Consider the following 135,000-nt stretch of genomic DNA (forward strand, 5'->3'; position numbering starts at 1 on the left):
CAGGGAGACAGGAGACACAAGAGAGACAGACAGAGAAACAGACAGGAAGACAGAGACAGACACACAGAGACAAAGACAAAAGAGACACAGACAGAGAGTGTGTGTGTGAGACAGAGAGAGAGACAGTGTGACAGACAGACAGACAGAGAACAGACAGACACACACAGACAGGACAGACACAGACACCCACAGACAGACAGAGAGAAACAGAAAACAGACAGACAGAAAGAAAGAGAGACAGAGGCGGGGAAAAGAGACAGATGAACAGGGGGTTTTTTTTCACTCCAGACACACACATGGTGGGAGACAAAAGACAGACAGACAGAGACACAGAGACAGACAGAGTTTTTTTTTTGAGAGACAGAGACAGACAACAGACAGACAGAAAGAGACAGACAGAGACGTCAGCAGCTACACTCACACACTGACATATCCCAGACTGTCAGCAGCTACACTCACACACTGAGCACGGAGGACACTCAACGTATTTTTTTTCTTTTTTGTGTTGTTTTGTTTTTTGTTTTGTTTTTTATCTAAAATCATAGATAAAAAGCAAGGGTTAAAATTCTGAAAATTAATGAATATTTTATATTTATGATTAGGACTGATGTTGGTTAAAAAAAATAAACTTAATGAAAGTAAAAATCATATTAATATATAGTATTATTTAAAGCTTGACTTTGTGTGTAGAGAGTAACTATGTGTAATATTAAAGTGGGTCCTAAGGGGTTAACCCCTCTCTCTCTGTGTGTGAATGTGTGTGTGTGTGTGTGTGTCTCAGGTGTGTAAACATGTGGAGGTTCGGGAATCAAAGATCAGCCTGCTGGACCTCAGGTGACAGACAGGAGGCGCCGTTTGTTCTGAATGTCTGAAGAGGAAACTGTGAAGACACTGCCTGTGTGTGTGTGTGTGTGTGTGTGTGTGTGTGTGTGTGTGTGTGTGGAACTTTTTGAAGGACTTTTAACTCTCTCTGTTCCAGTTCTCTGGAAGTTTTTTGAAGCTTTTTGTGAAGTTTGTTCTTTGAACCGTTTTTGTTGTTTTTTGGATCCGCTGTTGGCTGTAAATGGACCTGTTATATTTTTAGCAGTTTTTGTGGATCAGAGTTTCTCCTGCAGTGATGCGTGCGTGCGTGCATGTGTGCGTGCGTGTACGTGTACGTGTGTGTGTGCGTGCGTGTGACAGAGTGCCTTCTTACAGAAACCAACAACTCATCCACTCTGTGAATCTCTCGGCCTGAAAATCTGAAACTCGATATTTTATTTTTTGGTTCTGGTGCTCTCTCGTTCTTGTTGGTGCAGCTCCGGCACTCGTTTGATTTCAGCAGTGTTACGTTCGTTCTCAGCTCTGTAAGGGCGGCGATCTGTCGCTCATTGTGGTGTAACGGCAGCTCTGACGTTCCTGCCTCTGTCATTCTAAGAGATGGGACACGCCTTTCCAGCTGCTGAGATTTAAATAAAGATAATTTCTTATATTTCTAATCACTGAACTTTAACTTTCCCTGCCAAAGGATTATTATTAATATTATTATTATTATTAAGTTCCCAGCCAGCGACAACCTTTTCTCAGACTTTTTAGGACTTATTCAATAATCTTTCAAGACCCCAAAATATTAATTCTATTTCATGAATGAAAATAAAAACAAAAAGCGTGAAAATCACATTTTTCTCAAAGAAAGTAATTTCCAAATAAAATATGGATTACATGTTTACATTTTGCTTTCCTCTAATTTTTCTCACATCAGTTGTACAAAAACAGAACTGAAGATGATAATTGAGTTGTAGTTTAACTGTAGAAATCTCTTATTGTTTTTTAAAATGTTGTCGCTGAGAAGCTCTGACAGGCTCCTTGATAGCGATAAAGTTGTTGAGTCAGCCGTCCGCTCCTCCCGTTAACCTCAGATCGTTTGTTTTTGACAGAATATCTCTTCAGTGGCTGAGAAAGTGTCGCAAGCACATTAACATGAATTTTGACCATCACAGGGGATGTGATGTGACGTCAGTAACACTTAAATTTGGTTTTAATGTAAATATAATACAAAACAATTTCAAGTGAACTAAAGGTACAGAAGTTTATTTTTGAAGGATTTTATTCACTTCCTGGGCCCCCTGCAGGGCTTTCAGTGTGAGCACCAGCAGATGTTTTTATGTCCGTGTGTGTGTGTGTGTGTGTGTGTGTGTGTGTGTGTGTGTGTGTGTTTGTGTTTGTGTGTATGTTTCTAAAACATTTTCTGGTAATAAAACACAAACTGCTGCTCTGACAAAAATGCTCATTCTGTCTCTTTTAGAGAAGATGTGAAGTTTTATTGTTCTGTAGGGATTTCTGTATTTGTATTTATTTTTAAATCCAACACGGTGTTCGTTCTTCTTTCACAGATGTTAAAACACACAGACGCCTCACTGACACCATATTTGAAAGAGTGAGACCTGTAAACAAATATGAGGAAACAGGAGTGTTGTTTTTGTATTCATGGGTTTATGATCCACATGAAGTAAAAAAAAAAGTTTCAAGTTAATAAAGTGCACCAGGAAGGAGACCAAAAACCCAGAAATGAGTTAGCATGTTTGCTCGTCCTGTTCCCTCATAGACCTTATGTTTGGTTGGATGAACACGGATTTACAGCCAGGCTGTGGTGGAGATGCTGAGTCATTTGAACGTGGTACCTTCCGCTTTTGACATCTGCTGATTGTATTTTGGCTTACAAACATCCTGAAAGTGGAGTTTATTAGTGAAGATTATCTGCTGAACTAAACCTGTAAGAATCATACGTTTGTTTTCTGCAATGATCCGAAGTCCAAAAAATTCCCCGAGACTTTTTGATGAGGGAACCAGAAAGACACTAGCTTCAGGTTTGGACTACAGAAAAACATCATCCCTGCAGATGCTAAGATAGCCCTTTATGCTAAGCTAACTGATGAGACATCACCTGTTTTGTCTTAGTTTTTTTTGTACATTTCATTGAAGTGGGGATGGAGGCCGGCTGTGAAGTCACAGTTGCTGCTTGAACTGTCCGTCTGAACTCCACAAAGTTTGTGATGTTATGGCGGTCTTCACCACAAATTTTAACGCCTCAGAAACGGAGCATGTTGGAGGAGTTTTGAAAAGTGACGTTTTGAAGAGTCAGCTGATGTGACGTGCTGAAATGAACACTGAACTCGTGTCTCTTGTATGAGAGCTCTTTATTGTCTTCCTTTGGCCAATCATCTGTCACTTCCATGATGTCACATGACACACTTCTTTACAGACAGCACCGTGAGGCCACGCCTCCTGTTCGACAGCCGTGACATCATCATTACAATGGTGACATCATTGTTACAGGATGGAAGATAACACAAGTGGGCAGCATTCAAGCTTTATTCATCAAAAATAAAAACACACTTTTAGACAACAAATAGTACCAACATGGAGGATGGGAGGGGGCGGGGCCACAGGTGGAGCAGGAGGGGTTAAAGATGGAGGAAAGCGCCACATTCACAGTTTGACAGTGAGCGGAGGGGGAGGACGTTTGAGCTGAAAATCTGATGGCAATCCTGAAAAGTTCAAGGTTCAGTTCACCAAAAACATCTGCACAAGATGACATCACTTCCTGTTTACCAGCTGTCAGAATAAAACACTTGTTTTAGCATCTTCCTAAATACCAAAAAACACCACTGACTGACTTCCTGTTGCTGCCGCTTGTCCCTGTTTGGATGTTTTCTGGGATCTGATCTGGGACCTGTTGGCTTCGTGCTCAGTGAGGGCTAAAATGGGATTGTCTCATTTGTCCCGAGGACAGCAGCGTCTTGTTTTCTCTGGTCGTGGACGCTTCGTGTTTAGAAGCACTTGCGGTGGACGATGCTGGGACCGGCCTCGTCGTACTCCTGCTTGCTGATCCACATCTGCTGGAAGGTGGAGAGGGAGGCCAGGATGGAGCCGCCGATCCACACTGAGTACTTCCTCTCGGGGGGGGCGATGATCTGCAGGACAAGGAAAGTTTAATTCAGAGTATTGAACCTTCTGAAGTCACACACTGTGACAAGATGAGCATTTTAGGAATCCAAACAGTGAAGGCCCACCGTACAATGCCACTCTGATTGTCTTACCCTGATATTCTGACCTGAACCAGTCCCACTCCTCTGGCCTAAACCTTACCAGTCCCACTCCTCTGGACTAACCCTTACCAGTCCCACTCCTCTGGACTAACCCTTACCAGTCCCACTCCTCTGGCTTAACAAGAACCAATTCCTCTCCTTTTGCTCAACCAGAACCATTCCTACTCTGAATGTGTTGTCTTTACTGTCTCTGTGTCTTGACTCTCTGACCTTGATCTTCATGGTGCTTGGGGCAAGGGCGGTGATCTCCTTTTGCATGCGGTCAGCGATACCCGGGTACATGGTAGTTCCTCCAGACAGCACGTTGTTGGCGTACAGGTCTTTACGGATGTCGATGTCGCACTTCATGATGCTGTTGTAGGTTGTCTCGTGGATTCCTGCCGACTCCATACCTGCAGGACAGACCAGGGGACCATGGGTGAGACAAAGTGTCCAACAGGCAAACAGACAAGTAGGCTGACAGGTGAAAAAGAGTCCTACCAATAAAGGAGGGCTGGAAAAGTGTCTCGGGGCAGCGGAACCTCTCGTTGCCGATGGTGATGACCTGTCCGTCAGGAAGCTCGTAGCTCTTCTCCAGTGAGGACGAGGTCGCTGCCGTCCCCATCTCGTTCTCAAAGTCCAGAGCGACGTAACACAGCTTCTCCTTGATGTCCCGCACAATCTCTCTCTCCGCTGCAGAGACACCACACAGCGGCTCAGACATGTCATGCTGTTACCACGGCGATATAACCTGCTCATGACAATGATGTCGTACCTGTGGTGACAAAGCTGTAGCCGCGCTCCGTCAGGATCTTCATGAGGTAGTCGGTGAGGTCGCGGCCCGCCAAGTCCAACCTCATGATGGCGTGAGGGAGAGCATAACCCTCGTAGATGGGCACATTGTGGGTGACGCCGTCTCCAGAGTCCAGCACGATACCTGAAAGACCGACAGACATGGAGAGACAGGAGGACAGAGGGACAAAGAGAGACATACAGGTCAGTGTCAGTTTCTGTTCCATTTAGTCTTTAATAGTTTTGAGCATTCTTAAATTGAGGCCATCTTTACAGAGAATTAATATAAATATAGTTCATATCAGTATTGATTGGTTGAGTTCTGGTGATCAGTCATATTGTTTTCTAACAGTTTCTAAACTTTGAAGAGGAAGAGTCTAACCTGTGGTGCGTCCTGAGGCGTACAGGGACAGGACGGCCTGGATCGCCACGTACATCGCTGGAACATTGAAGGTCTCGAACATTATCTGAATACAAACACAAAAATATATTTATTCAAATATATTAGATAATATCAATAAATCAATAAGTGAATATAAACACTCAAATATATAACATATAAATTCATTAATATTAATATATCACTTGCAGTATGGTATGGATCTTAAGCCCTGTACACTGAAGTATATTGTGGTAAGTCATACTGTAGCATTAGTACTGCAGTATTAGTACCCCTGTTATCTTCTCCCTGTTGGCTTTGGATCTTTAGTGTAGTACAGTGTAGTATTGCAGTAGTACCGCAGTATTAGTACCTGTGTCATCTTCTCCCTGTTAGCTTTGGGGTTGAGTGGAGCTTCGGTCAGGAGGGTGGGATGTTCCTCTGGAGCCACTCGCAGCTCGTTGTAGAACGAGTGATGCCAGATCTGACCAATCACAGAGCAGACAGCCATCATCAATAACCAACAATCAGTAATCAATGATTAATCAGATCTTATTGATTATGTGAAATCGATGTTAACATCGGGGACCTTCTCCATGTCGTCCCAGTTGGTGATGATTCCATGTTCAATGGGATATTTCAGGGTCAGGATTCCTCTCTTACTCTGAGCCTCGTCCCCAACGTAGCTGTCCTTCTGCCCCATACCCACCATCACTCCCTGAGGGACGGACACAGACAGACAGAGACAGAGAGACAAAGGGACAGACAGGTGAGAGATGTCCTCTGCGGCATCATAAAGACTAACATTGTTTTAAAGACACTGTAACTCAGCGTCAGCTCGTTCTCGTGTCTCTGGACCAGGTTTTCCCTCACCTGGTGGCGTGGCCGTCCCACGATGGACGGGAAGACGGCTCTGGGGGCGTCATCCCCGGCGAACCCGGCCTTGCAGAGACCGGAGCCGTTATCACAGACCAGAGCGGTGCTCTCCTCGTCGTCACACATGACTGCAGGCGGGGGGCGCTGTGGGGCGAGCTACGACACGACGACACCAACGACTCACACTGAGGGACAGAGAGGTCAGTGATTATTGATCAGTGGTTTGTGATCAGTGATGAGTAATCAGTGATTAGTGAGTATTGGTCAGTGATGAGTGATCAATGATTATTGATTAATGATCTGTCAACCCTTTGAAACCTAAGAAAATTATGTTGATTTCTTTTTTAAAAAAAAAAAGAGCAACGAAAGACAAGATGACCCAAAATTTTCAAAGAAATTCAGAAATTAAGGAAAGCACATAAAAATGACCTGAAAATTGTTTTTTAATGAAGAGAAAGTTTAAAAAAAACAACACACAAATGACTTAGAAAAACTGTTTCAAAAATTATAATAGTTTTGTAGCATAATGTTAAATATGTAATTATAATTATAAATCCCTTGCTTTTGCTTTTCATAAATAATATTCCAAATCTGCTAATTTCTTGCAACTTGAGAGACATTTCTTACGAAGTTACCAAATTTGTATTTGCAAACAAATACAAATGTGCATACAAAATACAATACTAGTCATCATATGAAATGTTCTGCAGAGTGAGTTTTACTGCTGATATTGATACTTTTGTACTTCAGCTGAGTTTTAGGACTTGTACTTTGAGTATTTTTTCACTGCAACTCCGTCCACATACTTTTGGCCACACAGTGTAAATGGAGCTGTGAGTTTTTATGTCGTAAAAACATGAAACTCCTACAGCCGATTCCTCCACATCACCAAAATTGGAGTTGTGAGGTTTTCATGTGACGGCAGTGACATCACCACACACATACACACGCACACGCACACGCACGCGCACACACACACACCACACACACACACACACACACACACACACACACACACACACCTCAGTGCAGCACTGACTGAATGAACAACAAAGCACTCTGGGAAAACTTCCTAATTCGGGCATGCAGCAGAGAGCGGCCTCTGTTTGGTATGCTCCCTCTCTCTGTCTGTCTCTCTGTCTCTGTCTGTCTGTCTCTCTGTCTCTGTCTCTCTCTCTGTTTCTCTGTCTCTGTCTCTCTCTCTGCCCTCTCTGTCCTTTGTCTCTCGGTGAGACAGATGAGACTTTAGTCCATATTTAGTCATCAGATTTGAGAATCAAATATTTATCTGTATCCTGTCAGGCCACACGGGTTCACTGTGCCCTCAGCTTTGTCTGATCATCCTCTGATACCATCGTCAATAAATCTGATTAAAACTTTGAAATCAGAAATAAAGTTTGTTGTTGAAGTTCTCCTGCAGACACTGTTAGTTTCTAAAACATGTTAAAGTTTTTCACTCAGCGGCGGATCAATCCACCTTTGGTGCTGCACTGAGTTTTAATGTGTGAAATAAACCGTCAGCGTGTGTTTACTGACGCAGAAGGAGGATCAATCAAGATTTAAAGACTCAAAGATTCAAAGACTCAAAGACTCAGAAAACAACAAATCTAAACATCTGAATGTGTGAAAGTTTGAAAATATCATAATATTTAAGTTTCTATTGAGTTAAAATTTCACGAGGAGTCAAACTAACCTCAAACCAAATTACTAAAAAATTAATTAATTTCGACTTTATTATTTTAATTTTCTCACAAACTGAAGTTTAAAGTTTTAGTTTCACCTGCGGAGCGCCCCCTGCTGCTCACACGGTTAACTGCAGACTGATCGTATTCTGAGGTTTATTATTGATTATCTGTAAATTAAAGGGTGTTAAACCCAGTTATTGTGACATCTGGAGTTATTGATCAGGATGTCATCGATAACAGAGTAAAACCAATACACTCTGATTACCTGAAAAAGTTTTTCTAAGTTTAATTCAACCTCTGATGAAGACCATGACATGTGGCTGAAAGCGCTTGGAAATGCTGATTTTATTTTATATTTATCTTATCATTGAATTTTCTTCATCTTATTTTTATTTTATTTTTATATTTATATGTGCAATTAATAATAATACTACTAATAATAATTTATTATTATTTCTGCTAGTTTTGATCTCACAACAAATTTAACACTTAAATGATAAAATTGTTATCCTGGAGAAAAACTGAAATTTTGAATTAAATATAAACACCAGATGGAGATCTCGAGATAACTGATCTTTAAAAATGAAATCAAATTGTCCTTCTGCGGGTTTAATTTCAGGTTGAACGTTTAGTTTCTGTGTTTAAATTTTAGATGTTTGAAAGATGTCAGATAGATATGAAATGTGACTTCCTGCAAGTCATGACTCAGCGCACAAACGTTTTCTAAAGGCGTCGAAAGCTGTGACTCAGCGTTGAGAGAGAAATCAAACACACCTCAACACCTGCAGCACTCAGCCAAACCTCATTCAGAAAATACACACTTTCAGCGCTCTGATCCCCCTTTCACGAGAACACAAAGTGATACTGTACAGACTGTGACTCTGCAGAAACAAACGGTGACTCTGCAGAAACAACCCGTGACTCTACAGAAATGAACTGTGACTCTGCAGAAACAAACGGTGACTCCGCAGAAACAACCCGTGACTCTACAGAAATGAACTGTGACTCTGCAGAGACAAACGGTGACTCTGCAGAAACAACCCGTGACTCTACAGAAATGAACTGTGACTCTGCAGACAAACGGTGACTCCGCAGAAACAAACTGTGACTCTACAGAAACAAACTGTGACTCTGCAGAAACCTGCACTCTAAAAACGGTGAAAAAATGGATGGAGTTCGGTTTGATCTGTCGTGTTTGACTCTGTTGCTTCAACAAGTGCAACTTGAAGGAGAGAATGAGGAGAGGAGGTGAGGCAGCAAAGGAGGAGATGATGAAGGAGATGAAAGGACAAATAGGCGTGTGAGGAGGAGACAAAGGGAGGCAAAGAAGGAGGTGAAACACAGGTGAGAAGACGGGAGGTGATGAAGGAGGAAGTTTCTGGAGTTACACTGAGAGGAGAAAGAGGTGAAAGAGGAGATTCAACTGAGAAAGGAGGAGCAGAGGAGGAAGGAGGTCCGAGGGATGTAGGAGGAGCAGATGATGAAAGAGGAACCAAATAAAACTCTAAAAAAGGAGAACCGAAATTTCAAATTGAAGGAAAAAAAAAGAGGAGATGAAAGGTAATGAAAGAGGAGGTGAGATGGTTGAGGAACAAACAGGAGGTGTTAAATTCCTTTACCTTGACAGCAGAGGGAAGGAGATGAGGAGGAGAACAGGAGGAGCACTTGAAGAGGGAGATGATGGAGGAGCAGTGCAATAACCGGAAAGAAGGAGGTGAAAGAGGAGGTGAGATGGTTTAGGAGCAGAGAAGGTGATTAAAGAGGAGATCAAAGTAGAACCAAGAGGAGGAGAAATTAGATAAAAGAGGAGGTGAAGGAGCTTGGAGGGTTTGAAGACGAGAGTTAAAGAAGGGAGCAGGAGGTGATGAGGAGGTGCTGGAGGAGGTGAGATGTTCAGGACAGTTCAGACATTTACATCACAAGGAGAAGAAGGGAAGGAGGTGAAGAGGAGGTTTAAACTCTTTCACATTAACAAGGAGGAAAAAGGAGGAGCAGAGGAGGTGATGGAGAGGAGACAGAGGGAGACAATTTGCAGCTTTTCCTGAGTTTTGTCACATTTTCAGTGAGAAGAGAGGAGAGGAGAGGAGGTGAAGCAGGAGGTGAGCTGTTTAGGAGCAGGCTTCAGTTCTTTCTACATTTACATGAAGAGGAGGAGAGAGGAGAGGAGGTCAGACTTAATGACAGAGATGCAGAAAGAGGAGGTGAAAGGAGCAGACAATCAAAGACACGAAAGAGGAGGTGAAATGTTTAAATTCAGGTTTATGTTTCTCCACATTCACACGGAGACAAAAAAGGAGGTGCAGAAATGAAAGAGGAGAGGAGCACTCGAGTAAATAAAGAGGAGCTCCTTTTGACAGTTTGCTGTACAGTGACAGGAGACCAGGAGGTGAAGCAGGAGGAGCAGGTGAGATGATGGCGAGGAGACATCCTGCAGCTTTTAAAAGTTTTATCACTTTTACAGTAAAGAGAGGAGCAGGAGGTGATGCAGGCGATGGAGGAGGTAAGGAGGAGGTGATGCAGGAGGTAAAGAGAGGTGATGGAGAAGGAGGTGATGGAGGAGGTGGTGAGGTCTTACCGTGGCAGTGCAGGGCCTGCTGGGACGTGGGGGGGACAGGACAGAAAGTGAGACTGAGGAGGGAGTGACGGAGTTTATCAAGCCTCCTCCTCCTCCATCCATCCCTCCATCCCAAACATGGCCTGGGCCTCCTCCCCCCCCCCCCCCTTCTCCCTCCTCCGTCTCCTCTCTCCATGCCTGAGTCCTTATAGGGCAGGCCCTGAGGGAGGCAGCCAATCAGACGCTGACGCCGCCGGCCGACATTCTCCCATCATTCAGAGCATTCCTGCAGCCTCTCCCACTACTCCCACTGTACTACACAGTACTGCAGTACAAGTACTACATCACACACTACTGCAGTACACGTACTACCATCACACACTACTGCAGTATAAGTACTGCCACACTACTGTAGTACAAGTACTAACAACACTACTGCAGTACAAGTACAACATCACACACTACAAATACTACCATCACACAGTACAAACACTGTATGAGTCACATCACACATTACATTACAGTACAAATACTACCATCACACAGTACAAACACTGTATGAGTCACATCACACATTACATTACAGTACAAATACTCACATCACACAGTACAAATGCTGCATTTCAGTAAAATGTTGTGTCAGTGTACCAAGTAAACTGCAGTAAAAGTATCAAACAGAGTTTTTCTGTTTCTTACTCATGAGACAGAGACAGACAGACAGGAGGACAGAGAGACAGAGACAGAGTGAGACAGAGACAGAAACAGGAGGACAGAGAGACAGAGACAGAGTGAGACAGAGACAGAGACAGGAGGACAGACGGATAGACAGACAGATAGACAGAGGGACAGACGGTGTGTGTTGAGTTAAAGGTCAGACAGTGTTTGGTGACACAGTCTCACACCTCAGGCGTCCCTGACATCCACCCTGTCCTCATGTCTTCATGTCCTCATGTCTCCGTCTCCTCAGATAACTGTGCAGTACTGGAACATATTAAAGTGTTTAAAGAGTTTTATGCAAATCCAAAGGTTTTAAAATAGTAAAAACCCCCCCCCCCCCCAAAAAAAAATTAAAAAAGCATTAGAGCCGTCCCTGACATCCACCCTGTCTTCATGTCCTCATGTCCTCAGTTAACCTCACAGCACTGGAAAATATTTAAGTGTTATATAAAAAATTCTCCAGATTTAGAGGTTTAAATAAAGTAAAAACACTGAAAATGTATAAAATAGCACTAGAACCATCCCTGAATTTGGAGCTGAAGTTCAGTTTGTTTGGTGCTGATGTACATATTATTATTTAACTTCACCTCCTGAAGAAGTTGATCAGACTGCATTGTAAACCTTTTGCTAGAGGAGGTCATTAGAAATCTGAAGAACATTATGCATCAGTTTTTCTGGTTGTTCCACACGGTTGAGGTTCCTGTGCTGCACTGAGTGAATGAATGAGTGATGAAGTCCAGCTGTGTTGACTGTCAGCAGCTTCAGTCTGACTGAACTGACCTCAACTTCACCTCCACCGTACCGACGACAACCAACACGTCACATTTTCTGCTGTTAAAGCCACAACCAACACTTAAATGTTAGTGCTTTTAACTCTTATGGCCCACTTTAATATCACACACACTTGTATCGCTTTAAACTTTAAAATATTACATATTAATATGATTTTATACTTTCATTTATTACTTTAAAAAAAACCAACATCAATCCTAATCATAAATATCAAATATTCATTAATTTCCAGAATTTTAACACTTTAAATGCCATGTTTTTGTTATTATGCCACTATGTTTTTAGGTAAAAACAAAAACAAAAACACCATGTCAATGGGATATGTCAGTGTGTGAGTGTAGCTGCTAACAGTCTGGGATATGTCAGTGTGTGTGAGTGTAACTGCTGACAGTCTGGGATATGTCAGTGTGTGAGTGTAGTCTGGGATATGTCTGCTGACAGTCTGGGATATGTCAGTGGATCAGTGATCAGCTACATTGACTGTGACAGGTCACCTAGTGGAAATAGCATGTATTTCCTCCATATGCCAAATATGGTCAAAATGACCTCATCAGGTGGAAAATAGTCAAAATGACAAATTCAGAGTCAAAAGCCCAGAATGACACCCAGAAATAATACAAGTCCTGTTTTTCTGCTCTGATGGCTGTGGGATCAAAAATGTCAGTTTGAATGGGTTTCAATGGAGCATTTTTGGACCTGAACAGTCTGAATGTAACTATTTAGTTTCCACAGTGTATTTTAGACTTATTGTAGGAGCTGAGCTGCAAATTCACTGATTACACTCAGATACACAATCTGGACTACATTTAGGACACATGCATCAACACACACACAATTATCACAACAGGAAGAAAAATGAAAAGTGCCTAAAATGTTCCAAACAGTCCCTAAGGGGTTAAAGCTACAGCCAACACTCAACTGGATGTAGAAAGCTCCAGAAAGTTACGATTTCCTTCAATAATGTGGATATGATTTTGACTGGTAAACGTAATAAATGGGGGCACACAGGCCCACTAAAACCATCTGAAACCGTTTGTTTTAATCCTTTTGTGTCACTTTTTGTTATGCTAACATCACTTATGTCTGTTAGCAGGTCCTCAGACGTCCTCACAGTGTTGTCGTTGCACATGTCCATCGTGTGTTCAGATATCTGACGTGATTTGTGTTATGCTAACGGAACCTTTTTCGGTGCTAAAATTACTTTTGTCTGTACTAACGTTCATGTGCTTTGCTAACGTAATTTAGTCAGTACTAACATTGCTTATGTTGCACCATCATGATTTCTTTCTTAGTCTTTCTATGCTAATGTTATACTAACGTAACTTTTTTTCTATGCTAACATCACTTTTCTTTTTCAGGAGGTAATGTCCTCCCTGTGTTGTCACAGACTACGGGATTATTGTGTTCAGACGTGTTTGTGCAGGTAGTCTTAACTAACATAGCTGACATCATTTTTGTTATATACATAACTTTTTTCTTTACTAACTTTACTTTTGTTGTGCTGACATTATTTTTTTATGCTAACATTACCTTTGCTCTGCTAACGTAGTTTTAAGTCAGTATCACTTATGTTATGCCAACATTAGCTTACTTTTTTTCTGCTAGGTTTCGTTTTGCTGATGTAACGTTTTTCTAGACAAACCTTGCTCTTGTGATGCTCACATCACTTGTTGCTATGCTAACATTAGTTTTTTCAGGTGGTGACGGTCCTCTCGGCGTCCTCAGACAGGTTTATTGTGTGTTGGGATCATGGACAGTATATACGGGGACCTGTAGCTGGCGGTGTACCGTGTGCAGCTGACTCTCACTCATGTTTGAATCCTCTCGTGTCGATTGTGTTTCCATTCTCAGCTGTGCCGACTCTCTGATCGACGCCGTGCAAAGACACGTAAACAGATCCCACACACGGCTCTCATCTGTCCTCAGCTGGTTAAACTGATCTGGGACACGTCTGTCTGTCCTCAGAGGGACAGCCAATCAGAGGCCTCAAACTCTGACGGACCACTGCGTCCTCTCAGACATCACAAACACAGTAAGAGACACACACACACACACACACACACACACACACACACACACACTGACATCTAATGATAATATTCAAATCATTTATGTCAGATAATTCTGTTAACGAGGTCTAATGTTCATATAAACCTCCTCCCCGTCTCACCTCCTCATATGGCAGTGTAACATGTTCACACACACACACACACACACACACACACACACACACACACACACACACACACACACATCTAACCTACGTGCCAAAACAGTGACATCGTCAGTTTACATGATGTACACCACAATCCCCTTCTGAGGACACATCCCACCCCCCCCCCCCCCCCCCCCCCCCCCCCCCCCCCCCACACACACACACACACACACACACACACACACACACACACACACACACACACACACAGTAACACACAGTAACACACAGTAACACACACACACACAAAGATCAGACTCCATGTTTGGACGTCAGCAGGTCCTGAAGCTGTGGCGTCCAGTGTCACTGAGAGATTAAAGGACTATTCTGCTCTTTTTTCCTCTTTTTTAAGTCCAGGTTTAATATTTACCAGTTTCATCATCTTAGCATGTTAGCATGCTAAGCTAAGATGGCCATAAACTAATGTTGCCAGATGTACAGTAATTATCGTATTTGTACGATAATTTTGCCCTCTGTATGATGTATGATGATGACCACTGTGACACTCACAGTAAGCACTTTAACTCAATTGCTAGCTCCTACATCTGTCTTTCTCACATGATCTCTTACAGCCAATCACGTTTGATGTAGGCAACTTTCAGGTCACGTTCGTCGAGCACGCTCCGCTGTGGTTTGTTCTCGTAAACACTGTGCAGACTGAAAAACTGCTTCTCTCCGAAGCGCTGGGTTTGGGTAGATTTTTAGATGTGTCCAAATGTCGTTTAAATATTGTATACCAAAGGTATAAATTTAAGCTATTCCGTCTCGTGATTGTGATGGCGAACGATCATTTTTCTCAAAATATACTTTTTTTAATTTTGAGCCTCTGGTATGATAGTTAAACACTGCCACAAACCAAAGTATTGGACTCATAAAAGAGGAGATGAAACAGTGAACGGTATGGCTGTGGTTTGTTTGGTATAACCAAATACTCAAACATCGCCCTCCTAGTAAAGTCCCGGTGTAAAGTAAGTTTTGGTATAACTATAACACGATATATATTTTCACTTTTTCTCCAGATGGTGACGTCACCGCGGTGGCTGGTCTCAGTTTTTCAGCAGGACGAATACTTGAGGTGGGTTTGGTTTACTGTACAACATGTTTAGATCTGTCAGGCTACATTTCTGTAAATGCCATGAATATTTGAGACACGTGTCAATCATGCTGCACCTGTAACCACCTCCCCAAAACTTTTGGTGTATGATCTCAGGCGAAGCTGACATCATCGACCAGCTGATTCTGTCTCTGAGGAGGGAGCTCTTCATTTACAAAATTCTACCAAAGAGACAGAAAAATCTCCACATCGAAGATAAACACGTGTTGGCTCATGAACGCATAACCAGAGCGGCGCCAGCAGCTGTCTGACCCAGCACACCGGGAAACGTGACATGTTGGCGTGGCATTCAGCCCCGACAGTTCGTCTGAAGGTGAGTCACCCCGTTTATTATTGTTGTTGTTTTTTTGGTTTTTTTTGTTTATTATTTACTTTACAGTAGCTTCGTGATACAGAAAATGTCTCAGTTTGAATCGGTTTTTCTGGGAGGGAATGATGTTTATTAAGACACGCGGTGGCTTGGTGTCGTTAGGATAGGCTAATGTCAGCTCTGTTAGCCGAGACATGTTGACGTTATGTTATTTTGTGTGTTTTGTTGTTTTTGAGGTCCGTGTTAGAGCACGTTATTTGTGTGTTTTGTTGTTTTTGAGGTCCGTGTTAGAGCACGTTATTTTGTGTGTTTTGTTGTTTTTGAGGTCCGTGTTAGAGCACGTTATTTTGTGTTTTGTTGTTTTTGAGGTCCGTGTTAGAGCACACGTTATTTGTGTGTTTTGTTGTTTTTTTGAGGTCCGTGTTAGAGCACGTTATTTGTGTGTTTTGTTGTTTTTGAGGTCCGTGTTAGAGCACGTTATTTGTGTGTTTTGTTGTTTTTGAGGTCCGTGTTAGAGCACACGTTATTTGTGTGTTTTGTTGTTTTTGAGGTCCGTGTTAGAGCACGTTATTTGTGTGTTTTGTTGTTTTTGAGGTCTGTGTTAGAGCACACGTTATTTTTGTGTGTTTTGTTGTTTTTGAGGTCCGTGTTAGAGCACACGTTATTTGTGTGTTTTGTTGTTTTTGAGGTCCGTGTTAGAGCACGTTATTTGTGTGTTTTGTTGTTTTTGAGGTCCGTGTTAGAGCACGTTATTTGTGTGTTTTTGTTGTTTTTGAGGTCCGTGTTAGAGCACACGTTATTTGTGTGTTTTGTTGTTTTTGAGGTCCGTGTTAGAGCACGTTATTTGTGTGTTTTGTTGTTTTTGAGGTCCGTGTTAGAGCACGTTATTTGTGTGTTTTTGTTTTTGAGGTCCGTGTTAGAGCACACGTTATTTGTGTGTTTTGTTGTTTTTGAGGTCCGTGTTAGAGCACGTTATTTGTGTGTTTTGTTGTTTTTGAGGTCCGTGTTAGAGCACGTTATTTGTGTGTTTTGTTGTTTTTGAGGTCCATGTTAGAGCACACGTTATTTGTGTGTTTTGTTGTTTTTGAGGTCCGTGTTAGAGTACACATTATTTGTGTGTTTTGTTGTTTTTGAGGTCCGTGTTAGAGCACGTTATTTGTGTGTTTTGTTGTTTTTGAGGTCCGTGTTAGAGCACGTTATTTGTGTGTTTTTTGTTTGTTTTTGAGGTCCGTTTAGAGCACGTTATTTTTGTGTGTTTTGTTGTTTTTGAGGTCCGTGTTAGAGCACGTTATTTGTGTGTTTTGTTGTTTTTGAGGTCCGTGTTAGAGCACGTTATTTGTGTGTTTTGTTGTTTTTGAGGTCCGTGTTAGAGCACACGTTATTTGTGTGTTTTGTTGTTTTGAGGTCCGTGTTAGAGCACGTTATTTGTGTGTTTTGTTGTTTTTGAGGTCCGTGTTTAGAGCACGTTATTTGTGTGTTTTTTTGTTTTTTGAGGTCCGTGTTAGAGCACACGTTATTTGTGTGTTTTGTTGTTTTTGAGGTCCGTGTTAGAGCACGTTATTTGTGTGTTTTGTTGTTTTTGAGGTCCGTGTTAGAGCACGTTATTTGTGTGTTTTGTTGTTTTTGAGGTCCGTGTTAGAGCACACGTTATTTGTGTGTTTTGTTGTTTTTGAGGTCCGTGTTAGAGCACGTTATTTGTGTGTTTTGTTGTTTTTGAGGTCTGTGTTAGAGCACACGTTATTTGTGTGTTTTTTGTTGTTTTTGAGGTCCGTGTTAGAGCACACGTTATTTGTGTGTTTTGTTGTTTTTGAGGTCCGTGTTAGAGCACGTTATTTGTGTGTTTTGTTGTTTTTGAGGTCCGTGTTAGAGCACGTTATTTGTGTGTTTTGTTGTTTTTTTTGAGGTCCGTGTTAGAGCACACGTTATTTGTGTGTTTTGTTGTTTTTGAGGTCCGTGTTAGAGCACACGTTATTTGTGTGTTTTGTTGTTTTTGAGGTCCGTGTTAGAGCACGTTATTTGTGTGTTTTGTTGTTTTTGAGGTCCGTGTTAGAGCACGTTATTTGTGTGTTTTGTTGTTTTTGAGGTCCGTGTTAGAGCACGTTATTTGTGTGTTTTGTTGTTTTTGAGGTCCGTGTTAGAGTACACATTATTTGTGTGTTTTGTTGTTTTTGAGGTCCGTGTTAGAGCACGTTATTTGTGTGTTTTGTTGTTTTTGAGGTCCGTGTTAGAGCACGTTATTTGTGTGTTTTGTTGTTTTTGAGGTCCGTGTTAGAGCACGTTATTTGTGTGTTTTGTTGTTTTTGAGGTCCGTGTTAGAGCACGTTATTTTTGTTTTTTGTTGTTTTTTTGAGGTCCGTGTTAGAGCACGTTATTTGTGTGTTTTGTTGTTTTTGAGGTCCGTGTTAGAGCACGTTATTTGTGTGTGTTTTGTTGTTTTTGAGGTCCGTGTTAGAGCACGTTATTTGTGTGTTTTGTTGTTTTTTGAGGTCCGTGTTAGAGCACGTTATTTGTGTGTTTTTTGTTTTTGAGGTCTGTGTTAGAGCACGTTATTTGTGTGTTTTTTTGTTTTTTTTAAGGTCCGTGTTAGAGCACACGTTTGATGTGTAGAAATGTTTTGTGGGCTGACACTGAATGTAACGTTAGTGAAGTTCAGACAGCTGTTTACTTTCACTGCACTGTTTGTATGTTTTCCTATGAAAAGTAATATACCGAAATTCGTACATATCCCACGTAAAGATGAGCCAGTGAACAATGCATAATTCACGTATTTTGGACGGCTGCCATCGCATGACCAAACGGAGCGCAGGACTTTACACCGGGACTTTACTAGGAGGCCGATGTTTGAAACTTAAAGTCATTTTAAGGTACGTACTCATCTTGTTTTTTTTTTTTTTCCTAAAACAAACCTCAGTGACTTTACGTTAAGGATGTGCCTTAATGTTTTTTTGTGTTACTTTATATTAAGGATGTTACTTTACGTTAAGGATGTTCTTTTCCATTATTTTATGTTACTATATGTTACTTTACTTTACGCTGATATTACTCAACGTTATTTTATGTTACTTGAGGCTAAGGACATAAAATCATTCATGGTGCGCTAATTAGCAGAATATCATAGGAATAAAAAATAAGTGATTAAAAAATAAAAGTAAAATTAAATATTTGACATTTTTCAGATATAACTGATGAAATATTTTGATTTGTCTCTGTCTCTGGTCCTCAGCTGAAGACCTGCGGTGGATGTGACTGAATCTGGAGCTGCTGGAAGACGCTCAGCTTTTCTTTTTCTAGTTTCCTGTCACACATTCAGCAGAGACATCACGGAGTCCATCTCCTTAAAAAGACAAACACAGCAGGAGGAGGAGAGAGGAGGAGGAGGAGAGGAGGGAAGAGGACAGGAAGAAGAATGTTTGGACTTGAAGGTCTGGAGGCTGTTTGTCTCCTTATTTTAAGACCCTTCTATGGTGTTTGTGAGAAGGAATTCTGGGAAATGTAGGAAACCTCTAACTGAAGTAAGAGTTTGACCAAACGTGTCATCACTGCATCAGGACACGCCCACTGACTGTTTTAATTTCTGGATACTGGACCAGTGACGGCGCTCCGTTCGTTTTACTGGCGTTTCGGCTGGTCCGAACGACACAAAAGCTTCAGGAGTTTATTTTGAAAAGACACAATGCCTTTAAACAGACGTAAACTGACACACACCATCCTGGAGCGTCAGCGACCAGCCCGACCTTACTCCAAACTTGTCAAATACCGCCGCTCTGTCGGTGTTTTGGTTGTACAAGCGTGACGCCAAAAGCCACCTTCTGCATTTAACCCGGAGCGCAGCTGGACGGCGTCAGATAAGAACGCGCTCGGACAGATCTGGTGGCGTGTCATTGTTAGCTGATGGACGGCAGGAGGGCACAGTGAACTTGGTTTTACTGAAACTTGGAGAGACTGATGTAATTAAACTCGTCTTTTTTAGGCTGCATCAGCTTGACAAAGTCAACTAAATATAACAACAACATTTAAGCATTTTTTTATAAAGTAGACTTAAATAAGATTCATGGTTATAACCACTCAAATTTTTAAGGCAGTCAGTTTCCTAGATTTTTTAAAAAGTTGAATCAGCTTTTCAGATTTTACAGTGTAGTTTCAGCTGACGGACAGACAGGTAAGGTGTGCAGGTGTGAAGCCAGCTGAGCTCTGACGCTGCTGATTGGCTCCTGTGTGGGTGATGTAATAACTCAGGTAGAAAGCGTTAATGTAATACAGCATACCGCGTCTCCCAGGATGCATTTCACTAACACACGTCCAATCACAAACCTGACCCGAACCTAAAGACGAGACTTTTATAACAAAACGTTTCTTCTTCTGTGCTGCTGCGGCAGCTGCAGAGGCTGATGGGTATCGTAGTGTTGAGGCTGCAGCGGGTGGACGGAGGAATGTGTCGGTGTGGAGGTCAGACTCCTCTCTGCGTCTCCTTAAAAGGAAGCTTTACTACGAGGAAAAGAAAACTTCCTGCGGCTCAGACTCCGCCCCTTTTACTCCGGCCACAGAGCGCCGCAGAAACCACAGAAGAAGAAGAAGAGATTCAACAGAACATAAAACAACAGGCAGCAGCCAGATCCGTCTGTAGCTTTCACTCCTAAAAAGGAAGCCGCTCAGTAAATAAGACGAGCCTCCTCCTCCTCCTCCTCTCCTCCTCCTCCCTCTCCTCCTCCTCCTCCCTCTCCTCCTCTTCCTCCCTCCTCCTCCTCCTCCTCCTCTCCTCCTCCTCCTCCTCCTCCCTCTCCTCCTCCTCCTCCCTCCTCCTCCTCCTCTCCTCCCTCCTCCTCCCTCCTCCTCCTCCCTCTCCTCCTCTCCTCCTCTCCTCCTCCTCTCTCCCTCTCCTCCTCCTCCTCTCCTCCTCTCCTCCTCCTCCCCTCCTCACTCCTCCTCCTCCCTCCTCCTCCTCCTCCTCCTCCTCCTCCTCTCTCCTCCTCTCCTCCTCCTCCTCCTCCTCCTCCTCCTCCTCCTCCTCTCCTCCTCTCCTCCTCCTCCTCCTCCTCCTCCTCCTCCTCCTCCTCCTCCTCTCCTCCTCTCCTCCTCCTCCCTCCTCCTCCTCCTCCTCTCCTCCTCCCTCTCCCTCTCTCCTCCTCTCCTCTCCTCCTCCTCCTCCCTCTCCTCCTCTCCTCCTCCTCCCTCTCCTCCTCCTCCTCTCCTCCTCTCCTCCTCCTCCTCCTCCTCCTCTCCTCCTCTCCTCCTCCTCCTCCTCCCTCCTCCTCCTCCTCCTCCTCCCTCCCTCCTCCTCCTCCTCCTCCCTCTCCTCCTCCCTCCTCCTCCTCTCCCCTCCTCTCCTCCTCTCTCCCTCTCCTCCTCTCCTCCTCTCCTCCTGCCTCCTCCTCCTCCCTCTCCTCTCTCTCCTCCTCTCCTCCTCCTCCCTCTCCTCCTCCTCTCCTCCCTCCTCCTCCTCCCCCTCCTCCTCCTCCTCCCTCTCCTCCTCTCCTCCTCCTCCTCCTCCTCCCTCTCCTCCTCTCCTCCCTCCTCCTCCTCCTCTCCTCCTCTCCTCCTCTCCTCCTCCTCCTCCTCCTCCTCCTCCCTCCTCCTCCCTCCCTCTCCTCCCCTCCTCCTCCTCCTCTCCTCCTCTCCTCCTCCTCCCTCTCCTCCTCCTCCCCTCCTCCTCTCCTCCTCCTCCCTCCCTCCTCCTCCCTCTCCTCCTCTCCTCCTCTCCTCCTCCTCCTCTCCTCCTCCCTCTCCTCCTCCTCCTCTCCTCCTCCTCCTCCTCCCCTCTCCTCCCCTCCTCCTCCTCCTCCTCCTCCTCCTCCTCTCCTCTCTCCTCTCCTCCTCCTCCCTCTCCTCCTCCTCTCCTCCTCTCCTCCTCCCCTCTCCTCCTCTCCTCCTCCCTCTCCTCCTCTCCTCCTCTCCTCCTCCCTCTCCTCCCTCTCCCTCCTCCCTCTCCTCCTCTCCTCCCTCTCCTCCTCCTCCCTCTCCTCCTCTCCTCCTCTCCTCCTCCTCCTCCTCCTCCTCTCCTCCTCCTCCCTCTCCTCCTCCTCCCTCTCCTCCTCTCCTCCTCCTCTCCTCCCTCCTCCTCCTCCTCCCTCCTCCTCCCTCTCCTCCTCCTCCCTCTCCTCTCCTCCTCCTCCTCTCCTCCTCTCCTCCTCTCCTCCTCCCTCTCCTCCTCTCCTCCTCCTCCCTCTCCTCCCCTCCTCCTCCTCCTCCTCCTCCTCCTCCTCCTCTAGGTCTCATGTAAGGAGAGGAAACATGGTGGGTGTGGTCTGCTTGTGTTTCAGTAGAAAGTGTGTACAGTAGTATTTCTGTATGTCCTTTGTTTAGTTGTACAGTGATCATCTCCTCCTCCTCCTCCTCCTCCTCCTCCTCCTCCATAACTTCATACCACTCTCACTGGCTCCTCACTCATCAGACTGAAACACATTAACACAGAAATCCTCTTTCCTAACAGACGTTTTTTTGTCCATGGATGTCCACAGACGCTCAGAAATTTGTCGTCCTCGGTAAAACAAACAGATTAAAACAGGAATCAGCTTCACCGCAGAAACAGAAGCTCAGTCTGTAAATGACGATGGACACGCGTCCCCTCTGACCCCTGCCATGCTAAAGTGAAGTTAAAATATTTTGGATACAAGCACTGCCATCTTGTGCCGATGATGTCATTTGGAGCCGGAGTCCATGCTGGCCAATCTCAAGGAGCGCCATTGAATGCGAGCACAGTGATTGGCTGTCACAGCTGTCAATCATGGCAGAAAATGCCCTCTTCGCATAATGTAATAACTCATTAAAACCGAACTTATCATAAAAACAAACAGTTAAACAAACATCAGTGACAGAAACCAGTTTTTGGAGACACGTATTTAGCGTGTACTACTGTGAGTTTTTAGTTCGACCCATGTCCCATTCACTAACTAAAGGGGCGGGCTCTATGACCAATACTCCAGTCAGACACCAGGGGGCGACACACACACTCAACAGTTACACTGTGAGAGGCTGATCTCCCAGTGAGCAATATTTGGTTCTAAAAATGTTCTGAGTATGTTACAATGCAACCAATGATAGATAGATAGATAGATAGATAGATACACTTTATTGATCTCAAAACTGAGAAATTGCAATGCACTGTTTTTAAATAATATTGTCAACTGCAAGTTTTCTTTTAGTTCCCAGAGTGTTTCTTCTTTAAGTTTGGCTGACATTCTCTAAAAACATCTCAAAAACTATCTCAGCTGGCAGGAAACGTTCCCACAACATAGGCTAATGTTACCTACAAGTTACAATAATGTTCAAAGAGCGTTTTAAGGATGTTTATCATTTCAGATAATGTTCCTGTGAGGTTAAATGCTGACTGAGACGTAACGTTATGGCTGTAACACTCTTAAGATGTTCTGGTGAAGTTGAGAGGTGACAGATCAGACAATGATCTTTTATAAAATGTTCCCACAATGTTACATCAGAACAAAGGAAGAACGTTTTCTAAGTAACCTTCAAAACATGTTATTTTTTTTCACTAAAAGCTGAACTCGGGACAGGAGCTGGAAACTAGAAACAGCTTTAATCTCTGTATGTAAAATGTCAGTTACCAAGTATTATATGCTGCGCTGCGTTTCTTTGCATTGTGTCAATCAAATCATCCATTTCCATAAATAAAATAAACAAGGGACTCCTGTCAAATGAGCCTGATGTTTTTCCATCGCAAAAACTCAGCCGGATACCGCCTCTTAACGACGGGAACGCCTGCAGGTGATTTACACGATTAAAAACCAAATAACGTTTTACGTACAAACAATAATCACATTAGGATTAACGCATTAATGCTTACAGCCCCAATGATATTATATTATTTAATATTATATTATTATGTTATATTATAATATATTATATTATTTAATATTATAATATATTATAATATATTATATTATGTTATATTATAATATATATATTATGTTATATTATAATATATTATATTATGTTATGTTATATATAATATATTATATTATTTAATATTATAATATATTATATTATGTTATATTATATTATATTATAGTTGTACTTGTTTTATGTTTTCCAGTTTGACAGCAGCAGCTTATTGGGCGTTTCACTCAGCTTGACAGTTTGACAAGTGGATTGACTCCACCTGCTTCACCTCCATTCATACAACACACACACACACACACACACACACACACACACACACACACACACACACACACACGCTGCCTGGACTTTGACCGAAAATGGGAAAACAGCTGAACTCCTTACAGGGACGTCTGAAACTGATTCTGATTGGTCGACTAACATCAACACACACAGTGAGTCGCTCACACAACCAGCTCAGGAATGTGTGTGTGTGTGTGTGTGAGTGTGTGTGTGTGTGTGAGAGAGTGTGTGTGTGTGTGTGTGTGTGTGTGTGTGTGTGTGTGTGTGTGTGTGAGTGTGTGTGTGTGTGTGAGAGTGTGTGTGTGTGTGTGTGTGTGTGTGTGTGTGTGTGTGTGTGTGTGAGTGTGTGTGTGTGTGTGTGTGTGTGTGTGTGTGTGTGTGTGTGTGTGTGTGTGTGTGTGTGTGTGTGTGTTGGGTTTTTTCTCTGTTTATGGCAGCAGCAGACTCAGTGATTGAAGCAGATCTTTAGTTTCAGACATTTGTATTTCTGGATGGACGCATATATTTTAGGACGCGTCCACTCACCCTCCACCTGATCTGAGATCTGCAGCCCGCTGCATTCACACAAAAAGTAAAAGTCCTCATTCTCCAGAATGATTTATTGTTATTATAATTATAATAATAATAATAATTATTATTATTAATATCGCTTTAATGTTAATGACTTTAGACCCTGCTGGTAGTTTCATCTATGATAACACATTTTTTATTAGTACTGATTATTGATTATTGACGATATCTAGTATCAATAATCTGAATCTGCCTTCAGTTCAAAATTCTGCTGCTACCTGCTGGTTCACACCTGAAACTGCATACAAACTTTATTTATACGGTGGTGTTTGACAGTAACACAGTCACCTCCTCCTCCTCCTCTGATCTGTGTCTCCTCCTGCAGGAGAAGCTGTGTGTGTGCAGTCAGGCTGCTGTGACTCTCAGTGACCGGCAGGTGGCGCTGCAGGTTAACACGTCAGACTAATAATAATAATAATAATAATAATAATAATAATAATAACTTCATTAATATAGCACGTTTAAAAACAGTGTTGACAAACAGGGCAAAGCAGAAGCAAGAGGTATTACTTGCAGAAGAACATAACTGAAAGAGCCAAACAATAATACCAACTAAGGCCAGACAAGAGAGACAAATTACAGAGCAAAAATAACAACAAGCCATACTAATGAGAGTAAATGCTGTTTAGAATATTAGCACTGAACACAAAAATAATAGTACTGATAGTAGAATTGAACACGATCAGATCAGAATAAAAGAATAAATTAAAAGATAAAATAAAATGTAATCTAAATTAGATGAATTAAGATAGAAAAATTGAAATAGAAATGAAAAAAAAAAAGAAATAGCATTCATTTTTGTCAAAGAAAGTCGCATGCTAATCCGCTTGTACTAACCTTAGCAGATATTGTTAAGAGTGTACAGCTTTCTGGGTGGAACTCGCACTTATTAACTTAAGTTCCACATTGCGTGCATCAATACAGTCTACAGCACCAGTGTAATATGTCGGGTGCAGTGAAAATGTTCAGTCGCACTTGACACATTTTTGCAACCAGGATCCCTGCAGGCATAAAAAACGAGCAGCTGTCATTCTGCTGTCAGTCTCTCCCACTCTGTCCCTCTTTAGCCCTTTTGCTGTGGTTGTATAAACACATCAGAGTAATGATTAACTTCAAGCCGTCATACAGACATGCACACATCTTACCTCTGATATGCACTGTGCTTCTGAAGGAGAGAGAAGAGAGTTCTTTTTCATCTCACTTGTCCAACAACATCAGTATCCTCATATCCTCCTCCACCAAACACACACACACACGTTTGCGTTCCTAATCTTGTGAGGACCGTCACATTCGATTCTTCAACTTAATTTTTAATTTTAATTACTGTCAGTCTCAGAATTAGAAAGAATGTCTCCAAAAACATCTATCTAAACATCAAATCTAAAATATCTCCAAAATATCTTCACTTGTCACTTTCCCAACTGTCTCTAAATAAATTTTTTTCTTTTCCAAAATGTCCTCACTGTCCTCAAAACATCTTCACTTTTTAAAAAAAACAACAGCAAAAAAACAACATTTTCCCTGGTAATGACTGGATTATGAATCATTTCAAATCATTTTTATCTTTGCAGCTCATGTCTGTGCTTTTGCTGTTTTTAATGGTGATTTTTAATTTTAAATGTTTAAAATCATTTAGTAACTGATTTGACCTTTTTGTTTTATGTCATCGCTGGACTCTTTTATTGTAAATCTGACTCCTTCATTATATTTTATTGCTCTGTGCAGCAGAAATGTGCCATACAAATAAAGCTGCCTATAATGTAAAATATATCCAAAATTTCCTCACTTGTCATCACTTTCCAAACCGTCACCAGACATCTTTAAAAATATCTACTTTTTTTCCAAAATGTCCTCACTTCTCAAAAAGACTCCCAGTGTTCTAAAAGTGTCTCTAAAATGTCCCCTTGTTCTAAAAATGTCTCCTTTTTGAGCGATTTCACTTCTCAGGTCTCAAAGTGAAAGTGTCCTCAGAGAGACAGACATCCTGTGACATCACTGGACACAACCAGTGGATTTTTCCAGAGGACATTACTGCAGCGTCTTTGTACCCGACATACACAAAGACGTACTGAAGTGTGTTTCCTGTCTGATGTCCCTCAGCAGAGGATGGAGAAGACACACTGACCACTGCAGCACTGATGGACTCAAACTCACAACACAAGTCTATCAGATGGAGGACAGACACAGGTGGAGGACAGGTGACTCCTAACATCGTCCTCTGTTCCTGTCCTGATTCGTATGTCAACACCAGGATGCTGAATTGATCAAATGTCCCCCAGAGGACAGACACCTGATTTGACCCTCCAGATGATAAATGTTCGTCCCTTAATTCATCAGATTGTCTCGCTATGAGTTTGGCATTATGTAACTCGATGTGTCTCGACAGGTCGGAGTGTGTCTTCATATTTTCAGAGTGTGTCTTCATATTTTTGTCCTCAGTCACGTACAGAGCGTCCTGCAGGTCATCTCATCGTTCAGCTGGAAACTTACTGAGAGCTTCAGTCTTCAGTTCAGTTTTCAGTTTAGACTTTTATTACAGACATGTCGAATCAAAAAGGAGAACACAATAAAATTGTGCAAGAAAGACAGCAGAATGTCCTTTGGACAGATTCAGGAAACAAACAGAAGTATATCATGTCCAAAAAGGAGGAAATTACACTTTTACTACTAAAAAATTTAAATAGCAGCTTTCTGAATTTCTGCCCCGATATTCACCAAACACTAAAGAAACAAGACGGAAATGACTTCACCTCTCTGTGAGGTGTTTAGGGGGCGTTACCTGTGCTGACAGGTGACTAACCCTAAAAGTGCTCGCCATGACGCCTCCGTGCCGCCCCAAGAGATAAAATATCAGAGAAATTTAAGAGCGTGTTGCTGCATGAGGGCCGGTATGAGCGAGCTATCATGAAGGGTCACAAGTAGACGCTGCTTTGTTTTGATGAAGTTGTGACCTAAAAAGAAAACCACAGGCTGACATCTGCAAACCCAGTTTTCAGTGTGCCATCCTGATTGTCAGCCCTGAACTCCACTCTTGATGCCTCGGCTGGTGTTGTGTACATATAAATAAATAAATATCATGAATAATTACGGGTAAATAATGTTAAAAATACTCATAAGCCTGTCAGTGATAAAAGTCACATGATTTGTCCTACAGAAAATCAGTTTATTACAGAATCAGCACCTAAAATCTTGGAACATCTTTTTTTAAAATAAATTGTATTTATTGTATTTATACAATTTTTAATGAAACAAACTTACGAGTAAATACAACAGAGAGAATGCAAAAAAGAGCAGCAAACAACAAAAAATAAAAAATAGACAGACTGCCAGAACTCAGAAAAGCCAGAGAAAATAAAATGTACAAGTACACATGTCAAATCTTGAACGCAATCACCCAGAGCAACTATTCCTAAAACTGGGAGTCAGAAATTAAGTCCAAGGGGCCAGTATCAAAGGAGATCAAGGCAGGCCCTGTGCAAGATAGGGTAGCATCCATGGTAAGTATACAAAAATCCCAGTACAGTACAACTGAACAGGACAATCAGTTCATAGATTGTGATCTCTCCCTCCTGATCTCAAATCTTATTAAACTTGGCGTGAGAGTCTGGCAGAGTGTACCTAATCTGCTCAAGATGTCATTTAGCCACTTTTTGAAGCAGGGGCGAGATCTTGACTTGACAGAAGTTATTCCAGGTCATTTCCTTGTTTTAAAAAATAATTTTTATTTCGAAGTAGTCTTTTGTTGTTGCTGTTTATTTAACTAATTTCCTGCTTGCATCATCAGTCTGGTTCATGTCTTTTCAAGTTGCTCATTGCCTTCTCACTTTTTGAAGAAATCAAGCCAATTTGACAAACTTAACTTTAAACAGATACTAGTGCTTTTACTTCTTATGACTTTATTCAGCAAGGCAGAAACAGTAAATATTAGATTGGTGTTTTTATTTATTATGATATTATGTGATTGAAGTGGGGAAACCTGAGCACCAGGAGAAAACTATATTAATAAATTATCCCCAAAGAGTTCCTCAATCAAGTCAAGTCACTTTTATTTATTATGCCCATTATCAAAGATCACAGTTGGCCTCAGAGGGCTGTATAACATACGACATCCCTCTGTCCTTTGACCCTCACATCGACTAAGGAAAAACTTCCCCAAAAAACCCTGTAACGGGGAGAAACCTCAGGAAGAGCGGCTGAGGAGGGATCCCTTTTCCACGACGGACGTGCAATAGATGTCGTAAAAAAAAAAAAAAAAAAAAGTAAACTACAGTAGATGACAAAATGATGTATAGCAGCAGCCTAAGCAGTGAAGCCCAGACTTCCCTCTCCCTGGCCACTTCGTCCAGCTCATCCCGGGGAATCCCGAGGCGTTAATGGCCAGCTGGGAGACGTAGTCTTTCCAGCGTGTCCTAGGTCTTCCCCGGGGCCTCCTACTGTTGGGACGTGCCCTGAACACCTCACCAGGGAGTCGTCCTGGAGGCATCCTAATTAGATGCCCGAGCCACCTCATCTGGCTCTTCTCAACGGGGAGGAGCAGCGGCTCTACTCCAACTCCTCCCGGATGACTGAGCATTTCACCATTTCTCGAAGGGAGAGCCCAGCCACCCTACGGAGGAAACTCATTTCGGCCGCTTGTACCTGCAATCTTGTTCTTTCGGTCACTACCCAAAGCTTGTGACCATAGGTGAGGGTAGGAACGAAGATCGACCAGTAAATCGAGAGCTTTGCCTTTCGGCTCAGCTCCCTCTTCACACGACAGACCGGTGCGGCGTCTGCAGTAATGCGGACTCTGCACCGGTCTGTCATGATCCGCCTGCCTATCTCCCGTTCCATCCTTCCCTCACTCGTGAACAAGACCCCGAGGTACTTAAACTCCTCCACTTGGGGCAGGATCTTGTCCCCAATCTGGAGAGGGCACTCCACCCTTTTCCGGCTGAGAACCATGGCCTCGGATTTGGAGGTGCTGATTCTCATCCTGGCTGCTTCACACTCGGCTGCGAACCGATCCAGTGAGAGCTGGAGGTCACGGCCTGATGAAGCCAAAAGGACCACATCATCTGCAAAGAGCAAAGACCCAATCCCGAGATCACCAAACCGGACCCCCTCAACACCCTGGCTGCGCCTAGAAATTCTGTCCATAAAAGTTATGAACAGAATCGGTGACAAAGGGCAGCCCTGGCAGAGTCCAACCCTCACTGGAAACGAGTTTGACTTACTGCCAGCAATGCGGACCAAGCTCTGGCACCGGTCGTACAGGGAACAGACGCCCGTATCAGGGGGTCCAAAACCCCATATTCCCGGAGAACCCCCCATAGGACTCCCCGAGGGACATGGTCGAATGCCTTCTCCAAGTCCACAAAACACGTGGACTGGTTTGGCAAATTCCCATGCACCCTCAAGGACCCTGCCAAGGTTCCAGAGCTGGTCTACAGTTCCACGACCGGGGCGAAAACCGCATTGCTCCTCCTGAATCTGGGGTTCGACTATCCAGCGGACCCTCCTCTCCAGTACCCCTGAATAGACCTTACCAGGGAGGCTGAGGAGTGTGATCCCCCTGTAGTTGGAACACATCCTCCGGTCCCCCTTCTTAAAATGAGGGACTACCACCCCAGTCTGCCAATCCAAGGGCATTTGCCCCCGATGTCCATGCAATGTTGCAGAGTCATGTCAACCACGACAGCCCCACAACATCCAGGGCCTTGAGGAACTCCGGGCGGACCTCATCCACCCCCGGGGCCCTGCCACCGAGGAGCTTTTTGACCACCTCGGCAACCTCAGTCCCAGAGATAGAGGAGTCCACCCCCGAGTCCCCAGGCCCTGCTTCCTCACCGGAAGGCGTGTCGGTGGGATTGAGGAGGTCTTCGAAGTATTCCTTCCACCAATCCACAACGTCCCGAGTGAAGGTCAGCAGCGCCCCGTCCCCACCATACACATTGTTGACAGAGCACTGCTTCCCCCTCCCGAGACGCCGGATGGTGGTACAGAACCTCTTCGAAGCCGTCCGGAAGTCGTTCTCCATGGCCTCACCGAACTCCTCCCACGCCCGGGTTTTCGCCTCAGCAACCGCCGCAGCTGCATTCCGCTTGGGCTGTCAGTACCTGTCTGCTGCCTCTGGAGTCCCACAGGCCAAGAAGGCCCGATATGACTCCTTCTTCAGCTTCACGGCATCCCTTACTGCTGGTGTCCACCAGTGGGTTCAGGTGTTGCCGCCTCGACAGGCACCGACCACCTTACGGCCACAGCACCGGTCGGCCGCCTCAGCAACGGAGGCACGGAACATGGCCCACTCGGACTCAACGTCCCCCGCCTCCCTCGGGACATGGTCGAAGCTCTCCTGGAGGTGGGAGTTGAAGCTCCTTCTGACGGGAGACTCTGCCAGATGTTCCCAGCAGACTCTCGCAATGCGTTTGGGTCTGCCAGGTCTGACCGGCATCCTCCCCCACCATCGGAGCCAACTCACCACCAGGTGGTGATTGGTTGACAGCTCTGCCCCTCTCTTCATCCAAGTGTCCAAGACATACGGCATCCGGCCCAACCGGCACATCCGACATACGGCACAAACGGAGAAATTTGATTTCTCCGTTTGTAATTACGATATGATTCCCTGATGAGTTGTATGTATGTGTGTGTGTGTGTGTGTGTGTGTGTGTGTGTAGAGAGAGAGATAAATATGCCATTATCTGACAATCACGTAAATATTCAAACCGACAGCGCTGTCGATTAGCTGCTGTTGCTAATAAGCTAAGCTACTACGAGAGGAATGCTCGTGCACCGGCGCTGTTCGCTTCGAGCACTCGGGTCATCTGTGTGAGCGAGTCAGTGCTCGGGTACACTCGGGTACACTCGGGTACACTCGGCTGCGTTCGGCTGTCGTTAATCACTTCCACGCTGCTCTGTGGGCCAGTAGATCCGGGTATTTTACACTTTTCTAAACCTGGAAACAGAGTTTTCTCTGCTTCATGTGCCACAGAGCAGCTCTCATAGGAGTGAACGATGGTAGAAGGTAGATTTATTTGTCATTTTTTTTAAACAAAGATTTTGTGTTTGTTTTTTTTAAGATAATTTTTGGGGGGATTTGTCCCTTTATTGATAGGACGGCTGTAGAATGACAGGAAATGTGGGAGACAGAGGGGGAATGACACACAGCAAAGGGCCACAGGCTGGACTTGAACCCGGGCCATTGCAAAGGCCTCGGCATATGGGGCGCACACTCTAACACAGAGATATCAAACTCAATATTTCACCCACGAGATAATATCAGACGTCTGTTAGAGCAGGCCCGCCGGTATATGGCGCATGCACTGCTAATAGTACAAATCGCAGAATGCACTACAAGTGCGATGGCATGTCAATCAAGGCCTGCAAGTGTCCCTTCCTCCTCTGTTGACATTTATGTGCAACCTCATGCTGTCACTCACCTCGACCAAATTTAAGCTATCCCTCCCAAAAAATGGCCAAACAAGAGGTGGACTTTGAAAACAGGAGCTTTCTAGACAGGTGGAAGGCAGAGTGTCTGTTCACAAATATAAAGGACAGACCTGGTTAGATTTTCATTAAAGAAAATTATATATATATATTTTGGTTGTTTTGTTGTTGGCCTGTGAAAAAAGGGTTCCATTGAAAATGAACTCGAAAGGCTACAGATAGAAAGAGGAGCATACAATTTTTTTCTATTTTATTTTATTTTATTTATTTAAATGAAAAAAAGAAATAAATGCCACTGATGTGCCTTGTATTTGTAATTTGATTTCTCATGTGTTTATAATATTAATAAGCCAGATTCAATGTTTAGGCAAAGCGTACGTTTGTCTCGATATGAAAAAGTGTATCATTATATACTGTATCTGGAGAGAAGGGAAAACATGCTCAATTGCTGCTCTAGAGGCCGGCCCTTACACAAAGTTTAACACGTTTAAGTTTAGCCCGGTATCCACAGTGTGATTTTGGGGTGTCTCAGCAGAAAGATGACAATCGTGGCAGAAATGTGGCGATACCTTTGGTAGTGGCTCTAAAACGATGGTTCTTTGTCTCACATTGTCTCACAGCCCTTGTCACAGTTGTGTGATCAAAGACAGCCTGGGATCAAACCCTGACAGTGTCAGAAATTTGGGATGACCGCCTCATTGTGTGATGGCTGTTACGACCGATGTCTACTAACCAAATAATAGAAATGCAGCATGAAATGACACACCGATCAGTGCCACTCAGCAAGTGAATGCTAAATGCTAACAGATGCAAACACTTACTCCAACCTCTCGTTGCAAAACTGGCGTGCCAAGTTGTCCTCTTTTCCCGCACAACCACGTCCACATTCCCCTTTTCCTCTTCTTGAGACTTTTTCTGACACACATTAACACAGCTACAGAAAGAGACGGATTTGTTTGTTCACATTTTACTCATGGATGGATGACACATGACGACAATGTTTTGTTCTTACGTACGGATTTTGATGGACAAAGGTCGTCGCCTGTGATTCAGTTGATGATGTCATTGTACTGGGGCTGGGTGATAAATCGATTTTATCAATTAATTTGAATTTGTGGTTCAGGGTGATTTTTAAAAATGAAAATCATGATTTTCGCTTCTGCTATACGTTCCCAAAAAAGACAGTCTTGTCATTCATTTGGAACTGGCTTCGGTTTTGCGGCATCAGATCTGGATCAAACCACAGTCATGTAACGTTTAAAGGCTGTTGCAACTAAAGGCAGCAACACGACCACTTTCTAACAACATGTCAAACAGAGACCGCAGCCGAGGGGGACAATGTGTCTCACTGTATGAGACCACGTCAGCCCACAAACAGCCGGTAAAAAGCAGCCGCCATTAGCGAAAGCATTTTCCCGCGGTGTCCCGTATGACAGGACAGCGACCCGCTGCAAATCTGCACTGTTTCCCTGGCTGAGATGTTAGCAGGTTTGCGTAGGACGGCAGAGTCCACAGTGTCTTTGTCCTCAGGAGGCAGAAGCAAACTTGCAAACCCGACCGATTTTCCCGGGACACCCCCATTTTTCCTGCCCTGTCCCAGTGTCCTCCCGGCGTCCCATCTCTCCATCCAACAGCAGCTGGTTAGAGAGTAAATACTGAAAATGCACAAAAGTAGTTGTTTTGTTTTAAGAAACATGCCTGAATACAGACTGTGCGCCAGGTGTGTGTTCGCCAGGTGTGTGTTCGCCAGGTGTGTGTTCGCCAGGTGTGTGTACTCCAGGTGTGTGTGCATTTGGATACTAGAGTGCAGCTCATGCCGCACGTTCCTGTCTGGACCAAAGTAACTGAGACCAAGAGATTCATTTGACTGTTTTCAAAGAGCGACAGAAAGTGTGCCCAATAAAAACAAACATCACAGCTGGCTGATCACAGCTGATCAATAGATCCATCAGACTGAGAGCAGCACTGACAGACCTCTCAGTTATCAGGGGCGGATTTAGTGATTTGGGGGCCCGGTGCCCAGCTGGCCTGCTCTGATGTGGTCCGGTCTGTAACTGGGAGTGCTGGTGGCTGCTGGCAGCTGCAGAAGCTGATCTCAGAGTCACTGATGCAGACGAGTGCAGCTGATGTAGAAACTGTGACAGCTGTTACTGATACAGTCACGCTGCATATTGCTAAAGAAGTGATCCACATGAATTCATGTAAACATGTTTTGTGAAATTACTGCAGCCTTCAGTGTAAAAGACACATTTGCAGTTTGCACTTTAACTGCCAAAGGGAAATTCAGTTTACTATATTAACAGAAGCCTTTAATTTTTACTGCTAAAATCAAAAGCAAAGCTTGTTTTGAGTAATTTCTTTATCATTTGTAGGTTGTTTTAAAGAGGGAAAAAAATTGATAAAAATCGTACATTGGGTTTGGTGGGAAAAATACTGAGATTTTATTTTTAGGCCACATCGCCCACCCCTGCTTTGTACAGTCTGCGCACATCAAATGATGTCGTACCCAAATTTGTTAAGATCCATGCTGCACAGTGAGCTGCACTGAACTTACAAGACAGGAGACAGCTGACAGGAGACAGGAGATGTGTCTCTAAGAGCTCAGAGACCTCCATGACTCTGAGTTTAAAAGAGTCTGGATCCAGCAGGACTCTGCCAGAAATTGTTTTTTTTATAAACCTGATGTGATTCAGTCTTCGAGCCTGGACATGTGGTCCACGTCACCGCTCTGAGACGGTTTAGCTGCTTGTTCCACATTTTTATGAAGGTCAGAATGCTTAGAGTGTGGAGGAGGAGACAAGTCCCTGCAGGTCCACAATCTGATCCTGGACCTGCAGAGTCGACAGTGTGACGTTCTCAAAGGTTTCAGTAGATTGGAGTCTTAAAAACAGTGAAATCTGAGTGAGGAGATGTTGTGATCTGTAAACTGTCTGAGCTCTGAGGAATGAAGATCTCTGAACAGGCTGATGACCTGACAGATTCTGTACTCTCCTAAACCTGTTTAGTCCTGATCAAAGTGGGACCTCAGGAAGAGCGACTGAGGAGGGATCCCTCTTCAGGATGGACACACATGCAATAGATGTATCCAGGCTTCCTATAATACATCCATGGCATGAGGTGATGTCACCGTTCTCACAGGATCATCACCAGTTTCCACAGCAACAGAAAGGGTGGCGTTTTTAACAGGTTACACTCTGAAGCCTGGTTTCAAAAGTTTGCGTTTTCAAGCCCCAAAAACGCCATTGATGTGTGAACAAAGGGCCAAACTGCAACAGAAGTTTGAAATTTCATGTAATTTAGTTCATTTTGTTGGTAGAGTTTCTGCTCTGTTTCAGACTGGAGCTCATCAGCAAGTGTCAGCTGTTTAAACATCAATCTCTACATTTGTGTTTTTACAGATTTCACTCTTCAGCACTGAGCTGAGGGACACGAGACAGGAAGTCAGACGGAGAGACGTGTGGTTGGTTCGAGGTCCATCACATCATAAAATACTAAATTTGAAACCAAAGTAAACTGATTTAATTTCTCTCAAAAACATAGATGAGCAGTGGGCAATTTAAGAAGAAATGTCCTAAAAATTTGCAAGAAATTACTTGAAACATGAAAAGTTACAAGAAAATTATATGGAAAGAGAAACAAAGTAAAAAAAAAACAAATAAAAACTCAGAAAAATAAGGAAATTGACTGAAAAAAACGATTTAAAAAATGATAATAATCCTAAAATAAAACATGTCTGTAATACACCATTTTAAATATAGAATCACTGTTTATAAAATTACAATAAGTACAAATATAGTTAGACCTCTTCCCTAGCGTTTAGATAATTTTGTAATGAGCGCTCTCTTCTTGCATTTTACGAGACTTTTCTGTACAATTTGCTGATTGTTTTTTCCCCCCAAAGTTTCTGAAAGAAATTAAACCAATTTGCTCATTTTTCACAACTTTAAATGCTTGTTAGAGGCATCAGTTTGCAGCACAAGAAAACTGATGTCCATCCAGGTTTCAAAGGGTTAAAGTTGATTGTCCCTCCTTTTAAATAACAAAAAGTCCCTAATTAAAAAAGAACAAATCAAACAATAAATAATATTATCAGTTATAAATAAATTGTTGTACATGAGCTCATTTGATGGATGACCCTTGACCTTTTCATGCCCGGTTCTTTGGCCTTGTTGCCGGGGTCACCGGTGCCCTTTGTGTGTGAGCACATGGTATATTGTTGGAGTTTTCCCGTCTTGTTTCGGCGTTCAGTATCGATGCTCTGCTGTGTGAGGGGCTGGGGGGTTTTCGAGGGTTTTTTCCCGTAAGTGTCGAGTTGAGGCTTCAGTCTGAAGTCTGATCTTTATCTCAGAGCTGAACACGCTGAATCACTTCCTCCCAGAGGATTTCTCCTCCTCCTCCTCCTCCTCCTCCTCCTCCTCCGCTGCAGCTTTGTTTTAATGCTTTTATTCTGGAAAGTCTTTCCTTTTTGTCTGAAAGTCTTTTTTATTTATTTTAAATCCAAACAGACTGAAAGTTGTTTGAGATTGTGGATCAGTTCTTGAGTCTGACTCAGTCCACCGTGAGTGATGAGCTGCGGCAAAATACCGAACACATGACTCACTGTTTGTGTGTGTGTGTGTGTGTGTGTGTGTGTGATAAGACCTTTCCCGTTAAACAGAATCTGACATAATAAATATATATCAACAGCTGCAGTTTGAATTCAAGCCAACATTTAAATCTGACTGATAACAATTCCTACTAAAGAAACCAACAATTCATTTCCCACCAGTCAAAATGTTAAACCATTTATTCTGTAACTTTATTAAAGTTCAAATTTTACCATTGACCTCTATCCAAACTCTATAAAGAAACATCTACAATTAATTTAACACCAGTCAAAAATATTCATTCTTGACTTAAACAAATAATTGCTTACTAGTGGAAACATTCTTTTTATACATCCGTAACTTTATTAAAACTAGTCATATTTTACCACAACTTCTATCCAAACTCTGAAAAATATCTAATTTACTGGTGGAAATTTTCATTGATATCCATAACTTTATTACATGACGTCAAATTTACCATTGATGTCTATTCAAACTCAATTAAAGATGTCAATATTTCATTTTTTACCAGTCAAAATGTTAATTTTTGGTATCAACAATTAATTTCATTCTAGTGGAAATGTTCTTTGTGCATATCTGTAATTTCATTGAAACTAGTCAATCTAAAAAATATCTACAATTAATCAATTTAAAATTGTAATTCTTTTTTGTGAAAAAAATTCTAACTGTCCTAAAGTTATGCAAAGTTTACCATTGACTTCTAACCACACTTAATTCAAGTTACCTACAGTTCATTTCCCACCAGTCAAAACATTTCATTCTTAATTTTGACAATATATGTATACACTTTTAATGCATGAAAATTTTCATTTTAGATAGCTGTAACTGCAATATAACAAGTCATATTTTACCGCTGATATCTATTCATATTAATATCTAACATCAGTATTGTAATTGTGGTGACATATCTTCATTAGTTTATTGATATCAATAAACTGACTGACTGAAAATGACATGCAGTGAAATTTCCACGAGTCAAGATCCTTTTTCAACGTGGAAATTTCATCGTCTGTAAACATGATTCTTAGAGGTGAAAAAGGAATTAAAGATTTTTGTTAATCAGTTTTAAAAGCTTAAATTTGACATTTTAAATTGTGAATATTGAACCGCTGTGAGTGACCGCCACTGATGAAATGTTGGTGTTAGTAAATGTGAGTCAGCAGAGGTTTTTAAATGTCAACATCCCAAAAAGTTCAGGTGTGAATCAGTTCAGGAGTTAAAGAACATTCACTCAATCATTCTGCTGATTCGTCACTCGTAACACAAGATTTTCTTGAATAAACAACAAAAATTTTTGAAGAAAAATCATGAAAGATGAAAATAAAAAAAAAGCTTGAATGTTTTCCTAAAACATCAATAAGATTTTAAAAAAAAACAACCCAAAATTTAGAGGAAAACAACAGCCAAAATGTTTTCTTGTAAAATTACCAAAAGAGTCAAAATGTTTTCCTAAGACATCACTAAAAGGAAAAAATATAATCAAAAACTTTGTTAAAAACTAAATTGCCAAAATATATTCTTGAAAATTTTTTTGAAGAAATGAAAAATGTGTTCTCCTTAAACAACACCAAAGATTTTTTGTCCTCACACAAACTCACATTTTTAATGTCATTAACTGTCATGAATCAGTGAGAGCTGACAGAAGACTACAGGCCCCGCCTCCAACCCTGCAGCAGGGTCAGAGGTCACTGAGGCTGAATGCTGCTTTTTGTTATCTGCAGCCAATCAGAGCTCACTGTCATGGTCATATGACTTCAGTCTGCAGGAATGTATGTGTGTGTGTGTGTGTGTGTGTGTGTGTGTGTGTGTGTGTGTGTGTGTTTGTCAAGATACCAACAGTCTCTCTGATGTTTTCTGGGAAATCATATTCATATTTCCTCTCAGTTACAGTTACAGGAGGAAAACCAGGTGAAAATCAGAGAAAAATCTTCAGAAAAACAGGAGACAACTGGGAAAACAGCAGAAAAATATGCTAGAAGAAACAGAAGGAAACGGGAGAATAAACATATAGTGGACAAATAGTAGAAAACAGGAGAAATATGATCAAATCTGGAAAAAACAAAGAGAAAAAAAATCAGAAGAAAAAAACAGGAGAAAAATCCAGAAGAAACATGAAGAAAAATAGGAGAAAACAGGGGAAAACACAGGAGAGAAAAAAAACAGGAAAACAATAAAGAGCAAAATAGAGGAAACAGGAGAATAATCAAGAGGACACAGGAAAACCAGGAGAAAATGTGGGGAGAAAAAAAACAAGCGAAAACAGGGGAAAACTAAGAAAAAGGATAAAATCAGGGGGCAAAAAACAAGAGCAAACTGAAGAAAAACAGGGGAAAACAGGAGAAAAAGCAGGAGGAAATCAAGCATTGAGAAAATAATCTCACTGCCACCTTTCACCTGTGTTTTATTGGATTTTAATTACTGAAAGTGAATGATCCTAAAAATCCCCCTCATGGTAAAGACTCTCCAGTGAGTCACTGCTCCGGTAACAGGGTGTGTTTAGTTGAACATTCAGGCAACAGGAAACATAAAAAAAACATTAAACTGCAGAACAATAACTGTGTGTGAGCCGCTCCCCTCCGCGCCTGTTTACAGACATTCAGGGGACTCTGATAACACTTAACACTTTATGAGGACCGCATCAGAGCAGAGTCCCATTGTGAAACTTCACACATACATTTCTGATCATACCAACAACATCTGGATCTGTTAAATATTTATTGGAAATATGTTTCTAAAGAATCTGAGCAGCAGCTTCTGCTAAAAACTGTCTGACATACAACTTCTGGAGAAACAACTGATCCGCCCCCTGAAAAAAACGGAAAGAGAATGTATACTTGAAGTTCTGAACTTAAGTATTTGACAGTCATGTTCTTTACTTAAATATTTGTTGTTTCCCTTACTTTATACTTTCACTCCAGTATGTCTCAGAGGAAAAATTGTAAAATAAATTGGGATGAGATGCTCCCAGGGTCTATTTTGGGTTTTTTTTTTAAATAAATGAATATCAATATTCGATTAGATTAGATTAATTTTATTATCCAATAAATTTGTCTTTCGCTTCTCCAACACATCAAACTATGGACAAAAAAACATATCACCAGATACATCACACACAACAACAAACTGAACAAATTGACAAGAAACAGCTGCAGCAGATGAGAACATCACAACTTACCTAATATAATGCACAAACAAAAAGCATAATGAAGTAAACATGTTTAGAGTGAATAAGATCACAACAGAAAAAAAGCTTTAGTATAAAACTATATGTAAGTTCCTGTATTGGCCCCCAGCAAATCATTCAGATCTAAATAAACCTGGAATTGATGCATTAAATTAACATCATACTCATATTTTGACGTTGCTCTGACTTTAAGTGCAACATTAATGTTATAAGACACACAAACACAAACACAAATACACACACACACACACACACACACACACACACAAACACACACACACACACACACACACATACACACAGTATTTTGACTGTTTTCAACAGTTTGGTTATTGCCAATTTATTTTAAGTTGATGTGCTGAGGACAAATCACCATCAAGCTCTGCTGATTGTATTTAGTCTTAAAAAATCCTTAAAGAGGAGTTGATCTGTGAAGATTATCTTACTGAAGAGAAAGTATCATTATTTGTTCACCATGGAGCTGATTTTCTGCAATAATCCAAATTTCAGTGGAAAAACTCTACTCTTATATGTTTGCATATTACTGAAAAAGTTTATTTTTTGTGCACCTCCATATAATTCTCATATTAAGGGTTATAAAGAGGATTGTATATGTATATCCTTAAAAACACAGACACAGACACAGACACACACACACACAGAGGCTTATTTTGTACTGTCAAAATATTATCAACTGACCTTAAAATTATTTTTAAATTTCCTCCCCTCAGTAAAATGATTTTGATGCTGTTCAAATATTAGCAAGGCCACTACCATCCCAGAAAAGAGCTGTATGCATTTAGTTACTTTTCAGATTTAGATAATTGGTACAAAATATAATCAATATTAAATAATTATGTAGATTTAAAAAATGATGCAAATAAAGAATCATTTTCTTTCTTTTTGGGGTTGTCCATAAATTTTCTAATGAATTTAAAAACTATGAAGTCTTCATGTTTTATCAGACGGAGCTCTGCAACAAAAAGAGAAACACATTTTGATTTTAGTCCATTTAAAGTTTATTCCGAAACTTTTGTTTTGTTTTCATATTTTCAGTCACATTCAAAAACCTTCTGCACAACATCCTCAAACATCCAACAGCTGCTTCTGTTCTCGACACTTTCGTGGTTCAGTCGCTTCACTTTCTGTTTTCACTCAGAAATCTTTATCCATCAGACTTTATACACCTGACGCTTTAACATTAATCAGCTGCCATAACTGATTTTAAAGGAGTATTTTAATTAAAAAATGCACCAGTCAACGTTTTTTCGATTTGTTCAATATGAACATTTTTCTCTGATGCATAAAAGATCAACTTTAATTCTTAATATGTCACCTGAATGCAACACAGCTGCACATCAGCATCATTCATAATCAGTTATTAATGCAATTTAACCACATGAAATGAATGCACAACATCACAAAAACATCTCATTTAAAACAAGTCATTTTGTTGTTTCTCATCTCAGTGCGGATTTTTCTGATTTAACACACAAACTCTGTTTTCTTCATTTTTTTAGGAAAATAAACATTTTAGTCCAAAATACAAACAAAGTTAGTAGATAACAGTCACACAGAGCTCATAAATCCATCATTCCAGAGGTTAGTGAGGTAAATAAATAAACAAACAAACATTTATGTGTATATACATTTAAATATTAAATATTATATTTATTGTCCTCAGTCTTTTAATGTCAAAGAAAAACTGAGTGGCTCAGAAATCTGTTCATAAAAACTTCACGGTCAGTGCATAAAAACTTCTCGGTCAGTTCATAAAAACTTCGCTGTCAGATCTTAAAAACTTCTCCGTGAGTTCATAAAAACTTCTCCGTCCTGTGGAGTCCTGCGTCAGTGGTTCAGTCCTGCGGGGTTTGCAGCGTCCCAGCCAACCAGTCCCAGTGGGTGAAGTAGGGGGCGTAGTTGCACCTGGAGTTGAGGTGGTGGAGGTCGTGGTGGCGTGCGCCGCCGTACAGGCCGAAGGGAACCAGGCGGTGCGTGGCCCAGGGCAGGTCATAGCCGCAGTGGTCCTCCACCGACAGCCAGATGTTGAGCAGGAAGAAGGCGAGCTCGGTGAGCGGGTGGCAGCCCAGCAGCACCGGGTTGGCGGCGGCGAAGAAGCCCAGACTGAGAGTCTCCCAGACCCCCGAGTACTCAGTGGTCAGGGCCGAGGTGGAGCTGAAGGTGTGGTGCACCTGCAAGACCAGAAACCAGACTTTGTTTTAGGAATTTAACCAAAAAAATACGTTGAGGAAAAGTAAACCAACCATTAATCAACTCTATTGATAGTATATTGACTGATCATCAATTGACTGATCGTTGATCGAACACCTGTTTATCAACTTATCATTAATGAAAAAAATATTTCTCCAGCTGTCAATCAACTAATGTTAATCCAATAATTACTAATTAACTAATGTTAATTTAATAATTACTAATCAACTAACATTAATCCAATAATTACTAATCAACTAACATTAATCCAATAATTACTAATTAACTAATGTTAATTTAATAATTACTAATCAACTAACGTTAATCCAATAATTACTAATTAACTAATGTAATTTAATAATTACTAATCAACTAACGTTAATCCAATAATTACTAATTAACTAATGTTAATTTAATAATTACTAAACAACTAACGTTAATCCAATAATTACTAATTAACTAATGTTAATCCAATAATTACTAATTAACTAATGTTAATTTAATAATTACTAATCAACTAATGTTAATCCAATAATTACTAATGCATTAATCATCAATCAACTAACATCTTGAACAGACAAATTATTTACCTAACAGTGAATCAACTTATTGACATATATATATATATATATAGTCAATATATTGACATATATTGACAATCATTTATCTAGTGATCATTGATTGATTGATTGATTGAGAGTCAATAAGCCATAAATATGGACTTAAGTTGTATATTTGGGGTCGTACCTTGTGGAAGTGTTGGTAGAGCCAGGGCACACGGTGGTGTGATTGTTAATTGACTGATGGTTAATTGACTGATGGTTACCTAATTAATCATTGATTGATTGATAGCCAATAAGCTATAGATTGAGGGCAAAGTGGTGTATCGTACCTTGTGGAAATGTCGGTAGAGCTGTGACACCTTGTGGTGTGATTGTTAATTGATTTATTATTAACTAATTGATCTTTCATTGATTAATAACCAATAAGCTATAGATTCGAGGTTATGTACATATTTTGTGGTCATACCTTGTGGAAGTGGTGGTAGAGCCACCTTGTGATTTGATTGTTAATCCACTGATGGCTAACCGACTGATTTTTAATCGACTGATTGTTAACTAATTGATCATTGATTGATTGATAATCAATAAGCTATAGATTGAGGGTGTTGTATCTTACCTTGTGGAAGTGGCGGTAGAGCCAGGGCACGCGATGGTGCACCAGGTGCCAGACGAAGCTCTGGAAGTCGAAGAGCAGCAGGCAAACGAGCACCTGTGCGAGGAGGCGGGGCAGAGGCGGGGCCTGTGGTGGCAGGTGCGGCGTTCTCAGGTACCAGTGCATCAGGGTGAGCGGGAAGATGAAGAGCAGGTGGTTGTAGAGTGTCAGGGCCAGGCAGCAGCGCAGCGAGGCCCAGCTGACGGAGCTGTGCGGCTGCAGCTTGTACCTGCACAGGGCGGCGCACCTGGAGGACAGTAGGTCCAGCAGCATGAAGGGCAGGCAGCAAGACAGGTAGATGCCCAGCGAGAAGACGACGGGGAAGACAGGTGAGTGCAGGACAGACGAGTGTCCCAGCAGGAAGCTCCAGAGCGGCTGCAGCAGCATCCTGCCATCAGATTGTTCAGATTCAGCCAGAGTGAGTGTGAGTAACGCCACTGTCACTCTTATATCAGCTCAGCCCCGCCCACCCTCTGACATCACCACCTCCTTATTAGGATGCTTCCTGTGCCTCCACTCGAGAAAACAGAAAGTCATCGGCGAGTTGAGACACATGAGGAAATTCCAATGTCCTAAAAACAGGAGTTTTTATCCTGCTGCTGCTCTGTCAGCGTCAGCCCTTTACAGGCTCAGCAGAGACGACCACGTGTTACTCAGCAAACGCCCAAAAATAACAAGAAATTAGAAAAAACATTGCAAGAAAAGTACCTAAAAATAAGAGAAAAAAAGGAAAGAAAAGAAAACCGTAACAAAGAAATAAACAAACAGAAAAAATGACCTGAGAAAAGAAAACCAACATACATACATACATGTTTTCTGTAATATTATTTTAAAGTATGATAATATTAGTTATAGTTATAATATAGTTTTCTGGATACCCGCCCCCATGTCTTTTAACCCTTTTTGACCTGAGGAAATTGGCTTGATGCGACAAGCTACTTCACAAGACATGGCCCAAAAATAGCAAGAAATTAGCATAAATTACAAGAAAATTACCTAAAAATAAGCACAAAAAAGTAAAAACAATAATAAACAAAAAACAAAAACCCTTAAAAAAGTGCTGAAAAAAAGGATACCCTTTTTCTGTAATATAACTTAAAACATGAATACATTAAAAGTATAAATATAGTTTTCTGGATACTTTTCCCTGATGTTTTTAAGCCCTCCTCCACCTTTTTAAAACAAATTTTCAGATCATTTTCTCCATTTTTAATTTGTGGGACATTTTTTGCAAAGTTGCTCTTTGCCTTTTTGTTTATTTGTTTATTGAAGAATTGGGAAGTGCACATCGATGAACATTTGCATGTAAATATGGCATATTGTAACCAAAGGACAGTTTGTGACAAAGCGAGCGAGTTTTTGAAAGATGTCAAATTAATTTTCTCGGGTTAACGAGACATGGGCCAAATATATAACAAGAAATTAGCAAAAAGTTACAAGAAAATTATCCACAAAAAAAGTGAAAAAAGAGAAGTAAAAACAAGAACAAACAGTGAAAACAATTACAGTGTTTATATACAGAAACACCACAAAAGAAGAAAAGAAGTTCAGATTTAAAGTTTAAAGGCAGAAAAGGGGGTCAGATTTCAGAGAAATGTTTGTTCTTAATTAAAATATAGTTCAATTCATGAAAGAAACAAAGTTTATTTTTTTAAACCGACATCTCTTCTATTGTCCTGTGTTCAGATGACTTTCACAAGCATTTTAATATTTGATTCAAATCAAATTGGTTTGGTTTCTTATGAAAACATGGGGGGAAAGTCAATTTAGCAAAAAACAAGTCCTGCAAATTGCAAGACAGAAGTAAAAGGTGACAAGAAAATTACCCCAAATTTTGAATTGGGGGTGGATGTCAAAAAATATATATTCATAATTGTATTTATGTTCATATGATAATTCACTTCTTACCATTTTTTTCTTTTTTAAATTTAGGGTAATTTTCTTTAAACGTTTTACTAATATCCCACCATTTTTGGGCCATTTGTTAAGGTGCATATTCCCTTCTTCCCATGATTGTGAAATAAATCAAGGCAGTTCGCTCAGGTTTCAAAGGGTTAGTGGAAATAGTTGATTTGTTTGTTTTTAATTTTTAATTCAGCCTTTTCCTTTTTCCCGCTCCCGGTGGAGCTATGTTACGCTCTCCTACAGGTGGCGGTAAAGCGCCTCGACCGTTAGTTTCCTCCCGCCACTAAAAGAAGAAGAAGAAGTTTGACCCGGAAACTGAGCAGCACTTCCTGTAGTTTATAGTTTGTAGTTTGTTGATGTCGGGCTGATTTTGCTCCTAAACTTTCTGTTTTTTTCTGACTTTAATGTTTAAAGAAACAAACCGAGCTCAGCTGAAGCTAATGCTAACGCTGCTGTTAGCCGCTGTTAGCCGCGGTTAGCCTCGGAGGGTCAGCGGGAGCAGCGGCGGCCGTCAGCCGGCAGGATGAGCTCCTCTCTGGGCCTCAGCACTCAGCTGGCCGCCGTCATGGAGGCTCTGGTCCACGCTGCGGTGGCCGAGCTGAAGAAGCTGCTGGAGGACAGCTCGGTCTGCGGAGGGGACAGGAGGCGGTGAGCAGGGACTGTCCGCTATTTATTACACGAGAGAGAGAGAGAGGGACTGTCCGCTATTTATTACACGAGAGAGAGAGAGAGAGAGAGAGAGCAGGGACTGTCCGCTATTTATTACGAGAGAGAGAGAGAGAGAGAGAGCAGGGACTGTCCGCTATTTATTACACGAGAGAGAGAGAGAGAGAGAGAGAGAGAGCAGGGACTGTCCGCTATTTATTACACGAGAGAGAGAGAGAGAGAGAGAGCAGGGACTGTCTGCTATTTATTACACGAGAGAGAGAGAGAGAGAGAGAGCAGGGACTGTCTGCTATTTATTACAGAGAGAGAGAGAGAGAGAGAGAGAGAGAGAGAGAGAGAGAGCAGGGACTGTCCGCTATTTATTACACGAGAGAGAGAGAGAGAGAGAGAGAGAGAGAGCAGGGACTGTCTGCTATTTATTACACGAGAGTGAGAGAGAGAGAGAGAGAGAGAGAGAGAGAGAGAGAGAGAGCAGGGACTGTCCGCTATTTATTACACGAGAGAGAGAGAGAGAGAGAGAGAGAGAGAGAGAGAGCAGGGACTGTCTGCTATTTATTACACGAGAGAGAGAGAGAGAGAGAGCAGGGACTGTCTGCTATTTATTACACGAGAGAGAGAGAGAGAGAGAGAGAGCAGGGACTGTCCGCTATTTATTACACGAGAGAGAGAGAGAGAGAGAGAGCAGGGACTGTCTGCTATTTATTACACGAGAGAGAGAGAGAGAGAGAGAGAGCAGGGACTGTCCGCTATTTATTACACGAGAGAGAGAGAGAGAGAGAGAGAGAGAGCAGGGACTGTCCGCTATTTATTACACGAGAGAGAGAGAGAGAGAGAGAGCAGGGACTGTCCGCTATTTATTACACGAGAGAGAGAGAGAGAGAGAGCAGGGACTGTCCGCTATTTATTACACGAGAGAGAGAGAGAGAGAGAGAGAGCAGGGACTGTCCGCTATTTATTACACGAGAGAGAGAGAGAGAGAGAGAGAGCAGGGACTGACGAGAGAGAGAGAGAGAGAGAGCAGGGACTGTCCGCTATTTATTACAGAGAGAGAGAGAGAGAGAGAGAGAGCAGGGACTGTCCGCTATTTATTACACGAGAGAGAGAGAGAGAGAGAGCAGGGACTGTCCGCTATTTATTACACGAGAGAGAGAGAGAGAGAGAGAGCAGGGACTGTCCGCTATTTATTACACGAGAGAGAGAGAGAGAGAGAGAGAGCAGGGACTGTCCGCTATTTATTACACGAGAGAGAGAGAGAGAGAGAGAGCAGGGACTGTCCGCTATTTATTACACGAGAGAGAGAGAGAGAGAGAGAGAGCAGGGACTGTCCTGCTATTTATTACACGAGAGAGAGAGAGAGAGAGAGAGCAGGGACTGTCCGCTATTTATTACACGAGAGAGAGAGAGAGAGAGAGAGAGAGCAGGGACTGTCCATTATTCATTACAAGATTGGGGGGGGGGGCGGGTCACATTAGGGACTGTTGTTTATTTATCAGAGAGGGTGACCTTTCCTGCACCATAAATGAGTTGTTAGATTTTAAAAATTGACCCTTTGATGTTTGAAAGTTCAAAGTTGAAGCTGAAATTGTTAAATGTGTTAATCAAAGATTAAAACGTGCCAAAAATCTTTGCAGTCTGACCTGTGACCTCTGACCTGTCAGGTGCAGTCTGACCTGTGACCTCTGACCTGTCAGGTGCAGTCTGACCTGACCTCTGACCTGTGAGGTGTAGTCTGACCTCTGACCTGTCAGGTGCAGTCTGACCTGTGACCTCTGACCTGTGACCTCTGACCTGTGAGGTGTGTCTGACCTCTGACCTGTCAGGTGTAGTCTGACCTGTGACCTCTGACCTGTGACCTCTGACCTGGTGAGGTGTAGTCTGACCTCTGACCTGTCAGGTGCAGTCTGACCTGTGACCTCTGACCTGTCAGGTAGTCTGACCTGTGATGTCTGACCTGTCAGGTGCAGTCTGACCTGTGACCTGTCAGGTGCAGTTTTTGACATGTGACCTGTAACTGCTAATGCACCCCTCAGGTGCAGTTTGCGGTCGTCATGGAGACTCTGGGAAACGAGGCTCTGGGGAAGATCATAAACATCGTGGATGAAGCTCAGTGCTGGTGGAGTCTGGCAGGGGCGGCAGGAGACCGCAGGTCAGCGTCCTCCACATCCTCAAAAACTCACCTGTTGGTATGTATGCAGGCCCCGCCCCAACCAGTCAAACACACCAATCAGAGCATCCATCAGGTGATGATGTCATATAACCTGGGGTGTGGTTTGTCCGTCACAGAGTCCGAACACTCGTACGGAGCCCGACAGGAGAGCTCCAACACACACAGATCCACTCAGGTAAGACTGCAGCTCTGGCTCACCTGCTGACTCACCTGCTCTTCAGTGATGCGTTCACTGACCTGATGTCTGGTGTTGGTGTCCCCACAGTTTGAACCTGAGGACGAGGTGGTCACCTTTAAAGAAGAGCACGATGACATTGACCTGAGAGCCATCGTTGAGAGTGAGCACCTGATATATAATACCTGTCAGATCTGATCAATTACTGTCAGATCTGATCAGTATGCATACTATTTTGGTTAAAGTTGGATTTAAGCCATAAAGAGATGTTTATGGATTAAGGGAATCAGGTTTTTTAGTTGTTGTCGCAGTTGTTCAGATTAAATGTCTCCATATGCTGAATGATTAATTTTAATGATGGATTTAGTTTCACTTCTTTGACTGCGCCGCAGGCTCTGCTGCTCCATCTGTGCCCGGAGTACGCTCTGCAAATCTTGTGTTTGCTGAAGGCTTGAACGTCTCTTTAGTTTTGGAGAGTTCTTGTATCGTCCTTGATCTCTGAAACGTCCTCACTTAACATTTTCCCACAGAGATGATCTTCCATTGGATTCATTGGCCGCTCTCCGGCCTGGTTCAGATGATTTTATCCCTCGGGCTGCACTCAGTTTATGCAACTCAAAAATTTGAGATCAGTCTTTTTCCTTCACTGAGGGTGTTCCTCAGGGATCCATTTTTGGCCCCTTAGAAGTACATTTGTGTGTATGGAGAGAGCAGGGTGTCATATGCGTTGAGGTGAAATTGAATGTTTAATTGATAATCCTTTTATCTTTCGTCTCTTGGCCAGATTTTAAGGAAATTCAACATTCAAATCCACCTCTGTGCAGATGAAACACGACTCTATATACTAAGCCTACTTCCACTCTTCTGCCCACTCCCCTCTCGTACTGCTTATGGATGTTAGGTCTAATTTTCGTACAACTTTATCAAACTTAATGATAAAACTGAGGTTCTCCTCATAGATCTTAAATCTGCTTTTATTAAATATGGGTTTTAGCCGACTCTTGAGGATCCCACAGTTCTTCTTTCCTCTCAGATTAAGAATCAGGGTTTCATCCTGGACTGTAAGATGTCCACACGGGACTCACATGTACAATGGGTAGCTCGTTAGCCCTAACACTAATCCATCCATCCATTCATCCAGTTTCTTTCACCCTCTCTGGGTCTAGACAGCAGCAGGCTCAGCAAAATACTCCAGACGTCCCTCTCCCTCGCAGCACTTTCCAGCTCCTCCTGTTGGACCCCGAGGTGCTCCCAGACAGTTGAGATAAATAATCCTTCCAATATGTTCTGGTTCTGCCCCGGGGCAAACTACCAGATGGACATGCCCAGAAAACCTGTAACGGGAGGCGTCTGGGAGAATCCTTTTGGATTTTGCTTGAAAAATTACTCAAATATTAGAATGAGTGTAAGATGGACAGTCAGTTTTGTGCTGCATCTGCAGTGATGCAGGAGTTGTGTTGGACTGTTGAATAAGGGCTGAGTTGGAAAGCAAAGCTTTCGATTTACTTGTCCATCTTATTTCTGACCTTCACCTATGGTCATGAGCTCTGGGTAGTGACCGAAAGAATAAAATCGCAGGTACAAGCAGCCGAAATGAAGTTGTCTGGGCTCAGCCTTAAAGAGAGGAGGAGGGGCTCAGACATCTGAAGGCAGCTCAGAAGTAGAGCCACTGCTCCATCCCGTCGAAAGGGGCCAGGTGAGGTGGTTCAACGTCCGATCAGGGTCCTCCTGGGGGTCTCCTGCAAGGAGTTTACCCTGCATGTCGGAGGCTCTGGGGCCGATCCAGAACACCAGGGGGTATTACATATCTCGCCTGGTCTGGGAACGCCTCGGGGTCCCCCAGGAGGCGCTGGAGAGTAATGCTGGGGAGAAGGACATCTGCATTGCTTTGCTCCGCCTGCTGCCCTGCCCCTGGTTTAGTGGACCACAATGGATGGATGGAAGTTGCAGATTATTTTTTGTTGATTACATTTCTAACTGTTTGTGTTTGTCCTCCAGGAGCTCGATTTGAAGCTTCCCAGCTGATGAGCTCAGACCTCCAGGAGCAGCCAAAGTTTATTCAACAGAATGTCACCTTGAAATACTTCGTGTGCACGGCGTGCGGTAAATCCTTCACGTCTCAGAGCAGCCTGAAGTCTCACTACCTCATCCACTCGGGTGAGAAGCCGTTCTCCTGCAGCGTCTGCGGACGAGATTTTCGCCAGCGGCAGAGCCTGACGAAGCACATGAGGACGCACACCGGGGAGAAGCCATACAAGTGTCCAACCTGCGGCAAGTGTTTCTCCGACCACACGACGATGAAGACGCACTCCATCATCCACACGGGAGAGAAACCCTATGGGTGCGAGTTCTGTGGCCGGCGCTTCAATGTGCTGCACAATCTGCACCGCCACGCCCTAACCCACACCGGCGACAAGACCTTCGTCTGTGGCGTCTGTGGAAAAGGCTTCACCCGCACCACAGCTCTCAAAACTCACTGTTGACTCTGAACTGTTTTGAGCTCATTCATGCCGGGCAGAGACCCTTAAAGTGCGAGCAATGCCCCAAAACCTTCCGCCACCCTGTCAACCTCAAGAACCATCAGAGGATCCACACCGGTGAGTGTCCATTCAGCTGCCAGGAGTGTGGCAAGTCATTCAGACTGCGGAGCACTCTAATCACACACCGCCACAGGCACTCCAACGAGAGCAGCCGCATGTCTGCAGTTTCTGCGACAAGAAGTTCCAATTTGCTAGCAGCCTGGCGATGCACCTGCGTATCCACACCGGAGAGAAGCCGTACGGCTGTGACATCTGCGGCTACAAGTGCAACACGGCCAACAGCCTGAAGCTGCATGTGCGCAGCCACACCGGAGAGAGAAACCGCATGCCTGTGACATCTGCGGCAAACGGTTCAACAACCCCAATGGCCTGAAGATGCACCTGCGAGTCCACACCGGAGAGAAGCCGTACTCCTGCGACATCTGTGGCAAAACCTTCAGGCAGGACAACCACCTGACCTGACGACGACGCACAAGAAGCTGATCCATGCCGCAGGTAAGCAGTTTGTCTGCGACAAGTGAAGAGAGATACCAACACCTGCTGACTTGAAGGTGTGCGACGGCGCATGAGTGTGACCTCGTGTATGATCAGACAAATAAAATTTCGTTTACAGTAGAGTTTGGATCAGAGAGACAAAAACATTTTTAATGTTTAGCTGGACAGGAAGTAGGTCTGTTCGACCAGTCAGAGTTTGTTAATGTGGGCGGGGCCTCTGGTTCAGGTAGTACTTAAAGTTTACTTTTGACCAGTTACCTGATTGGTGCTGAACTCAGAGCAGCGCTTTCTGGGATTTGTATTTCACTTGGCTCCTGTTACCTTTGACCTTTTCATACTTCTTTTCTAAAATCAATTTTATTTTATTTTTATATTTATGTTTTTTTGGGGGGGGGGGCAGGTACAATAACATCACCTAATGTAAGCCCCGCCCACTGAAATGCTGCATTCTGATTGGTTGAAACCCTGAATCTCAGTTTTGTTGTTGAAATAATCTGTAAATGTGTACATATCAATACATCCATGGTACATATGCACATTGTTTCTTTTTATAACTTCATAAATTCTGTTTTTCATTTTTGTTGGAAAATAATAAAATCTATAAACTCAAACAGAAGGAGCATATCAGTCTGTCACTGAGCCTTTAGACCCTTCTTACATGATGATTTAATCCAGAATACACACAATAAATAAGTTATTTTAACTTTATTTTGTTAAATATTTGACCTGATAAATTCTGTTAAGAAAGTTAATACATTTTATACACAAAAACTTTAAAACACCAGTTTTTATTGTGTTCAAATACATTAAAAAATGTGTGTAAAATACAAGTGTAGTCAATGTAGAGCATTATACATCATATCTTTACAGCACAGAATAATATATGACTATAAATATATATATATAACTAGTATAAAGGCATGTGAACAAGAAATACAGTGTTTATACACACAAAAATACCACTAAAGGAAAAAAAAAAAGCTCAGATTTGAAATTTAACCGCTCTAAAATTGCTCCTAATTAAAATACAGTTCGATTCATTAAAGATTTAATGAAATAGGATATTACTTTTTAAACTTATAATAAAGTTTTTAAAAGCTTAACTGACATCATCTCATTTTAATCTTTGAAACTGATCAAATGGGTTCGGTTTAAGAATGTCAATTAAGCAAAAACGTCCTGCAAGAAGTAAGTTAAAGGTGACAAAAAATAATATTCATAATTTTATAATTAAAATTATGCTACAGAAAAAAATGTTAAAATAAAAATGTAATTTTCAGCACTTTGTTTGTTATTTTCTCTTAATTTTACATTTATTTTTTTATCTTTTCTTTTTCTTTTTTAAATTTAGGGTAATTTTCTTTAAACGTTTTACTAATATCCCACCATTTTTGGGCCATTTGTTAAGGTGCATATTCCCTTCTTCCCATGATTGTGAAATAAATCAAGGCAGTTCGCTCAGGTTTCAAAGGGTTAGTGGAAATAGTTGATTTGTTTGTTTTTAATTTTTAATTCAGCCTTTTCCTTTTTCCCGCTCCCGGTGGAGCTATGTTACGCTCTCCTACAGGTGGCGGTAAAGCGCCTTGACCGTTAGTTTCCTCCCGCCACTAAAAGAAGAAGAAGAAGTTTGACCCGGAAACTGAGCAGCACTTCCTGTAGTTTATAGTTTGTAGTTTGTTGATGTCGGGCTGATTTTGCTCCTAAACTTTCTGTTTTTTTCTGACTTTAATGTTTAAAGAAACAAACCGAGCTCAGCTGAAGCTAATGCTAACGCTGCTGTTAGCCGCTGTTAGCCGCGGTTAGCCTCGGAGGGTCAGCGGGAGCAGCGGCGGCCGTCAGCCGGCAGGATGAGCTCCTCTCTGGGCCTCAGCACTCAGCTGGCCGCCGTCATGGAGGCTCTGGTCCACGCTGCGGTGGCCGAGCTGAAGAAGCTGCTGGAGGACAGCTCGGTCTGCCGGAGGGGACAGGAGGCGGTGAGCAGGGACTGTCCGCTATTTATTACACGAGAGAGAGAGAGCAGGGACTGTCCGCTATTTATTACACGAGAGAGAGAGAGAGAGAGAGAGAGCAGGGACTGTCTGCTATTTATTACACGAGAGAGAGAGAGCAGGGACTGTCCTCAATATTTCTAAATAATTTTGGGGGATTTTTGGTAAAAAGCCTTAAATAAGGTCTGTGGTTAACACAGGCTAAAGATATTTAGATGTTTTGTTCTGAGACATAAAATTCGTCTGTATGAACCTAATTTTTGAACTTTTATGTTTTTTCGCATCTTTAAAAACGGTGGTTGCTAGCAAGTAGTTAAATGGGGCTACAATGTTTGTTGTTCAACGTCATCACACTGGCCCACAACTACACATGCGACTAGCGTGACATAGCCATGATCTTTAGGTAGATCACATCACGCTAACAGGAGAGAGTTTTGGTAGAAAATGAAGCGTTAAATCTGTAAGTCTCATAAAGTTGTGTTCGTCTCACAGAGAGCTTATTTTTGCAGATAATCAAAAATCCGGGTTGGTCTACAAACATACATCATCCCTTCATCGCTGTATTTATTACAGGAGGGGGCGGGTCACATTAGGACTGTTGTTTATTTATCAGAGAGGGTGACCTTTCCTGCACCATAAATGAGTTGTTGTTAGATTTTAAAAATTGACCCTTTGATGTTTAAAAGTTCAAAGTTGAAGCTGAAATTGTTAAATGTGTTAATCAAAGATTAAAACGTGCCAAAAATCTTTGCAGTCTGACCTGTGACCTCTGACCTGTCAGGTGTAGTCTGACCTGTGACCTCTGACCTGTCAGGTGTAGTCTGACCTGTGACCTCTGACCTGTCAGGTGTAGTCTGACCTGTGACCTCTGACCTGTCAGGTGTAGTCTGACCTGTGACCTGTCAGGTGCAGTCTGACTGTGACCTCTGACCTGTCAGGTGCAGTCTGACCTGTGATCTCTGACCTGTCAGGTGTAGTCTGACCCATGACCTCTGACCTGTCAGGTGCAGTCTGACCTGTGATCTCTGACCTGTCAGGTGTAGTCTGACCTGTGACCTCTGACCTGTCAGGTGTAGTCTGACCTGTGACCTCTGACCTGTCAGGTGCAGTGACCCTGACCTGTGACCTGTCAGGTGCAGTCTGACTTGTGACCTCTGACCTGTCAGGTGCAGTCTGACCTGTGATCTCTGACCTGTCAGGTGTAGTCTGACCATGACCTCTGACCTGTCAGGTGTAGTCTGACCTGTGATGTCTGACCTGTCAGGTGCAGTCTGACCTGTGACCTGTCAGGTGCAGTTTGACATGTGACCTGTAACTGCTAATGCACCCCTCAGGTGCAGTTTGCGGTCGTCATGGAGACTCTGGGAAACGAGGCTCTGGGGAAGATCATGAACATCCTGGATGAAGCTCAGCTGCTGGTGGAGTCTGGCAGGGGCGGCAGGAGACCGCAGGTCAGCGTCCTCCACATCCTCAAAAACTCACCTGTCGGTACGTACGCAGGCCCCGCCCCCACCAGTCAAACACACCAATCAGAGCATCCATCAGGTGATGATGTCATATAACCTGGGGTGTGGTTTGTCCGTCACAGAGTCCGAACACTCGTACGGAGCCCGACAGGAGAGCTCCAACACACACAGATCCACTCAGGTAAGACTGCAGCTCTGAATAAAACTATAAATAGAAAAATTTAAATTTAAATTTAAATTTATTCAGTACACAAAGTGTGTCTGTTGGTGTTGGTTCAGGTGACATGGACTTCCGTCCTCGTCATGGATTGAAAGAACTCCGTGTTGGAGCATAAGTAGGCTCATCAGTGTATTCGGTACCAGAACACTCAAGGCCAAAGATCAATGCTCAGATCATCCGAACCGCGGCCGAAAGTCGCAGACACTCGGGTGGAGAGAAGAGCAGTTAGCTGATCACCTCCTGGTGGTGATTTGTGTTGCGTTTCATTGCAAGACAGAAAAAACAGTACAGAGTTACCAACATCTGATCTAAATGCGTTCCAGTGCATCTGCTCCAGAAAACGCGGATGGCTGCGGGAAACTTGTGTTTGTTTAGCGTTCTTCCTGCACCTCTGCTCTTAGTGCATCCTGCAGGTGCTGCTTCTCCTGTCCACGGGCTCTGTCTCAGCGGGGTTTCAAAGAGCTGCCCTGTCCTCACTGTCACAGTGTCCACTAAGCTGTTTGGTGACAGCTTCCTGTGCCTGACGCTTCCCTCTGGACTTTACCAGGATTCCCGCAGAGGCGACTTTAACCTAAGAGGAGTCTCTGTACTTCGTAACCCCTCTGGTTCAAGGGATTTTGAATTCCCTGGTTGGACGAGGCTGGAGAATCTGACTGATGGTCTTTTCCAGTGCCTCCTCTGTTGTCTTTGACTCTTTTTAGACTAAAAGGGGTCAGAGCTGCCTTTGCAGGACTCCATGTTGGAAGATCCAGCTCTGACTTGTCAGTTACAGTAAACCAGTCTGTCAAGTTGCTCCTGGTTAGTTGAAGTGGTGCTGTGTCCTTCAGGGAACTGTTCAAGATTTTTTTAAGGTCTTGCCTAGTTTTCTGTTTCTATGCGAATCTGGTTTCAGAGTGACTGGTCAACCACTTGTCCCATCTTCAGGACCACAGAACCGGACCTGGCCAGTTTAAAAACTCATTGTTGTCCCTGAGATGAGCCTGAAGCAGCTGGTGGCCCATAATGCTCTTGGGGTTGTCAAGTACAGATCTAGACATGGTGCCTCTGCGATCCACCTCAGCTGACTTGACAATCTATGAGAAAAGTGACAGAGATTGTGACTCTTCATTTTGAAATAATTGGACCTCAAAGTACTTGAAAGTCATTGTTACAAAAGGGGGGCAACCCTGGTTCACTGATCTGAATGATGTCTGTATTTCCCTGCAGACCAAACAAGAGGCAGAGGAAACCCTTTTTGTCCCGGCGGTAACCATTAAAGATGAGCACGGCAACATAGACCTGGCAGCCATCGCTGAGAGTGAGTATCTGGTCAAGACCTGTCAGATCTGGTCAAGACCTGTCAGACTTTAGTCTGACCACCGTTTGTGTTTGTCCTCCAGGAGCTCGGGTTGAAGCTGCCCAGCTGGTGATCTCGGAGCCAGAGTTTGTCCAACAGAGCGTCACTTGGAAATACTTTGTCTGCACGGCGTGCGGTAAATCCTTCACGTCTCAGAGCAACCTGAAGTCTCACTTTCGCATCCACACAGGCGAGAAGCCATTCTCCTGCAGTGTCTGTGGACGAGATTTCCGGCGGCGGCAGAGCTTACAGAGTCATGAAAGGACGCACACTGGTGAGCGTCCGTATGAGTGTCCAACATGTGGGAAGTGTTTCTCCAAGCAGACGCAGCTGAAGACGCACACCATCATCCACACGGGAGAGAAACCGTACGGCTGCCAGACCTGTGGCCGACGCTTCAACCTGCGGCAGAACCTTCACCGCCACACGCTCACCCACACCGGCAAGAAGATCTTCGTCTGCGGAGTTTGTGGAAAAGGCTTCACTCGTGCCGTCACGCTAAAAACTCACGAGCTCATCCACACTGGTCAGAAACCCTTCAAGTGCGAGCAGTGCCCCAAAACCTTCCGCCATGCCGTCAACCTCAAGAACCACCAGAGGATCCACAGTGGTGTGCGGCCATACATGTGCGACCTCTGCGGGAAGAGCTTCCGCCAGTCAGTGAACCTGAAGATCCACCAGAGGACTCACACCGGCGAGCGCCCGTTCAGCTGCTCGGAGTGTGGGAAGACGTTCAGCCAGCAGAGCAGTCTGATCTCGCACGGACGCACGCACTCCAAAGAGCGCCCGTTCGAATGCAGCTTCTGCGACAAGAAGTTCAACAACTCCAACAGCCTGAAGCTGCACCTGCGCGTCCACACCGGAGAGAAACCGTACGCCTGCGACATCTGCGGCAAAACCTTCAGCCAGGGCAGCCACCTGAGGACGCACAAGAGACACGTCCACGCTGGCGGCAAGCAGTTCATCTGCGACAAGTGTGGGAAGAGATACTCGGACCAGCGCAACCTGAAGCTGCACAAGTGCAGCTACGCCTGAACGTAACCTCATCAGAGCTGCAACAACTGATCGATTAACTGATTAATTGATCGACAGAAGATTAATCTGCAGCTATTTTGATTATAAAAAAATATTTTGTCTTTTTTAAGCAAAAAAGTTTCTGCTTTCATGCTTCTTAAATTTAGGAATTTGGTGCTTTTTGTTGTCACGATCTGGAGGACATAAAACATTTCTGACCAAATATCTTGATATTAATACTGCGAAGACATTTTAGGCAATGGAAAGGACAATGACATCACCTTATGTATGCTCCGCCCACTGAAATGCTGCATTCTGATTGGTTGAAACTGTGAGTGTAAGTTTTGTTTTGTTATTGAAATGATGTGTACATATTTGCACATTGTTGTTTTTGATAATTTTATAGATTCTATTTTTCATTTGTTTGGAAAATAATAAAGTCTATGGACACGAGCAGAGCGAGCTCGTCTGTTTCTGAGCGTTAAAAGGACGTTCAACATTTATAATTTTCAAACGTGGTCACATGACACGTCTGACAAGTTGCTTCAATCCAGATCGACCAATAAAAACAATTTATTTCACTTTTTTAAATAAAACATCTGACCTGATGAGTTCTGTGAAGGAAAGTAACACAGAAGGTTCTTACGGTCATGAAAAACCTGGAAAAGTCAAGGATTGTTATAAACGCATTGTCCAGGCCTGGAAAAGTAATGGAATCAGAAAAATACAGTGAAAGTGTTGGAAAAGTCTTTGAATTTTGTAAATTATGTTTGGATAATGTCCATGAAACTGAATGTAACATTATTTACTTTTTGTAGCCGTTGATTTATATTTCTGTGTCTTTGAGATTTTGTTCATCATCACGTATGTTTCTTCGTTTCCTGTCTGCGCGCCATCTCTTCCTCGGTGTCTGACTATGAGGCAGATCATCTTTCTTCTTCTCACTTCATGGGAGCATACAACTTTTAATGGCTGTATTTAGTATTTATCTTACCGCTCTTTTTTTCTTCTTTTTAATTATTTGAATTTTTTTTAAAGAAATTTGGGAGATTTTTATAGAAAACTTTAGTGCTTAATTTGTTTTTTAATCTCATTTTTAAATTGTTTTATATTATTTAGAAAATGGATTTGGATTGCATGTTTCTGTTAAAACAGAAATTTATTAATATTTAATATTTAAGAGCACTATGGTCTGGATTTGCATTACTTAAGACCTTAAATCAAACAAGAAAAGATGGAAAGAGGGGTGTAAACTGTAACATTTCTGTTCGTGGATAAAGGATTTCCCCATTAAAACCCCAACATAATTCGAATATTTGTTACTTGCGTCATAATAGCCCATTATACTCCTAATGGTAAAATTATAAGTAATGTTTAAGTTATTAAAAACATGACAAATTACACCCAAAATTCACTGTTAGATTACATTAGAAAATAAACATTTTAAAATGGACAATAATCATCATCATCATCATCATCATCATCATCATCATCAAACCGATATCGTCACTTCCTGTTGTCAGGTGTTGCTGTGTCATGTGACCTCCGGCCGCTGGGGGGCACTGTCTGTGGACGATCAGCTGGTTAAGTGTTTCCAGGTCGTCGGTGTGAACCGGATCCTCCAGTCAGTCAGCACGCGGGTGGAAACAAACCGCAACTTTTCAGCAGAAATCACCGACAGTCTGCAACTCTCACACCGGAGAGGAGCGACCCGAACCCGGCCTGAACCCGCGGAGAGAGCCGGAGACACCGAGCCGCCGCCGCCATGGGCCCGGTGAGTTCACACCGGAGGACCGGGACGGTGTTCACGTGCTGATTTAACTGTTTGTGTCTCACCGGAGGACCGGGACGGTGTTACCGTGCTGATGTAAAGTGTCTGCTGTTATTCAGCTCGTTAACGGGAGCAGCAGCGGTCCGTCTTCAGTCTCAGACCAGACTCCATGAAGAAAGTGTTGATTTAAAGACTCTGTGTTTACAGCAGAAAGACCCGCTGAGTTTAAGATTATTTAAACCATGAACTAACTAACAGGAGTCATTTTGATAAAATCGGCGTCTGAATCATTAACCAGAGAGTGGTGGTTATTGTTATTATTATGCCATTATTAAAATGAGTGTCCATAAAGCTGCTGTCAGTCAGTCTGAAGGTCTCCGCCGTAGATCAGATCCTCTGCGGGAGCAGCAGCTGTTTCTCTGCAGTCTCAGACCAAACTCCATACAAAAAACTGCGGATTTAAAGGTTCCGTCTTTACAGCAGAAAGTCAGTCTGAAGCTCTGTGCTGTGTCCTCCTCACTGTCAAATATAATCTGTTTACATACAGGTGCCGATGGTAGCAGCTGATAGATAATCAATACTCAATGTGATCAGTTTTATTAGCAGCTGATAGTTAATCAATACTCAGTGTGATCAGTTTTATTTTGGGTGATTAAAGTGAATCTAATCTAATCGCTGTTTTTTCTTTAGTGTTTTTTTTAAAAAAAAAATCTGAATCATGTGATCAGTTTTGTTGTTGTTTTTGTTTTTTGTTTTAAATTCTATTTATAGATTCATGTATTTGTTTTTTACTCTTTAAAGCCGCCTTGGGTACTATAAACCCAAGTTGTTATAATTATTATTATTATTAAAAAATTAAGCACAAATCAGGAGGAGGTGCATTTGTGTTTTGTGTAAGATAAACAAAAGATTCATAATAAAGCCTTTTATTTTTCTGTTACCATGATTTTTTTTTATTGATGTCACAGGATGTTTAATTTTGAAAATACTCTCTCTGTCCTGATTTATGGATTTATCTGTACCCCCCGCAGCCGCGGTCGAAGAAGCGGCGTCCGACGTTCCGCCGGCTGCTGAAGACGAGCGGCGTGAAGCTGGAGAACAAGCTGAAGAACCGTCAGATGAAGCAGCAGAATGTCGCCAAGAAGCAGCGCAAAGAGCAGAAGAGGCTGCGGCAGGCGGTGAAGGACGCCAACATCAGGACGCCACGCCCCCTGGAGACCTACAGGAAGACGCCCGGTGAGTTACAGACAGGACCACGTGTCCCATGATGCACCTCTGTGAGCCCGCTCTCACCTGTAGGCTGTCTCTGACAGAGGAGGAGCAGCAGGAGCAGGAGCAGGAGGAGGAGTTCCTGGAGACTCTGCCCACCGACATGATGGAGGACGACGACCTGCAGCAGATGACGGAGCTCGCTCGCCACGCCTCCTTCATCACCAGAGACCTGTCGTCATGGTAACCACACACACACACACACACACACACAGGTGTAGGTGTGTGAGCGGTGACTGAGGTGTGTTTGTTTCGCGGGCGTCTCAGCGGGCCGGTGCACGGCGGGAAGAGGCGGAGCTCTGAGGTGGTGCGGAGTTACGAGAAGGTTCCCAGGAAGATGGCGAGGACGGAGGAGAAGGAGGTGATCCACCTGCTGCCCATCAAAGACAAGAGAGGAGTGATCCCGCAGAGCGTGGAGAGAGGTACGCACCACCACAGTTATTGATCTCTGATCAGTCTGATCAGCTGTCAGCTGAACGCCTTCTCTGTTTGTTTGTTTGTTTGTTTGTTTGTTTGTTAGTCATCACAAAGCAGCCGGTGGAGGAGGAGGAGGAGCCAGAGGAGGAGCCAGAGGAGGAGCCAGAGGAGGAGGAGGACGGTGAGAGCTGTTTCTGAACCTGTGTGAAGGATTTATTGATCTGTTGTGACCGATCGATGGTGTGTTCCTGATCAGAGGAGAGCGGCGCGGCGCTGACGGCAGAGCAGAGAGAGCAGCTGAGAGTCCACAAGATCAACCAGAAGAAACTCCACATCGCTGCTCTGGGATCAGCCGTCGTATCCGACCCCTACAGCAACGTAAGACTGATCCCAGACCAGACCTGCTGTCTTTAACCCCTTAGGGACTGTTTGTTATTAACCCTTCAGTGTCTGTTTGTCTCATTTTAGTCTCTTTTGTTCTTCCTGTTGTGATAACTGTGTGTGTGTTGATGCATGTGTCCTAAATGTAGTCCAGATTGTGTATTTGAGTGTAATCAGTAAATTTGCAGCTCAGCTCCTACAATAAGTCTAAAATACACTGTGGAAACTAAATAGTTACATTCAGACTGTTCAGGTCCAAAAATGCTCCATTGAAACCCATTCAAACTGACATTTTTGATCCCACAGCCATCAGAGCAGAAAAACAGGACTTGTATTATTTCTGGGTGTCATTCTGGGCTTTTGACTCTGAATTTGTCATTTTGACTATTTTCCACCTGATGAGGTCATTTTGACCATATTTGGCATATGGAGGAAATACATGCTATTTCCACTAGGTGACCTGTCACAGTCAATGTAGCTGCTGATCACTGACATATCCCAGACTGTCAGCAGCTACACTCACACACTGACATATCCCAGACTGTCAGCAGCTACACTCACACACTGACATATCCCAGACTGTCAGCAGCTACACTCACACACTGAGGAGGAGGAGACTCAACATCTTTCTTTTTTTCTTTTGTTTTTTCATCTAAAATCACAGTGGCATCATGACAAAAACCCAGGATTTAAAGGTTTAAATTCTGAAAATGAATGAATATGTGATATTTCTGATTAGGACTGATGTTCGTTAAAACATTAACTCAGTGAAAGTAGAAAATCATATTTATGTGTAACGTGTTTTAAAGCCTGATTTTGAAAACCGCATTTTGTGTACAGAGAGATAAGAGTGTGTAATATAAAAGCAGGCCCTAAAGGGTTAATGTCTGTGTGTGTGTGTGTGTGTGTGTGTGATCAGATAAAGAAGGTGAAGGAGTTGCGGGGGATGCTGATGGAGGCGGACCCCTGTGTGGCGGTGACGGTCAGGAAGCTGGTGATGGTTTCTCTGATGGAGATTTTCAAAGACATCACCCCCACCTACAGGATACGACCTCTGACCCCTGAAGAGAAGGCTACCAAGGTAACCACTGTGTGTGTGTGTTTGTGTGTGTGTGTGTTTGTATGAGTGTCTGTGTGTGTGTCTGTGTTGTGTGTGTGTTTGTATGAGTGTCTGTGTGTGTGTTTGTATGAGTGTCTGTGTGTGTGTGTCTGTGTCTGTGTGTGTGTGTGTGTGTGTGTGTGTGTTTGTATGAGTGTCTGTCTGTGTGTGTGTTTGTATGAGTGTCTGTGTGTGTGTGTGTCTGTATGTGTGTTTGTGTATGAGTGTCTGTGTGTGTGTGTATGTGTCTGTGTGTGTCTGTGTGTGTGTTTGTATGAGTGTCTGTGTGTGTGTGTCTGTGTGTGTGTTTGTATGAGTGTCTGTGTGTGTGTGTGTGTGTGTCTGTGTGTGTGTTTGTATGAGTGTCTGTGTGTGTGTGTGTGTCTGTGTGTGTGTTTGTATGAGTGTCTGTCTGGTGTGTGTGTGTGTGTATCTGTGTGTGTGTGTGTGTGTGTGTGTGTGTGTCTGTCTGTGTGTTTGTATGAGGATGGACAAGTGTGGACGCATTGTTTTCAAGTTGTTCGTCCATCCGTCCCATTTTAGTGACGGATGAATATCTGAGGAACACCTTGAGGGAATTTCTCCAGATTTGGCACAAACGTTCACGTGGACTCAAGAATTGACTTTTGAGATTTTGTTGGTCAGAGGTCAAGGTCACTGTGACCATGCAGCCATCTCATTCTCTTGAACACGATACCTCAAGAACACGTTAAGGGATTTTGTCTTTCATATTTGGCCAAATGTCCATTTGGCCATAGGTCAAAGGTCAAGGTCACTGTGTCCTTGTTTGTCTCATTCTTGTGAATTTCATATCTCAAGAAAATGTTTAGGGAATTTCTTCTAATTTGGCACAAACATCCATCAGGACTCAAGAATTGACTATTGAGATTTTGGTGCTTGAAGGTCAAAGGTCAGGGTTAACTTGTGTCCATCTCATTCCCTTGAGAGAGTTTCCTCTAATTTGGCACAAACGTCTACTTGCACTCGATGACACACTGATAAAAATTTGGTGGTCAAAGGTCACCGTGACCTCAGAAAACATGTTTTTGGCCGCAACTCAAGAATTCATACGTTAATTATGACAGATTCCACACGAATGTCTGATAGGATAAAATAAAGTTCTGGCATTAAATATCCAGGAGGTCAAAGGTCAACTGTGACATGTTCCTCATGTTTCTGGCTCAACGTCTGCAGAGTCAGTGATCTTCATGTCTGTCGTGCTTTTTTCTGCAGGTGAAGAAGGAAACTCAGCAGCTCAGAGAGTTCGAGGAAGGTTTGGTGAGTCAGTACAAGTTCTACCTGGAAGACCTGGAGCAGACCGTCCAAGGTACACAACCACAGCAACACACAACACACATACAGCACAACACAGCAGGAGACACACCTGCATCTGTTCACCTCTCACCTGCAGACTGGAAGCAGAGGAAGAAGAAGCGCAGCCAGGCGGTGGGTTTCCGGTCGTACCGTGGCCTCGCTCAAGTTGCTGTTCGTTGCCTGTGCGAGTTGCTGCTCGCTCTCCCTCACTTCAACTTCCACAACAACATCATTGTCGCCCTCGTCCCGCTGATGAACGACCCCGACAGACAGGTGAGAGACCGTCGATGATCAGGCAGCTCAGTGTTTCAGGTGTCAGGTGTGTGTGTGTGTGTTCAGGTGATGCGTTCAGGTGTCAGGTGTGTGCTGTGATGTGTTTCAGGTGTGTGTTTCAGGTGTCAGGTGTGTGCTGTGATGTGTTCAGGTGTGTGTGTTTCAGGTGTCAGGTGTGTGTGTGCTGTGATGTGATGCGTTCAGGTGTGTGTTTCAGGTGTCAGGTGTGTGCTGTGATGCGTTCAGGTGTCAGGTGTGTGCTGTGATGCGTTCAGGTGTGTGTTTCAGGTGTCAGGTGTGTGCTGTGATGCGTTCAGGTGTCAGGTGTGTGCTGTGATGCGTTCAAGTGTGTGTTTCAGGTGTCAGGGTGTGTGCTGTGATGCGTTCAGGTGTCAGGTGTGTGCTGTGATGTGTTCAGGTGTGTGTTTCAGGTGTCAGGTGTGTGCTGTGATGCGTTCAGGTGTCAGGTGTGTGCTGTGATGCGTTCAGGTGTCAGGTGTGTGCTGTGATGTGTTCAGGTGTGTGTTTCAGGTGTCAGGTGTGTGCTGTGATGTTCAGGTGTTCAGGTGTGTGTGTGTGATGCGTTCATGTGTGTTTCAGGTATCAGGTGCGTGCTGTGATGCGTTCAGGAAGCTCTTCCAGCAGGACAAAGAGGGCGGGGCTTCGCTGGCGGCGGTGCGTGTCATCTCCGGCCTTGTCAAGAGTCTCAACTACAACGTCAGACCTGAGGTAACAAATCAGCCTCTTAATCCAGAGTCAGTGTGCTGATGTTACATGTTGAGCTGTGATGTCAGAGCTCACCTGTCGCCCTGTCCCCAGGTGTTGAGGACGCTCCTCAGTCTGCGGATAAAGGAGGTGCAGATGAAGAAGGACATCGAGGACACGGCACCAAAGAAGAAATTCATGAACTACAAAGAGAAGAAGAAGAACCTGTCCAGGATGCAGAGGAAGGTAAATCACACACACCTGTCACCTGTCGACCACCTCATGACACACCTGGAGTTAATGTGTGTGTGTGTGTGTGTGTGTGTGTGTGTGTGTGTGTGTGTGTGTGTGTGCAGTGGAAGAAGGCGGAGGAGAAGTTGGAGAAGGAGCTGCTGGAGGCCGAAGCCTCCGAGAGCAAAGAGAAGAAGATCAAAACTGGTGAGTCCAAAACACAAGAGACGGAAAGTGTAGAGACCAGAGAGACAGACGCACAGGCCCAGACATGTCTGTAGGATGTAGGACATTTCTAGGATGTAGGACATTAGGTTCTTAGCTAGGCTGTCTGTCGGGGGGGGGGGGGCTCTATTTTGATGCCGTGTTATGCTCTCTGGCACCTTATGGATACTTAAAGTGCTTTTCCACTACATGGTCTCTACTCTACTCTACTCTACTCTACTCTACGCTACTCTACTCTACGCTACTCTACTCTACTCTACTCTACGCTACTCTACTCTACTCTACTCTACTCTACGCTACTCTACTCTACTCTACTCTACGCTACTCTACTCTACTCTACTCTACTCTACTCTACTGTACTCTACTCTACTGTACTCTACTCTACTACTCTACTCTACTCTACTCTACGCTACTCTACTCTACTCTACGCTACTCTACTCTACGCTACTCTACTCTACTCTACTCTACTCTACTGCTACTCTACTCTACTCTACTCTACTCTACTCTACTCTACTCTACTCTACGCTACTCTACTCTACTCTACTCTACTCTACGCTACTCTACTCTACTGTACTCTACTCTACGCTACTCTACTCTACGCTACTCTACGCTACTCTCTACTCTACTCTACTCTACGCTACTCTACTGTACTCTACGCTACTCTACTGTACTCTACTCTACGCTACTCTACTGTACTCTACTCTACGCTACTCTACTCTACTGTACTCTACTCTACGCTACTCTACTCTACTGTACTCTACGCTACTCTACTCTACTGTACTCTACTCTACTACTCTCTACTCTTCTCGCCTTTGGTATCGGTACTTCTCTGGGGGCCGTTTTCCATTAGGAGACAGTACCGCCTTAGTGTAGCTGGTTGTCGTAGTGATGCCGTGCGACTGCCGTCACGCCTCTCTGTCTCTGTCCTTCTGTGGACGATGACGAGTTCAGGTGAATACGGAAATGTAGGAATCTGAGCGCAGCGCCGCTTCACGCGCAGACGGCCGCAGCAGGAACAAACACGGAAGTTAAATAGTGGAGACGGATGTTCAGAGAGGGAAAATTTAGGAGCCTTTATGTGCCGAAATTATATATTCTGTAACACCAAAGTCAACATTTGTTAGAGCTCCCCCCAAACGTCTCAGTGGAGACGAGCTCCTCTCAGCTCCTACACAAAACCCACACACACACACACACACACACACACACACACACACACACACTCACTCTCACACACACACACACACACTCTCTCTCTAAGCTGAGGAGCATTTGCACCTCCAGGAGAGCAGGTACTAAAAAACATGTACCAGGTACCTTTTCCTAAAAAAAACAAAAAAAGGCGAGCAAAGTAGAGCTGGAACCATGTCGTGGAAATGTGCCATAAAAGGACAAAAACAAAAAAGAAACTAAAACCTCCTCCTCCTCTCTCCTCCTCTCTCCTCCTCTCTCCTCCTCTCCTCTCCTCTCCTCCTCTCTCCTCTGTCTCCTCCCTCTCCTCCTCCTCTCCCTCCTTCTCCTCCTTCTCCTCCTCTCTCCCTCCTTCTCCATCTCCTCTCTCTCCTCCTCTCCTCCTCTCTCCTCTCCTCTCCTCCTCTCTCCTCCTCTCTCCTCCTTCTCCATCTCCTCTCTCCTCCTCCTCTCTCCTCCTCCTCAGCACACAGAGACTCTGAACATCGTCTTCCTCATCTACTTCAGGATCTTAAAAAAAGCTCAGAAGTCAGTTCTTCTTCCTGCTGTTCTGGAGGGGCTCGCCAAGTACGACACACACATTACTATAGTAGTACTGTAGTAGTACAGTAGATGCACCTGAGGCACTAACTGTGATGTCACTTCCTGTCAGTTTTGCTCACCTGATCAACCTGGAGTTCTTCGACGACCTGCTCAACGTGCTGCAGAACCTCATCCAATCAGGAGTGAGTATTCACCTCTGCCCCGACAGTCATGAGGTCACATTAACGACCTCTGCCTGTCCGTCAGTGACCTCGGAGGTCATGACCTCTGCCTGTCCGTCAGTGACCTCGGAGGTCATGACCTCTGCCCGTCCGTCACGTTAACGACCTCTGGGAGGAATTTTCAGTTCAAGGGTTAAAATATTTTCTGATGTTTAGTAATAATCGTTGTCATCGTCACCTGATCGACCTCGTGTGCTCTGCAGGATCTGTCCAATCGGGAGAGTCTCCACTGCATCCAGACCGTCTTCACCATCCTGTCAGGACAAGGTCTCAGAGCATCTGTGTCTTTGAGTGTGTCTTTAAGTGTCCCTGTGTCTGTGTCTGTCTCAGTGTGTGTGTTACTCTGTGTGTGTGTGTGTGTGTGTGTGTGTGTGAGAGAGAGAGACACAGTGCATGTTACAGTGTGTGTGTACTGAGTGTCTGTTCAGCTGAGCTGTATCAATAAAGTTTCTGTGTTTGTATCAGGTGACGTTCTGAACATCGACCCACTCAACTTTTACTCTCAGCTGTACAGGATGCTGCCACGGCTGCACGCAGGTCAGAAACGCCGCACACTTCCTGTTTCAATTAACTTTTCTTTATCAAACTCAAACTCTGAGGCAGTTCAATATGTTGCCATGGCAACAGTTCATGATTTTGTTACTGAACTTTACTGCAACTTCACCTCTAATGTGACCCGTGGTTGTGCAGCATGTTGATCCACTCACTCTCTCTGTGTTCATCCTGCTGTGTGTGACAGGCTAACTGTCAGCAGCACACGGCTACTGTAACCCTGTATTCATTAACTGGTTTGATGTCGGCTTGTCTCGTCCTCGTCCAGCTCGCTGTCTCTGAACCTTCTGACTGATAAGACAAACAAAAATTTGGTCCAGCTGAAAATGTTTAAGTATTTGTTTGAACATTGTGACTTTTTAGAAAAGCTGGCGTCAATTAATGCTTTTCATTCTGCAACGATCACAAAAACGGCCTGTAATCCTGGAGGGAGGGTTAGGGTTAGTGGTGTGTAAATAAAAATACAAAAGTTACGAGTGTAAAGTACATACAAACATAAAAACATACATAAAACATAAACATATATACACAAACATTAAAGTACTCATTAAGTCGTAATACTAAATGTCAGTCACTGATGACAATATCAGTATGTAACTCAACTATATATATATTAATACATGACCATAAACATGAGAATAAATGTCAAGCCGCCGCCGTCTGTCTGTCAGGGGCACCCAGTGATGACATCATCATCGTGCTGCGGTGCCTGGACGCCATGCTGACCCGTCGAAAGAAGCAGGTGACCCTGCAGAGGGCGATGGCGTTCGTCAAGAGACTGAGCATGCTCAGTCTGCATGTGCTGCCCAACGCCAGTGTGGGGATCCTCGCTGCCAGCAGAGCCGCCATGCACGTGAGTGTGTGTTTAAGATGACGTCACAGCAGCTTCAGGCGGCGTCACCATGGCGATCATCTTAGAATCGCCCCTCAGGGAGGACGAAACGATCTGAAGCTGGAAACACTCCAGAGACACACCTGGTACCAGCGGATACACCTGTACTCACTCTGTGTCTGTGTCTGTGTGTGTGTGTGTGTGTCTGTCTGTGTGTGTCTGTGTGTGTGTGTGTGTGTGTCTGTGCGTGTGTCTGTGTGTCTGTGTGTCTGTGTGTGTGTTAGGCGTTCCCTAAGTGTGATTTCCTGTTGGATAACGAGGTTCAGGGCAGCGGCTTCTACCTGCCGGAGCTCGACGAACCTGAACACTGCAACGCCCAGAACACAGCGCTGTGGGAACTACACACTCTGCAGGTACTAATACTCTGCAGGTACTAATACTCTGCAGGTACTAATACTCACTCTGCAGGTACTAATACTCTGTAGGTCCTAATACACACTCTACAGGTCCTAATACTCACTCTGCAGGTACTAATATCTGTATCTCATGTTGCCGTGTGTTTCAGAGACACTACCACCCGGTGGTGCAGCGGTTGGCGGTCCATCTGAGTCAGGGGGCGCCCAGCGAGGGTCGGGGTCGCTCTCCGTGGAGCTGAGCCGCAGGTACGTCTGATGATGGCACCTTAAAGGAGCAGAAACTGTGGACGGCTCCTTCAAACAGCTGGGTGTGTGTGTGTGTGTGTGCGTGCGTGCGTGCGTGCGTGCGTGCGTGCGTGCGTGCGTGCGTGCGTGCGTGTGTGTATATATATATATATATATATATATACTTCCTGTGCAGGTCTCCATTGGAGCTGTTTAACGACTACAGCGTCGCAGACATGACCTTTAACCCCCCTGTAGCTCCGCCTGGCAGCAAGAAGAAAGTACACAGCTCAAACGCACCCTCACACACCTCCACCGCCAATCAGCACGACTCATTAATTATTGATCGACTTGATGATGGACTGTTTCTGTCCATCAGGATCGTTTTGGTGTGACGCTGCTGGACGCCGAGCTGCAGAGACGAGCAGAGAGCGCCCTGACCGCCGTCACCGAGGAGACGGAGCTGGACTTTACTGCAACACACACCGCACTGACACACACACAGTACTGACACACACACACATACACACACACACACACACACACACACAGTACTGACACACACACACATACACACACACCGCACTGACACACACACAGTACTGACACACACACACATACACACACACCGCACTGACACACACACAGTACTGACACACACACACACACACACACACACACACAGTACTGACACATACACACACACACACACACACACACACACACACACACACACACCGCACTGACACACACACACACATACACACACACAGTACTGACACACACACATACACACACAGCACTGACACACATACACACACAAACACACACACACACACAGTACTGACACACACACACACGTCTGATAATACAAGTGTTCAAAATAAAAGCTGTCAGTTCCAGTTATTGATCAGGATATATTGATCAGAATATATTGATCAGGATGTAACTGATCAGGTTGTGTATAAATAAATGTTTCAGTTTTATTTCTCAGATTGAAATAAATGTTTTTTATTGGAGCTGAATCCTGTGTTTTATTTTGCAGTGAAGCTTGAAAGTTTAACTCTTTAACTCTGAAAAATGTTTGACTCAGCACTTCAGCACCAGCAGCTTCAAATTTTCAGCATTTTAACAGAAACTGAGACCTGATCTGAGAGCGGCTCCAGACCAACAGACGACTGTCAGCTGAAGGAGACACTCAAGACTTTTTGTTCTTGACCGCAGAGACACTGAGACGTCTTACTCAATGTCTGAGTGATGAAGAGGACGAGTCTGTCTGTCTCTTTGTCTCCTTTTGATCTGTGAGTCTCTCTGCTGCAACTGAATAACTTGACATGCCTGCGTTAGGACATTCAGTCCTACATAGACGCTCATCTGACGGTTCTGGTCCTTTTAAAAGAAGTCCTCAGGACGCCCACTTTGACCTCCATTCTAGACTGAGGACACTGGATGAGGACTGAGGACTCTTGAGAACTCTGAATGAGGTCTGAGCACCCTCTGGATGAGGACTTAGGACTCTGTAGACTCTGGATGAGGTCTGAGGACTCTGTGGATGAGGTCTCGGGAGTCTGTGAACTCTGTGTGGATGAGTTGTGGACATCAGGTTTGTTAAAGACTCTGTGTGTTCTGGTCCCAGTTGGATGTTACTCTTCCACCTGGCGGTGTGTCTGGCGGTCCGCCCACTCTGTGATGAGGCGGTGGGCGATGGCGTGTTTTGGAGGGAGCCAGAGGACAGGGGGGTCACCTCTCCGGGGTGGAGTCTTCACCTGCAGGGCCGAGGTGATCTCCTCCAGACTGAACCAGCGGGCGTCCTCCAGCTCAGAGTGGTCCACCTTTAACTGGAGGACAGACAGAACAGCAGCTCACATGACTGAGTACAACAGGACGTTTTACCTGGAGTACCTAAGGGCTCAACGCTTGGACCTCTACTGTTCTACACCGATCTCAAGATACCTGCACCGATCACAGCACCGATCACAGCACCGATCACAGCACCGATCACAGCACCGATCACAGCCTTTCTACATCAACGGCTGGATTCCTTCACCGATTGTGAGATTCCTACACAGTTTTCTGGATTCTTACACTAATCGCGGCATTCCTACACCAACTGCGGGTTTCCTGCACAGATCGCTGGATTCCTGCACTGACTGCAGGATTCCCACACCAATCACAAGATTCTTACACTAACTGCAGCTTTCCTACACCAATTACGGGATTCCTACATCGTTTGCCAGACTCTTATACTAATCGTGCTGTTCCTGCACTGACTGCAGGATTCCTACACAGATCGTGGGTTTCCTGCACTAATATATCATATACCATCATATACTGTCTTTTTTTTTAATGCACAGATCCTTAAACTTGTCTTTTCATCGCGGCCCTTCCTCAAGACTGAGCCCTGTGGAAAAAAAAAGGAAACCTTAATTTGAAATGTGCCAGAGCTCACCTGAATGTGGGCGGGGCTTACAGAGGCATGGCAGCCCATCATGAAGGAGCTGTGTGGGAAAGGCCAGTGCTGCGAGGAGCTGAAGGAGACACTGTGGACCTCCAAACCCACCTCTTCTGCCACCTCCCTGCGAAGAGTCTCCTCCAAAATCTCACCTGGAACAACCAGAGACAGACAGGTGAGTCAGTAGACCAGGGAAGTCTTTGAACAAATGATCCTGTGGACAGGTAAGTCTTTGGACAGATAATCCCGTGGACAGGTAGGACTGACCCATGTCACAGAAGCCGGCCAGTGCACTGTACATCCCCCGAGGGAAGGACGACTGTCTTCCTAACAAACACCGTTTCCCATCAGACACCAGGACGATGACCACTGGAGACATCTTCAGGAAGACCAGGACAAACCAGTGAGAAACCAGTTCCAGACTGGAGTATGCGTCACCTACAGCAGACTGGTTCTGGTTCTGTTACCTTGGGATAGTAGATAATGCCAGAGCTGCTGCAGACTCTCTGACTTCCTGCCTGGTTGCGGTGGGTCGGCTGGCCCGTGGCGCTGCAGAACCCGCTGGTTTGATGCCAGCGCAGCAGAGCCTGACCCTGAAGCACAGAACCTGGGTCAGCACCTGACAGCTGAGGGAATATGTGGGTCAGTCCAGGTGTGGGGACTCACCTTGGCCACCAGAGGTGCTGCTGCTCCGGTTAGAAGAGAAAGAACGCCTTTCTCAGATCGATGAAGGTTCCTCCAGACTCTTCTTCGACTGCTGCCTGATCCAGTACTCCTGTAACACCAGAACAAAGAGAACCCACAGACCGGGTCCATCAGGGACTCACAGTGCTGTCAGTTTAACTCTGAACCTGAAGGGTTCTTACCGACATCGAGACAGAACTGAGCCTGGTTCTGTTCAGAACAGCCAATCAGAACCGCCTCCTGCAGAAGGGTTCTGTCCGAACCGAGTCTCTCAAGGATCACCTGCAAATCTGGAACACAAAACACAGAACAGGAGTTCCTCAGATCATGGTCCTCTGCATGAGGTTTTACATGGTTCTCTATCAGAGGTTCTATATCTTTTCTTTTGCTTCACTTTTACCACTTCTCTCTCCAAAGTTCTCAAACTGTAGTAACCTTAAACGCAGAGTACTTGTGGTTCTTATTCATTAGTTTTCCAACTGAGGCTTTTAGTCCTCCACCTGTGGTTTCTCTTCCCTTGGTTCTCCAGCTGTGGTTATGCTATTGAAGTTTTTGACCTGTGGCTCCAGTTCTCTGTACATGAAATTTTCTCCATCAGTTCTGTGTCTCTGGTTCTCTAACTGTGGTTACAATCTGCAAGGCTCTCTACCTGTGATTCTGTACCTGAGGTTCTGTGGCTCTGTACCTGTTGATCTGTACCTGGGTTCTGAGATTCTGTACCTGTGGTTCTGTGGATCTGTACCTGTAGATCTGTACCGGTGGATCTCTACCTGTAGATCTGTGGATCTGTACCTGGGTTTGTACCTGCGGTTCTGTGCCCGTTGTTCTGTGGTTTTGAGCCTGTGGTTTTGCACCAGTGGATCTGTGGTTCTGTACTGGCAGTTCTGTTCCTGAGGTTGTGTGGTTCTCAACCTGTGGTTCTGAGGTTCCGTACCTGTGTTTCTGTGATTCTGTGGTTCTGTACCTGTGGCTCTGAGAGCTGCAGGTGTGAATGTTCCCTGTTCGGTGTGTTGCAGCAGAGGAGACAGACGGTGGAACAGGAAAACGTGACCGTTCTGCAGCGCGGCAACACACGCCTCATCGTCCTCTTTCAGTCTGCTCACATACCTGAAAGGTTCAATCAATCAATCAATCATCAATCAATCAATCAATCAATCTGTCTGTCCATTGGTAGTAAAGTCTTAGTTACTGAACCTGGTTCTGGAGACAAAGTCTGAGCAGCAACGAGTTGACACCCGAGATGATGAGAGGACCACCCTCAACATGGCCTGTTAGCCTAGCTTAGCACAAAGACTGGGAGCAGAGGGAAACTGTTAGCCTAGCTTAGCACAAAGACTGGGAGCAGAGGGAAACAGTTAGCCTAGCTTAGCACAAAGACTGGGAGCAGAGGGAAACAGTTAGCCTAGCTTAGCACAAAGACTGCACCAGCAGACTGCAGAGCAGAGGGAAACAGTTAGCCTTTTGATCCACAGGAGAGTGCTGTTTTTGTGAGTAGAGACAAATATGCCAAACCCCCTGTAAGAATGTAACATTTAAGATTTTGTTTTAAATTTTAAAATAAATTTTACTTGTTACAGAATAATTTCAGCCAAAATTCTGAATCCTTAGTTTCCACTCATCAATTCGGCTCACATATAATCAGTCGAGCTACTTTTATTTTAACAGAAATTCAACATATAGACTGATGCAACTTATATAAACTCCCTCCAGCTCTCAGAGTCCTGCAGCAGACTCTCTGTTTGGACCATAGACTGTAGTTAAAGTTATTATAAAGTTATTAATTTACAGTCTCTGATTTGTACCCAAACTTTGATCAGATGAGTGCTTACGTTTGTTTTTTGTTTTTTTGTTCACCGAAAACAGCTGAATCACAAAGTTGTCAGATGTTTAAATGGACTTCTGAATGACACGAAAAGTAAAACAAGCCAACTAACGTCTGCAGTGTGCTTTAATAAATACCTGTGTGTACTCTGTGCAGTACTGTCCTGCAGTATCAGTAATAGTACTGTGGTAATAGTGTTAAATACCTGCAGCTGCTGCTCTTCTTCACGCTCTGACCTTCTTCTTCTTCTTCTTCTTCTGCTGCTGCTGCTTCTTCTTCTGTGGTTATTCTGCAGGCGTGTTAGTGCCTCCTGCGGGACTCATTGTTCATTATTGTTGTTAAAAACAAGAAAAAAGAATAAATAGTTGTGATTATTCTACACGTTTATGAATAGATGTGAATTAAACATAAATTATATGATATATGCTATAATTTATAGTCATTACATATAAAAAAATATATTACAATATATAATCTATAAATATTGAGATATTTATCAACCAAAAAAAATTAATTATACAATAATATAATGTAAAACTTTGCTTTTGGAGAGCACGTCTTCTTTAAAATCTGCCAGAAATTGAAAATAAAAAATGTTAAACCACCCAAAAAAGAAAGAAAACTGCCAATTTTTCAAGTCTTTTTTTTTCCCAAATCGCCAAAATATTTCATTTCCAAAATACCCAAAACCTTTAAAGAAAAGAAAAAGCCAAAAATCTTTTCTAAAAAAAACCCAACAACAGTCCATGTAAGCCATTTAAAGTTGTATTCCCCTCCACTAAAGCCAAAACAATAAAAGAATTTAAATAAAAATAAAAAATGAAAAATAGATAAATAAATAAACACGAGTCCCTCCGCAGAGCCGCCCCCTTTCTGCGGCACCCCACCCCTCTGACAACTAACGAACAGTCCCCAAATTATTGTAACTACCAGGAAGGACTCCAGTTCCCAGCATGCCGTGGGGCTCCACACGTGTCTGTTAGCAGTCAGCAGCATCATGTCGGTGTTTCTGGATCTAAACCTGCGGGTCTGCGCGGACCGGAGCCCCCTGCAGAGTCTGATAGAAACCGCCGCTCACCGTGAGTCTCCTCCGCTTCACCGCCGAACCCGCCGCTCAGCAGCCGGAGCTCCGCGCCGCTCCGCCGGCTGCTAACTCTGCTAGCACGGGGGCTGAGCTACGGGTCTCACGGGTCCGGGTCTCTGTTCGGGTTCAGTTTATCAGCTATACTTATAAACAGCTGACTGAACATCAGTATGTTTTCTTATTTTCACGGTGAAAGCAACTCAGGAGCTCAAAAACGTCGCTGAACCCCCCCACCAAACTCCAGTCAAAAAGCTGTCAATTTAAAGTTTCTGTGCTTTCCGGTGACGCGACAGATAGAAGAAACCAGCACGAGCCGCGTGGTTATCGTCTGTTAAATGTCGATTAATTGACGTTCAATCTAGTAATTCATTCATTAATATATTTATGAATTCATTCATTCAAGTTAAAGGTTTGATTGAGGATCCGTGTTTTCTGCCTTGAAATAAACACTGAAACCAGACTCCGTTCAAAAATCACGTATTTAAAGTTTTCATCGATTTAAATAAAAATAGAATTAAAATAAAACGCAAACAAGAACATGGAATAAACATGTATGATCCAGTGACAAATCGTCAATCTAAACGAGCCTTTAAACCCCGTATTTAGTCAGTTAACCTAATATTTATATAAAATACAATGAAAACCTTGCTGTTTTTGGATGTAAAAATACCACGAGGCTCAAAATATGGAATATGTACTTAAGTGCAGGTGTGCAGGTGATGTGTTGGTGTGTGCAGGTGATGTGTTGGTGTGTGCAGGTGATGTGTCGGTGTGTGCAGGTGATGTGTTGGTGTGTTGGTGTGTGCAGGTGATGTGTTGGTGTGTGCAGGTGATGTGTTGGTGTGTGCAGGTGTGCAGGTGATGTGTTGGTGTGTGCAGGTGATGTGTCGGTGTGTGCAGGTGATGTGTGTTGGTGTGTTGGTGTGTTGGTGTGTGCAGGTGATGTGTTGGTGTGTGCAGGTGATGTGTTGGTGTGTGCAGGTGTGCAGGTGATGTGTTGGTGTGTGCAGGTGATGTGTTGGTGTGTGCAGGTGATGTGTGCAGGTGATGTGTGGAGGTGATGTGTGCAGGTGATGTGTGCAGGTGAGTCTTGAACAGACAACTGGTGGATCACAGATTCAGTCAGTTCATTCAGAAAAACCTGCTGAAAACTTCCCACCAAACCCTGTTGAAGAAAAGAGTCATTTGAAAGTTGCTCTCCACACATCACCTGCACACATCACCTGCACACACCAACACATCACCTGCACACACCAACACACATCACACCTGCACACACCAACACATCACCTGCACACACCAACACATCACCTGCACACACCAACACACCAACACACCAACACATCACCTGCACACACCGACACATCACCTGCACACACCAACACATCACCTGCACACCTGCACACACCAACACATCACCTGCACACACCAACACATCACCTGCACACACCAACACACCAACACATCACCTGCACACACCAACACATCACCTGCACACACCAACACATCACCTGCACACACCAACACATCACCTGCACACCTGCACTTAAGTACATATTCCATATTTTGAGCCTCGTGGTATTTTTACATCCAAAAACAGCAAGGTTTTCATTGTATTTTATAAATATTAGGTTAACTGACTAAATACGGGGTTTAAAGGCTCGTTTAGATTGACGATTTGTCACTGGATCATACATGTTTATTCCATGTTCTTGTTTGCGTTTTATTTTAATTCTATTTTTATTTAAATCGATGAAAACTTTAAATACGTGATTTTTGAACGGAGTCTGGTTTCAGTGTTTATTTCAAGGCAGAAAACACGGATCCTCAATCAAACCTTTAACTTGAATGAATGAATTCATAAATATATTAATGAATGAATTACTAGATTGAACGTCAATTAATCGACATTTAACAGACGATAACCACGCGGCTCGTGCTGGTTTCTTCTATCTGTCGCGTCACCGGAAAGCACAGAAACTTTAAATTGACAGCTTTTTGACTGGAGTTTGGTGGGGGGGTTCAGCGACGTTTTTGAGCTCCTGAGTTGCTTTCACCGGTGAAAATAAGAAACATACTGATGTTCAGTCAGCTGTTTATAAGTATAGCTGATAAACTGAACCCGAACAGAGACCCGGACCCGTGAGACCCGTAGCTCGGCCCCCGTGCTAGCAGAGTTAGCAGCCGGCGGAGCGGCGCGGAGCTCCGGCTGCTGAGCGGCGGGTTCGGCGGTGAAGCGGAGGAGACTCACGGTGAGCGGCGGTTTCTATCAGACTCTGCAGGGGGCTCCGGTCCGCGCAGACCCGCAGGTTTAGATCCAGAAACACCGACATGATGCTGCTGACTGCTAACAGACACGTGTGGAGCCCCACGGCATGCTGGGAACTGGAGTCCTTCCTGGTAGTTACAATAATTTGGGGACTGTTCGTTAGTTGTCAGAGGGGTGGGGTGCCGCAGAAAGGGGGCGGCTCTGCGGAGGGACTCGTGTTTATTTATTTATCTATTTTTCATTTTTTATTTTTATTTAAATTCTTTTATTGTTTTGGCTTTAGTGGAGGGGAATACAACTTTAAATGGCTTACATGGACTGTTGTTGGGTTTTTTTTAGAAAAGATTTTTGGCTTTTTCTTTTCTTTAAAGGTTTTGGGTATTTTGGAAATGAAATATTTTGGCGATTTGGGGAAAAAAAAGACTTGAAAAATTGGCAGTTTTCTTTCTTTTTTGGGTGGTTTAACATTTTTTATTTTCAATTTCTGGCAGATTTTAAAGAAGACGTGCTCTCCAAAAGCAAAGTTTTACATTATATTATTGTATAATTAATTTTTTTGGTTGATAAATATCTCAATATTTATAGATTATATATTGTAATATATTTTTTTATATGTAATGACTATAAATTATAGCATATATCATATAATTTATGTTTAATTCACATCTATTCATAAACGTGTAGAATAATCACAATATTTATTCTTTTTTCTTGTTTTTAACAACAATAATGAACAATGAGTCCCGCAGGAGGCACTAACACGCCTGCAGAATAACCACAGAAGAAGAAGCAGCAGCAGCAGAAGAAGAAGAAGAAGAAGAAGGTCAAAGCGTGAAGAAGAGCAGCAGCTGCAGGTATTTAACACTATTACCACAGTACTATTACTGATACTGCAGGACAGTACTGCACAGAGTACACACAGGTATTTATTAAAGCACACTGCAGACGTTAGTTGGCTTGTTTTACTTTTCGTGTCATTCAGAAGTCCATTTAAACATCTGACAACTTTGTGATTCAGCTGTTTTCGGTGAACAAAAAAACAAAAAACAAACGTAAGCACTCATCTGATCAAAGTTTGGGTACAAATCAGAGACTGTAAATTAATAACTTTATAATAACTTTAACTACAGTCTATGGTCCAAACAGAGAGTCTGCTGCAGGACTCTGAGAGCTGGAGGGAGTTTATATAAGTTGCATCAGTCTATATGTTGAATTTCTGTTAAAATAAAAGTACTCGACTGATTATATGTGAGCCGAATTGATGAGTGGAAACTAAGGATTCAGAATTTTGGCTGAAATTATTCTGTAACAAGTAAAATTTATTTTAAAATTTAAAACAAAATCTTAAATGTTACATTCTTACAGGGGGTTTGGCATATTTGTCTCTACTCACAAAAACAGCACTCTCCTGTGGATCAAAAGGCTAACTGTTTCCCTCTGCTCCCAGTCTTTGTGCTAAGCTAGGCTAACAGTTTCCCTCTGCTCCCAGTCTTTGTGCTAAGCTAGGCTAACAGTTTCCCTCTGCTCCAGTCTTTGTGCTAAGCTAGGCTAACTGTTTCCCTCTGCTCCCAGTCTTTGTGCTAAGCTAGGCTAACTGTTTCCCTCTGCTCCCAGTCTTTGTGCTAAGCTAGGCTAACTGTTTCCCTCTGCTCCCAGTCTTTGTGCTAAGCTAGGCTAACAGTTTCCCTCTGCTCCCAGTCTTTGTGCTAAGCTAGGCTAACAGGCCATGTTGAGGGTGGTCCTCTCATCATCTCGGGTGTCAACTCGTTGCTGCTCAGACTTTGTCTCCAGAACCAGGTTCAGTAACTAAGACTTTACTACCAATGGACAGACAGATTGATTGATTGATTGATTGATTGATTGATTGATTGAACCTTTCAGGTATGTGAGCAGACTGAAAGAGGACGATGAGGCGTGTGCTGCCGCGCTGCAGAACGGTCACGTTTTCCTGTTCCACCGTCTGTCTCCTCTGCTGCAACACACCGAACAGGGAACATTCACACCTGCAGCTCTCAGAGCCACAGGTACAGAACCACAGAATCACAGAAACACAGGTACGGAACCTCAGAACCACAGGTTGAGAACCACACAACCTCAGGAACAGAACTGCCAGTACAGAACCACAGATCCACTGGTGCAAAACCACAGGCTCAAACCACAGAACAACGGGCACAGAACCGCAGGTACAAACCCACAGGTACAGATCCACAGATCTACAGGTAGAGATCCACCGGTACAGATCTACAGGTACAGATCCACAGAACCACAGGTACAGAATCTCAGAACCCAGGTACAGATCAACAGGTACAGAGCCACAGAACCTCAGGTACAGAATCACAGGTAGAGAGCCTTGCAGATTGTAACCACAGTTAGAGAACCAGAGACACAGAACTGATGGAGAAAATTTCATGTACAGAGAACTGGGAGCCACAGGTCAAAAACTTCAATAGCATAACCACAGCTGGAGAACAAGGGAAGAGAACCACAGGTGGAGGACTAAAAGCCTCAGTTGGAAAACTAATGAATAAGAACCACAAGTACTCTGCGTTTAAGGTTACTACAGTTTGAGAACTTTGGAGAGAGAAGTGGTAAAAGTGAAGCAAAAGAAAAGATATAGAACCTCTGATAGAGAACCATGTAAAACCTCATGCAGAGGACCATGATCTGAGGAACTCCTGTTCTGTGTTTTGTGTTCCAGATTTGCAGGTGATCCTTGAGAGACTCGGTTCGGACAGAACCCTTCTGCAGGAGGCGGTTCTGATTGGCTGTTCTGAACAGAACCAGGCTCAGTTCTGTCTCGATGTCGGTAAGAACCCTTCAGGTTCAGAGAGTTAAACTGACAGCACTGTGAGTCCCTGATGGACCCGGTCTGTGGGTTCTCTTTGTTCTGGTGTTACAGGAGTACTGGATCAGGCAGCAGTCGAAGAAGAGTCTGGAGGAACCTTCATCGATCTGAGAAAGGCGTTCTTTCTTCTAACCGGAGCAGCAGCACCTCTGGTGGCCAAGGTGAGTCCCCACACCTGGACTGACCCACATATTCCCTCAGCTGTCAGGTGCTGACCCAGGTTCTGTGCTTCAGGGTCAGGCTCTGCTGCGCTGGCATCAAACCAGCGGGTTCTGCAGCGCCACGGGCCAGCCGACCCACCGCAACCAGGCAGGAAGTCAGAGAGTCTGCAGCAGCTCTGGCATTATCTACTATCCCAAGGTAACAGAACCAGAACCAGTCTGCTGTAGGTGACGCATACTCCAGTCTGGAACTGGTTTCTCACTGGTTTGTCCTGGTCTTCCTGAAGATGTCTCCAGTGGTCATCGTCCTGGTGTCTGATGGGAAACGGTGTTTGTTAGGAAGACAGTCGTCCTTCCCTCGGGGGGATGTACAGTGCACTGGCCGGCTTCTGTGACATGGGTCAGTCCTACCTGTCCACGGGATTATCTGTCCAAAGACTTACCTGTCCACAGGATCATTTGTTCAAAGACTTCCCTGGTCTACTGACTCACCTGTCTGTCTCTGGTTGTTCCAGGTGAGATTTTGGAGGAGACTCTTCGCAGGGAGGTGGCAGAAGAGGTGGGTTTGGAGGTCCACAGTGTCTCCTTCAGCTCCTCGCAGCACTGGCCTTTCCCACACAGCTCCTTCATGATGGGCTGCCATGCCTCTGTAAGCCCCGCCCACATTCAGGTGAGCTCTGGCACATTTCAAATTAAGGTTTCCTTTTTTTCCACAGGGCTCAGTCTTGAGGAAGGGCCGATGAAAAGACAAGTTTAAGGATCTGTGCATTAAAAAAAAAGACAGTATATGATGGTATATGATATATTAGTGCAGGAAACCCACGATCTGTGTAGGAATCCTGCAGTCAGTGCAGGAACAGCACGATTAGTATAAGAGTCTGGCAAACGATGTAGGAATCCCGTAATTGGTGTAGGAAAGCTGCAGTTAGTGTAAGAATCTTGTGATTGGTGTGGGAATCCTGCAGTCAGTGCAGGAATCCAGCGATCTGTGCAGGAAACCCGCAGTTGGTGTAGGAATGCCGCGATTAGTGTAAGAATCCAGAAAACTGTGTAGGAATCTCACAATCGTGATGTAGAAAGGCTGTGATCGGTGCTGTGATCGGTGCTGTGATCGGTGCTGTGATCGGTGCTGTGATCGGTGCTGTGATCGGTGCAGGTATCTTGAGATCGGTGTAGAACAGTAGAGGTCCAAGCGTTGAGCCCTTAGGTACTCCAGGTAAAACGTCCTGTTGTACTCAGTCATGTGAGCTGCTGTTCTGTCTGTCCTCCAGTTAAAGGTGGACCACTCTGAGCTGGAGGACGCCCGCTGGTTCAGTCTGGAGGAGATCACCTCGGCCCTGCAGGTGAAGACTCCACCCCGGAGAGGTGACCCCCCTGTCCTCTGGCTCCCTCCAAAACACGCCATCGCCCACCGCCTCATCACAGAGTGGGCGGACCGCCAGACACACCGCCAGGTGGAAGAGTAACATCCAACTGGGACCAGAACACACAGAGTCTTTAACAAACCTGATGTCCACAACTCATCCACACAGAGTTCACAGACTCCCGAGACCTCATCCACAGAGTCCTCAGACCTCATCCAGAGTCGACAGAGTCCTAAGTCCTCATCCAGAGGGTGCTCAGACCTCATTCAGAGTTCTCAAGAGTCCTCAGTCCTCATCCAGTGTCCTCAGTCTAGAATGGAGGTCAAAGTGGGCGTCCTGAGGACTTCTTTTAAAAGGACCAGAACCGTCAGATGAGCGTCTATGTAGGACTGAATGTCCTAACGCAGGCATGTCAAGTTATTCAGTTGCAGCAGAGACTCACAGATCAAAAGGAGACAAAGAGACAGACAGACTCGTCCTCTTCATCACTCAGACATTGAGTAAGACGTCTCAGTGTCTCTGCGGTCAAGAACAAAAAGTCTTGAGTGTCTCCTTCAGCTGACAGTCGTCTGTTGGTCTGGAGCCGCTCTCAGATCAGGTCTCAGTTTCTGTTAAAATGCTGAAAATTTGAAGCTGCTGGTGCTGAAGTGCTGAGTCAAACATTTTTCAGAGTTTCAGAGTTAAAGAGTTAAACTTTCAAGCTTCACTGCAAAATAAAACACAGGATTCAGCTCCAATAAAAAACATTTATTTCAATCTGAGAAATAAAACTGAAACATTTATTTATACACAACCTGATCAGTTACATCCTGATCAATATATTCTGATCAATATATCCTGATCAATAACTGGAACTGACAGCTTTTATTTGAACACTTGTATTATCAGACGTGTGTGTGTGTGTGTCAGTACTGTGTGTGTGTGTGTGTGTTTGTGTGTATGTGTGTCAGTGCTGTGTATGTGTGTGTCATACTGTGTGTGTGTATGTGTGTGTGTGTGTCAGTGCGGTGTGTGTGTGTGTGTGTGTGTGTGTGTGTGTGTGTGTATGTGTCAGTACTGTGTGTGTGTGTGTGTGTGTGTGTGTGTCAGTACTGTGTGTGTGTCAGTGCGGTGTGGTGTGTATGTGTGTGTGTGTCAGTACTGTGTGTGTGTTCAGTGCGGTGTGTGTGTATGTGTGTGTGTGTCAGTACTGTGTGTGTGTCAGTGCGGTGTGTGTTGCAGTAAAGTCCAGCTCCGTCTCCTCGGTGACGGCGGTCAGGGCGCTCTCTGCTCGTCTCTGCAGCTCGGCGTCCAGCAGCGTCACACCAAAACGATCCTGATGGACAGAAACAGTCCATCATCAAGTCGATCAATAATTAATGAGTCGTGCTGATTGGCGGTGGAGGTGTGTGAGGGTGCGTTTGAGCTGTGTACCTTCTTCTTGCTGCCAGGCGGAGCTACAGGGGGGTTAAAGGTCATGTCTGCGACGCTGTAGTCGTTAAACAGCTCCAATGGAGACCTGCACAGGAAGTATATATATATATATATACACACGCACGCACGCACGCACGCACGCACGCACACACACACACACACCAGCTGTTTGAAGGAGCCGTCCACAGTTTCTGCTCCTTTAAGGTGCCATCATCAGACGTACCTGCGGCTCAGCTCCACGGAGAGCGACCCCGACCCCTCGCTGGGCGCCCCCTGACTCAGATGGACCGCCAACCGCTGCACCACCGGGTGGTAGTGTCTCTGAAACACACGGCAACATGAGATACAGATATTAGTACCTGCAGAGTGAGTATTAGGACCTGTAGAGTGTGTATTAGGACCTACAGAGTATTAGTACCTGCAGAGTGAGTATTAGTACCTGCAGAGTGAGTATTAGTACCTGCAGAGTATTAGTACCTGCAGAGTGTGTAGTTCCCACAGCGCTGTGTTCTGGGCGTTGCAGTGTTCAGGTTTGTCGAGCTCCGGCAGGTAGAAGCCGCTGCCCTGAACCTCGTTATCCAACAGGAAATCACACTTAGGGAACGCCTAACACACACACAGACACACAGACACACAGACACACGCACAGACACACACACACACACAGACACACACAGACACACACACACAGACACAGACACAGACACAGAGTGAGTACAGGTGTATCCGCTGGTACCAGGTGTGTCTCTGGAGTGTTTCCAGCTTCAGATCGTTTCGTCCTCCCTGAGGGGCGATTCTAAGATGATCGCCATGGTGACGCCGCCTGAAGCTGCTGTGACGTCATCTTAAACACACACTCACGTGCATGGCGGCTCTGCTGGCAGCGAGGATCCCCACACTGGCGTTGGGCAGCACATGCAGACTGAGCATGCTCAGTCTCTTGACGAACGCCATCGCCCTCTGCAGGGTCACCTGCTTCTTTCGACGGGTCAGCATGGCGTCCAGGCACCGCAGCACGATGATGATGTCATCACTGGGTGCCCCTGACAGACAGACGGCGGCTTGACATTTATTCTCATGTTTATGGTCATGTATTAATATATATATAGTTGAGTTACATACTGATATTGTCATCAGTGACTGACATTTAGTATTACGACTTAATGAGTACTTTAATGTTTGTGTATATATGTTTATGTTTATGTATGTTTTTATGTTTGTATGTACTTTACACTCATAACTTTTGTATTTTTATTTACACACCACTAACCCTAACCCTCCCTCCAGGATTACAGGCCGTTTTTGTGATCGTTGCAGAATGAAAAGCATTAATTGACGCCAGCTTTTCTAAAAAGTCACAATGTTCAAACAAATACTTAAACATTTTCAGCTGGACCAAATTTTTGTTTGTCTTATCAGTCAGAAGGTTCAGAGACAGCGAGCTGGACGAGGACGAGACAAGCCGACATCAAACCAGTTAATGAATACAGGGTTACAGTAGCCGTGTGCTGCTGACAGTTAGCCTGTCACACACAGCAGGATGAACACAGAGAGAGTGAGTGGATCAACATGCTGCACAACCACGGGTCACATTAGAGGTGAAGTTGCAGTAAAGTTCAGTAACAAAATCATGAACTGTTGCCATGGCAACATATTGAACTGCCTCAGAGTTTGAGTTTGATAAAGAAAAGTTAATTGAAACAGGAAGTGTGCGGCGTTTCTGACCTGCGTGCAGCCGTGGCAGCATCCTGTACAGCTGAGAGTAAAAGTTGAGTGGGTCGATGTTCAGAACGTCACCTGATACAAACACAGAAACTTTATTGATACAGCTCAGCTGAACAGACACTCAGTACACACACACTGTAACATGCACTGTGTCTCTCTCTCTCACACACACACACACACACACACACAGAGTAACACACACACTGAGACAGACACAGACACAGGGACACTTAAAGACACACTCAAAGACACAGACGCTCTGAGACCTTGTCCTGACAGGATGGTGAAGACGGTCTGGATGCAGTGGAGACTCTCCCGATTGGACAGATCCTGCAGAGCACACGAGGTCGATCAGGTGACGATGACAACGATTATTACTAAACATCAGAAAATATTTTAACCCTTGAACTGAAAATTCCTCCCAGAGGTCGTTAACGTGACGGACGGGCAGAGGTCATGACCTCCGAGGTCACTGACGGACAGGCAGAGGTCGTTAACGTGACCTCATGACTGTCGGGGCAGAGGTGAATACTCACTCCTGATTGGATGAGGTTCTGCAGCACGTTGAGCAGGTCGTCGAAGAACTCCAGGTTGATCAGGTGAGCAAAACTGACAGGAAGTGACATCACAGTTAGTGCCTCAGGTGCATCTACTGTACTACTACAGTACTACTATAGTAATGTGTGTGTCGTACTTGGCGAGCCCCTCCAGAACAGCAGGAAGAAGAACTGACTTCTGAGCTTTTTTTAAGATCCTGAAGTAGATGAGGAAGACGATGTTCAGAGTCTCTGTGTGCTGAGGAGGAGGAGAGAGGAGGAGGAGAGAGGAGATGGAGAAGGAGGGAGAGAGGAGGAGAAGGAGGGAGAGAGGAGGAGGAGAGGAGAGAGGAGGAGGAGAGAGGAGATGGAGAAGGAGGGAGAGAGGAGGAGAAGGAGGAGAAGGAGGGAGAGAGGAGGAGAGGGAGGAGACAGAGGAGAGAGGAGGAGGAGAGGAGAGGAGACGGAGGAGAGAGGAGGGGAGAGGAGGAGAGAGGAGGAGGAGTGTTTAGTTTCTTTTTTGTTTTTGTCCTTTTATGGCACATTTCCACGACATGGTTCCAGCTCTACTTTGCTCGCCTTTTTTTGTTTTTTTGTTAGGAAAAGGTACCTGGTACATGTTTTTTAGTACCTGCTCTCCTGGAGGTGCAAATGCTCCTCAGCTTAGAGAGAGAGTGTGTGTGTGAGTGAGTGTGTGTGTGTGTGTGTGTGTGTGTGTGTGTGTGTGTGTGTGTGTGGGTTTGTGTAGGAGCTGAGAGGAGCTCGTCTCCACTGAGACGTTTGGGGGGAGCTCTAACAAATGTTGACTTTGGTGTTACAGAATATATAATTTCGGCACATAAAGGCTCCTAAATTTTCCCTCTCTGAACATCCGTCTCCACTATTTAACTTCCGTGTTTGTTCCTGCTGCGGCCGTCTGCGCGTGAAGCGGCGCTGCGCTCAGATTCCTACATTTCCGTATTCACCTGAACTCGTCATCGTCCACAGAAGGACAGAGACAGAGAGGCGTGACGGCAGAGTCGCACGGCATCACTACGACAACCAGCTACACTAAGGCGGTACTGTCTCCTAATGGAAAACGGCCCCCAGAGAAGTACCGATACCAAAGGCGAGAAGAGTAGAGTAGAGTAGAGTAGAGTAGCGTAGAGTACAGTAGAGTAGCGTAGAGTAGAGTACAGTAGAGTAGAGTAGCGTAGAGTACAGTAGAGTAGAGTAGCGTAGAGTAGAGTACAGTAGAGTATAGTAGCGTAGAGTAGAGTACAGTAGAGTAGCGTAGAGTACAGTAGAGTAGAGTAGCGTAGAGTAGCGTAGAGTAGAGTAGCGTAGAGTAGAGTACAGTAGAGTAGAGTAGCGTAGAGTACAGTAGAGTAGAGTAGCGTAGAGTAGAGTAGCGTAGAGTAGAGTACAGTAGCGTAGAGTAGAGTACAGTAGAGTAGCGTAGAGTAGAGTACAGTAGAGTAGAGTACAGTAGAGTAGCGTAGCGTAGAGTAGAGTAGCGTAGAGTAGAGTAGAGTAGAGTAGAGTACAGTAGCGTAGAGTAGAGTAGAGTAGAGTAGAGTAGAGTAGCGATGAGAACACGGCATCAAAATAGACCCCCCCCCCCCGACAGACAGCCTAGCTAAGAACCTAATGTCCTACATCCTAGAAATGTCCTACATCCTACAGACATGTCTGGGCCTGTGCGTCTGTCTCTCTGGTCTCTACACTTTCCGTCTCTTGTGTTTTGGACTCACCAGTTTGATCTTCTTCTCTTTGCTCTCGGAGGCTTCGGCCTCCAGCAGCTCCTTCTCCAACTTCTCCTCCGCCTTCTTCCACTGCACACACACACACACACACACACACACACACACACACACACATTAACTCCAGGTGTGTCATGAGGTGGTCGACAGGTGACAGGTGTGTGTGATTTACCTTCCTCTGCATCCTGGACAGGTTCTTCTTCTTCTCTTTGTAGTTCATGAATTTCTTCTTTGGTGCCGTGTCCTCGATGTCCTTCTTCATCTGCACCTCCTTTATCCGCAGACTGAGGAGCGTCCTCAACACCTGGGGACAGGGCGACAGGTGAGCTCTGACATCACAGCTCAACATGTAACATCAGCACACTGACTCTGGATTAAGAGGCTGATTTGTTACCTCAGGTCTGACGTTGTAGTTGAGACTCTTGACAAGGCCGGAGATGACACGCACCGCCGCCAGCGAAGCCCCGCCCTCTTTGTCCTGCTGGAAGAGCTTCCTGAACGCATCACAGCACGCACCTGATACCTGAAACACACATATGAACGCATCACAGCACACACCTGACACCTGAACGCATCACAGCACACACCTGACACCTGAAACACACACTTGAACGCATCACAGCACACACCTGACACCTGAACGCATCACAGCACACACCTGACACCTGAAACACACACCTGAACGCATCACAGCACACACCTGACACCTGAAACACACACCTGAACACATCACAGCACACACCTGACACCTGAAACACTGAGCTGCCTGATCATCGACGGTCTCTCACCTGTCTGTCGGGGTCGTTCATCAGCGGGACGAGGGCGACAATGATGTTGTTGTGGAAGTTGAAGTGAGGGAGAGCGAGCAGCAACTCGCACAGGCAACGAACAGCAACTTGAGCGAGGCCACGGTACGACCGGAAACCCACCGCCTGGCTGCGCTTCTTCTTCCTCTGAAATAAAAAACAAAAATTTAAGAAAAATTCTAATTATTAAAATAAACAGCCTTTAAAAAAAAAGCTAAATTAAGTAATAACAAAAAAAAAAGACACACAAAAAGATTTTTTTTTAATTTAATTGTAAAACTATTTTGTTTTAAATTGGGATTAATTTAATTAGAAATTTATAATACAAAGCATAATTTACTTAAATTAATAAATTATAATAAAAATCCAAAATCCGCTATACATATAAATACTATATCCCAAAAACTTAAATTACACCCTTCCATTCTAACCAAACTATTAGAATAAAATTAAACCCTCAAACGTCGAAAATATTAAATCAGGCCCCCCAAAAAGGAAAAAAATTTATGAGCAATTTTTAAAAAAAATGAAAATTGATAACAACAATATAATTATATTATTAAATAATTCTTCAAAATTAGCTTAAACATAAAAATTACCACCCAAATCAAAACTTTAAAAAAATAAAAAAAAAAACTCAAAACAACCCAATAAAAGCACCAACCCTAACACACATTATTAAAAACCAACACACCAACCACCCCTTACCCAAAAAGATAAAAAAAAATATACAAAAAATTTTGATTTGATAATTTATTAATTCTTTTTGGGGCCCTGACCAAACCGTTTTTTTTTTTTACTCCATTTGGCCCAACCCCCACACCAACACTCCCACCCCCCCCCCCCATCTCCCCACCCCGCCCGCCCCGTATTAAAATTCCCGCCCAATTAAACCCATCTTTATTTTAAATTTTGCCCCCCAAATACAAACAACAAAGAAAATTTCATATTGGGGGGGGGTGGGGGGGCCCCCTAATTAATAAAAAAAATAAAAAAAAAAAAATTAAAAAAAAAAAAACCCTCCGCACCTTACCCCACCCGCCCCCCGAAAAACAACCCCACCCCCCCCTTTGGGTTGTCCCAATCCCAACGCCCTTTTTTTTTTTTGGCGCGTTTAATTTTTTTTTAATAAAAAAAAATGGAATTTTTACTATCCGGAATTTTTTTTAAATAATAAAATTCCCTTTTCTATAAACCCATCCTTTCTCCCCCCCAACGACCCTTAATTAATAGATGCCTTTTCTGCCATTGAAAAAAAAAAAAAAATTATAAAATAACCCCTTTTTTAACACATTTCATCTTGTTTAAACTTTGTTTCTGTGAATGATAATATTCGAAAAAGTCGGAAGAAAAACAAGAAAATAAATCCCATCACAGCGTGCTTGGGCAGACAAATATAAAAAATGACTCCATGTGGAATGTAAATTCGGTTAACACCTCTTCTGAAAAATCGGCTTCAAAAAAAAAAAAGAAAAAAAAAATAAACATCGTCAATAATGCCCTCTTTAAAAAATAATTATAAGACTAGTGTACTAACCAACCAAAAACAAAATAACCTTCACCCCCTCACCCCAGGAAAATTTATGAAACTAAACTTAAAAAAAAACCCCCACTTTTTTAAGTACCAAAAAAAAAAATTAAAAAAGAAAAAAAAATCCAAAAAAAAAAAAAACACCCGCAAAACAAAAAACAAATACCCTCTAAAATTTTACATATCCTATTCCCAAAAAATCGGGTTTAAGCTGTTTTTAGCTGTTTTTGGGACGTGCCCTTTTTTGAAATTTTTGCCTTGCTCTTTTTGGTCATTTTTTCGACATGTAACATTTTGGTGTTTTTGGCCGTTTTTGCAACTTTCTATGCTATAGCGTGTTTAAGCACGCTATTTAATGCGAGTTTAAGCAATTTTTAGCTGTTTTTGGGACGTGCCCTTTTTTGTCATTTTTGCCATACTATAGCCTTGCTTCTTTTGGTTATGTTTTCGACATGTAACATTTTGGTGTTTTTGGCCGTTTTTGCAACTTTCTATGCTATAGTGTGTCTATCCACACTATTCAATGTAGGTTTAAGCTGTTTTTAGTTGTTTTTGGGACGTGCCTTTTTTTTTTACATTTTTGCCATACTATAGCCTTGCTTTTAGGGTCATTTTTTCGACATGTCATGTTTTGGTGTTTTTGGCGGTTTTTGTACCTTCCTATGCTATAGCGTGTGTAAGCACGCTATTTAATGCGGGTTTAAGCATTTTTTAGCTGTTTTTGGGAAATGCCTTTTTTTGACTTTTTTGCCATACTATAGCCTTGCTGTTTGGGTCGTACTTTCGATGTGCTATTTTATAATGTTTTTAACCGTTTTTGCAACTTTCTATGCTATAGCGTGTTTAAGCATGCTATTCAATGCGAGTTTAAGCTGTTTTTAGCTGTTTTTGGGACTTGCCCTTTTTTGACATTTTTGCCATACTATAGCCTTGCTTTTTTGGTCATTTTTTCGACATGACATATTTTGGTGTTTTTGGCCGTTTTTGCAACTTTCTATGCTATAGCGTGTTTAAGCACGCTATTTAATGTGGGTTTAAGCTGTTTTTAGCTGTTTTTGGGACGTGCCCTTTTTTGACATTTTTGCCATACTATGGCCTTGCTTTTTTTGGTCATTTTTTCGACATGTAACATTTTGGTGTTTTTGGCCGTTTTTTTTGCCACTTTCTGTGCTATAGCGTGTCTAAACACATTATTTAATGCAGGTTTAAGCTGGTTGTAGCTGTTTTTGGGACATGCCTCTTTCTGACATTTTTGCCATACCATCGCCTTGCTTTCTGGGTCATTTTTATTGACATGCCATATCATCATTTTTTTTAGCCGTTTTTGCAACTTTCTATGCTATAGCGTTTCTCAGCACGCTATTTAATGTGGGTTTAAGCTGTTTTGAGCTGTTTTTGAGACATGCCATTTTTTGACATTTTTACCATACTATAGCCTCTCTTTTTAGGTTTTATTTTTAACATGCCACATTTTGGTTTTTGGGGTCGTTTTGCAACTTTCTATGCTTTAGTGTGTCTCAGCAAGCCATTTAATACTGGTTAAAGCTGTTTTCAGCTGTTTTTGGGACGTGTCATTTTTTCGACATTTTTTCCATACTATAGCCTTTCTTTTTGGGTCATTTTTTCGACATGCCATATTATGGTGTTTTTAAGCATTTTTGTGCTATGGCGTTTCTCAACACCCTATTTAATGTTGTTTTAGGCACTTTCAGCTTTTTTCAGGACATGTCATTTTTTAAACCTTTTTGGCCAGTTTTGCAACTTCTTATGCTATGGTCTGTCTCAACACGAGTTTTCAGGTTTTTTTGGGACGTCATTTTTCACCGTTTTTGTGCTATACTATAGTATTGCTGTTTGTGCAGTTTTTTGACATGCTATTTGGAGGTGTTTTTGCAGCATCCAATGCTATGGCGTGAGTGTAGTCTGGCATTTTTGGTCAGTTTTTTGACATATTAGAATATGGTGTTTTTGGCCGTTTTTACAACATCCAATGCTATAGTATCTCTCTGCACACTATTTTATTTGGTGTACAGCTGTTTTAGGGACATATTATATTTAGACATTTTTTATCCATACTATCGTATGGCACTTTGGGTGATTTTTTTGACATGCTATTTTATGGTGTTTTTGACCATTTTTATAATTATGTTAATATCCTATACTATGGCATCTCCACATGGTTTTTCATTAGGTTTTATGTGGTTTTCAGCTGTTTATCTGACATGTCATTTTTTGACACTTTTAGCCATATTATAGTATGGCATTATGTGTTGATTGTTCAACATGCTATATTAAGGTGTTTTTAGTTTTTTCGCAACTTCAAAAGCTATGGCATTTCTTGGCAAGCTTATTTATGTGGTTTTAGCTATTTCTTCGACATGTTATATTTTTTTATTTTTTACCATAGCATAGTATTGTATTTTTGGTCATTTTCATCCATCCATTTTCTACTGCTTATCCGGGGTCAGATCGTGGGGGCAGCAGCTTAAGCAGGGAAGCCCAGACTTCCCTCTCCCTGGCCACTTCGTCCAGCTCTTCCCGGGGGATCCCGAGGCGTTCCTTGGCCAGTTGGGAGACAAAGTCTCTCCAGCATGTCCTGGGTCTTCCCCGGGGTCTCCTACCGGTGGGACATGCCCTGAACACCTCATCTGGTTCTTCTCAACATGGAGGAGCAGTGGCTCTACTCCGAGCTCCTCCCAGATGACCGAGCTTCTCACCCTATCTCTAAGGGAGAGCCCAGCCACCCTACGGAGGAAACTCATTTCGGCCGCTTGTACCTGCGATCTTGTTCTTTCGGTCACTACCCAAAGCTCGTGACCATAGGTGAGGGTAGGAACGAAGATCGACCAGTAAATCGAGAGCTTTGCCTTTCGGCTCAGCTCCCTCTTCACCATGAAAGATCGGTGCAGAGTCCGCATTACTGCAGACGCTGCACCGATCTATCTGTCGATCTCCCGCTCCATCCTTTCCTCACTCGTGAACAAGACCCCGAGGTACTTAAACTCCTCCACTTGGGGCAGGATCTCGTCCCCAATCTGGAGGGGTCACTCCAGCCTTTTCCGGCTGCGAACCATGGCCTCAGATTTGGAGGTGCTGATTCTCATCCTGGCCGCTTCACACTCGGCTGCGACCCGATCCAGTGAGAGCTGGAGGTCACGGCCTGATGAAACCAACAGGACCACATCATCTGCAAAAAGCAGCAACCCAATCCTGAGGTCACCAAACCAGACCCCCTCAACACCCTGGCTGCGCCTGGAAATTCTGTCCATAAAAGTTATGAACAGAATCGGTGACAAAGGGCAGCCCTGGCAGAGTCCAACCCTCACTGGAAATGAGTGCAACTTACTGCCAGCAATGTGGACCAAGCTCTGGCACCGGTCGTACAGGGAACAGACGCCCCTATCAGGGGGTCAGATACCCCATACTCCCAAAGAAATCCCCACAGGACTCCCGGAGGGACACGGTCTAATGCCTTCTCCAAGTCTACAAAGCACATGTGGACTGGTTGGGCAAACTCCAATGCACCCTCAAGGACCCTGCCAAGGGTCCAGTGCTGGTCCACAGTTCCACGACCAGGATGAAAAGCGCATTGCTCCTCCCGGATCCGATGTTTGACTATCCGGTGGACCCTCCTCTTCAGTATCCCTGAATAGACCTTACCAAGGAGGTTGAGGAGTGTGATCCCCCTGTAGTTGGAACACACCCTCTGGTCCCCCTTCTTAAAAAGAAGGACCTCTGCCAGTCCAGCGGCACTGCCCCTGATGTCCACGCAATGCCGCAGAGTCATGTCAACCATGACACAGCCCCCCAACACCCAGGGCCTGAAGGAACTCTGGCAGATCTCATCCACCCCTGGGGCCCTGCCACTGGGGAGCTTTTTGACCACCTCGGCAACCTCAGCCCCAGAGATGGGAGAGACAACTCCCGAGTCCCCAGGCCCTGCTTCCTCACCGGAAGGCATGTCAGTGGGATTGAGGGGGTCTTCAAAGTATTCCTTTCACCGATCCACAACGTCCCGAGTTGAGGTCAGCAGTGCACAGTCCCCACCATACACAGTGTTGACAGGGCACTGCTTCCCCCTCCTGAGACGGCAGATGGTGGTCGAGCACCTCTTTGAAGCCGTCAGGAAGTCATTCTCCTTGGCCTCATCAAACTCCTCCCATGCCCAGTTTTTGCCTCGGCGACAGCCGTAGCTTCCCTCCGCTTGGCCTGCCGGTACCTGTCTGCTGCCTCCGGAGTCCAACAGGCCAAGAAGGCCTGATAGGACTCCGTCTTTAGCTTGACAGCATCCCTCACCACCTGTCGCCACCAACGGGTTCAAGTGTTGCCGCCACGACAGGCACCGACCATCTTATAGCCACAGCACCGATCTGCCGCCTCAACAACAGAGGCACGGAACATGGCCCACTCAGACTCAATGTCCCCCGCCTCCTTCGGGACATGGTCGAAGCTCTCCTGGAGGTGGGAGTTGAAGCTCCTTCTGACGGACAATCTGGTAGTTTTTTCGACATGCTATTTTATGGTGTTTTGGTGCCAATTGCAACATCCTATACTCTCGCATGTCTTGGCATGCTTGTGGTGGTTTAATGTGGTTTAAGGCTTTTTTTGGACATGTAACTCACATATCCACTAACCAGATTTTCAGACGGCTGAAATGCGAACACCCAAGCATGGTAGAAAAAGGTTAAAACTGCTCGAAACAGGCTTTATTCAAAGATAAAAATGTCAAAAGCATAAATCAAAAGCAACAGTTACGTCACTCCTTTTTACGGGACATACATATACCGTCTAACACAACATCTAAGCAAGGCAACAGCAGAAAAAGCCACAAAAAGCACACATTGTGATCTGCTGTTCCTCTTTATCTGGAGGTCCATTGCCTCATTACTCTCATCACTCTCCTCCCCTCATTGGCTGGCCTTGGGGTGGTGTGTTCGAGAAGAAACTTCCTCCTCCTGCTTGGGTTGTCATGTTTGGGTAGAAACTTCCTTCTCCTGTTGCTGGGGAGTTTCCACCCCTCCGCATGTGATTTCCTGTCACTGATTGCTCAAACGGCTGCTGCTGCTGATTCATGGACATGTTAAACATACTCATGAGCCAGGGCGCGGCTGTCTGCATGTTCATGTTAATGAAGGAGTTAATTTCCCTCGGGTGGAATGAACAGCTTAGGTAAGGATCTGGGTGCGAGTTTCCATTCTTGGCTGGTCTCCCCAACAGTCATGTTTTGACATTTTTTGACACACGATACGATGACGTTTACTTTTATTTTTTCGACATGCCATATTATGAAGTCTTTGGCCGTTTTTTCGACATTCTAGACCATGATGTGTCTCAATATGCTATTTTATGTGGTTTTCAGTTGTTTGTTGGACGTCATGTTTTGACATTTTTAGCTATACTATACTATGATGTTTTTCTGCCATTTTAGGCCATTTTTGACAACATAATATACCAGGGTTTACCATTAATAAAAAAGGCTGGCCACCATAATCTAACTTGCCCTGCCATAGTTTCAACGGAGTTGGAACATTAATTAAGAGCCATATTTACGGCTTATTATTATTATATTATTAAGAGCGTTGGGTTATTTATAATGCAGCAGAGGCAGATAGGAGCAGCAGAACATCAGGCGCATAAAAAGTGAAATAAAACACCTCATTCTGCTGGGCTTAAAACTGTCTTTCACTTACAAAAATCCGCAAATACCTGCTCTCATCTATCGATCTGATCCGGTGTGAACTTATCAACAGCTCAATCATCCACCCGATGAGTGACATTCATCTACGAAAGAGATAAAAGGAACTCCGCCTGCTGCATTGTATTCATGGACCTACAAAAACTTAAATGGATATTGGAGTGACACCATGGATAGAGTGACACAAACCATTACTCCCACTATACTATAGCATGTGATCTAAAATCCGGCCAAAGAGTCATACTATAGCATGTGGTCCAAATCGTGCCAAAAAGTCATACTATAGCATTGGGTCCAAAATTACACCACAATTTCATACTATAGCATTGGGTCAGAAATTGCGCCAAAAAGTCATACTATAGCATCAGGTCCAAAATTGCTCTAAAAAGTCATACCATAGCATTAGGTCCAAAATCACACCAAAAAGTAATACTGTAACACTGGGTCAAAAATCACACCAAAAAGTAATACTGTAGCACTGGGTCAAAAATTGCACCAAAAAGTCATTCTAAAGCATGTCATTCAAAATGGCACCAAAAAGTCATACTATGGCATGCCATTCAAAATCATGCCAACAATTCATTGGTTCATTCATTCATTCATTGACTTGGTCCAAAAATAGTGAAAAAAAGTCATACTATAGCATTGGGTCCAAATTGCAACAAAAAATCAAACTGTAGCTTTGAGTCCAAAATCACGCCAAAAATTCATACTCTAGCACTGGGTCCAAACTTGCGGCCAAAAGTCAAACTCAATGCTAATTATAGCATATAATTATTATAACTATAGCATTTAGTCCAAATTCATGCCAAAAAGTCATACTATAGCATTGAGTCAAAAATGCCTAGAAGTCATAGTATCAAATGCCTTTCAAAATCAGGCCAAAAGGTCATATTATAACATGGCTTTCTTTCAAAATCGTGCAAAAAAGTCATACGATAGCATTTAGTCCAAACTCATGCCAAAAAGTCATACTACAGCACTGAGTCCAAAATTGCACCAAAAAGTCATTCTATACAATTGTGAACAAAATCGCACCAAAAAGTCACAGTATAGCATTGGATTTTTATTAGCGCCAAAAGTTCATACAAATAGCATTGGGTCGAAAATCCCACCAAAAAGTCATACAGTAGCACTGTGTCCAAAATCTTGCCCAAAAGTCATACTATAGCATTGGGTCCAAAAATTGCGCCAAAAAGTGATATACCATTGAGTCCAAAATCGCACCAAAAAGTCATACTACAGCATATACTACAGCATGTGGTTCAAAATTGCTCCAAAAATTCATAGTTTAGCATTGATTTTTTTAATTGTGCCAAAAGATCATACTATAGCATTGGGTCCAAAATTGCCCTGAAAAGTGATACTATAGCATTAGGTCTACAATCGCAGCAAACACTCACACTACAGATATGGGTCCAACATCACGCCAAAATGTCATACTATAGCATCATGTCCAAAATCAGACAAAAAATTCATACTATAGTATTGGGTCCAAAACCATGCCAAAAAGTCATACTATAGCATTGGGTTCAAAATTGCGCAAAATAGACATATCATAGCATATCGTTCAAAATCGTTCCAAAAAGTCATACTATAGCACTGTGTCCAAAATTGCACCAAAAAGTCATCCTATAGCACTGGGAACAAAATCACGCCAAAAAGTCATGCAATTGCACTTCGGTGAAAATTGCGCCAAAAAGTCAAACTATAGCATTGTGTCCAAAATCATGCCAAATAGTCAAATTATAGCATTGGGTGCGAAATTGCGCCAAAAAGTCATGCTATAGCATGGATCTAGAATCACATCAAATAATCATACTACAGTATTGGGTCCAAAATCTCGCCAAAATGTGATATTAAAGCAATGGGTCCAAAATCGCATCAAAAACTCCTACTACAGGCAAAAAGTCATGCTATAGCATTGGGTGCAAAATTGCGCAAAAGAGACATATTATAGCATGCCGTTTAAATTGGCTCCAAAAAGTCATTCTAAAGCATGTCGTTCAAAATCTCGCAACAAAGCCATACAATAGCATGTCATTCAAAATTGCACCAAAAAGCCATCCTATAGCACTGGGAACAAAATCACGCCAAAGTCATATTATGGCATTGGGTCCAAAAACGTACCAAATAGTCATACTATAGAATGTCGCTCAAAATCGCAACAAAAAAGTAATACTACAGCATTGAGTCCAAAATTGTGCCAAAAAGTCATACTACAGCATTTAATCCAAAAATGCACCAAATAGTCATGCTATAGCATATCGTTCAAAATTGCACCAAAAAGTCATAATATAGCATTGGATCCAAAATCTCTCCAAAATGTCAAAAATATAGCATTGCATCCAAAATCGCACCAAAAAGTCATACTATAGAATTGGTTCAAAAATCATGCCAAAAAGTCATTTTATAGCATTGTGTCCAAAATTGCGCTAAAATGTCATACTATGACAGTGGGTCCAAATTTGCGTCAAAAAGTCATAGTATAGCATTGGCTCCAAAAAGCATTTCCTTAAAAATCGCGTCAAAAAGTCATACTGTCTCGTGTCTTTGAAAATAGCGCCAAAAAGTCATACTATAGCATGTTTTCCAAAATTGCATAAAAAATCATGGCATTTAAATTTTTCAAAATTGCTAAAAATTCACATTGCAGCCTTAAATAAACATAGAAATAGAAAAAAACCTGTTGAATTCAACTCGGAGAGTCAGCCAGCTTAATCTTGGTCTCATTTGTTAAAATCTGGAAGTGCTCCTTACATCCTCACACCGATGATTATGTGCTTTAACACTCCTTATATACATTTGTGTGTACAGTTACACCATGTGCGAACACATACAGTCATGGTTATTATGTTGTAGTAGAGTGTGTCAGTTGGTTTTTGTGAAGGCTCTGAATATCGACACACTGTCTCTGTTCTTCAGCACAGGGCCTGATTACGCCCGCTTCTGAGTGAGACACCCATCGTAAGTGAATGACCTTTGGTCTTCAGCGTCCTCATGCTTTCACTTCCTCTTTGCACGATCACAGAAACCTGCGGTTTCGGCTTTGAGTGTTGTGAAGCAGCTGTTGTGTTATTTTCATTATTTCTTTCAGGATGTGCGTTGCATGTTTCAACATGATGCTCAGTTTTCCATCCTTCTTTTTGTGCATTACTCATGAGGCTTTTATTTACCTCATTTTGCTGAAAGATAAGCAATGTCACCGTGTGACCTTTGACCTTTGCAAACATTTGCAGTTTCACGTTTGATTTCATTATCATTGATCAACATCAAATAAAATAAAAGTAATTTTTTTTTTCACAGTATTTTCTATCCTCCTCGCAGCGATGATCTGCCCATTGAGCCGGCCGTGGAGGCGCCGGCCAAACCGCCCCTTTCTGATGATGATGATGATGAAGAGGAGGAGGTGGAGGAGGAGCAGCCTGATGAAGCTCACTATGACTCCTTGGAGAAGACCTCGACTCCCCCGGAGGAGTACTGAGCTCTGTTGGCTTTAAACCAGCTGCAGGAGCATCTGTGCTCCCTCAGCTGTGATTCAACCTCACTGCGACTGTAGAGTGCTCCAGGAAGGAGTCTGAAAACCCACAGATGAGTTTCACTTTCTGGTTCCCCAGATTACCTTATTGAACAAAAAGCATCAGAAAAATTTGTGTACCACAGAGCTTATTTTCTGCAATGATCCAAAAATCCCACAGGCTGTTTGCTGAGGAAACCAGGGTGAGGCTAATCTCAGGGTTAGACTACAGAAAAACCCTGCAGCACTCTGTTCAACAAAAATGATTCAGACCAGAAAATGAAGCATCACAACAATCCACATTTACAGAAATGTGTTAGCTGAGAGATCATGTAAATAAAATCAGATTTATGTTGGATCATGTAGCACACTGACAGACCGTCTAAATTTGCTCTTGATTGTTTTCCTCAGAGTTGTATTTCTGTTTGTGCTCACACTGATGGGAAATAATGACAGATATCAGTGGAGCTGCTTCACCTGTTCACAGTTAAAACACACCAGGAGCATGTGGGGTGACAGAGTGTGTGTCGGCTCGCTCAGTTCAGTTACAGAGCCGGAGCTATTGCCTCTTACATTAAATCGGCAATCCAGAGACTCGTGACGGGTTCTTCATGGAGACTGATGACATTTTCTGACACAGCTTCCTCCCCCAACAAAGGGCTTCACTTGTCAGCAGGTGTTTCACCTGTTAAACTGCCTCCTCACGGGGCGAGCACACCCACCTGTGCTGGTGTTGCCTCCAACACTCTTACACACATCACATAAAAAAAGCAGCGTCTGGTATTAGTCTGGACAAAGATGGAAAATTTAAAGTGCGACCGCTCAGAGAGAAACTGCACAGACACACGAGTCAGTGAGATAGAAGTATGAAATAAATTATCTAGAGAAATCAGCAGCATCTGTGGGTTAAGTAAGTGATAAGCACTCGACTCATAGTTCTGTATATTCAACCAATCGTGCACTCACAGGAAATCCTATAGTAATAATAGTTGTAACAAGGATTTGATGTTTGATTAATATTGTGTACAAGCAGTTTGCAAGATGTTCTTAAAACATTTTCAACAGAGAAATAAAATAATACGATCAAGTGGAAAAAAAATGTAATTTCATATCAACTTCTATCATGTTTAATTTTGATGTAGAAAGATGAGAAATCAGGATTACACTGATACAGGTTGTTATTAGTTTCATCGAGCTGATGATACCGGACTTTTGTTCAAAAATCAGTGGGGAACCCTTTGAAATTTAAGAAAATTAGTTTGTTTTCTGTCAAAAACAGAAAAAAGAAAAAGTATGACCCAAAAAATAAAAAAAAATAAAATGACATGCTAGCAACACAAAAATAATGCCAGTGCAATCTATTATGAAAGCTCACAGTTACAAACACATTGTAAACGTGGTAAAGGTTGGTTCAGTTTAGGGAAAGAAAAACACTTAGAGAACAAAAAAATACTTGGTCAAGAAAAAGATTTTGGTTTTGGTTAAGATGAAGTGACGGTAACTTTCGTAATTAAGTAAAGTACCTACGTAAAAATAGTTTGCATAGTAACGTATGGTTATAAAGTCAGGTGATTACATTAGCTTGTGGTTACACACAGGACACAAACAGCAGTCTCCTGGTTACAAGTCTGTGTTTGTTTGGTCACCTGTCCTGCCTGCCTTTTGCAGACTTTCTCTCTTTTTTTAAGTAATTTCTGTGTCCACCACCACAAAAGATCATCATTTACTTGCATTTACATTGTTGTGGTGTTGCCTGAACGTTACTTTAACACATTTTGTGCACACTGCCACATTGTTGAGCATTTGTGTCACATGCTATGAGACTGGGGTGAGTCACTAGATGGCAGTGCGGGCCGAGCTCATGCCTGGGTTTAGTTACTCGATAAAAATATCTTGGCATCTTAAAAATGATGTGCTCTCGCTTCCAGCTGGTCAAATAATAACACTTAGGCATTGGCTTCAAACCTTGATGCTGTTGGGATCCATCGCCAATCATTTTCAGTGTCTTTGAAACTTTTGACTCAGTTTTTGGGTTTGGCAACAAAAGTTTGTGGTTATTTAGGCAAAGAAAAATGATCATGGTATTCTTTTTTATGTAACATACATTATGTGACCTATTTACGTATTTAAAATAACTCAATGTTAAATTCACATGAGACACAAACAGCGGTCTCCTGGGTGAAAGTCCTGTGTTTTTTTGACCCCTCCATCACCTCAATCTCCTGACCTTTGTCGACTTGTTCGCTCTTTGTGTCAGTTATTCTTTACACTACTGTTTAAAAATGATGTGGCCCATAGCATCTAACAGACGCTAAAGGGTAAATGGTATCAGGCGATGGGAGCAGCGGACTAACTGTTGGTATTTGACACATTGGGAGTGAGACCATCCCGTTCAGTTCAAAACTCGGCTCAAACTAATAAAACCTGTATTGGTGTAACTCTAAGTGATACATGAAGACTGATAAAAATTCTAAAAATTGATGACAGTCAAACCTGTGTCGTGATTTGATGGCAAACACTGTCAGTTTAATTTTGAGAATAAAGAATCAAGTATTTACACACTTTGTGCTCTATGTCTTGATGTTAAGTAATGGCCCAACGTTCAAAAATGTGTTGCAGAACATTATATCACAGTAAGGTTTACCTTTGACTTTTTGGATATAAGATTTCATCACTTTATAATTTTATCATATTTGACTTTTGTGTGATTTGTTTTTTCATAATTATCGTATGACTCCTTGAGTTATGGCCAAAAACATATTTTGGGAGGTCACAGTGACTTTTGACCACCTAATTTTGACCAGTTTGTGCCAAATTCGAGTTAATTGTATGGAAGTAAATCTATTCCTTCTGATTTTGAAATTAAAAAGCCATTGAATTTCTAGCACTAAATGTTTATGCTTTAAAATTATGTATCTGAATTTTTATGCTTTTGAATCTGGTTCTTCCAAATTTTCACCTTTATTTTTCAAAAATTCAGACTTTAAAAAATTCAATGATAATGAAGCCAAAATACAAGATATAAAGTTCAAGACTAGAATCGACTGCTTTTCTGTGAGCTCACGGATGTTTACTACGAATCAGACTGAGGTGACCTTGACCTTTGACCAACAAAATCTTAGTTTATTGTAAAGTCCACACGGAAGTTTGTGTATAATGTGAAGAAATTCCCTCGAGGTGTTCTTGAGATCATCGGACAGACGGACCAACCGAAAACATAATGCCTCCATCCGCAACTATTGCTGGTGTGAGGCCATAAATCGGATTTTTTTTTTTTTGAACGTTCTGAACCTCCCTGATGACACTTAATGCCATTTTTCCTAAACCCATGAACACAAAACGCATTTTTTTAAAATGAAATTTTGATCAGATATATCTCTGACTCCTAAAATCTCGATATTTTAAAAAATGTAGGAGACAAATTCGTACTAGATAAAGCAATGAGTAAATTCTATCAAAAATCAAACTATGAAAATGAATCTAAGGATGTGTAAAACAGACTTTATTTATATTTGATTGAAGGTACATAAGGTAATGATGTGACCAGGTCAGTGTGGGGGCACGTTACTGACAGAATCATCGCAAACGTCACCTGTCTGTTGTTTTTGAGCTCCTGTGACCTCCGTCCTCTCTGCGTCTGATCTGGGCGAAAAACACTGACTGTTGCCCCTGAACCACAACACAACATCTCTTTGGCAACAATAAAACATAAGAGACATAATACTTAACCTCCCTCCTCCTGTACAGGTACAGTACATCAATACTCGTCAAAGTATTTTTGTCCAGATACAAAAATATTACGGACAGCTGTCTAGATGGTTCTATGCTAAACTGTTAGAGAATATTAAAGCCTCGAAGGCAAACAAACACGTAAAGACACTATATGTTGATGTTCTCAAAGGTTCACCTTCGCTTTCACTTCCTTACGTTTACACACACACACACACACACACACACACACACACACACACACACACACAAAGCAAAGCAGTAACGCATCATGAAGCTGACATCAGCCCGTCGGAGGCTTTTTGACCAGCTGAGCGGACAAATGAGACTGAACTGATCTGCAAATATTTCAGCGTCTCTCGGTTCTAAATTACCCAAATTATAACCGATTTTTTTCTGTCTAATCTGAAAACTTTCAAAGACTCGTAGTATAAACCTCCCAAAAAGTTTGGTGTAGTCAAACTGCAGCAGGTGACGGTATCAGACAGAAAACATGGTGGGAAATCTGTAATGTGCTGATGTTTGTTCTGACCGACCTGTGCACACAAAAATACACTTTAACAGCCTTTTGATATACTTTTGTGCAGGTTTGTATTATTCTGTGGGGTTGGGCCATCAGATGATACAAAAAACGTGTTTGTGAAGTTATCTGTCCTTTAATATCTCTGGCTTTACAACAAAGGATGAACGAGTATTAACTGTACTCTGATAATATTGGATTTACTGGATCTTTGCATCAATGTGATGAAGAACTCTGACTCGTTGGGTGTTTAACTTCAAAGTGGAGATTTTGTCTGTTAAAGGAGCAGTGTGACGGAGTTAGTGGCATCTAGTGGCGAGGCTGAAGATTGCAACAAACTGAATATTTACTAATTTCTATATAAGAGGCAGGTGGACTTGCTTGAGGTTCTTGAAGACCTTCAACGTCTCATCTGAAAGGCTGAAAACTGGCTGAAATCTGAAGAAGCCTCCTGGATTTCTAGGATTTTTGGAACGTTTCTCAGATTTCAGGATGTTCCTCTGATTTTAAGATGTTTATAGGATTTTAGGACATTTTTAGGATTTTAGGACACTTACAGGATTTTAGAATGTTTCTAGTATTTTAGGACGTTTCTACGGTTTTAAAACCTTTTTGGATTTTAGGCTGTTTCTCAAATTTCAGGATGCTCCTCAGATTTCAGCAAGTTGGTAGAATTTTGGCACATATCTAAGATTTTAGGACATTGCTTGGATTTTGGGATGTTTCCAGGATTTTATGTCATTCCTCAGATTTCAGGATTTTCTGCCGGTTTAAGGACATATCTAAGATTTTATGACGTTTCTATGTTTTTAGGACATTAGTGTCTTATCTGTGTCCTCTGTCGGGGGTGTGGGGGATCCTCCACTGGCACTTTTTTTATCAACAAGCTCTATTTTGATGCTGTTTTATGTCTCTGACACTTTATGGAGACTAAAAGGACAAAACAATTCACAGTGTGAATCACTTTATTTTTATTGTGAATTAGAAAATTATTGGGGGGCCACCAGGGGCCCTATGGGGGGTCGGATTTGGTCTGTGAGCTGTAAGTTGGGTATCGCTGCCCTAAATCCTGCACACTGGACCTTTAACGGTTTCAAAGTACTATATGAAGACGCATACCATCATCACAATATAATATTACAGACACTTTGATGTGGATTTCATCCATATCGCCCGGCCCTGTTGTCTGCGTAAATTTGTAGAGAATTTGCTTCTTTATGTATCATCATGTGTCCTCGAGCTGCCAGTTTGTTTTGGCAGTAACAGGAAACATGAAGATGGATTTAGGTGACCATGTGCGCCCATCTCCACGCCAAAACGAAAACCTGTCTGTCTACAAGCAATAAATTCTTAAAGATACTGTTTTCTAGATACTTGAAACCATGCATTGCTATATTTGAAAAACCTGTTAAACCTTGAATGAGATTTAAATCCTTCACTTCCTGTCACTACGGGGACAGCGCTGTGCGGTCGGCTGTGATGGCGGTGCTGCCACACTGTTTGGTCGAGAGAATGAGCCACAGATTCATGTAAAACAGTGAAGAAGTGGTCCTGATACAAAATAAATAAATAGAGTCACAAAATATCACATTGTCCAGGCTCCATCAGCTGTTTCCTCAAAAAGCATTTCAAAGTCCCCTTGCTTCCTGTCTCACCAGCGTATCCTTTGTCTCCGAACGGACCAAATATTATATTACTTGTGATACCTCAAGGATTCTCGTCAATATTTATTAAGACAAGTAAAGCAGTTTCCTAAAAAGTACAAAGTCTGTGGAGCTGTATTGTCCTGTTCAAAGTGCTGATCCTTTGTTAAAAAGCCAAAAAGTTTACCTGTCCTGTTCCTGTACGTCCAGGTGGTTCCCCACGCTCATCAGTGCTTCCCATCACAAATAAAGAAGTGAACGAGGTGGCAAATATGATGCTGTCCAAAGATCTGTCCTTCCTTTGTGTCTCTGTGATCCCAAAAATACACGTTTCCCCTGTGTCCATAGATTCTTTACACCGTGCGTACGGTATATATTAATTTTCTGTAAATTTGAACTATTAACCATTCTCTCTCTCTTCAGTAAGATGGACCTTTCAAAAGTGTCCACGGCGGTAAGAGGCACTGTCTTGTGTTTCTAAAACCTGACGTTAAAAAATAAATTAGAAGTCATGCGAGCAGGCCGAGTGTTTGTCTCAGAGAGGCAATAAATCTCCTCACCTCATTACTCTTTGTCCCCGTCCTCACTGCTCCCTGCAAGAGACACAATGAGGATCCATGAACACAAATATTCTTACAGACTGTCGGGCCTCTAAAATGTTGCACGTTTCTGTGGAATTTGGCTTCAGAGTTTATTATCTCATCAGTGTGGTACACACTGTAATTCAGTCTGCTAGCCAATGATTGAATCTTTAATGGGAGAGTTTCCCAGACTGGGATTTAGACTAATGCTAGATTAAAGTAACATTTTAACCCCTTAGAGGCTGTTTGTCACATTTTGCATACTTTTCTTCTTCCTGTTGTGATAACTGTGTGTGTGTTGATGCATGTGTCCTAAATGTAGTCCAGATTGTGTATGTGAGTGTAATCAGTGAATTTGCAGCTCAGCTCCTACAATAAGTCTAAAATACACTGTGGAAACTAAATAGTTACATTCAGACTGTTCAGGTCCAAAAATGCTCCATTGAAACCCATTCAAACTGACATTTTTGATCCCACAGCCATCAGAGCAGAAAAACAGGACTTGTATTATTTCTGGGTGTCATTCTGGGCTTTTGACTCTGAATTTGTCATTTTGACTATTTTCCACCTGATGAGGTCATTTTGACCATATTTGGCATATGGAGGAAATACATGCTATTTCCACTAGGTGACCTGTCACAGTCAATGTAGCTGCTGATCACTGACATATCCCAGACTGTCAGCAGCTACACTCACACACTGACATATCCCAGACTGTCAGCAGCTACACTCACACACTGACATATCCCAGACTGTCAGCAGCTACACTCACACACTGACATATCCCAGACTGTCAGCAGCTACACTCACACACTGACATATCCCAGACTGTCAGCAGCTACACTCACACACTGAGGAGACTCAACATCATTCAGTTTTGTGTTTCTTTTTTATCTAAAAAAAAAACCCCTGACATTTATAGGGTTAAAATTCTGATTAATGAATATTTGATATTTATGATCAGGACTGATGTTAGTTAAAAAAAAAAAAAAAAACTCAATGAAAGTGGAAAATCACATGAATGTAAAATATTCTTTAAAGATTGATGACCTGACTTCGAGGTGACTCACCTCCTGCGGAGTCCATGTCCGAGTCAGAGATGTGAGTGATGGAGAAGCGGGACACGTTGGAGGGGGAGACGGTGAAGCGGGAGAACTGTACGGCTGGTTTGGGCTCCGGAGCTTTGGGTACGGAGCGGGGGGGCGGAGGGGAGTCCGATGCCACTGTTGGCAGAGGGAGCAGGGGGAAGTCGTCCTCCCACTCATACCCTGCACCTGAAAACGGTGAGACATATTGCTGTGTGTTTTTTATTTTTGTGAATCTGAATGATATTAATAATTGTGTGAGTAATATCTGACACCCTTAAAAAAAAAAGAAAGAAAGAAAATCCCCAACACTGGTGAACACTTTTCCAAATAGGAGGTTTTTCCTTGGCAATTTAAGAAACTGTCTCCGGAGCTCGACTCACGCAATAAACTCTATCACGTCAGGTCGTGCTGTTTTTCCTCAGAGTATTTTTGAGACGTCAGTGGCTTTGACAAAGAAGTGACAAGACCTTTTTCTTGTGCGGGCTGGAAACATTTTGTCACACCATGTTTTGGCGAGCCAGCCACGAGAGATCAGGAAACCGGAGGCCTAACAGTCCGGCCTGCACTTCATAACAGCAGTGGCCACCAAAGCCAACAGTAAGCAGAGCCTGTTTTATACTACAGATCTGAGTGCAGGACTCCACCTCTCTTCTTCGCATTAAACTAGCTGAGATCAGTGTGAGAATAACACTAAAACCACTGTAACTGAATACAAATATTTGCAGTATTTAAATAAAGGTTTATCTTACATTTAAGATTTGAATTTTGCTACCTAAATTAGATTTCTGGACTTCTTTATTTAAGTGGAGAGATGTGCTTTTGTACTCACTCTCCTCAGAGATGTTCCCATCTGAAGAATCGTCAGAGGCGTTGAGCCTCTCCTGGGATTTGCTCCGTGACCTCTGACCCTCTGCTCCTAAATTGAAGCCATGCTCAGCCAACTCCTTGGTGGGACTTTCCTGAAGGCAGCAAAGTTAAGACAGAAGAAAAGATCCAGCACGAAAGAGAAAGACTTAAAGTTAAATCTGAGCAGGTGAGTCGCTTTAAGTATAAGCAGACACACGCAGACATTTACCTGATTGTTATACATATTAGCAAACTTCCAACAGCAAAAATTAACATTAACTCTGAGTAACATTTCCCATTTTTCCAATATTTTTCCTCCTTTTAGCTCCGTTTCAGTCTCCTCTAACTCCAGTGAAAAACATCTGCATTTTTAGCTAAAGTGCTGCATTATGTTCCCCACAGAGCCACCCCGTAACTGCACGTAGAGCGGGTTTATTGAAGCATTTTTGTTGTTAACTGTTGTCTGTCAGGGTTTAAATGATTGGCCCAGACTGATAGAGACATTTTTGGGAAAAGTCAGGGATCATCAGCACTGTAATTTTTAATTCGACAGTAGTATGACATAAATGTTAAAATGGTCAAAGCAAACGTCATGGCCGTTCGTGTTTAAACACCCTCTCTGCCGCTCACCTGATCAAACAGATACACGGTGACGTCATCAAAAAACGACACCGTCTTCTTCTTGCGTTCCAGCTCCTCCTCCAGGTTCTCCGCCGTCAGCAGCGTCGGCATCTTCAGGAGGCTTCGCAGTTTGTGGGCTTCGCTGTCGTCACTCACCACGATCGGCACTGGGTGGCACTCGTCCTCGCTGTCCTCCCCTCCGCTCTGCTCCTGAATGTTGTAGGTCCGCAGCTCCTCATCCGACTCGTCGCTGTCGTCAGTGTCGCCGTCCTCCTCGTCCGCCTCCTCCCCGTCAGCCGGAGACCCTCGACCCTCTGCTGCAGGGAGCGAAGGCGGAGGGGTGGACGGAGGTGGAGGAGAGGAAGAAGAGAAGCGCCTGGTGTTTGCCGTGTGCTGCAAGGCCACCTCATCTTTGGGTAAAGAGTGCAGGATTTCACCAGATATCCCTGATGGACGGTTTGGAGTCATCTTGACTCCTGGCTCCTCCGTTGTTTCTAAAACTTCTGCTTCCTCCTCCTCCTCCTCCTCTACCTCAACGTTTGAGGTACAATCTCCATTCAGGGCGCCGAGGGCTTCCTCCATGGCCCCAACCACCTCTGCTGCCCAGTCCCCCAAGGACGAGCTCTCCTCCTGAGACGGCCACTCGTCCAGGCCGACCTCTGTTAGTGAAGCAGTGTCAGAGGGCCCCAGGACCTCATCATGGCCAAACTCTTCTGTCAGACACGTCTCTGGTGGGGGAGAGGACGCTGTTCCTGTTGCATTCAGTTCAAGTTTTATGTCCTTGCTCACCACAGATTCATTTAGGTCTTCCTCGTCCTCGTTCTTCCTTTTCTCGCCCTTCTTTTCAACATCATCTTCATCCCGACACTGCCGTTCGTTCTCATAGTCTGAGAAGTAGGCAGAGTCTCTGTACGGAGTCTCATCACTCAGCGGTAGCAGGATGTGGTCGTCTGTCTGTGAAGCTTCACCCTCTGGTGGCACCTCCTGCAGCTCCTTGTCCTCTTCCAGACTCGTATCGACTGCAGACTTTCCCAGAGGTTGTTCACGAGGTTCATGAGGCTCTTTGGGTACAAACTCGGGGCTCTCGTTGTTTTCTGTGTCGTAGCCGCTGTCCATGGCTTTGGGCGAGTTGGAGGGATGTGAGGATGCTGGGCTGAAGCCTTCACAGGACCCAGCTGCAGACGGCAGATCCATGGAGTCCATGGAATCAGGAGTTCCTACCTGCTTCTGTAGCGACTTGAAGGCTGGAGATGCGTTCAGTTCGCTGGACTCGTCGGCAAAGATGCCGGAGGTGACGTCAGTGATGTCATCTGTGATGTCGTCGTCCTCGTCATCGTCGTCGCTGCAGTCGAGGATGTCGGTGAGGCTCACACTGGAGCCTCCTCGGTCCACGCCGCTGTCGCCAGTTTGAGTCAGCTCTGACTGTGGGTCTGTGAGGGCCACCATCACATGCATGTTGTCAGCAGGAGGCGGAGTGTTTGCGGTCATCGTCAGGGTCACGTCTTCTGTTTTAGGCTCTGCGGGTTTCTGCATGATTGGATTTTCTTTGATTACATCCTCCCTCTTCTCTTTGTGGAGCGAATCATCGGTTATCAGATCAACATATGGCTCTCTGCTGTCGTCAGTCTTTATCAGGGTCTGTTTGGCCACAATGGGGCCCCCCGGAGCCGGTGAGAGGTCTATCATTTCGTCATTGCTCGGGGGGTCGGTGGCCTTATCGCTGATGTAGCTGCTGTGACTGTAACTGTGGCTGTACGTGTTGTTTCTGACCAACAAGCCTGTGAGTGGATCGACAAAGTGCGAGTGGCAGCACTCTCCAGGCGCCGGCACCTGAGTCTCGGCCTCATGGCACAGGTAGATGTAGGCGTTGCAGTTGTCTGAAGGCAACATTGCGTGACGTTTACTCAGACTGAGGCAGGCACTGTTATCTTTGGCCTGGTGGGGTTCCAGATAGTCGATGGGTTTGGGGAGAGAGTGGAAGGCCATGCTGTGCTCCTCCGGCCAGGAGTCTTCGATGTCCGTGCTCGGCATGGTGTAGTGGAAGTCCACGTAGGCGTCCTGTCGGCAGCTGTGGCTGGCCCGGCGGTGGTGACCCACGCTGCTGTGGCGGTGCTTTGAAGGCCAGGTGTTACAGGTGTGTCTCTCGACAAATATGTCCTCCTCCTCCTCCTCTGTGTCGCTGTCTCTGTGCCCGATGAAGAGCGCTCCCTCTGTCTCCATGTTGATGCTGACAGAGTGGCTGTTGTGCCGGCTGTGGTTGGGCATCGTCTTCCTCAGGGAGCCCATCATGTCGTAGTATCCTCCCGTCACGTTCTTCCCTATCACAGAGGTCTGACTTGTTTCCAGGTACGTGTCTCTGTAGGCCTGTTGAGGGGCACTGCTCACGGCGGGGGAAATACCCAGCGGGTTCTCCAACTCGCCCAATGCTTGACGCAGGCTCCTCGACCCCCAGCTCTCCTGATGGCGCTCACTGGCGGGCTCTGATCCAATCAGATAGTGATCTATCCCCAACGTGGGCGAGTGCTCATAGTAGTAACCCCCGTCTCTGTCTTTGTAGGACACATAGTGACTGGACTCCCAGGGGCGCAGGGGACTGTTGTCCAGCACCTGCCCTAACAGAGGCTCCATGGTCAGAGAGATGGCCGGACTGGAGTCGTTTGAGTCGTACAAATCTGTCTTGTGGATGTCAGCTGACCAATAGGGCCCCATGTTCTTGGCCTGTGACGGACACGCCATGCACTCGCCTGAGTCGGCGCTCCCGGTCAGGAAGCTCCCGCTGCTGCCCTGGTAGTCTGGGCTGTAAGAACACATGGTGTAGTCCGGGTCCATGTTGCAGTCCACCGGCTCTTCGATGCGGATGTAGTATTCGCTGCTCACGGAGGGGCTGTGGGCGCTGAGGACAGGAAGTATGCCCGGAGCGTGGAGATGTTTAGATTGGTAGTAAGACGGGGACACTCGATGGCCGAGGCTCTCCATGGGGCAGCCTCCCACGATGCCCCCCGGTGGGTAAAATGCTTCCTGACAGTGATGGCTGACCGGACCCAGGGTGCTGGAGGGGTCCGGGGCTCGGTACGACTGCTCCGCTCTGGCCTGCTCCCACTTGTACTCAAAGTTGAGGCCGTGGCTGGTTTCTGTGACCGTCAGTACGTCATCCCCAGACTCGGAGTGGTACCCATCACCGGCTGAGAACTGCTCCAGGAGGGGGAAAGAGGAGGAGGTGTTTGAGGGGTGGTCTCGTGACATTGACGAGGCACCGCGGTGGCTGTTGAACCCGGTGTTGGGACGCAGGGAGTTCCATCTCCTCTCGAAGTCCTCCTCGGCCTCGCTGGCCCCTTTGGCACACAGGTAGCTGAGCAGCAAGTGGACTTCCTCTGCAGTGGGTCTCTGATCGGGCTGGAGCCAGCAGAACTGCATCACCTCGTACCTGAGGAGCAAAACACACGTCAAATAAGCCAGATATGAAAGAGAACGTGAAATTTCACTTCATTTTGAGTGACTCACCAGCGCTCGCCCAGCGGGACTTTGAGCAGCGGTTTGGGAAGTCTCAGCTGCTGCTCCCTCACAGCGTAGGTCAGCACCTGTCTGTCGGAGTAGTGTCTGTACGGCTGGTTACCCAACTCAAACAGCTCCCAGATGGTCACGCCCAGAGACCTGAGACACGCCGCAACACAAGCACTGTGAGGTCAAACGTGTTCATGACATCATGCCCAAAACGCTCCAAAACTGTCTGTTCGGCTGTCGGAGAGTTAAGTAAGATTTTGAAACTGCGCTTAGATTTGACATTTTTCTGCAAGATAAGATGTGTGTGTGTGGCAGATTACCAAGAACTGAAAGAAGTAATGATGGCCGGTGACAAAAAGGAAATGCTGATGGTCGCTGATGCAGAAGATATTGGTCAGAGTAGTGACCTGTCGTACATGTGTCCAGTTGATTTTGAGACAGACGTGCAGTCAGATTTGGAAGCCGAACCAGAAAAAATGAAATTTCTTAATGAAGCTCTGGTTGTAAAGGAGGAAGAGGAGGAAGTTTGTGTCTCCCCAGTGCAGCCTCACAACCTTTGTTCATTTAACGTTAGTCTGAAGAACACAGTTCTTCAAGTCATGGATCTGTTTTCTGAAGACAACATAGAAGAAATAGATAGTATAACTGAAAAAAAGAGATTGTGGATCAGACGTGCCACTCGCTCAAAAGAGATCCTAAAGTCCAGCAGAGTGAACGATAAGTTTGCTCACTGCAGAGAGAGAGGTTTGGATTTTAACATCGGCTCAGGCAGCAAGCAAAACTTGGATCCGCAACTGTTTACAAACTGGGTGATGTGGGAGGTTTATAAATTTGCACTTGCAATGACGAAGAGTTCACGCAATTTTTTGTTTGATATGCTGGGCAACAACTTTAACCTCGTCTTCCAAAATGAAGTGCATCAGCGCAATTTTGCGTCGTACATCAATCTTAAAGAAAAGACCTTCCAGAACCACCCGGACAGATGGGACATGGAGTTTCTCAACAGTCCTTTTCAGCTTCCTGAAACTTACAACATGGTCGATGTGACCAGTGATTTTCAGCCTAGAGTGGAAGATGAGGCAGAGCAGCAAACAAATGGGCATTCATCGTCTTCAGCTGCAAGCCACCAGACTGATGTGGAGCCACATCCGTTCTGTGAAAAGTTAGGCCTCAATCTTTGGTCGACAGAAGAACGTCCAGCGAGCCAGAAGCTTGATTTGACGGTCCTGACCATTGGCGCTGTGCTGGAAATGTTTGCCTTCAGCAGGGAGCTGTGTGGATCGCTCCGTGAGATGGTTAACGACATCCTCGAGCACAACTTTGATCTTGATCTGCACAGTGGAGCGACGGAGGCCTCGCAGGTGATCCAGAGATGGTACGCCACCCAGAAGAGCGTAATGAAAAGACAAACCACATCACCAAAAGTAGTCAGGTGGTTAAACAAGATTGTCCCTTTAAACGGTGAGTTGCTGCTTGCTCCACAACCACCGACTGTTAATGTCGTGGAAGATCTGGATTCAGAAGACTTAAATCCAGAAATGGAGGCTGTAAATGGAGATGTGGAGCTGGAGGAGAAAATGGTCGATCCATATCACTTTTGCAAAGAAATCGGACTTGACCTTGACGTCCGCTCTAAACCAAAAGGCAAAAGGAAACTGGACTTGCGAGTGCTGACTAGGGGAGTCCTTTTTGAGATGCACAAGTACGTGGAACAAAACTGCAACCGATATGTTCCTGCTCTGTATGAGATCCTGGAGCACAACTTTGATCTGAGCTCTCAGAGCCATCGGAGGGTGGAGTTTGCTTGGTCCATTGCGGCACAGGTGATCACCATCGCAGGTAAAAACGGCAGAAAGGGAGATTACTTGAATAAAGTGATTGAGTTGCCTGTCGAGGACTTGGAGTCGTCTTGGGTTGTCTGCAAAGAGGAACCGGACGACGGCTTTGTTGAGCTGGACCTTAACGATAACAATGACATCATGTTTGTTCGAGAACTGAAGCCTGTTGACATATTGGTGGAGATAGATTAGAGTCGTAGAGTTTTCCTTGCAGAAAATCAGTGTTCAGATTCAGACTCATAGTCATTATTTTTCTCAAATAGAGTGCTGCAGGATCGATCCTAGGATAGCAAAGGAATGACCCGCCCTACGATGAGTGGCTAGTTCTAATTGCCTTTTTTGGTTGGATTTATTAGATTTAGGCAAGGCTAGTGGGAATGTTCAGGGTTAGAGTAACAAAATCAGGGTAAAACAATCTAAGGCAATCCAACCGAAAACACATGGGAGTGTTGAAATGCAAACTTATTTTTGGGTTTTAGGACTCATTACTGGGATTACCTATTATCTCTGATCCAGGGATGTGGACTTGATTCCTGTGACTTGAACTCCAGTCAGACAATTTGCAGTTTTAATGACTTAAGGTTCAACTTGACAAAAGCAAAACGGAAAACAAACAAAAAACCCTTAAAATTTGACTTGCGCACCAGTGACTTGTAACCTCACTTGGACTCAAGTCTTTTGACTTGAAATGCTTGATACTTTTCCCAATCTACAAAATTTAGTACGTTAGGGCAACATGTCAGTATTATTGTTTTAAGATTAAGGTCAGTCGCAGTTATTTTAACAAACCTAATTACCCCAAAATTTTGTAAGATAAAAGTAAAAAATGAACAAAAAGAAAACAACTTGAAATTAGTGGGAAAAAAGTCTTTTGACTTGAAAATACTGCATACTTTTCCCCAGTCCCCAAAATGAAAGAGTATGTTTGGCACTATTTTTTTTTTGCTGTTGTTTTTTTTGTTTTAACGAACTTGTTTAATAAATGCATGCAAATGTAAATATGCAATCATGATTTTTGTAAATTTCATATATTATTACTCTGTTGTAAAAATGGATTTACATTTAGTGAAGAGCACATTGTGACTTGTTTAGGACTCAAAACTCAACTTGAGACTTGCCTGTCTTGATTCGGGACTTGACTGCACAGACTAAAATGTCACTTTGTAGATTTGCATTATTGCGTAAATTAGATTTGCGGTAAACAAACATTTACGGTACTGAAACATTTTTAAGATGTGTAAAAAGCTTCAAAATTCACAGTTGGGTATTTACTGACGAATTTTATATAGTAAAACAAAGTGAAAATCACTAGAGAACTTATTTCAGGATTGTAACCAAAAACACATTAAAAATACCCAGTGACTTTGAGACTAACTGCAAAAATGCAAATTCATTTCTGGGTTTTAGGAATTATTCCTGCACCACTCTATAATTAATGAGTCATTTGGTTTGTAAAATACTTGAAGTTTGTTCCCTAAAAATGAAGATGATGTCTTCAAGTAACTTTTTTAGTCTAAAACCTAAAAGATGTTCAGTTTTCTGCCACATAAGACAAAGAAAATCAGCAAATATTGACATTTGAAAAGCCAGAACTTAAATTTTTGCTTGAATAATGCTTAATCGAAAAAAGCCACCTATTAACTAATTGTTTGTTAATCAATCAGTTGTTTCAGCAATCAAAAGAAACACAATCTTCAGTTTTACAGTAAAGATTCAACACAAAACAGTTACTAACCTTCAAAAAGGTTTTATGTGTTGCAAAGCTGTTGCATTCAGCTGCATAATCTTTAGTTGTGTAGCTAAAAAATATATCTGTATTTAAATATAGTTTTTTGACATGTTTGCTTCCGACCCAAATATCATACATTTAATAATAAACATTAAAGACAATGTCCACTGGATCTGACTTTGTCTGAAACTGTTCAAGTCTCGTTGTCATCTAAAAATGTGGACCAAAAGTTGAAGTAGTATCTTTGTTGATGGTTGTATTCTCCAAAGAGGTGAAATTGCTGTTAAACATAAGTGGCTGAATAAGTCATTTTCTGGCCAAAATACCCCATATTTTCAACATAGATGTGGGTGAAAACATATTTTCCTGCCTTGAATGTACTTTTTTTTCTATGTTGTGAATTAAAGTGTCTTTAAACTCAATTACATACAGCACTCCCTGTCAGAACACAGCACTTTAATATGTTCAGTGCAATTCAACTATTCACTGCAATTTTGCATATTTGCTGATGTTGCTTCTTAAACGTGATGTCCAGTGTAAAAAAATATATTTCTTTTAAAAGAATTTTAATGTGAAATTGAGTTGTTAAAGTTGTATTTTCTTATTTAAAAGTTGTTGTTTTTTTTTAAATCCATCACCATGTTAAGAATGATTTAACTTTGTTTTAACCCTTGGGGACTGTTTGGTGCAATAAATAAATTTTTAAAAAATCTTTTTTTTTCATCTAAAACCGTGGCTTCATGACAAAAACCCTGCCATTCAAAGGGTTAATATTCTGAAAATTCATGAAAATTTGATATTTATGATTAGGACTGATGTTGGTTTAAAAATAAACCCAATGAAAGTTAAAAAAAAATAGATTAATATGTCATGTTTTGTAAGCTAGATTTTTGTGCATTTTGTGTGCAGAGTGATACGAGTGTGTGTATACAATGGTTAACCTAAATCTATTTGTTTCATGAATGATATAAAATCAGCTTTTTCAACAATTCTCATTCAGCAACAGTAACTCATTTTTTAAATTTCATGACAGACATTTCTAGAACTTCATAAAAAATAAAAACAGGCAGAAATATTTTTTGACTGCACAGCAAAATCACATTTTTAGGACTTAATTACTGGCATTAATGTCTTCATTAGAGGGTCAAAGATCAACCAGATAGTGATTTTAATTTGAATAAACTGAATTTTTGTATTCTTGTAACAAAACAAGCACTCAGATCATTAAGTAAAGTAATCTCGCCACATAAACTTAATTAAAAGTATTTCGTTTAAAATCCTTTCAAAGTAAAAGTATAAAAGGATTTATATTATAGAATAAAAGTACCTGCCCTGCTGTGACTAATATAAAATATGTGCTCCGCAATAGTACTTATCCACAGAACTTGAGTAAATATACTTTAAAAAAATTCAAATATATTAAATCTTGTGTTTGTTTTAAAGGACATATTCCCAAATTCCCAAAAAGACTTGGTGTCTATTTGAAGTCTGCAGTATGCGTCTTAATGATTTTTTCTTTCCCCCACAGCTTATTATAATAATTAACTAAACTAACACTGAACATTTAAACAATTATAAGCTGATTAAGTCAATTTACATTAAAATTATTTATTTCAAATCGTAAAAATAATTAAATGAGACTCCTAATTGGCTCATAAACTGAACAAATTAATAATTACATTTCATTTAATCTTTTGTGATTTCCCTCCCAACATGCTCTGTCGTTTATCTTCTGCGGATGATTTAAGTTTGTACCAAATTAAACAGATGCCACTAATAATCAGATTAAAAAACATGATTATGATGTTTTTATTAAAGAAAACTGGAGTGTGTCTGTTCAGTTTCCACTAGATGGAGGCAGAGTCCTACAGACAGGTCTGATGGGAACTCACCAGTGTATCAGGTAAAATATTTCAGTCCTTTAACCCCTCAAAACATAAACATCAATTTTCTTGTGTTAATTTCAGGCGCTCCTCACAAGTATTTCAAACTTTGAACTCTGAGCAAAAGGGTTTGATTAATTTCGAAAAAGGCAGTAAGCAACTTGGCAAGAAATGGCCTGCAGAATGCAAGAAAGTAGTAGATTGTTAGTTGTTTTGTTTGTTTGTTAGATTTCAGAAATTATTTTAAGGAAAAAATAAGAAAGCACTTCAAGAGAACTGAATTTAGAATAATCATAGTTGGATTATTTAAATTATATTTTAAAGAATAACAATATTTTTAAGCAGTTTTTCCAAGAAATTTCCATGTTTTCTTTTCTTTGCTGTACAAATTTATTGTTGCTGTTTGTTTTTTTATTGCAAAAAAAATGTAGATTTTGATTTTTTTTTTTTATAAAGCTAAGGAAAAATGTCAGGAGAACTGAATTTATAATTATCATAATAGGATTTTTAATGATTAATTGTTATGTTTTTGCAATTTTTTCCAAGTAATTTCCTTCCTTTTTTGGTTTGCTTTGCAATTTTCTGAATTCACTGTATTCATTATAATTATAGTTAGATATTTAAAATTATTTTTAAAGAATAACTATAGTTTTTCAGACCGTTTCCCAAGTAATTTCCTTTTTTTTCCATTTGAATTTATTTGTTGTTGTTTTTTAGGTAATTTTCATGTACTAATGTCTTGCTTATTTCTGGATTGTTATTATTTTATTTCATTTTGATTAATTTATTTTTTGTGGAGTTTGTGATTGGTCAGTGTCAACCTTGGCAAACTCTAAAATTAATTATTAATTTTTAATAAATCACTTTAATAATTTAATGCCCCTTCTCTGAGTTCAGGTCACAGTTATTAATTAATTATATTACTAGGAATAATTATAGGCCTTATTAGTTTTACAATATTCTTTGATCACTGGCATGGTGGTGTTTAATTGTTAATTGTTCTGTACATGATATTCAAAAGGTCTGTTAATTTAATAATGTCTTGTATAATCACATCAGTCACATGAGACATTTTACTACAAAAAAGTGCTTTTGTTTTTTTATTGATGATATTTTGTGCTAAAGAAGGATTTTGACTGCAGGACTTTTGCTTGTTTGTTGCTTGCTTTTTTTAATTAAATTAGGGAGAAAATTAATACTATTTACATTTTTTGAGACATGTCCAACATCCTGCTCCAGCACGGACATGTCCGGCAGCCCGCTCCAGTGCAGATATCAACACTTGCACAAGGTCCTCTCTTGGCAAATTTTGAAAACTTTCACCAGAGACCTTAAGACATGATTTTAGGATGATTTAGAGCATGACCAATTGGGGGGGGGGAGTGTCCCCTTTTGGCTTTTTAGTCCCCTGTTGGTGAATGTTTAACGACATGGAGGTCCACTGTTATATAGATTCCTGAGTGCACACACACACAAATGACAAAACTCTGCAGAAATAAATTCTACAATTCTACAATTTCATTTAGCAGACGCTTTTATCCAAAGCGACGTACAACACAAGCAAGAATTTAGACTTTAGACAAAATTTTTAATTTTGAATTTAGACTAAAAAACCCTTAGTAAGTGCAAAAAGTGCTTCAGGTGTGATTGGTCACAGGTATTGCCGTCTAGTGGCAGAAGAAGTGCCGCACAGGCCCCCCCCCCCCTTTTTTTTTTTTTTTTTTTGAAACCAAAGTAATAACCAGTAGCGATCTCAGCATCTGAGATTCAACAATCTCAGTATCACTACTTACGATGGCAGTCAACATACAACATCACACAACTAAATGAAGAGGAACTGCAGTGAGACAGAAATGAATAGCAAAGGAGAAGAAATAATATAACCAAATATTGATTTTTATGTTTATCTAGATTCTATGCTTTAAAAAAGCTAATTTGAAACTCCACAAATAAAAAAAAAGGGCTCCAGTGAAGATTTCTTAAATAAATAATTGCATTCTGTCACCTGCTGCACTTCCTCTTGTTTCATTTCCTGTGCTGGAACATGGCTGTCAGCCTCCGTTTACATGCCTCCACTCCACCTAAAAATAAAGAGTAAAAATAAGATTCACTGCTTTACCGTCACTGTCACAGTCCTGCAGGAGGGAGGCAGCAATCATATGTTTCTGTGACAAAAAGAGACTTATGGAAACCCATTTCTGCCAATGTGATGAAAAAAAAATCTTCAAGTCATTATAATGACAAACTTTCTCTAAATAATGACTTAATATGGTAATAATGATCAATAATCATTTTCTATATCTAAAAAGCATCTTGCAATATGTGGGACATTTCTTGCCAAGCTGCTTTTTTTTCCCATATTTCTGAAGAAGAATTCAAACCAATTTTCTCAGCATTCAAAGGTTGAAATGCAAGAAAAGTGATGTCGATCCAGACTTCAAAGGGATAAAAACACAAATTATTATCAGCTAAAAAAAAGGCGCATTTTTTATAGACTTTCAAGTTTTACTGCAACAGAGAAAAATAAATCCTGAATGTGTTGTGGGTGTATTAACACAACCTCACCTCACCTGTATAACCACAGGTGATGAGTCCACTGCCCTGTGTGTGTGTGTGTGTGTGTGTGTGTGTGTGTGTGTGTGTGTGTGTGTGTGTGTGTGTGTGTGTGTGTGTGTGTGTGTCTGTGTGTGTGTGTGTCTGTGTGTGTGTGTGTGTGTGTGTGTGTGTTGGTGATAACAGCACAGAGACATATTTAGTATCTGCAGTACAAACTGACACACAGAGCACTCAACTCCCCGGGCTGCAACACACTCAGTCCCCAGAGTGCCTCATCTGCACTGACATATGGGGACACACACACAACACACACACACACACACACACACAAAACCCACTCATTTTCACCCTGATTCATAATCTGCTCAGAGACTCACTGCAGAGCTCCGACATAATCCAGTGGGACCAACGTCTGTCACTGCAGCACGTCCACATATTTAAAAATGATTAAATAAACTTTATTGACACAGGCTCACTCTGCCTCATTGCTACCTGCATGTAAAGCTCGCGGGGATTAAAATTCACCGCACCACTTCTTATTCATCTCTCTCACATTTACAAACCAAAGCAATGTGTGTTTTATCGACCAACAACAACGTCGAAAGACACATCAGTGCCTAATGGGGACGAGGATTTTAGCCATTAGATCTGATCAAATTTGGAAAATCTAGAAAAGCAGAATGATTAAAATCATTTTATCCCCAGTCAAATTTGCAGAGCGCTTAACAGGAAGTTAGCTGTTTGGCTGGCAGAAGTCAACATGCATTATTCGCCCCATAAAGTGTACGATCTGAGTGATTTCACACCATTTTGGCTTCATGCACGACTGAGCAGCTTTCATATGAATGAACAGGGCCCAGCCTCAAATTCTGTATCCAGGTCTCTTAATATATCTGTTTATGACACATTAGCATGCTCGCCATGGATGTATTCAGAGAGCTGGATACAGTGCTACCTTGCTGACTCCCCCTAAAACCAAAGATATTTGCATTTTTTCAAATTTTTTGTGCAGATCAAACAAACATGATGTTTATTCATCGAAAGAGCTAAGCTAGCCATTTCCTTTTGTTTTCAGTGTTGATGCCAAGCTAACCACATCCCGACTCACGGACATTAAAGAGATGCTGACCTTCTTATCTCACTCTCAGACAGAAAGATAGATAAGAAAGATAATTCATACTTTGTTTTGCACATGTTGAATTATTTCAATTGATGTTAAAGTGCTCATTATACATAGCAGGGTTGATTGATTAATTAATTTGCTGATTAATCAGGTCTCAAACCCATAGGTCTGTCAGTTTACTATCATATATAACAAAAATATGCAATCAATTCTCACATTAAAGAAGTTGGAGTCAAAAGATATATTAAGAGACCTGGTTTACAGAATTTGAGGCTGGGCCCTGTTACATTCATATGAAGCTGCTCAGTCGTGCATGAATTTTCTTGTTTTCTATTTATGGTGTGTGAAATCCACTCAGATCGTACACTTTATGGGGCGAATAATGCATGTTGACTTCTGCCAGCCAAACAGTTCTAACTTCCTGTTTTGGAGCGCTCTGCAAATTTGACTGGGGATAAAATGATTTTAATCATTCTGCTTTTTCTAGATTTTCCAAATTTGATCAGATCTATTGTGGCATAAAATCCTCGTCCCCATCAGGCACTGATGTGTCTTCGACGTTGTTGTTGGTCGATTAAAACCACAACATTGCTTTGGTTTGTAAATGTTGAGAGAGATGAATAAGAAGTGGTGCGGTGAATTTTAATCCCGCGAGCTTTACATGCAGGTAGCAATGAGTGCAGAGTGAGCCTGTTGTCAATAAAAGTTTATTTATCATTTTTAAATATGTGGACGTGCTGCAGTTGACAGACGTTGGTCCACTGTATTATGTCGGAGCTCTGCAGTGAGTCTTTGAGCAGATTATGAATCAGGGTGAAAATGAGTGGGCCCTTTTTGTGTGTGTGTGTGTGTGTGTGTTGTGTGTGTTGTCCCCATAATGTACAGTGCAGATGAGGCACTCTGGGGCCACTGAGTGCAGCCCCGGGGACCCTTCTGAGTTGCCTCTGTGTGTCAGTTTGTACTGCAGATTACTAAATATTGTCTCTGTGCTTTATCACCAACACAACACACACACACACACTCACAACAAGTTACACACAGACACACACAGACACATCGTAGACACACACCAAACCAGACACACACACACAACACACACACACACACACACACCACACACACACACAACACACACACACACAGGGCAGTGGACTCATCACCTGTGGTTATACAGGTGAGGTGAGGTTGTGTTAATACACCCACAAACACATTCAGGATTTTTTTTTCTCAACTGTCCTGCAGTAAAACTTGACAAGTCTATAAAAAATGCGGCCTTTTTTTTAGCTGATAATAATTTGTGTTTTTATCCCTTTGAAGTCTGTATCGACTCACTTTTCTTGCATTTCAACCTTTGAATGCTGAGAAAATTCTTTTAATTCTTCCATCAGAAATTATGGGAAAAAAAGCAGCTTGGCAAGGATAATGTCCCACATATTGCAAGATGCTTTTTAGATATAGAAAATGATTATTGATCATTATTTTTACCATATTAGTCATTATTTAGAGAAAAGTTTGTTTCCCTCTCTTTTTCATTTAATGACTTGAAGATTTTTTTTCATTCACATTGAGCAGGAAATGGGTTTTTTTATTTATTTATAAGTCTCTTTTTTCTCACAGAAACATTATGATTGCTGCCTCCCTCCTGCAGGACTGTGACAGTGACGGTAAAGCAGTGAATCTTATTTTTACTCTTTATTTTTAAAGGTGGAGTGGAGGCATGTTAAACGGAGGCTGACAGCCATGTTCCAGCACAGGAAATTGAAACAAGAGGAAGTGCAGCAGTGACAGAATGCATTTATTTATTTAAGTTCATTTTTTTTTTTCATCTTCAACTGGAGCCTTTTTTTTTCTATTTGTGGAGTTTCAAATTAGTTTTTTAAAGCATAGAATCTAGATAAACCTAAAAATCAATATTTGGTTATATTATTTCTTCTCCTTTGCTATTCATTTCTGTCTCACTTGCAGTTTCCTCTTCATTTAGTTGTGTGATGTTGTATGTTGACTGCCATCGTAAGTAGTGATACTGAGATTGTTGAATCTCAGTATGCTGAGATCGCTACTGGTTTTTATTACTTTGGTTTTCAAAAAAAAAAAAAGGGAGGGGGGTTGGGCCTGGGTGCGGCACTTCTTCTGCCACTAGACAGGCAAATACCTGTGCCAATCACACCTGAAGCACTTTTTGCACTTACTAAGGTTTTTTAGTCTAAATTCAAAATTAAAAATTTTATCTACAGTCTAAATTCTTGCTTGTGTTGTACGTCCGCTTTGGATTAAAAGCGTCTGCTAAATGAAATTGTAGATTTTGTTAGAATTTTATTTCTGCAGAGTTTTGTCATTGTGTCCCTGTGTGTGCACTCAGCCCCAATCTATATAACAGTGGACCTCCATGTCTGGTTAAACATTCACCAACAGGGGTATTTTCACTAAAAAAGCCAAAAGGGACACTCCCCCCCCCAATTGGTCATGCTCTAAAAATCCGTCCTAAAATCATGTTCTCTAAGGTCTCTGGTGAAAGTTTTCAAAAATTTGCCATGGAGTGGACCCCCTTGTGCAAGTGTTGATATCTGCACTGGAGCGGGGCTGCCGGGACATGTCCCGTGCCTGGAGCAGGACTGTTGGTCATGTCTCAAAAATGTAAATAGTATTAATTTTCTCTCCCTAATTTAATTCAAAAAAGCAAGCAACAAACAATCAAAAGTCCTGCATTTCAAATTACTTCTTTAGCAACAAAATATCATCAATAAAAAAATAAAAGCACTTTTTTGTAGTAAAAATGTCTCATGTGACTGATGTGATTAATACAAGACTTTTATTAAATTAAACAGACCTTTTGAATATCATGTACAGAACAATTAAAATTAAAACACCACCATGCCAGTGATCAAAGAATATTGTAAAACTAATAAGGCCTATTAATTATTCCTAGTAATATAGTTAATTAATAACTGTGGACCTGAACTCAGAGAAGGGGCATTAAATTATTTTTAAGTGATTTAAATTAAAAATTAATAATTAATTTTTAGAGTTTGCCAAGGTTGACACTGACCAATCACAAACTTCCACAAAAAATAAATTAATCAAAATGAAATAAAATAATAAAATCCAGAAATAAGCAAGACATTTTTAATATTGAAAATTACCTAAAAAAACAAAACAAATAAATTCAAATGGAAAAAAAGGAAATTACTTGGGAAATGGTCTGAAAAAAAAATAGTTATTCTTAATAAAAATAATTTTAAATATCTAACTATAATTATAATGAATACAGTGAATTCAGAAAATTGCAAAGCAAACCAAAAAAGGAAGGAAATTACTTGGAAAAAATTGCTTTAACATAACAATTAAGTCATTAAAAATTTTATTATGATTAATTATAAATTCAGTTCTCCTGACATTTTTCCTTAGCTTTATAAAAAAAAAAAATCAAAATCGACTTTTTTTTTTGCAATAAAAAAAAATAGATTTAAACATGCAACAATAAATTTTTTTAGCAAAGAAAAGAAAACATGGAAATTTCTTGGAAAATACTGCTTAAAAATATTTATTATTCTTTAAAAATATAATTTAAATAATCCAACTATGATTATTTTAAATTCAGTTCTCTTGAAGTTTTCTTATTTTTCTTTTTTAATTTCTGAAATCTAACAAACAAACAAAACAACTAACAATATACTACTTTTTGCATTTCTGCAGGCCATTTTTATTTTTTTTTTTTTTACTTTTTTTAAATTAATCAAACCCTTTTTTTTCAAGAGTTCAAAGTTGAAATACTTGTGAGGAGCGCCTGAAATTAAAACAAGTTATAAAATTGATTCTTTTATTTATGTTTTGAGGGGTTAAAGGACTGAAATTTTATTTTACCTGATTACAATGGTGAGTTCCATTTCTGTAGGACTTGAGCCCTCCATTTAGTGGAAACTGAACAGACACACTCCAGTTTTCTTTAAATATAAAAACATCATAATCATGTTTTTTAATCTGATTATTAGTGGCATCTGTTTTAATTTGGTACAAACTTAAATCATCCGCAGAAGATAAACGACAGAGCATGTTGGGGAGGGAAATCACTAAAAGATTTTTTTTGTGGTTGAAATGTAATTATTAATTTGTTCAGTTTATGAGCCAATTAGGAGTCTCATTTAATTCTTTTTTACGAATTTTGAAATAAATTATTTTAATGTAAATTGATTAATCAGCTTAATAATTGTTTAAATGTTCAGTGTTAGTTTATAGTTAATTATTATTAATATAAGCTGTGGGGGAAAGAAAAAATCATTAAGACGCATACTGCAGACTTCAATAGACACCAAGTCCTTTTTGGGAATTTTGGGAATATGTCCTTTAAAACAAACACAAAAATTAATATATTTGAATTTTTTTAAAGTATATTTACTCAAGTTCTGTGGATAAGTACTATTGCCTTTCGAGCACATATTTTATATTAGTCACAGCAGGGACAGGTACTTTTTTATTCTATAATATAAATCTCTTTTTACTTTTACTTTTTAAAGGATTTTAAACGAAATACTTTTAATTAAGTTTATGTGGCGAGATTTACTTTACTTAATGATCTGAGTGCTTGTTTTTTACAAGAATACAAAAATTCAGTTTATTCAAATTAAAATCACTATCTGGTTGATCTTTGACCCTCTTAATGAAGACATTAATGCCAGTAATTAAGTCCTAAAAATGTGATTTTTCATCTGTTGCAGTCAAAAAATATTTCCTGCCTTTTTTATTTTTTATGAAGTTCTAGAAATGTCTGTCATGAAATTTAAAAAATGAGTTACTGTTTGCTGGAAAATGAGAATTGTTGAAAAAGCTGATTTTATATCATTCATGAAACAAATTAGATTTTAGGTTAACCATTGTATACACACACTCGTATCACTCTGCACACAAAATGCACAAAAATACTAGCTTACAAAACATGACATATTAATTTATTTTTTTTTTTTTTTCATTGGTTTATTTTTAAACCAACACAGTCCTAATCATAAATATCAAATTTTCATGAATTTTCAGAATATTAACCCTTTGAATGGCAGGTTTTTGTCATGAAGCCACGGTTTTAGATGAAAAAAAAAGGTATGATTTTTTTTTAAAAATTTATTTATTGCACCAAACAGTCCCCAAGGGTTAAAACAAAGTTAAATCATTTATTTAACATGGTGATGGATTTAAAAAAAACAACAACTTTTTAATAAGAAAGATACAACTTTAACAACTCAATTTCACATTAAAATTCTTTTAAAAGAAATATATTTTTTTACACTGGACATCACGTTTTTTGAAGAACATCAGCAAATATGCAAATATTGCAGTGAATTTTGAATTGCACTGAACATATTAAAAGTGCTGTGTTCTTGACAGGGAGTTTTTGTATGTATTGAGTTTTAAAGACACTTTAATTCACAACATAGAAAAAAAAAGTACATTCAAGGCAGGAAAAATATGTTTTCACCCACATCTATGTTGAAAAATATGGGGTATTTTGGCCAAAAATGACTTATTCAGCCACTTATGTTTTTAACAGCAATTTCATTTTTAGAATTTCACCATTCTTGGAGATAAAGATACAAAGATATCTTCAAATGCTTTTGGTCCACATTTTTAGATGACAACGAGACTTGAAACAGTTTCAGACAAAGTCAGATTCCAGTGGACATTTGTCTTTTTTTTTATTTTTTTTTTTGTTTTTTTTTTTATCCTAGGCAAATTTTACATGTCAAAAAAAATATATATTTAAATACAGATATTTTTTTAGCTACACAACTAAATTCTTATGCAGCTGAATGCAAACAGCTTTGCAACACTTTAAAACCTTTTGAAGGTTTTTTTTTGTAACTGTTTTGTGTTGAATCTTTACTGTTAAAATTTTTAAAATTGAAGATTTAGGTGTTTCTTTTGATTGCCTGAAACAACTTTTTTTTTATTATTGTGGACAAACAATTTTTTTTTTAGTGAGGTGGCTTTTTTCGATTAAGCATTATTCAAGCAAAAAAAATTTAAGTTTTATACTTTTTTAAATGTCAAATATGGGTGGCTGATTTTTTTTCTTATTTTTATGGCAGAAAAACTGAAAATAAAGACTTTTTTTAGGTTTTTAAAACTTAAAAAAGTTACTTGAAGACATCATCTTCATTTTTAGGGAAAAACTTGGCAAGTATTTTACAAACCAAATGACTCATTAATTATAAAAAGCGTGGTGCTTAGGAATAATTTCCTAAAACCCAGAAATGAATTTGCATTTTTGCAGTTAGTATCAAATCACTAAGGTTATTATTTAAAACATGTTTTTTTGGTTACAATATCCTGACTGAAATAAGTTCTCATTAAGTGATTTTTCAAACTTGTTTTACTATATAAAATTCCTCGTATAGTAAATACCCAACTGTGGAATTTTGAAGCTTTTTACACATCTTAAAAATGTTTCAGTACCGTAAATGTTTGTTTACCGCAAATTACTAATTTACGCAATAATGCCAAATCTACAAAGTGACATTTTAGTCTGTGCAGTCAAGTCCCTCCGAATCAAGACAGGCAAGTCTCAAGTTGAGTTTTGAGTCCTAAACAATGTCACAATGGTGCTCTTCACTAAAATGTAAATCCATTTTTACAACAGAGAAAAAATATATAAACCCAATGAAATTTACAAAAATATCATGATTGCTATTTACATTTGCATGCATTTATTAAACAAAGTTAAAACAAAAAAACAACAGCAAAAAAAATAGTGCCCAAACATACTCTTTCATTTGGGGACTGGGGAAAAGTATGCAGTATTTTCAAGTCAAAAGAAAAAAAAATAAAAAAACCACTAATTTCAAAAAAGTTTTCTTTTTGTTTCATTTTTTACTTTTGTATCTTAAAAATTTTGGGTAATTAGGTTTGTTAAAAAACAACTGCGACTGACCTTAATCTTAAAAAACTTCAATAATACTGAAATTTGGCCCAAAAACGTACTAAAATTTTGTAGATAGATTGGGAAAAGTATCAAGCATTTCAAGTCAAAAGACTTGAGTCCAAGTGAGGTTACAAGTCAATGGTGCGCCAAGTCAAATTTTAAGGGAGGAATTTTGTTTGTTTTCCGTTTTGCTTTTGTCAACGTGAAAAAACCTTAAGTTCATTAAAACTGCAAATTGGTCTGACTGGAGTTCAAGTCACAGGAATCAAGTTACCACATCCCTGGATCAGAGAAAATAGGTAAATCCCAGTAATGAGTCCTAAAACCAAAAATAAGTTTGCCATTTTCAACACTCCCATTAAGTGTTACTTTCACCCCCATCTGGTTGGATTGCCTTTAGATTGTTTTAAAAAAGGTGATTTTGGTTACTCTAACCAAACTATTCCCACTAGCCTTTGCCTAAATCTAATAAATCCAACCAAAAAAGGCAATTAGAACTAGCCACTCATCGTTAGGGTGGGTCAAAATCCTTTGCTATCCCTAGGATCGATCCTGCAGCACTCTATTTTAAGAAAATTAAACTTATGAGGTCTGAATCTGAACACTGATTTTCTGCAAGGAAAACTCTACGACTCTAAACTTATCTCCACCAATATGTCAACAGGCTTTCAGTTCTCAAAGAACCTAACATGATGTCATTGTTATCGTTAAGGTCCAGCTCAACAAAGCCGTCGTTTCCGGTTCCTCTTTGCAGACAACCAAGACGACTCCAAGTCCTCGACAGGCAACTCAATCACTTTATTCAAGTAATCTCCCTTTCCTGCCGTTTATAACCTGCAAAGATGGTGATCACCTGTGCCGCAATGGACCAAGCAAACTCCACCCCTCCGATGGCTCTGAGAGCTCAGATCAAAAAATGTGCTCCAGGATCTCATACAGACAGGAACATATTAAAAAGAAAAATATGCAGTTTTGTTCCACGTACTTGTGCATCTCAAAAAAAGGACTCCCCATAGTCAGCACTCGCAAGTCCCACCCAAAAGAAAAAAAAAAGTTTTTTGCCTTTTTGAGTTTTTGAAAAACGTCAAAAAAAAAAAAAGAAAAAATAAAAAAATTGCAAAAAGTGATATGGATTCCTTTACCATTTTCTCCTCCAGCTCCACATCTCCATTTACAGCTTCCCATTATCTGGATTTAAGTCTTTGAAAGTCCAGATCTTCCAAACATTAACAGTCTACCATAGGTTAACAATTGTGGGAGGGCAAGCAGCAAAAAAATAAAAAAAAAGAACTAAATAAATATTTCACAAATAACTTGTTTAAAACCTGACTTACTTTTTGGTGATGTGGTTTTGTCTTTTCATTTTTACGCTACTTTCTTTTAATTGGCGTTTTTTCTCTGATCACCCTGCGTTTTTTTCTTTTTTTTCCACTGTGCAAAATCAAGATCAAAGTTTGTGCTACGAGGATGTCGTTAACCATTTCACGGAGCGATTCCACACAGCTCCTTGCTGAAGGCAAAACATTTCCAGCACAGCGCCCTCTCTATGGTCAGGACCGTTTTCAAATTCAAGCTTTTGGCATTATATTGGACTGTTTTGCTTCTTATAAATTTTTTTTTACCAAAAGATTTTTTTTGAGGCCTAACTTTTCACAAAACGGATGTGGAAAAGCCACTTCAGTCTGGTTGGCTTGCAGCTGAAGACGAAGGGAATTTTTTATTTTTTTTTAAGCTTTTTCCATGCTGCTCTGCCTAATCTTCCACTCTAGGCAATGAAAAATCACTGGTTATTTCATTTTACACATTATTGTAAGTTTTTATTCAGGAAGCTTTGAAAATATTTTTTATGACTTTTTTTAGAAAAACTTCATGTTTCCAATCTATCCGGTGGTGGTTCTGGAAGAATTTTTTTCTTTAAGATTATTATATGTACGTACGCTCCCTGGGGCATTGCGCTGATGCACTTCATTTTGGAAGACGAGGTTAATAGTTGTTGCCCAGCATATAAATACAAAAAATTGCGTGAAATATCTTAAGAGATTAACGTCATTTTCATTGTGCAAATTTTAAAAAAAAAAAAAAATCACCCAGTTTTTTCAAACAGTTTTAAATAAATCCAATTTTTGCTTGCTGCCTGAGCCCGATGTTTAAAATTTTTAACCTCTCTCTAATATGCAGTGAGCAAAAAATCGTTCACTCTGCTGGACTTTAGGATTCTCTTTGAGCGAGTGGCACGTCTGATTTTTTTTTCACAATCTTTTTTTTCAGTTTATAAGTTTCTATCCTCGCCTTTTTTTCTATGGGGTTACCACGGTTTTTCAAGTAAAAAAGATCCATGACTTGAAGAACTGTGTTTTCAGACTAAAACGTTAAAAAAAAAAACAAAGGGTTGTGAATGTCTGCACTAAGACACAAACTTAGGGAAATAAAAAAAGGGGCCTCTTCCTAACCTTTACAACCAGAGCTTCAAATAATGAAATTTCATTTTTTCTGGTTTTTAACAATAAAAAACTTTTTAACCCCCAAAATTCTAGAAAACTAACAGCAATTCCACTTAAAATTATCATCAAAAAATCAACTATAACAAGGACGAAATGTACGACAAAATAAACCCCCAAATGATTATACTCTGGACCAATATCTTCTGCATCTAATTATCGACCAAAAATATTAGCAATTTCCTTTTAATATCAACCGGCCATTATAAACTTTAAATAATCAGTTTAGGTAATTATATGCGTCATTAAATATAATTTCTCTTTTTAATCTATCTGCTCCCCCCGATGTTTGTGAGGCTGGTGGACTAAGAAAAAGACCTCCTTTCGGAAAATGAAAATCTCCTGTCCTCGGCTAGTTTACAGGCAGGCGTTCTTCCTCTCCCGTCAGCTTGGTTACTTGAAAACTGAACAGCGTTTTCAAACCAATTTGTGACACCCCACCAAAGTTTTTATTAATTATATGCTTGGACCATAGGTCTCGGACTATTCCCAGAGTGGGGTCCACAGAGCGCTAATTGGAGAAGTATAATTTCTTGATTTCTCCATCATCACACCGTTGGGTTATAAATAAACAGATTTGGGTCCAAAAAAATGTTTTTTACTTTTGGGTGCGTCGTTTGGTCGAACAACCAGATTTTTTACGACCGATGGGCTTAATACAGATTAAAGGGGTAAATTTTTATCATCCGTTTTTTTTTTAATGGGACGCCTCCTGGTTTCTTTAAGATCATTAAAAATATTTATTTTTTCTGAATTTTGATGTTTGTGGAATTTCTTGCCGCCTTTTTTTGGACATGAATAATCCATTTTTATTGACTTTGTTTTTTCTTTTTTTTTAATTTTGGGCATTAGCGTACGGGCTGCTCTGAACCCAAGTTTTAGGACTTTTGTAGTGTAAGGGTTTGGTAGAATGAAATTTCATTTTATGTGTGATTTTTTTATGCAAAAATAAATTTTTGTTTATTTTGAAAGGCAGCTTTATTTTACTGTGGAATGCGCCTTTTTTAACTCCGTAGCATTGCCAGTCATTATTTCCACGTCCACCAAGAAAAAAATAATAATTTAATTTTTGTAGGTCAAAGTTAAAATATCCCAGCATTTCAAATAAGAAATTCCTCTCGGGTCACCGCTTTAGGCAAACATTTTTCAAAATCTAAAAATCACGCCGTTTAAGACACAAAATAAAAATAACTAATATTAACTTTTAAGAAATTTTTGAACCAAATATAACTTTATACGCCAACTAATTTTTTTAACTTTGGCATTTTTTCTTTTTTTAAAAAAAAAATATTTCAACTGCAGGTCCGGGAAAAAAAACCTCATGCCTTAAATATATTTTTATTCAGAAAAACTTGCGGCGCTTTTAATAATGTATTCATATAGTGTTGTACATGTTTGGCGTCTTGAAAAATAAGTAAATTTAAAAAATTAAGAATAAAAAAGAATTTTTAGTTTAGTCAAGTTACAGAAGAAACACCGATACTGATTTGTTTTTCGGAAAATGACTTGAGGAATCATCCTGTTTGCAACCATTTCTCAGTTTGAGGTTTTAGGATTAGAAATTTTCGATTTTGAGTCCAGTTTTTACATCATAAAATGAAAACCTAAAACCTTTTTTATATTTTTCTAGTTCAAGTGCAAAATTAAACAAAATTTTTTTTTTTATTAAAAAAGTACAATTAAAAAAAAAGCAAAAAAAAAAGTCAAATTTTTGTGGTACTCAAATATGCTACATTTATGCATTATGTGTGAATATAAATTACATTTTTCAACGATGCCCTAGTTTTTAACAATTAGTTAAAAAATTTTTTTTAATGTTTAGTTTTCTTTTAAAAGTTTTAATACGAATTTTTTTGATTAAGTATAAATGTAGAGCATTTGGATTAAAACCCTGTTAAAACATGTGCAATAAAAATATAAAATTAATTTTTAAATAGCAAAATAATTATGAATAAAAAATGAATTTTTTTTAACATTTTTTCTACCCTTCAAAAATGGGAAAAAAAAGCAAAAAAAAAAAAAAATAGTGCAAAATAAATTAAATTAAAAAAAAGAAAAAAAAAATTAAAAAAAAACAAAAAAAATTGTAGAATTTTAATAAACGCTAAAAAAATAAATTTAATTTTTCTGTTTGCACAATGGAATTTTAAAATTTGTTTTAAAAACGTATAAATCTAAAAAAAAGAAAAAAAATTTTTTTTTAAAATATAAATAAATTAAAAAAACCAAAAATTTTTACAGCTTAAAATAAAAATTCGTTTTTGTCAAAATTTTTATTAAGTTTGCAACAGACAAAAAAAAAAAAAACAAAAAAAAAAAAAAAAAAAATAAAAATTAAAAAAAAAATAAAAAAAAAAAAAAAAAAAAAAAAAAAAATAAAATTTAAAAAAAAAAAAAAAAAAAAAAAATAAAAAAAAAACAAAAAATTAAATCAAAAAAAATTAAAAAACGTGAAATAATAAAAAATAAAAAACAAAAATTTAAGAAAAATTCTAATTATTAAAATAAACAGCCTTTAAAAAAAAAGCTAAATTAAGTAATAACAAAAAAAAAAGACACACAAAAAGATTTTTTTTTAATTTAATTGTAAAACTATTTTGTTTTAAATTGGGATTAATTTAATTAGAAATTTATAATACAAAGCATAATTTACTTAAATTAATAAATTATAATAAAAATCCAAAATCCGCTATACATATAAATACTATATCCCAAAAACTTAAATTACACCCTTCCATTCTAACCAAACTATTAGAATAAAATTAAACCCTCAAACGTCGAAAATATTAAATCAGGCCCCCCAAAAAGGAAAAAAATTTATGAGCAATTTTTAAAAAAAATGAAAATTGATAACAACAATATAATTATATTATTAAATAATTCTTCAAAATTAGCTTAAACATAAAAATTACCACCCAAATCAAAACTTTAAAAAAATAAAAAAAAAAACTCAAAACAACCCAATAAAAGCACCAACCCTAACACACATTATTAAAAACCAACACACCAACCACCCCTTACCCAAAAAGATAAAAAAAAATATACAAAAAATTTTGATTTGATAATTTATTAATTCTTTTTGGGGCCCTGACCAAACCGTTTTTTTTTTTTACTCCATTTGGCCCAACCCCCACACCAACACTCCCACCCCCCCCCCCCATCTCCCCACCCCGCCCGCCCCGTATTAAAATTCCCGCCCAATTAAACCCATCTTTATTTTAAATTTTGCCCCCCAAATACAAACAACAAAGAAAATTTCATATTGGGGGGGGGTGGGGGGGCCCCCTAATTAATAAAAAAAATAAAAAAAAAAAAATTAAAAAAAAAAAAACCCTCCGCACCTTACCCCACCCGCCCCCCGAAAAACAACCCCACCCCCCCCTTTGGGTTGTCCCAATCCCAACGCCCTTTTTTTTTTTTGGCGCGTTTAATTTTTTTTTAATAAAAAAAAATGGAATTTTTACTATCCGGAATTTTTTTTAAATAATAAAATTCCCTTTTCTATAAACCCATCCTTTCTCCCCCCCAACGACCCTTAATTAATAGATGCCTTTTCTGCCATTGAAAAAAAAAAAAAAATTATAAAATAACCCCTTTTTTAACACATTTCATCTTGTTTAAACTTTGTTTCTGTGAATGATAATATTCGAAAAAGTCGGAAGAAAAACAAGAAAATAAATCCCATCACAGCGTGCTTGGGCAGACAAATATAAAAAATGACTCCATGTGGAATGTAAATTCGGTTAACACCTCTTCTGAAAAATCGGCTTCAAAAAAAAAAAAGAAAAAAAAAATAAACATCGTCAATAATGCCCTCTTTAAAAAATAATTATAAGACTAGTGTACTAACCAACCAAAAACAAAATAACCTTCACCCCCTCACCCCAGGAAAATTTATGAAACTAAACTTAAAAAAAAACCCCCACTTTTTTAAGTACCAAAAAAAAAAATTAAAAAAGAAAAAAAAATCCAAAAAAAAAAAAAACACCCGCAAAACAAAAAACAAATACCCTCTAAAATTTTACATATCCTATTCCCAAAAAATTAAAAATAAAAATTACCACAAAACTAAAAAAAAACCCAACCCCCACCCCCCACAACCGTCAATTTTTTTTATTTTCAACAGAAAAATTTTTTTTTATTTTTACAAACCAAAATGACATCTTTTTTAAAAAGTAGGAAAGCAAAAATTAAAAAAAAAAAAAGACCGATTTGGTGTTGGTTGACTAATGTAAAATGACGTGATTAAACCCCAATAATTCTGGTTTGGCACAACAAAAATTTTAATAAAATAAAACTATAAAAATCCGCCCGCTCATAATATTATAATAAATTTTTTTAATCAAAATTTCATTTCCTCAAAAAAATTTTCTTTTTTATAAAATACTAAACCGTGTTTTGAAATAGGGGGCCCCCCTAATTCTTAGAAAAGATTAATTTACAAATAAAATATCATTTATTTTTTTTACTTTTTTTTATTTTAAAATAATTTTACAATAAAATAATTCTAAATAAATAATTTACAACCTTGAAAAAAAAAAACCAAAAATCCTTCAAAACTAAAAAATATAAAATTAAAATTTAATATTCATTTTTTTTTTTCTATTAAAGGGTTGATTATTTTAAAAAAAAAAAAAACTTTATTTTAGTAAATAATATAAAAAAAAATTAAAAAAAAAAAAAATTAATAAAAAAAATAAAATATATAATTCTTTCTCTTTCTATTTTTTAAAAAATAATTTTAACAAAAAAAAAAAAAAAAAAAATTTTTTTTTTTATAAAAAAAAAATTTTAAATATTTTTTGCTTAGATAAAATATCCCCACCTTAAAACAATATAAAAATTTAATCCAGCCCCTATAATTATAAAAAAATAATAAATATCCCACATAATTTTTTTTTTAAAGAGAATTTTTTTTATTCTTTTTCCCCCGTTCAATAAAATAAAATTAAATAAAATTTCGCCATCTTCCCTAAAAATAAAATTAAAATATAAAACTAAAAAAAACATTTTTCCCCTCCCCCAGCCCATGGTTTTTTATTTTTGGTTTTGTTGGGTTTTTTTAAAAAAATAAAAAAAAATGTGGGGGTTTTGGGTGTGTATTTGGGGGGGGGTTTTGGTGTTTTTTAAAGTAATGTTTTTTATATAATTTGGTATTAAAAAAAAAAATAAACTGATATAATAAAAATTTTTTTTTTAAAAAAAAGTAAGAAAACAGCTTTTTTTTTTTTTTTTGTTTTTTGCCTTTTTTTTATTTTTTTTTATTCTTTTTTTTTTTTTTTTTTTTTTTTTTTTATTTTTTTTTTTTTTTTTTTTTTATTTTTTACCCTTTTTTGCCCCACCCCCCCCTTTTTTAAATTCTAAACTGCTTATTATGTTTTTTTTTTTTTTTTGTTTTTTATTTTTAAAAATTTTTTTTTTTTTTTAAAAATTTTTTTTTTTTTTTTTTTTTTTTTTTTTTTTGTTTTTTTTTTTTTTTTAGTTAAATTTAAAAACAAAAAAACAAAATGAAAAGTTTAAAAAAAAAAAAAAATTTTTTATTAAAAAAAAAAAACATAAGTTAAAAATTTTTTTTTTTAAAAAAAAACTTAATTTATTGAAAGAAAAAAAAAAATAATAACAAAAAAATTGGATTTTTTTTTATATTTTTTTCCCCAAAATTCATTCTATTTGATTTTTTTTATTTTATTTTTTTTTTGAAAATCTTTTTTGAGATTTTTATTTTTTGCACAACACTTTCTTATATTTTACAAAAATAAAATAACAAAAATCAAAATAATCCAAATTCAACAGCAAACACTTAAA

General features: G+C 41.6%; 6 protein-coding genes, 1 long non-coding RNA gene and 3 pseudogenes across 7 annotated transcripts in view; 4 read left to right on the forward strand and 6 right to left on the reverse strand.

Annotated features, from left to right (window-relative positions):
* The window catches only part of rnls (renalase, FAD-dependent amine oxidase), a 7,255-nt gene extending 5,844 nt beyond the window's left edge, over positions 1 to 1,411 (reverse strand). Inside the window, exon 1 of the mRNA XM_042508147.1 lies at positions 1,395 to 1,411. Coding sequence (XP_042364081.1) covers positions 1,395 to 1,411 — 17 coding nt within the window. The remainder of the gene's footprint in view (positions 1 to 1,394) is intronic.
* Positions 1,412 to 3,748: 2,337 nt separating this feature from the next.
* acta2 (actin alpha 2, smooth muscle) lies at positions 3,749 to 10,461 on the reverse strand. The gene is made up of 9 exons (XM_042507567.1): positions 10,375 to 10,461; positions 6,112 to 6,299; positions 5,828 to 5,956; positions 5,612 to 5,722; positions 5,242 to 5,326; positions 4,843 to 5,004; positions 4,569 to 4,760; positions 4,299 to 4,480; positions 3,749 to 3,953 (listed from the first exon to the last, which is right to left on the reverse strand). Exons 2-9 carry the CDS (start codon positions 6,238 to 6,240, stop codon positions 3,810 to 3,812), a joined length of 1,134 nt encoding a protein of 377 aa, XP_042363501.1. The 5' UTR covers positions 6,241 to 6,299; positions 10,375 to 10,461; the 3' UTR covers positions 3,749 to 3,809.
* Positions 10,462 to 40,418: 29,957 nt separating this feature from the next.
* On the reverse strand, positions 40,419 to 43,260 carry ch25h (cholesterol 25-hydroxylase). The gene is made up of 2 exons (XM_042507946.1): positions 42,814 to 43,260; positions 40,419 to 41,615 (listed from the first exon to the last, which is right to left on the reverse strand). The coding sequence occupies exons 1-2, from the start codon at positions 43,234 to 43,236 to the stop codon at positions 41,280 to 41,282; spliced, it is 759 nt and encodes a 252-aa protein (XP_042363880.1). The 5' UTR covers positions 43,237 to 43,260; the 3' UTR covers positions 40,419 to 41,279.
* Positions 43,261 to 47,578: 4,318 nt separating this feature from the next.
* On the forward strand, positions 47,579 to 57,805 carry LOC121958961 (annotated as a pseudogene).
* A 620-nt stretch (positions 57,806 to 58,425) lies between these two features.
* Positions 58,426 to 69,043, forward strand: LOC121958790 (nucleolar complex protein 3 homolog). Its single transcript, XM_042507913.1, is given in 22 exon segments — positions 58,426 to 58,595; positions 59,624 to 59,828; positions 59,906 to 60,044; positions 60,129 to 60,283; positions 60,382 to 60,459; positions 60,535 to 60,656; positions 61,579 to 61,740; positions 62,992 to 63,085; positions 63,170 to 63,345; positions 63,946 to 64,074; positions 64,165 to 64,296; positions 64,407 to 64,486; positions 66,163 to 66,264; positions 66,350 to 66,422; positions 66,665 to 66,728; positions 66,927 to 66,998; positions 67,685 to 67,866; positions 68,130 to 68,258; positions 68,411 to 68,474; positions 68,477 to 68,507; positions 68,683 to 68,767; positions 68,866 to 69,043. Coding segments are annotated over 22 exon segments (2,415 nt in total). The 5' UTR covers positions 58,426 to 58,586; the 3' UTR covers positions 68,998 to 69,043.
* Positions 69,044 to 69,801: 758 nt separating this feature from the next.
* Positions 69,802 to 73,688, reverse strand: LOC121959111 (annotated as a pseudogene).
* A 3,929-nt stretch (positions 73,689 to 77,617) lies between these two features.
* Positions 77,618 to 81,829, forward strand: LOC121959110 (annotated as a pseudogene).
* A 488-nt stretch (positions 81,830 to 82,317) lies between these two features.
* LOC121958962 (nucleolar complex protein 3 homolog) lies at positions 82,318 to 92,881 on the reverse strand. Its single transcript, XM_042508148.1, has 14 exons — positions 92,654 to 92,881; positions 87,372 to 87,536; positions 86,978 to 87,106; positions 86,756 to 86,887; positions 86,575 to 86,655; positions 85,000 to 85,100; positions 84,842 to 84,914; positions 84,572 to 84,635; positions 84,306 to 84,377; positions 83,442 to 83,623; positions 83,058 to 83,186; positions 82,804 to 82,901; positions 82,581 to 82,665; positions 82,318 to 82,482 (listed from the first exon to the last, which is right to left on the reverse strand). The coding sequence occupies exons 1-14, from the start codon at positions 92,879 to 92,881 to the stop codon at positions 82,351 to 82,353; spliced, it is 1,671 nt and encodes a 556-aa protein (XP_042364082.1). The 3' UTR covers positions 82,318 to 82,350.
* Positions 92,882 to 97,475: 4,594 nt separating this feature from the next.
* Positions 97,476 to 100,693, forward strand: LOC121959028. Its single transcript, XR_006106877.1, has 2 exons — positions 97,476 to 97,582; positions 97,922 to 100,693. It is a non-coding gene; the product is annotated as an uncharacterized LOC121959028 (long non-coding RNA).
* Positions 100,694 to 103,320: 2,627 nt separating this feature from the next.
* aatkb (apoptosis-associated tyrosine kinase b) lies at positions 103,321 to 111,079 on the reverse strand. The gene is made up of 6 exons (XM_042508149.1): positions 111,069 to 111,079; positions 110,662 to 110,811; positions 107,170 to 110,584; positions 106,523 to 106,652; positions 105,676 to 105,879; positions 103,321 to 104,617 (listed from the first exon to the last, which is right to left on the reverse strand). The coding sequence occupies exons 1-6, from the start codon at positions 111,077 to 111,079 to the stop codon at positions 104,589 to 104,591; spliced, it is 3,939 nt and encodes a 1,312-aa protein (XP_042364083.1). The 3' UTR covers positions 103,321 to 104,588.
* Positions 111,080 to 135,000: the final 23,921 nt, after the last annotated feature.

This window comes from Plectropomus leopardus, chromosome 19 (assembly GCF_008729295.1).
Source record: "Plectropomus leopardus isolate mb chromosome 19, YSFRI_Pleo_2.0, whole genome shotgun sequence".
Classification (NCBI taxonomy): domain Eukaryota; kingdom Metazoa; phylum Chordata; class Actinopteri; order Perciformes; family Serranidae; genus Plectropomus; species Plectropomus leopardus.

Bases quoted from the DNA above. Each gene is read 5' to 3' on its own strand.
- acta2 (XM_042507567.1), bottom strand. From the start codon at position 6,240: ATGTGTGACGACGAGGAGAGCACCGCTCTGGTCTGTGATAACGGCTCC. The intron at 5,327-5,611 runs GTACTAATACTG...GTTTGTATTCAG, and splicing joins ACAGGGAGAAGATGACACAG to ATAATGTTCGAGACCTTCAA. The intron at 5,005-5,241 runs GTTAGACTCTTC...TCGGTCTTTCAG, and splicing joins CGCCTCAGGACGCACCACAG to GTATCGTGCTGGACTCTGGA.
- ch25h (XM_042507946.1), bottom strand. From the start codon at position 43,236: ATGCTGCTGCAGCCGCTCTGGAGCTTCCTGCTGGGACACTCGTCTGTC. The intron at 41,616-42,813 runs GTAAGATACAAC...CTGGTCTTGCAG, and splicing joins TCTACCGCCACTTCCACAAG to GTGCACCACACCTTCAGCTC.
- LOC121958962 (XM_042508148.1), bottom strand. From the start codon at position 92,881: ATGCCTTCCGGTGAGGAAGCAGGGCCTGGGGACTCGGGAGTTGTCTCT. The intron at 86,656-86,755 runs GTAAATCACACA...GTGTGTGTGCAG, and splicing joins TGTCCAGGATGCAGAGGAAG to TGGAAGAAGGCGGAGGAGAA. The intron at 84,378-84,571 runs GTCTCAGAGCGT...TGTTTGTATCAG, and splicing joins CACCATCCTGTCAGGACAAG to GTGACGTTCTGAACATCGAC.
- aatkb (XM_042508149.1), bottom strand. The intron at 110,585-110,661 runs GTGAGTCACTCA...TTTGCTCCTCAG, and splicing joins GTCCCGCTGGGCGAGCGCTG to GTACGAGGTGATGCAGTTCT. The intron at 106,653-107,169 runs GTGAGCGGCAGA...TGCTGCCTTCAG, and splicing joins CCGTGTATCTGTTTGATCAG to GAAAGTCCCACCAAGGAGTT.